The sequence below is a fragment of the Pyrus communis genome, chromosome 4 (genome assembly GCF_041283825.1).
Source record: "Pyrus communis isolate YQ-2024b chromosome 4, ASM4128382v1, whole genome shotgun sequence".
Lineage (NCBI taxonomy): Eukaryota > Viridiplantae > Streptophyta > Magnoliopsida > Rosales > Rosaceae > Pyrus > Pyrus communis.
Window position 1 is genome coordinate 8,465,804 of NC_142568.1, and position 144,179 is coordinate 8,609,982.

Below are 144,179 nucleotides of genomic sequence, written 5' to 3' on the forward strand. Positions count from 1 at the left end.
TTTTTTTTTTTTTTTTTTGGTCCAGCTTAATTTATGACTTTCCTTCACTTTCAAATGTAACGAAACCAATGCTAATTAGTAGTTTCAAAAAATAACAATGATACTTAGTACTACAATCTAGTAGTATTCATCTTCACTTATAAGTGAGAAGTCTTAAGTTCGATTCTCATCAAATACGAATTTGAACCACTTTATTATGGCTAACCCATCGTGAGATTTAGCTCACTCCTTTAGTGTAGATAATATCGTTTGCTAAAAAAATAAAAAAATGTAACAAACACAATAGAGTAATGCTACACTCACCACATTTCATGGAGTAGGATTCTCTCGATCCCCTCCTGATCTCTCCCCTCCCTCCATTTCTATTTAAACGATTATGATTAAGTTAGGTCAACATCTTGCTTGAATTTTTTATATAGAGAAAAGGTCAAAAAGAAAAGTGTGAGGCCATCTCCAACCGAGGGCTGGCCAGATGGCTCGTTTTAGCCCTCTGGCCCTCCAAGATATTAATACTTTAATTAATAGTACATGACTATATTTGCCTCCGTCTCCAACAGAGGGCCAAAGGGCCAGATGGCTCGTTTTAGCCATGTCACAAAAAACCGTCTCCAACCAAGGGTCACATGGCCAAACATAATTTATTATTTAAATTTAAAAACTACAACAACTTAAATTTAAAAACTATAACTTATATTTAAAAACTACAAGTAAAATTTAAAAACGACAAATTAAATTTAAAAACTACAAATTAAACAAAACCGTGAGTTCCCAAAAACAAAACCGTGAGGGAATGGTAAGCCCAAAGCGGACAATATCGTGCTACGGTGGTGGAGCGAGCCCGGGAAGTGATCCGCCCCGGGCCGGGATGTGACAATTTGGTATCAGAGCCTAACCTTGGCTGTGGTGTGTCGACGAGGACGTCGGGCCCCTAAGGGGGGTGGATTGTGACATCTCACATCGCCCAGGGGAGTGATCCTTAAATGTATATTCTCATCCCTACCTAGCACGAGGCTTTTTGGGAACTCACAAGCAACTTCCCAGTGGGTCACCCATCATGGGATTGCTCTAGCCCCCTTTCTCGCTTAACTTCGGAGTTCTTACGAAACCCGGGGCGGGATGTGACAATTTGGTATCAGAGCCTAACCTTGGCTGTGGTGTGCCGACGAGGACGTCGGGCCCCTAAGGGGGATGGATTGTGACATCCCACATCGCCTAGGGGAGTGATCCTTAAATGTATATTCTCATCCCTACCTAGCACGAGGCATTTTGGGAGCTTATTGGTTTCAGGTTCCGTAGGAACTCTGAAGTTAAGCCAGAAGGGGGCTAGAGCAATCCCATGATGGGTGACCCAATGGGAAGTTGCTCGTGAGTTCCCAAAAACAAAACCGTGAGGGAATGGTAAGCCCAAAGCGGACAATATTGTGCTACGGTGGTGGAGCGAGCCAGGGAAGTGATCCACCCTGGGCCGGGATGTGACAATTTGGTATCAGAGCCTAACCTTGACTGTGGTGTGCCGACGAGAACGTCGGGCCCTTAAGGGGGATGGATTGTGACATCCCACATCGCCTAGGGGAGTGATCCTTAAATGTATATTCTCATCTCTACCTAGCACGAGACTTTTTGGGAACTCACGAGCAACTTCCTAGTGGGTCACCCATCATGGGATTGCTCTAGCCCCCTTCTCGCTTAACTTCAGAGTTCCTACAGAACCCGGGCCGGGATGTGACAATTTGATATTAGAGCTTAACCTTGGCTGTGGTGTGCCGACGAGGACGTCGGGCCCCTAAGGGGGATGGATTGTGACATCCCACATCGCCCAGGGGAGTGATCCTTAAATGTATATTCTCATCCCTACCTAGCACGAGGCCTTCTGGGAGCTCACTGGCTTCGGGTTCCGTAGGAACTCCGAAGTTAAGCGAGAAGGGGGCTAGAACAATCCAATGATGGGTGACCCACTGGGAAGTTGCTCGTGAGTTCCCAAAAACAAAACCGTGAGGGAATGGTAAGCCCAAAACGGACAATATCGTGCTACGGTGGTGTAGCGAGCCCCGGAAGTGATCCGTCCCGGGCCGGGATGTGACAACCATTCGGTTGGAGATGGCCTGAGAGGAAGGAGGAGAAGAGAATGTTAATAGGAAAAAAGAGAATGGTAATAGGAGACAAGAGAATCATACTTCAATTTTCATACCAAATTTAAACAATCTCTCTAATAGAGGAGAGATTTTTTAGCGTAACCGTCATACGAGTGATACACCACGTGTCCCTATAGAAATAGTGGGTTATGTGTGTTAAAAGGTTAATAACTTTGACAAAAAAAAAAAAAAAAGGGGTTAAAACTTAAAAATTAAAAGTTTCCATCACTTGCATAAAAATACGTGGTGTACCATCCGTGTTCCCTTCACAACTAAAAATTTCTCCTAATAGAGGTAGGGTCCATAAACACACATGTGTTTATTAGAAAATAGTATAAATGTGGTAAAACACCATTAAACAATAACTTTTTTGACATTTGGTGTGGAGGTTTAATTCCACATATACATAAAAACTATTTAAAACCCTAAGCTAATTCATTTCTCCTTGCCGCATGATTACTTAACCCAGAGACACCGACCATTTAGTTCAAAGATGTCTTTAAGTTCAGCTTGCACGGATGCAAGCAGGATATATATAGTTGTAGTGGTGAGTTTGATATTAAGTTATTACCAATGGAGGATTGCTGGTCATACAAAAATTATCCATCTTCTCCAACGAACAAAGGAGGTATTGCCTATAACAAAATTTCCAAATCAGCGGTCGAGAAAAATTGAGGGTTCCCGGAAGGTCCTTCACAAGTGTTCGTCTTGGTCTCTAGAGGGTCCTGGGACCATTCAAAATCCCTACATTGATCAACCCTTGGTTGTTACTCATTATTTTGATATGAGTAAATTAATATTCCGTTATGCCACTCAGTACTATGATCTGGTAATATTTCTCTTCATTTGAAATGTGAGAGATCTTAGGTTCGAATATCGTAAATGGCGAATTCGATACCAAATTAGGCTGCACATTGTATGGTTTAGCCGAACTTTCTCTCCCCTTAATGTACAAATATTGATGTACTTAAAAAAAAAAATTAATAGTCCGTTATATGAGTATATATAACAATCCTTTTATTTGCACACATGAAAAAAAAGTCATTTCTCATTTCCTTGGGTTTTTCTCTTATGTTACCAACGAATGGATTGTGATTTAGAAAAAAGAACTTGAATAAATTTGGAATTTGAATAAAATTTTCTCGTGAAAAAAAATTAGAATTTGGAACCTCCAATTCACAAGTTTAAATTCCATGTAAATAAGTGTTATTTCGTAATTTATATGTTAGATTAACAAAATAAGAAAATTAACAAATTCTAGAAAATAATATCTCATTTTAATTTCTATCATTTTAAAAATTCTTAATAATCTTAAATTTTTTTCATCCAAATATAATGTAAATTTTTCTAAATAATTGAACGTTGACTTAATTTGTTAGAATCGTATAATTACAAGTGCTGATAATATTTATTTTTATTCAACAATTTGAGAGATTTGCATATGGGATTTATATTTTATATTTTCTAAATTCCATAATTAAGGAGACAGAATGAGATGGAATCTTTTGTAGGAGTTTGAACTTTGAAGTGGGAATAGAATAAAAGAATAGAAACTACAGAAAGAGAATGGAAACTGGCTGACAGAGAGAGAGAGAGAGAGAGAGAGAGAGAGAGAGAGAGAGAGAGCATTACATCTGAAAAAGCTCTGAAATTTAAAACTATGCTAGTAAAGCGACAATATGGCCAGAGAAAAAGCTACTAAAACGACAAGCTCTCTACTACTAGTTTTATCCTTTTCGTACTATAGCTGGCTAATCAAAACTTAATTAAGGCGTTAATTAATCGGGTTTAACTTTGCACAAAGTTTGGTGGTCATTGGGACAATGCATTTTTTGTAGTTACACATGGGGACAATGTGTGACATCCCGTCCCGAAAATGTCGGAAACGTGCTTAGGAAATGACCTTTTTACCCCTAGTTGGTTTTCGTATTATTGTTTTTGGTTACCTTGTGTGGTGTTGGCAAGCTTTGGGCCACACACACACACCTGCACATACACTGTCCCTCTTCACCCTCCCTCTGTCTCTCTCCCCCGTGCCTCTCTCTTCCTTCCCATTATCACCATACGTACGGACAAACACCAAAACCACCCAAACCATCACGGATCGAGGAAACCAAGGACACCATTCAACTCGTGAGGTCAAGGGGAGCACGACCATAGCATTTTCAGGTAGGAACCTCAACGTTTTCACGTCGAATTCACAAGCCCCGATTTATGTACTGTTCATGCAAAATTTATACGTTGAGTTTTTGGGATTTCTAAGCTCGTAGGTAGCTTGGTGGTGTCCCAAGGAGCCTCGGAGTGCTTCGTTGGACAAAATTGGACGTCGGGATCGTCCTACTCGAAGTTGGCCGGTTTTGGTTGTTTGCACAGGTAAGATTTCGTAACTTTTAGCCTTTAAAAGTGGTCCAACGTGATTCTACTAGTTTAGGGCTTTCTTTTGGTCCAAGAATCATAGAAAACGGTTGAGAAACGAAGGAGAATAGTTAGTTTAAAGTTTTTCCCAGTTTCCGGCGACCGGAGTCCGGCGAGGGTAGGCCGGAGAAGAAAGGGGAATATTCCGTCAAGTTTGACGGAATATTCCTAACGGCAGTGACGGTATCCGGTTAGATTTGACGGAATATTCCGTCAGTTTAACGGAATATTCCTGACGGCGTCTGTTGACACCGTCAGTGTGCCTGGCACGTGGCCGCGCGTGGGGGGCGCGTGGGTCCGTGCCTGTGCTGGCGCGTGGGGGCGCGTGCGGGGTCCAAAATTTTTTCTAAAAATATGGTTGTGACCCTGAGGTTGTGTAGAGCACGTGGGTATATTCATTTGTCCATTTTGAGCAATGTATGAGAAGTTATTACGAGAAACGGGTTATGTGCTTTAAAGTTAACGTTTTTATAGTTGTTTCGCATTTAGGTGACACGTACCCAGAGGACGAGCGTGCACACGCGAGGCAGGGGGGCTACGACCCTTCTACATACCAGTGAGTGGGCTTTTGTTTTCCGTATATACCTATATACATTTATATTCCCAGAAATTGATTTAAAAAGGGTTATTTGCCTTATGCCATGCATATTATTATTATCGTTTATGCATCATCACATTTATTAATACTGGCATGCATATACATATTTATATGTGGGTGCTGTGGAGGCATAGGTAAGTGCCAGGTAAGCGTTAATTAACGATTGCATTAATTAGTGGTTGGAGATGCTTAGAGAGCTCATAACCTGCACCCCCGGTGTTAGTGCTCCCGCCCAGAGTAGGGCACAGTCCTTCACGTGTTGTTCACCTCCCGCACCATACGCTCAGCTTGGATCCAAGCTAGGTGCATAGGCCTGTCGTACAGACCACAATAGGTGGTTCCGACTCGTAGGTGACCCGCGATTATTCGCACAGCCTTCACGTGATCGTAGCACTAGAGCGTATATATATGTTACACCCAGGCTTGTCGTACAGACCACTTTAGGTGGTTCCGACTCGTGGGCAGGTTTAGATATCGAGATTGAGATTTGAGCTCTAGATGCAGCCGTACAGGTCACGTTAGGTGACTCCGGCTGCCAGATTACATGATATTGATATGGTTATACCTGGGCACATGCATATCACTTGAGATTGTGGCATGGCATGTCTTGAGCATGATTGGTATACCCTTGAGCATGTTTTGCATGTTTACACATACGTATATATGTTTATTTTCTGGGAAGTATACAGGTTTTACGGCGAGGGGTTAGAAAGTATTTTGTAAATGGTTTTAGAAAGGATTGTTTTTGCCCACTCACGCTTTTGTTTTGCGCCCCTCCAGGTTCTAGTTGCTTAGCCGTTGCGGTGGTTTCCCTTGTGAGCTTTTCGGCGTTCTGACAGACACTCCACATCGTAGGGTCGCCTTCGGGCGTACTATTGTTGTCGTTTCATTTGGACTGCTTTAGACCTGCTCTGAATTTGTATCGCACTAACTAGCACTCATTTTAGTACTTGTATGCTAGTTTTTAATTTATTCGTACTTTTATATTACTACTTATTAGCTTCCGCACGTGCACATGGCTACGTCACCTTTGTGTGACGGCCAGCACGCTCCGATCTCGGTCGGGGTGTGTCAGTTTGGTATCAGAGCCTAGGTTTGGCAGTCCTGTGTCTTTGTGAGTATTCTAATAATTTTGGTGTCTTCTGTCAGAACTATGCCGCCTCGTTGGGAACCCCGTCGCTCTTCTGAGCCTATGTTCCCCGATATTACTCAGTTGGGGGAAGCTTTTGCTACAGCCCTTCAGGCAGTGATGCGCCCTCCCCAGAGGACTCCTCTGGAGACGATGTACAATCTGAAGTTGGATAAGTTTAAGGGCAGTGAGGGACCCGAGAGCGCAGAGCGCTGGCTAGAACACATAGAGAAGACTTTCCGGGTGCTACATAATCAGGGGAACTTGCCTATGGAGAGGTGGGTTGAGACGACCGCTTGGTTTCTGGATACGGAGTCGGCAGCTTGGTGGGAGCAGGAGCTTCGTAGGTTGACTCCGGATCAGAGGATTGATTGGAATGTGTTTACGGGGTTGTTTAGGAGAAGATATGTACCCCCTGAGTACATTGACCGTAAGAAGCAGGAGTTTTCCGAACTGAAACAGCGGAAGATGTCAGCGAATGAGTACTACCGTAAGTTTACGGACTTGTCCCGTTATCACCCTGATGTCGCTGGTAATCCGGCGGAGATGCTCCGTCTTTTCCGTCTGGGCACCAGGAAGAAGTGGCGTTCTATGGCGTCTACGGTCCACAGTGAGACTTATCGGGACTTCTATGAGATACTGTTGAGGATCGAGGACTCCGAGAATATGTCGAGCGATACTGATGAAGAGAAGGACGGCAACCAGAAGAAAGATGACAAAGGCAAAGGTCAGGCATCGCTCGGGGCCCGTCAGACTCAGAGCTTCAAGAGAGGTGGAGCTAGTTCTAGTTCTTCGAGTGGTGGCTTCAGTGCCACTGGGCAGGGTCGTGGAGGTAGATTTTCTGGTGGCGCTAGAGGCCAGAGGCAGGGCGATGGTGGGCGAGGCAGAGCTCCTATTTGCCGCAGGTGTAACAACCGACATTTCGGTGAGTGTAGACGTGGTAGCAACGGTTGTTTCACATGTGGACAGGTGGGACATAGAGCGGCAAATTGTCCCCAGGGTCAGCAGCAGCAGAAACCGCAGCAGACCTTTATGCCCCCACCTGCACCACTCCAGCAGATCCAGGGTACTAGTAGCTACGGCCAGACGGGTCGAGGTGGTGCTTACCACTATCAGGGTGATGCTGTCCCTTATGCTCCGGGGCAGTATCAGTACCCTCAGGATCCCTATTCCCAGGGTGGCTATCCCCAGTATTCAGGCGGCTATATGCCGTATCCTCCAGCCCCAGCGGGTGGTTCACAGTGGTATCAGGGATGACAGTATCAGCAGGGGGAGATTGCCACTAGCAGTGCAGGATCTTCGAGACAGTCAGGCCAGCCCAGTCAGGGGCGTGGTGCTCAGGGACGCGGTGTTCAGGCGAGCCGAGGCCGCGGTGGGCGTCAGCAGGGACAGGGGCGTCTTCACAATATTTCTCTGCAGGACGCTCAGAACAACCCAGACTTGATTATGGGTACGTTGAACATTCTTGGTTGTTTTGCTAGAGTCTTAATTGATTGTGGAGCTACACATTCTGTAATTTCTCATACATTTGCTCAAGCGACGCAACCTCGCCCCACACCCCTAGGATATGATTTAGAGTTGGTTATGCCTAGGGGAGAGAGTTGCGTTGTAGATTGTGTGTACCCGGGGTGTCCAGTGATCGTAGAGGGTGTTGCTCTGTCAGCCGATCTTATCCCGTTAGATATTGTGGACTTTGATGTGATTCTGGGCACGGATTGGTTGCACTTCTATCGTGCCAACATTGACTGTTATGGGAAAGTGGTTACGTTTCACCGACCTGGACTACCTGTGGTTACCTTCGTGGGTGAGCAGAGTGGGGTGAAATATGGCGTTATTTCTGCGCTACGAGCGAAAAAGTTGTTAACTAAGGGTTGTCAGGGGTACCTGGCTCATGTGGTGCTGGATGAGGTTGTTACTAGCAGAATAGAGGATGTGAGAGTGGTCAGACACTTCCCTGATGTATTTCCTGAGGATTTACCTGGGTTACCCCCAGATCGAGACGTAGAGTTCACCATTGAGTTGATTCCAGGTACCAATCCTATTTCTTTAACTCCTTATCGTATGGCTCCTGCGGAGTTAAGGGAATTGAAAGTTCAGCTGCAAGAGTTAGTAGATAAGGGATTTATCCAGCCTAGTACTTCGCCTTGGGGTGCTCCAGTGTTGTTTGTGAGGAAGAAGGATGGAACTTTGAGACTGTGCATCGACTACAGGCAACTCAATCGGGTGACGATTAAAAACCGTTATCCATTGCCTCGTATCGATGATTTGTTCGATCAGCTGAGAGGTGCTTGCGTGTTCTCTAAGATAGACTTGAGGTCTGGTTACTATCAGCTGAAGATCAGTAGGGATGATGTCCCTAAGACGGCGTTCAGGACTCGTTACGGTCATTACGAGTTTCTGGTTATGCCATTTGGGTTGACGAATGCACCAGCCGCCTTTATGGATTTGATGAACCGAGTATTCCAGCCTTACTTGGATAGATTCGTCATTGTCTTCATTGACGATATTCTGGTGTATTCTAAGTCGAAAGCGGAGCATGTTCGACATCTTACTTTGGTGTTGAAAAGGTTGAGGGAACACCAGTTATATGCTAAGTTTAGCAAGTGCCAGTTCTGGTTAGACCAAGTTGCGTTCTTGGGGCACGTCGTTTCTGCTCAGGGTATTTTGGTTGACCCTCAGAAGGTTGCAGCGGTAGAGAGTTGGGAGCAACCGCGAACCGTCACCGAAGTGAGAAGTTTCCTTGGTTTGGCAGGGTATTATCGGAGGTTCGTTAAGGATTTTTCGGTGATTGCCTTGCCGTTGACGAGGTTAACGAGAAAGGATGTTAAATTTGAGTGGGATGATAGGTGTGAGCAGAGTTTCCAACGGTTGAAGCATTGTCTCACTCATGCACCTGTTTTGGCACTCCCAGAAGATAGCGGTGATTTCGAGGTTTATAGCGATGCTTCCTTGAATGGTTTGGGATGTGTATTGATGCAGCATGGTAGGGTGATTGCTTATGCTTCGCGGCAGTTGAAACCTCATGAGAGGAATTACCCTACACATGATTTGGAGTTGGCTGCTATCATTTTTGCGTTAAAGTTGTGGAGGCACTATCTTTACGGAGAAAAGTGCAGGATCTTTACGGATCACAAGAGTCTCCAGTATCTCTTTACTCAGAAGGAACTCAATCTTCGTCAGCGGAGGTGGTTGGAGTTGCTCAGCGATTACGATTGCACGATTGATTATCATCCTGGTCGTGCGAACGTAGTGGCTGATGCACTTAGCAGGAAGTCACAGGGCCGTATTAATGCGTTGTATGCTAGTCGTGCTCCTCTTTTGGTGGACTTGCGTACTACGGGGGTAAGGCTAGAAGCCGAAGATCGAGATGTGGCATTACTTGCTAATTTCCAAGTTAGGCCGATACTTGTTGATCGGGTGCTTGAAGCCCAAGTAACTGATCAGGAGACTCAAGAACTTATTCAAGCTCGAGAGCAAGGAAGGAGGCGAGACCTCAGAGTTCGTGATTCGGATGGCATGTTGATGCTAGAAGGTAGAATGTTCGTGCCTAAGAGTGTGGAGTTGAAGAAAGAAATTCTCGATGAAGCACATATCTCGGCTTATGCCATGCATCCAGGAGCTACGAAAATGTATCATACCATTCGACCATTTTATTATTGGCCGGGTATGAAGAGGGAGATAGCCGAGTATGTGAGCAGATGTGCTGTTTGTCAGCAAGTTAAAGCAGAAAGGAAGAAGCTGTTTGGGTTGTTGCAGCCGCTTCCCGTTCCAGAGTGGAAATGGGAAAATATCACTATGGATTTTGTGTACAAGCTCCCGCGTACACATAATGGCTTTGACGGCATTTGGGTGATCGTCGATCGACTCACTAAGTCGGCTCATTTTATTCCTGTGAGAGAGAAGTATTCTCTGAGCCGTTTAGCGGAGTTGTTCATTTCGAAGGTTGTAAAGTACCACGGTGTCCCAGTGAGTATTGTCTCGGATCGTGATCCACGATTCACATCGAAGTTTTGGGTAGCTTTCCAGGAAGCTTTGGGCACGAGATTACTTTATAGTACGGCATATCATCCACAGACCGACGGGCAGTCAGAGAGAACTATTCAGACTTTGGAGGATATGCTGCGAGCTTCGGTGTTGCAGTTTGGTGACGCTTGGCACCAGCGGTTGGATTTGATGGAATTTGCTTACAACAACAGTTTTCATTCGAGCATTGGCATGGCGCCATTTGAGGCCTTGTATGGCAGAGCTTGTCGCACACCGTTGTGTTGGTCAGAGGTTGGCGAAAGAGTTTTAGTGGGTCCAGAGATTGTCGAGGAGACTACTCAGAATGTTCAGGTGATTAAGTCTAACCTAAAAGCAGCTCAGGACAGACAGAAGAGTCTAGCGGATCGGCGTGCTACGGACAGAACATATGAGGTCGGAGATTGGGTATTTCTGAAGCTTTCACCGTGGAGAGGTGTTGTGCGGTTCGGAAAGAAGGGGAAACTGAGTCCTAGGTACATCGGACCATACGTGGTCACAGAACGAGTTGGCGAGGTAGCTTACAGGTTGGAGTTGCCCCCGGAGTTGGCTAGAGTGCATAATGTTTTTCACGTGTCTATGCTCCGACACTATGTTGCTGATCCATCTCACGTGATACCTCCTCAACCGCTTGAGATTAACCCAGATCTGACGTATGATGAGGAACCGGTGACGATCATTGATTGGAAAGAGAAGGTTTTGAGGAACAAGACAGTGAATTTGGTGAAGGTTTTGTGGAGGAACCATTCAGTCGAAGAAGCTACGTGGGAGACAGAGAATCGGATGAGGGATTTGTACCCTCGATTGTTCTTTGACTACTAGGGGGTTGCTGCGTTGTTGTTTTGAATTTCGGGACGAAATTCTTTTAAGGTGGGAAGGTTGTGACATCCCGTCCCGAAAATGTCGGAAACGTGCTTAGGAAATGACCTTTTTACCCCTAGTTGGTTTTCGTATTATTGTTTTTGGTTACCTTGTGTGGTGTTGGCAAGCTTTGGGCCACACACACACACCTGCACATACACTGTCCCTCTTCACCCTCCCTCTGTCTCTCTCCCCCGTGCCTCTCTCTTCCTTCCCATTATCACCATACGTACGGACAAACACCAAAACCACCCAAACCATCACGGATCGAGGAAACCAAGGACACCATTCAACTCGTGAGGTCAAGGGGAGCACGACCATAGCATTTTCAGGTAGGAACCTCAACGTTTTCACGTCGAATTCACAAGCCCCGATTTATGTACTGTTCATGCAAAATTTATACGTTGAGTTTTTGGGATTTCTAAGCTCGTAGGTAGCTTGGTGGTGTCCCAAGGAGCCTCGGAGTGCTTCGTTGGACAAAATTGGACGTCGGGATCGTCCTACTCGAAGTTGGCCGGTTTTGGTTGTTTGCACAGGTAAGATTTCGTAACTTTTAGCCTTTAAAAGTGGTCCAACGTGATTCTACTAGTTTAGGGCTTTCTTTTGGTCCAAGAATCATAGAAAACGGTTGAGAAACGAAGGAGAATAGTTAGTTTAAAGTTTTTCCCAGTTTCCGGCGACCGGAGTCCGGCGAGGGTAGGCCGGAGAAGAAAGGGGAATATTCCGTCAAGTTTGACGGAATATTCCTAACGGCAGTGACGGTATCCGGTTAGATTTGACGGAATATTCCGTCAGTTTAACGGAATATTCCTGACGGCGTCTGTTGACACCGTCAGTGTGCCTAGCACGTGGCCGCGCGTGGGGGGCGCGTGGGTCCGTGCCTGTGCTGGCGCGTGGGGGCGCGTGCGGGGTCCAAAATTTTTTCTAAAAATATGGTTGTGACCCTGAGGTTGTGTAGAGCACGTGGGTATATTCATTTGTCCATTTTGAGCAATGTATGAGAAGTTATTACGAGAAACGGGTTATGTGCTTTAAAGTTAACGTTTTTATAGTTGTTTCGCATTTAGGTGACACGTACCCAGAGGACGAGCGTGCACACGCGAGGCAGGGGGGCTACGACCCTTCTACATACCAGTGAGTGGGCTTTTGTTTTCCGTATATACCTATATACATTTATATTCCCAGAAATTGATTTAAAAAGGGTTATTTGCCTTATGCCATGCATATTATTATTATCGTTTATGCATCATCACATTTATTAATACTGGCATGCATATACATATTTATATGTGGGTGCTGTGGAGGCATAGGTAAGTGCCAGGTAAGCGTTAATTAACGATTGCATTAATTAGTGGTTGGAGATGCTTAGAGAGCTCATAACCTGCACCCCCGGTGTTAGTGCTCCCGCCCAGAGTAGGGCACAGTCCTTCACGTGTTGTTCACCTCCCGCACCATACGCTCAGCTTGGATCCAAGCTAGGTGCATAGGCCTGTCGTACAGACCACAATAGGTGGTTCCGACTCGTAGGTGACCCGCGATTATTCGCACAGCCTTCACGTGATCGTAGCACTAGAGCGTATATATATGTTACACCCAGGCTTGTCGTACAGACCACTTTAGGTGGTTCCGACTCGTGGGCAGGTTTAGATATCGAGATTGAGATTTGAGCTCTAGATGCAGCCGTACAGGTCACGTTAGGTGACTCCGGCTGCCAGATTACATGATATTGATATGGTTATACCTGGGCACATGCATATCACTTGAGATTGTGGCATGGCATGTCTTGAGCATGATTGGTATACCCTTGAGCATGTTTTGCATGTTTACACATACGTATATATGTTTATTTTCTGGGAAGTATACAGGTTTTACGGCGAGGGGTTAGAAAGTATTTTGTAAATGGTTTTAGAAAGGATTGTTTTTGCCCACTCACGCTTTTGTTTTGCGCCCCTCCAGGTTCTAGTTGCTTAGCCGTTGCGGTGGTTTCCCTTGTGAGCTTTTCGGCGTTCTGACAGACACTCCACATCGTAGGGTCGCCTTCGGGCGTACTATTGTTGTCGTTTCATTTGGACTGCTTTAGACCTGCTCTGAATTTGTATCGCACTAACTAGCACTCATTTTAGTACTTGTATGCTAGTTTTTAATTTATTCGTACTTTTATATTACTACTTATTAGCTTCCGCACGTGCACATGGCTACGTCACCTTTGTGTGACGGCCAGCACGCTCCGATCTCGGTCGGGGTGTGTCACAATGTTACTGAGATAATAAAAACTTAATCAACAAAAACAAGATTAAATTATGGCATACCAAACACCAAAAATGGTCCAGACTCCAAACCTTGAGGAAAATGGGCAAAATTCAAATTAAAGGGGGTGTTATATTAATGTTATTTTTATCATCTAATTGTTCCATCATTTGTATCATCTCTTTAAAAGAGATGAGAACCACATGTGTTGACGGATCATATCTCTATTACGAAGATGGTACAAGTAGATGGTAAATATAGCATTACTCAGGATGTTAATGTGGTAATTATGAGATTATGTATGGGCTTTAGCTAAACGAAGTGCAGTGCATGGTGTATTAGGGTTTAGAGAGTCCAAAAAGCAGCAACCATGCATGTTTGCAGTGACTGGCTGGTGGAGTTTTGACAGCCTTTGCTCTCACGCTTGCAAAATCTGTTTGAGCAGTTCCCGGGAACTGCGTTCTATGCAAAGTGTGCTACATTTGGTTTCCGCCTCCAAAATTTCCACTTTATTTTTCTCTTACCTTTCAAATTCACAAGTGTTCTCATGGTCACTAGGTGTTTGATTGAGAAACGCATAGTCACTCGTTATTAAATTTGATGTCAACAGTGAAGAATACATGAAGAGTAATGCTACGGAAATTAAATTAATAAACCAAATGAGGTGTCATCAATAAAAAATGAGCACGTTTATCAATGATTGAATAATAATTCAATCACCAACTTCCATGTCATTTAGTCTACAAATTTAGTCTTCCTAGCATTATTTGTCACATCCCAGCCCGGGCCTTCACCACATCCCGAGCTCAACTCCACCATAGCACGATATTGTCCGCTTTGGGCCTCAACCACGCCCTCACGGTTTTGTTTCTAGGAACTCACACAAGAACTTCCCAATGGGTCACCCATCTTGGGATTGCTCTCGCGCGAACTCGCTTATCTTCGGAGTTTCGATGGAACCCGAAGCCAGTGAGCTCCCAAAAGGCCTTGTGCTAGGTAGAGATGAGAATATACATATAAGGCTTATAGGGTCCACTCCCCTGTACGATGTAGGATGTTACATTATTCATACATGAATATGTTTTCAGTGTTTTAATATTAACCTTGTAAATCAAATCTAATGATAAATGTCCATGAATTCTTGGTTATTACATATTATTCCTTTTTACAACATCATTTGTTTTTTTTGTTAATTTGATGTAGATGACATAACGCATTGAAAAACAGTTTGAGAAGCACAAATCCTACCAGGCTAGCAGGCTCAAACATTGTGGATATGGTTACGGTGTCCGATTTGGACCATGACCTGTCATTTTGAAGAGAACTATGTCACCATGAAGATTTCGTGACTAATAAGCATTTACTACCACAAAAACAACATTCTAAGATGTTTTTATTTTTATTTTTTATTTATGTTTCGAATGTCGCAAATGTGAAAACGAAATGAAAAGAGACTAAAGTTCTCATGTCACTCTAGTGAAACTAATGTCTCCTTCAACACTTTGTTGCGTTGTGTCACAATTACTTTAATTTTCAATGTCAAAATTCAAACTTGAGTATAATGAGAAATGCACACACGCAACTTTAAACAACTAGCCTAATCTCCATATATGGTCATACATATTATGGTTGAGTTTTTCACTTATTTAATTCCAATGCACATAAGTTTTATAATTAAGCAAGGTGCTGAGGTGGTTGAGACAATTAATAGAAAGTCATCAAGAGCAAGCAAGACAGAGCTCCTATGGAAACTAAAGAAAGAAAACAATGATGGGAAGAAAAGAAAACAAAAGAAAACGAAGACGTTGGCTTTTCAAGGGGAGATACGTGCCCTTTTCTCAGACCCTAATTTACGGGGCGGGGGTTTACTGGCATATCTTTTGACCAACTTTGGGTCATGGATTGGAAACATCAATGCTATGTCGGTTTGAGATGATGGATAAAGAATTCAACTCTCCCGCTGCTTTATTTAATACATGCACAAATTCTTATACACCTTCATCTCCAGCATCATTTAAGGCAACTTCTATTTCTCTATCCCCATTTTTATAGTGCTTGGAAGTAAGGCCAACAAAGGAAAATACCAAATTATTATAGTCAAATTTAGGAACTTTAATGACAAGCTCATAATACTGTTTATTTTATCGAAAAATTATATTTTTACACTAAAAAGTTAATCCTGGTACTATTCACTTTACCTTTTATTTTGTCCTTATCGTTAAAATTCAAAGTTTTCAAGTTATTTTCATTAGTTTTCCTTTATAATTAATGATTGATATGTTAATTTGAAGTTTTATAAACACATTTTTACACTAAAAAGTTAATCCTGATACTATTCACTTTACATTTTATATTGTCCTTATCGTTAAAACTCAAAATTTTCAAGCTATTTTCATTAGTGTTAATTTGAAGTCTTATGTCAAATTTTAAACTTTTCCAACCAAGTTGTTAAATGTTATTTTATTATTAAATAGAGTTTTAGATGCTTGTAATTATTAAAAAACTGTTGAAACAAAATTTTTATTAGTTCAAATGTTAGTGGAATAAGGGATCCAACATAAAAATGAATTAAAGATAAATTTGACTTTAATGTCAAATTTGACTCCAAATCACAAAGCCTTCAAATTCAGTCAGCAAATAACACTTCGGTTCGATAGACTTTTAATGTTAAATATACACAGTGACATTCTACCTAGGATTTTCACATCTCATTTGAAGATGTTCTAAGATACTTCAAAATTTTCAACCGTTAGATCTTCTTTATTAAAAATATAATAATAATAATTTAGTAGTTAAAAAAAGTAATCTAATATAGTCTTAGATTGTTTCGGGTTAGCCTCGATTAATAGCATAACTGTGACAACCCGTTCCAAATTTTACGTTTTTATTTTATTTAAAAAGCGTGAATTTACGAAATTGCCCTAGAGGCAAGGACTTTGACTTCTGTTGACCATCGTCTAGAGAGACGTATGACTTATTCTTGTAACATATTCTCGTAATACTCGTGGATGTGAACGCATAGGCGAAAGCCGTTTGCGAGTCCGGATTATAACGGTATAGTTACGGACGTTCGAAATTGGTTATTCAAGGTTTAGTGTTGATTAAATTAAATCCCCAATAAGAAATTGGTTATTTAAGGTGAAGCCCAATCAGAAAAAGGAAAAAAAAAAAAAATCCCAGCTTTCGCGTGGGTTTTTCCCACTCACGACCACCCACTTTCCAAGGCCGATTCCGGCCAACTCCGGTGGATTTTTTCGATGCCACCACCACTATCTTGAAGCTCTCATTCCCCTCTACAAAACCCAGCCAAGAACCACCTTGATTAACCATGGTATGAGGCGGTTTGAGGCCACGAAAGTTGACGAAAATCAATGGTGCTCCGGCCACCCTTCTCGATTTTCCAGCAAATCGGCAAAGCAATGGCCGATGCCACCACTTGGGCTTTGTAGACCATCATCCCAGGAGCAAAACCCAACCAACCTTGACCCCGTTGGACCACCGTAGACGACGAATCGATGTCGGGACGTTTTAGGCCCCCGCCGGCTTCGTGGGCAAAATTGACCATCTTCCGTCCACTTTTGGACTTCGTGGCAGGTATTAAAGTTTCTCCACTCACTGATATCTTCATTTCTGTGAAGTTTGAGAATTTTTGGAAATAGTTGCATTTTCCGGCGAGTCGGGGCGGCCGACCGCCACCCGCGGCGGCGCGTGCGGCGGCGCGTGGCCAGTGGGCCACCAATGCTATTTTTAGGCTATGTCAAATGTCTTGAATTCATTTTTGTCATTTGAATGACGTAGGTTGATAGTTGGAACCTAAATTCGTTACGATACGTTACTTGATAAAATGTGAATCGATGATCCGACCGTTGGATCGTCACCAAAATTGGATACATTATAATACGTAATATTTAAAGATTATAGGAATTTACGGATCGGGAATCCGACTTACGGATCTTCCTGAATTGGATTTGTAATTTAGTAAAATAAATGTTCACGGCCACTTGTTTTAGGCAATTGGCGGAGATCTGACCGTTGGATCGTAATGAAATTTTAATATGTTATTCTAGAAACATATTGTGGATCGTTGGGAGTTGCGGATTGGAAATCTGATATGCGGATTTTCCGGGTCAAGTTATACAGGGTTGTAAACCCTACCGTCGATCTTTGATCGACGGTTGACTTGTGGTCAATGGGTATCAAACTATTTTAGAATGTCGTTGAGGTTGTTTTTTATGTGAATTACCTATTCTATGGATAAGAGTTCTGAGATGTGATTTGATAATTGGTCACAGGGACCAATCATTCAGGACGCCTCGATGCGTGCGCTAGAGAATCATAGCGTGGACTCCAGGTGAGTGCATCTTTTCCTTTTTATCGTACATATTATTGAGAGTTCTATCGACACTTTTAAATTGATTAGGCATATTACTTTCATACATATTTATTGTGAATGCTTGAAGTACTATATGAACTACGAATAACTTGATCCATGTCTAGGGTACGTAGGCAGTCTAACGAGACGTTAGATGCAACCATAAAATATTTGAGACAAAAGCCTTGCTTGGGAAATTGAGTAATGCGAAAGAAATTTGTAAAGGCAAGTTTTAGTTTTGTGAATTAGTTAGTTAAATTAGAGTTAATTGGGTTGTCATGGATAATTATCCCTGAAAATAAGTAGTTTGGGAGTATGGCGTTACTGATTGTACACTTCACACCATATTGTTTATAATTGAAAATGCTACGACATGGTTAAGTAGTAGATTGCATCATGATATATCCATATGTATATTACTTGCATATAATTATTGGGAATGCTTTCAAGTGCAAAGGTGAACTCAGGACACCCACGTAAGTTCAGGTGAGTGTTATGGTAATAGTTGAATCGATTGCGTTATAGCATGACTACAATTATGAGTTAGGCAATTTCGATACTGTCGTACTGGTTGCCATGAGTTGCACATGTTATATTGAGATGCATTGAGAGCTCATAAACCTGCACCCTGGTGTTAGTGCTCCCGCCCGTGGCTAGGGCACAGTCCTTCACGTGATGTTCACCTCCCGCACCTTACGCTCACCTTGGATTCAAGGTAGGTGCACAGTCCTGTCGTACAGACCACTTTAGGTGGTTCCGACTCGTAGGTGACCCGCGATTATTCGCCCAGTCTTCACGTGATCGTAGCACTTAAGCGTATTTATTTACACCCAGTCCTGTCGTACAGACCACTTTAGGTGGTTCCGACTCGTGTGCAGGTATACTTATTGAGCTATTGGCTAGCCAGGATTGATGAGATATGGATAAGTCGTACAGGTCACTATAGGTGACTCCGACTTATATGCTAGCCATGATTGATGAGATATGGATAAGTCGTACAGGTCACTATAGGTAACTCCGACTTATATGATAGCCAGGATTGATGAGATATGGATAAGTCGTACAAGTCACTATAGGTGACTCCGACTTATATGCTAGCCATGATTGATGAGATATGGATAAGATGTACAAGTCATTTTAGATGACTCTGACTGATATATCACTTTGTATTGATTTAGCTCATTTGGCCTACTTATTAATGTATGGTGGAGTCGATGGCAAACTGTGGTTTTGGTCATTTCTGAGTATGGTTTGGATATATGTATATATGTTGTACTGTCTTATGGAAAACGATACGGGTTTTACATTTAGGGGCATTACTTTTTGAGGGGTAGTAACTTTGGGAAGCTTGGTTTTATTGCTTACTCACACCTTCTGTTTGGTGCCGTCCAGGTTTTAACTGCTGAGTTTGTATCGACAAGAATCTGTGGCGAATCTTAGTATTGATGGATATTTTTGAGGGTATGATTCTTACCCACACTACTGTACCTTACTTATGCTCTGACATCGCGTGTGAAATGGGTTCGCTCCCACTCGTAGCGCACTCTGGTATTTAGACACTTTTAGATTCAAATTCATTCACTTTTTATACACTATCACATTTTATGGCTTCGTCACCTTCCAGGTGTCGGCCAGCACAGCTCAATTCAGGGTCCAAGTGGACTTTCTGGGTCGGGGTGTGTCAATAACCAAGACAACACATGGATTTCAAGTGATTCATTGTTTTTTTGTTATTTCAAATTCAAGATATTATATTGTATTTAGTATGAGGCCATCTCCAACCTAGAGGACCGAAAATAACCTGAAAACAGTCTCCAACTGAGGGTTAGGGCAGAGGGCTCGTGGGTCCCACATAATTTGAAAGGGCTGGTTGGAATTTTTTTTTTAAACTGTCGGTTTTGCTGTCGGTTATAACCGACAAAAATAAAAGAAATAGTGTCGGTTATAACTGACATAAATAGCATGGAAAATTTTGAATATAACGGTTAGCTGACCTCAGCTAGCGGTTATTTTTTAATTTTTTTTACAGTTTTATTTATTTTTTTATTTACAAATTTTTTTTCCTATAACTGTTTTTTTTTTTTTTTTCTCTATAACTTCCTATAACTTCTATTTTACAAAATTTGTTTCATATTTTTTTTAAATTCTATTTTTTTCCTGTAACTTCCATTTTACAAAATTTGTTTCATATATATATTTTTTTAAATTCTATTTTTTTTCCTATAACTTCTATTTTACAAAATTTGTTTCCTATTTTTTTAAATTCCATTTTTTTCCTATAACTTCTATTTCACAAAATTTGTTTCATATATATATATTTGTTTCCTATAACTTCTATTTTACAAAGTTTATCTAAGTGTTTGATTGGCCCAATGTACCATTTCCATGATGTAGGCATTGATTTTACATGTGACAGATCTTGGTAGATTACAAGAAACCTCTTGATATTTTTGATTCCATTGAGTGGTCCAGAATCCTTGCTCTTGCTTATTTCCATAAGGTTAGTCTAGAACCCTGGATTTGAGTGAATGAGAATTACCCACAATAGACCTTGTGAATATAAATTAGAATTACCATGTTATTACTTGGAATCCAGGTAGGGAATTATGTAGAATTCCTTTATTAAATTTTGTGCACTGATATGTGATCTAGTTGATTGATTAATGTAATTAAATGTTAATATCGTGTCTCCTTGATTCATGGAATGGGTTACTTAAGGTGATTGTGGAATGATGTTGAATATGATTGTTATTAATACGATTAGATCAATGATCAATGCGACTAAAGGATACTATTGTGCTTTGTTGATTCTCTGATATATTACATGCTATGGATTGCGATTTGATGTTGAAACATAATGGTTTATATGATGGATGAAATAGAAACCTTGATTGTCATGTGGGTTCGTTATGTAGCTTGAATCGAATAATTCATGCTTGTCAAGTCCATATGTTTGATGGAGGAATGTTATGCCTTTCAGCTTGAATGGACTGTGATATATGTCGAGTTGTAGCGAAGGACGAACTACGAATGCCTTGATCCCTGTTGAGGGTGCCTAGACAGTCTAACGAGGAGGTTAGATGCAGCCATAAAATATACAGAACTTACTACGCAATTTGGACCTTAAGTGGTGCTTCATTTATATCTCGAAGACAAGGTATGCTAGATATACGAGTATTTGGTGACGTTGCGTGTCGATCCGGGACGTATGTCGGAATCATGGCGTGACAAGGGTGAACGCTCAAGAACTGTAATGTTATTTTGGGATCCAGGGACTCCAAAGAAAGCATGACAGATCCATGTGTTATATGAGGCAACTGCCTCTAACACAACAGTTGGCTTTCTCGACCTTCCGCTAAAGCCTCATTGCTATCCGGTGAGACAGTTCTTCCAATCCCAATGCATGCAGTCTAATGACCCTATCATGCTCGGAAACCCACGGTCTTCAGCTTTGCAAATGAGCTGATTCAGATCTTCTTGATTTGGCTCGTGGAGGTACTCGTCTTTGTAAACCTGAACAATTGTGTCACATAATTGTTCAAGAGTATCAAGGCATGTAGACTCAAACATACCATGGGTTTCATCCATCGAATTAGTTGGGGAGCTATAGGCCATCATTCGGAGTGCAATAGTAACCTTTTGATGAGGTGTGAAACTAGGGCGGCTTGCTCTGTCCCGCTTCTGTCGAAAGTATGGATTGACTTGTTGGACATCATGAAGTAAACGCTCGAAGACATGACGCCTCATCCGGAAGCGACGTCTGAAATCCTCTTCTGTGTACACCGAGTTGGGGTTGAAGTAGTTGTTTATCAGATTGGCATGCATCATCGCTCTGTTTCGTGGTTTGTAAAAACGACCAACAACAGAGCTACCCTATTGAGGTTGTTCCTCAGTTGGCTGACACACCATGGCTGTAGCCATGGTTGCTGCTTTGTTTTGTTTGTTGCGCCTTACTTGAACTTCTTCATTAGACTCCTCATCTTCTTGTCTCATTTGCACCCATTTTTCTTCAAATTTGGAATCGGATAAGGACCCCCAGTTGGAATCTGAAGAGGATCCAAAGTTGGAATTATTTGCAAACTTGAATTGAAAGAGATTGAATTCAAAGTTGTGTGAATTATAGCCCAATATCGACCCTATTATAGCAAAAAAAAAAATTCAAATCCAAAGGCTAGCTGACGTCGGCATGATGTCAGCTACCAATGGCTAGTTGACGTCATGCTGACATCACTTAGTCGTTGGATTTGAATTTAAGTGTAGTTTTTAAATAATAAATTATGTTTGGCCCTATGGCCCTTTGGCCCTCGACTGGAGACGGTTTTTTGTGACAGGGCTAAAATAAGCCCTATGGCCCTTTGGCCCTCGGTTGGAGATGGAGGCAAATATGACCTTGTACTGTTCATTAAAACATTAATATCCTAGAGGGCCAGAGGGCTAAAACGAGCCCTCTGGCCAGCCCTCGGTTAGAGATGACCTGACTTTCAAGAAATTAAAGACAAACATGGATTTCAAGCATGAAATGATCATTTTAAACGCATTGTATGTCTCTTTCAACAAATGTTGCCCAACTGTGACTACCCAAATTCGTCCTTCTAAATCCTTAATAACATGAATTTTACCCACTCATAATCATATTGATTTGTGTTTAAATTAACAAACCATAAGAAAACTTGTATTTGCATGAGAAGAAAACAAAGAAAAACATGAATTTCGAGTGATTTATTTTATACACATGTGATACAATACACTAGTGGAACACATTTCTACCCATGCATCATAGGTTTGAAATTTCTTCTTTTCTTAATAATAATAATAATAATTTATTATTTTTTTTAAAAGTGATTCATATTCAAGGTATCATGTTGTACAAATTTTCTACGTTAAGTATATCCATACCTTTCTTAAGCTGTGAACATCAATCTTAAGGTCTTCAATTAGTGGTCATTCCTACAATGAATCATTCAAATCCAAAACTATTCGGTCATCTAAAATGACAAAAGAAAGCTTGTAAAATAAAGTTGAAATGAAAATGTGGATGTTAGGATAATTTTTGAAAGAGAATCTAAAAACATAATCATTCTGATCCTTGATTAGAAATCGGATGCCCATAATTTTAGAAAACCTTAATGTAAAAAGTTTGCATATTGTAGTGAGTCATTTCAAACACATTGCATGTAGCATTTCTGTGATTCTTTCGACAAATGTAACCCAATTATGAAAAATCAAGTGGATCCTTCTAAATCCTTAAACATACCCAAATGTACAACACTAGAGCCTTAGCATATGACTCGTCCCACTCCCAATCTTAATTGATCTCTTTAAATCATTACATATTAGGTTATATATTTCATCATAATGCAAGTTATAATTACTTAGCCTTAAAAAAAACATTAAAAAAAACTAACATAGAATACAAAAAATGAGAAAAGTTAGGACATGTAGAGTGGGTGGGGGAAAGAACATGATGATTCAGGATCACAAGTCCTCAATCAGGTGGAGAGTGATTCTCGGATCATTATTCAATCCAAACAAATCTAACATTTGGCTTGGACTGCCCCAATGCCGAAAGACCTAATTATGAATTGGATGATCAATATATACATATAGTATTGTTGCTTGTTGGTATATAAATATGGACGGCAGAACTTGGACCCGGATTTGGTGGTCCTCTCCCGGCCGGTCCAGTTCTGCTGTTTCGAGTAACTTCCTTAATATTCACCTTTGATCTACCTCCAATGTCAAAGACTCGTTTGTTGGAGAATAGAGTCTTACGTCGGAGAGATAATAAGATAAAATACAGTTCATATGTGGGAGATTTGCTTTTAATATCACAGAGACTTTTTGTGAAACCTTACACTTAGTTCTAAGTGATTAACGTAGGAACAATATCGGTGATGTTGGTTGTGAACTACACTAGGTGTAAAAAGTTTACCGTCAATGTGTTCGATTTTCCAGATGAGAAAAACAAAAAATCTTGACAAAAACTTATCAGCCCGTGAGCCTTGAAAACGGCCTCAGATACCAATTTTGTAATCTGCAGCATAGGACCAGGACTTGGCCTTTTAGTTGTACAGACTCAGACCTATCACCAACAAGTTTTAATTTGTTGAGTTTGACTTGTGATTCTACTATTGGGTGCTCATTAGAAGTAGTATTTCTTCATTAGTTTTGAAATTTTAATTTCCATGTAGCTCTCTGGAGTGTTGTCACTCCCCAATAACCTCTTACACTCTTTCTAACTTTAGCGTTTTTTTTCTGCTTTATGTCTGGGAAAGAAGATTCGAACTTGGAACTTTCGTGCGCAACCTCTTGCGGCAAAGAAGGACATCTTCAAATTCCTAACGACTTCCTTACATTCATGGTTCTCGCTATTTTTGTGTGGGTATGTTTGGAATGTTGCATATCCATGAAGACGCATGTGATCATACACTCTTATTCCGAAATTGCAAACGAATTTGTGTAACATAATGATTTATATATGACAGTGCCATTTGCACTCATATGTTGGAGTGCACGAGTGCAGATTGCAGACGGATTAGTGCTCGTTTTTCTCAGTTGAGGTTTTGCACCCAGAAATTTAGGGTTTTTCCCTTGATCAAAAGGACTCGTTAGGGGTTAGTTTCTTTCTTGTTTATAAGAGGTGATATTTGACTTTATAACACATTTCAACAAAGTGAAAACAGAAGACAGATAAAATACAACCTTAAGTTTAGGTTAGTTATACAGAGTTCATTGACAATCATACACTTCGAAGGCGATTATTACCTATGAATAATGTTTTTCTTATATTTGTTGAGGGAGGAAGTATCCGAACTTGAGATCTCTTCCGACATTACGAAGAGACGTATCACTAACTCAATGTAATTTGTATAACAATGCACGATTTTTGTATACAGACTTTAGTGATATACAGTGTTTTAAAACAATCGCCCCAAGGGGCATGAGGAAAATCGCCTCTGTTTTGTGGGAGCGGGCGAAAATTCGCCCAGGCTTCATCGGGAGTGATTGGGCGGCCGAAGCGCACTTGAGGCATTCAATGGGCTTTTGTTTTTTCTTTTTTTGAGTTGCCCAGACCTGAAATTTTCTGATCAGGGGGCCGTCTGTCGATCAGGGGACCGTCTGTCTGAAGAAGATGAAGAAGTTGCAGTCTTCCAACGAAGAAGATGAAGTCGCCAACGCCTTTCCTTTTCCTTTTTTTAATATTTTTTTCTTTTTAAGTTTAAAATGATCCTACTTTGCTGACATTTATTATCCCACTATCTTCCTTTATGCTCACTTTTTATTTTTTATATTATTTTTTTTTTCCTCATATTCAAAATAGAAAAAGCTTCTTTTAGTTTTAGTTTTTATTATTTTTTTAAATAAAGAAGCCATATTTTTCTAGATATTCTACTAGCAGGAAAAAAAGATAAACATCTGTTTGTTTTTTATTTTATTAACGTTATATTATTTAAAAGTTACATTATCATATCCTTATTTCTTTTTTTTTAAGACTACATATCTTACTCAAATATTACTCCAAACTCTCATAATTCATATAAATATGCACTTACTTAAGACTAAATGTATGATTTCATTCTATTTGTTTGATTGTTGGTTAATTTGATTGCTTGGTTAAACTTGTTTGTGATGTGGGTTCAATTTGCTTGTGAGATGTACACTTTTGAATAACAATGAATATTTATTTTACAAAGTAATATAATTTTATATATTATATATAATTGTGTATAATATATAGCCTCACACCTCAAGGCTTTCGTCTAAGCGGGACTATCCATGAGACGTCTCGCTCACACCTCCGCTCTTTAAAACATTGGTGATATAAATACTAGTAAAATCAAAACTCGAATGAGACGTTATGTCATTCAGCTATAACATTATTGTTTTTAAGAATAAAGTCAAAGACAGCCAAATTTATTGGCCATAGCATAGCACATAGCATTAGCATCGCACAGCATGGGTTTAAACATTTAAATTAAGAATTCGGAGGCAATGCATTATGCATTGCACATGGTTAAAGCTCAATAATTAAGGTTTTTTATTTTTTATTTTTATTTTTTTTTTCTTTTGAATTCCATGTGCCGCACTTTCTCCATATTTGAAGGTCCTGACTGTTTGACACTTGATTGGACCTAGGGTCAAATTCTCATGCAAAGGAAGTGTTTTCTAAGGTGCGCATCGAGCTTTGCGAGTTGCATGCGGACCGAACCGAACGTAGGCTGTTGAATGAAATCTAAATGGTTAAAAAATAGTACCCGACATCAATTTAATTTTTTTGGAATTTAAACTCCCCCCCCCCCTCTCCCCCTCTCTCTTCGGGTGATATCAACAGTTACTAGTGTCAAAGTCAAGAATTGTTGGAAGGAAGGGTGAAATTTAAAAAGGTAAGATTCTAGAAAAATGTAGACAACAAAATCATTTTAGATAGTAAACAGTAGCAAAAACATCTCTCTTAATGTAAACAACCATGCTAACACTAAACCATTAATCTCTCATTTTGTTACGCAATGATGTTTTCACAATATTTATAGCAAAAAACCCTCTTGCTATTTAAGCGGTTACAACTAGTAATCAGACCTCTATTTAAATAATCTAATAAATGAATTCCATTGTTTCTTACTTATCTCAATCCATTAGCAATATCAGTGTGCAATCCATTAATTTTTTTTTTTTTTTTTGGTACAAGGTAAACATTTCCATTACCAACAACCCAAGTTTACACAACAAAGGTCCAAAGTCAGCTAAGTACAAGCAAAATTGGACCAACAAAGTTAAACAAAAAAGAGCCCAAAAAAGAATTCATGCCCAAACCAGAAATTAGCAAAAGAAACCATAGTCTTCTGCTTCCACTGCCTCTGCTACAGTGAACCAACATGATTTGCAAGCTTTCACGCCTCCAACCGACGAAGGCCTCTCCAATTACATTAACCAGTTGCAAGCAACTTTTCGAACACAACCACAAAGGAAAAAAACCAGTCACAAAGTGGAAGAAGCCCGTGGCAATACTCGAGTAACACTGCCGACAAAGGCAACAACCAGTGAGAAAATGGTGGTGTTGTGAACACCCGAGTCGGTGAGAACGCTGGAGCTCTACACACTTTCCCGATGAGCCGCAATAAATCGTGGAAAAAAGTGATTGCAGATCGGAGTAGAGATGGTTGAAGATGACGAACGCTGTTGTGGTGTGAAGGACAAGCCAAATCGGGGTGGGGAGCAAAGGAAAAAAGCAAAATAAGGGAAGAAAAGAGGAGACAAAGAGGAGACAAAGGGCAGGAGTAAGGGACTGCCATCGCCCCCAACCATAGCTAGGTACGGCAGCTCTGGAATTTGTCGAGATTAGGTACGCTCACACAATCGGTGAGAAGGGACTCTCAAATAGAGAGAAAGTCTCTCATGAGGGAGATAAGCAGTCATTATTGCTTTACCTGTGCAATCCATTAATTAGGTTCATTGCAAGACAATGTGGTGATTAATGCCACTTCAATCATTTAGTGAATTAAAATCATCTTTTAATTTATCCATTCATTGATGATAGTAAGGTTAGTCATTGAAGGGGCCCACAATCATGGTTATTCAAGCCAATATAGAATATAGAAGAGAACCTATTTAGTTCATTGTTCTAAAAATCCCCACCTAGCACCGCCTAGACACTAGGTGGTTGACCAACATCTCGATTAGTCCTTAGGTGTTTGAAAATGAAGAAAGTTTGTCTAGACCCACTTAGGCGTCTACCTAGCCTGCTTAGGCACCCACTTAACCTGCCTAGGCACCCACCTAGCTCATGACTCTCACCGTGACAAAAAATCTATAACTTTCAATTTGTATTTTACTTTTTTCAATAAAATGTAAGAGATTTGTTGAATACTTGGATGAATACTCATGATGTACTTGTTCCCCCTTCAATATGTTCTAATATTTTATAATTTATATGTCATTTTATTTTGCAACTTATCTATCGCGAAACAATTATGTGTGTTTTTTACGTATAACTAGGCACTTATTTATACAAAATATAATAAATTTACTTAAATCCGCTTAGTCCGCCTAGATCTTTGCTTAGCCGCTAAGCCTCAACCCGCCACCCGACTAATGCGTAGCATATTTTAGAATCTTGATTTAGTTAGAATTACAACGAAATGATCTTTCTCTAATTAATCAGGTCATTACATATATTTATTTCATATCAAACCCCTAATATAAAAAGCCAATGCAATCTCAATTTGAATTACATGCAACTTTGGAAGATTGTTACATTGGTGGGCGCATATAAAGTTATCTTTATAGTAAACCCTACTGATAAACCTACTAGTTATCAATAAACCTATTAATGATCCTATTTTTTGGTTGTTAAAGATACATGTGACAAGATGAGACTTGGAAGGTATTTTGTGACCTTGTTGTCCACCTTTATTTGTAACTTTTGGATGAATTTAACCTTGGCAAAACCTATGCTGGATTTTTTTTTTATTGGATTAAACATGTATACAAGATTCAACTTTGCGAAAGAGGAGGGGGTAGGTTTAGCCTCACAATAAGAAAAAGATTCAACCTTCCTAGAATGATTCCAAGAGAGCATCTATGTGGAAACATTTTTCCGGTCAAGTTTGTCAAGTCATTACTAATCAAGATAACACTACCAAGGAAATTCTATATCTGGGAATTTGGATCCTATCCAGATTCTCTTTGTGAGGATTTTAGGGATCCTTACATTCTATCTGTTCATCAAAATCTGTGCACCTTATATTGTGCGACCAGAAATCATTTTGAATTTTTTTACAAATGGTACCTAATGAAAGCTAGCCGCACAATGTACAATGAACGAATAAGATGTGAGAATCCTAAAGATCATCACAAAGAGAATCTGACGAAAATCCTCATCCGATATTTGGTGTTCCATTTTGTGCTACAATACATGATGGAGCGGTGCAAGATTTTCCTCTTTATCAAAATAATAACAATAATAACAACTAATAGACCACAACATAAAAAGTACCAAACTTGACAATGTATTTTATATTCACAACACTATTACAAATATAATTCATGAAACATAACATTTTCTTCTTTCAACTGATTATTCCTTACAATACCGGAAAAACATTTTTTAAAAACACAACAATACCAAGTAATTCTCCTTTTAGCTTAGTTGGTTAAGATCATTTGATTCTACACCTGAGATTCCGTGTTCGAATTTCCTTTATGTAGAAAATAAAAAAGTAATTTGAATTCTATTTTTGGGCCATGAATTGAGAAAAGAGCCTTCTTTCAATCTGTATTTGGGCCTCCAAACTAAAATTCACTACATTCTAGTCCAGTACAAACTAACTTCTTGATTGGTTATCAACTGTCTAACCCAACGGCTAACCATCTCACACTCAGACTGACATTCAACCATGGATCCATCACCAGCACCCCCAGCGAAACACACCACCACCACAGCGCCACCGCCACCAATCCTCGGCAGCTTAGTAGCTCTAGATACGACCGTCTCCCGACATCTCCACATCCTAGCCAAACCCTTCCTCCCCCATTCCCTCCTCCTCCTCCTCGAACTCTCCGCCGACTTCCGCTTCTTCTTCCCTCTCTCCCTCTCCCTCCTTCTTGCCCCAACCCTAACCCCAACCCCTATCCCGATCCCATCCCCAAGCCCAACCCAGATCCTCCGTCCACTCCTCTTCCCACTCATCCTCGGCCTCCTCCTTGACCTCGCCGTCGTCGGCCTAATCAAACTCCTCTTCCGCCGCTCCCGCCCTCTCTACAACAAGAACATGAGCGTCGCAGTTTCAGTGGACCATTTCTCCTTCCCCAGTGGGCACGCCTCTCGGGTTTGCTTCGTTGCTTCCCTCTTACACGTCTCCGCCGTCGCCCTCGCCGATGCCCTCGCCAACCTACGGTCATCGTCTCCCTTCGTTGATCGTTGGATCGGCACGGACCAGGTCAATGCCGTGAGTATTTTGGTCTCGGTTGCTTGGGCCTGGGCCGCCGGCACCTCCGTCTCTAGGGTTTTGCTGGGCAGGCATTTCGTCACCGACGTTTTCGCCGGGGCATGTTTGGGAGTGCTTGAGGCTCTCGTTTCATTTCACTTCCTGAGGTTCTAAGGTATGAATTGTTTAGCACTGACAATTGAACTGCTAATTATCGTTTATGCATTGATTTCTGAGTTAATCCTGTTAACAATGTTGGGTATAATCACAGAGAGTTTTTTAGTGACGTGTTATTAGGAGTGACAACAATTGTGGCAGTTTCGATGATTGTGGAATCAAATGTTGATGTATTACCACTAACATTACGAATGTAGAAACTTATAACTAGAAGAAATTAAGCGAAAATTTTCATTAATAGCTATAGTGAGGTATTCTCGTCAAAAGTCCAGGTTGCTAGATATTAGTGATGCAAGTTGTGTGGTGGTGGTTGTGTTGGTAATGATGATCGGTGTTCGCTTGTTTACTTCCAGCGTGGTTTTGATGGTAATGCTAGTTTCAATGGTTTTTGTCATGGTAACACTAGTAGACAGGGCAGAATTATGGTGCTTGACAATGGTGACAGTTGCAAGTATGGTGGTATGAGGGTGGGGGCAGTGTTTCTGTTGTCAATGCTGATAATGACATAGTTTTGTTGGAGACGTTGGTATCGACATTGGAGTTGATGGCAGTGTGGTGGTATTGATGAAGGTTCGAATGGCAGTGGTGGTTTTTCTGTAGAAACCTTGTATTGAGATGCCCAGTTTTGTATCCAAGCTTTCAAATGGTTTAGGGAGGGAGGTAGGGAGGGATGGAGGAGTGCTTAGTCCTTTAATTTCACGTATATGATCACTAATTGGACTGCACACGGTACCATGGTTATCTATAATAGACCTGTATTGAAATGGTAAAGAAAAAACTTAAATAGATTGAATTTCAGTCTCTCTTCACCTACAAAATCATGTACAGTCCTAGTTCTATATCGTACGGGGCACATGGTTATGCAGCAATGAAACAAGATCGTATCATTGTTTGGAAATTTATCAAGCATGTATCATTCTACTTCATAGTATACCGCCTTATTCAATTCTCGAATCTGGAATACTTGTCATCTGCTTGGAAAGAAGATAATAGAGCATATCAGATTCCTAGCTTTATAACCTAAATGCAAACAACAACAACAACAACAACAAAGCCTTATCCCACTAAGTGGGGTTGACTAAATGAATCCTAGAACGCCACTGCACTTGGTTTTATGCCACGTCTTCCGTTAGATCAAAGTAGTCTAAGTCTTTTCTTAATGTCTCTTTCCAAGTCTTCCTAGGTCTTCCTCTACCCTTTTGGCCTGAGTCTTTGTCTCGTAATCGCATCTTCTAACTGGGGCGTTTGTAGGTCTTCGTTTCACATGTCCAAAACCACCTTAACCGATTTTGTCTCAACTTGTCTTCAATTTCGGCTACTCCTAATTTACCTCGGATATCCTCGTTCCTAGTCTTGTCCTTTCTCGTGTGCCCACACATCCAACGAAGCATTCTCATATCCGCTACACTCATTTTGTGTACTTGTTTTCACTGCCCAACATTTCGTGTCATAAAGTATTGCTGACCTTATTGCCATCCTATAAAATTTTCCCTTGAGCATTAGTGGCATACGATAGTCGCACAAGACACTTGATGCACTCTTCCACTTCATCCATGTAACTTGTATTCCACGATTGAGGTCTCCATCCAACTCTTCGTTCTTTTACAAGATAGATCCAAGATAGCGAAAGTGTTCGCACTTTGGTACTTCTTGATCTCCAATCCTCACCCTTAACTCATTTTAACCTTCGTTCCCACTGAACTAGCACTCCATATACTCTGTCTGCCTACTTAGGCGAAGACCTTTAGATTCCAACACTTCCTTTCGAAGGTTAAGCTTCGTATTTATTCCCTCATGAGTTTCATCTATCAACACTATCGTTTGCAAAAAGCATACACTAAGGAATATCATCTTGGATATGTCCGTTAACTGATCCATTACCAATGCAAAAAGGTAAGGACTTAAAGGCACACTAACATCTGCGAATAGCATACACCAAGGAATATCATCTTGGATATGTCCGTTAACTCATCCATTACCAATGTAAAAAGGTAAGAACTTAAAGATGAGTCTTGATGTAACCCTACAATGTAACCAAAATGCAAAAAGAGGAATAATTGTATTTATTAGTTTTTATTTTTCAATTGATTTGCTATAGATAGAGGAAAGTATGTTAGAGAAAGGGGGAATGAAAGAAGGGTGAAGGAAGGATGGTGGAATGTGAATGGATATAAGGACACACAAATGAAAACTAAAAACAAAAAAAATGACATAAAAAACTAAATGAAAACTTGAAACTAAAGAAAAATTGTTATCAAACAGGCCAGAAGGTGCTACTATCTTGAAGGAAAATGTAATTTACAATCTTATGATGGGTAGAACACTATGCCTTATTTATTTGTAGTACCCATTTTCAAAATTGCCATATTTTCTTTCTCCCCCCAAAGGAAAAAAAAAAAAAATCCTGTTCATTTTTTCTCTGTCTATTGAAATACATTCACTGTTGGTTTAGTACTTTTAAGATTTAGATGTTTTCTTCCAACATTGGGAAGAGATGTACCACTAGAACGAGAAGATGTTGGTGGATTTGGAAGTTCTGCCTTTGATGTAGACAAAGATTAACCCCTGAAGGGCAAAAGGCAGCCTCTGATGAATATAATTAGGGGATTGAGAGTTAATCCTTAATGCTTATGATGGACATATTAAATTTATATGGGTGGAATGAGGGGAAAATTAGCGGAGTTCTGTAGCCGATACTAATGTGTAGTGGAAAAAGTGAATTTAGAAATTCTCGACAGCAGTTGCACTATAGGATGTGAAGAATAAGCATTTAAAGGTAGAATAAAGAATGTAGGAATGTAGATTAGGGACGGGGTGAGGTAGTTTTCTGTTCAGTTCATAGTGATTGGACTACAAAACTTGCAAAAGGAAATTACAAATCCTGGATTGCCGATGCTACCAGCTGGTATATCTTCTTTTAACTATGTCAGTCTTGCCAAGTGTTGTGGTAGTGGGCACGCTTTATACTGACTTGTACCAGGTATCATTTAGTTATCTTTCTCCGGCTGAATATGAGTATGTTGTTCTCAGGTCGTTAGGACTTACATGTTGCACCTAAAGTTAAGTCTTTACAATTCAATGTCCGATGGAGATGACTTCTGACTGGAGGATAGCTTCCGACTGTAAATTGCAGGACGGTTCCAGACTGGAGCAACCTGGATATCATTGATTCCATATGCAAATCTGCTGCTGTCAGATATTCTGTTTTATGGTGGTTCCGGCTCGAAGGCAATGTGGTGAAAATACTTTGTCTAGGTTTGGGATACTCCTTTTCATTTCTGATGACCCCCGTAGAATAGGGAACTGGTTATGTTTTATGCTGCACGGCTGGAATGTTCTTCCGTATAACGTTGTTTTGATTATGGGAAGCAGATGAAAGTAGAGATATCGTTGCGAAGTATAAAGAAACTCTTAAGGGGGCAGTAGCATCCAGATGTAATGAGAATTATATTGAGTTCGGCTGGCAAATTATGTGCTTCTTCATTGGTACCTTCCATGCTTTCACTGGCTCCCATTACTCTTTCACTGGATTTATTGAAAGGAAAAATGATAGTTAGCTCAAATCATTGACAAGACATTTTTTGATAAGCTTTATTCCATGGACGGATTGTTTGATTCACTGCTTAGAAACTCGAGAGATAAGTGTTGAATACTATGAACATTGCTTGGGTTCTTACATGTGAAAACTCATTCCTCAATCCTCATCATTTGTAAAATAGGGATGGGGCAAAATACCTAGGGGTATGGGTAAACTGCGGTTACCTGCTTATGTAAAACTCATGGTTTAAAAAAATAAATGATTTTGGGTATAATTGTTTATCCGTGAAATTTAAATGAGTGGTTATGAGTATTACTGCGGTTATAAATGGGTACTCGTTTAACCGTTTATATTAATATATGAAAATTAAAAAGGCAAAAATAAAAAACTAAAAACCGTAAAATTGTTTGATCCCTTTAGACTCCCGCCGTTCATATCTCTCCTCGTGGCCCAATCCCACTCATCTCCGCCACATTTTGCATTGCTTGTTAATGGGCGTAATGATGTTATACTGCAAAGTGCTGGATTATTTCCTACCTTCGAGCTTATGTATATGTATTCATGTTTACACCCAGAATTACCAAATATTGGTTGGTTTTCATTTGATCATTTCTATAGCTCTCTTTAAATGCTTGCATACCAATTTAGCTCTGCTGCTCGTTGAAACCAAAGATATAAATGATTTCAGAATGGTGGGGTCAATCCAAGTGCATTTGAACTTTTTAGGTGATACGTTTTGAGTTGAACCTAAGATTGCTCATTCTGTGTTTGCTATGAGTCTATAACAACTTAAAACAGAACTAAAATTATTGTCTAACGAAGAATAAATTTGATTGTTGACCGTCTATATAATTGAATTTTAACCCCCTTGATTAATGATACATATAATTACATACCCTTTTCTTCTCCTACGTGTTGGCAGGAACATTTTTTTAGAGAGTGCCAATACAAAATATGCTACAAGCTTACGAATTATCACCTCTACATCTCGGTAAACAGGTTAAAAAAAAGTTAACGGGTTAAAAAATGGGTAAACGGGTAAATGGGTTAAAAAATGGTGAATGGGTAAAAACGGTAAATGGATTAAAAAAAGGCAAATTGGTTAACGAGTATGAGGTTATGAGTATGAGTATAGCTGTTCTTGCAATTATCCAATGGGTAAGCGGTTATACGGGTAAGGGCTTAAACGATTATGGGTAAATAACGGCAGTTACTTGCCCACTATAATTGTAGCCCATGCTTACTTGCAAATCATAATTTCATACGTAAGCTACAACTCATTATAAGTACAAAAGGAAAATTTTCCACACACATGTTAAGCAGTGGTTTGTTTATGAGCAGAAATGACTCCTTACATGTAAGGCGCTAAAGTATTTTTTTTTGTCGATTATTATTGTCATGCTTTGGTGATGCATCATTGCAACTGTAAGTATTAACATGGAAATGGTGGAAAGAATCTTCATATAAGAAGCGCTTGAGTACTCCAATATTTTTTGTTGACTTGAAAGGATGTCATATTTGTAGAAGGGGGTACAAAACCTTTTTTTGTTGGTCTCTTTCCTGAGTGTTGTAAAAGATATGCATATGCAGATGCCTGTTGAGGATATTTAATTTGTGGAATTCAATCGATGATTGTCCTATCTTTTTGTTTTACGTCCCTCCCTACAGTCCGAGGGCCCCCGTGTCCTAAATGCTTACTTGATTGAACTCATTTAGGGCACCACATGATGGGGGGTGTCCTATCATTTGATATTAATCTTTGAAATCAAGGGCTTTTTTTTCCTGAGAGACCTTGAGATTGTTCTGTGAACAATGTGGAAATGTGGTTGGATCTTTTCTCTTTGTGGGTCACTTGCATGTGTTCTTTTCGTTTTTCCTTTTCCATGATTGTTGTTTGAATTGAATCCACAGACATCGGCTTTTATTTTTTTTATTATTTTTATTTTTTATTGTTGTTTGAATTACTTAGAAGTACATTTTGTGCAATAGCCTTTCCTATCTGATAGAAAAGGATCCGATGATCCTGAACCGATTTTACTTGGGATTGCAAATCCAAGTTTGTCTATGAAGCGAAAATCTAATTATATTAATTGGTAAGGCCTCATTGGTAAGTGCTACAAGATCTCGTGCATTAAAACCCATGGTTATATACCCGTATCCATTAGTGTGGAACATTTTCCAGATTATTTTGTGATTCAATACAACAGTTAGTCCTTAAATTTAGAAAGAATACATAATATATAATAAGAAAGAGCACTCTTCAAATTAATAGCAGTCGGATTTTGAGACGAAAGAACTCCGTTCTATCAAAATATCAAATTTTCAAAAATTCTTTTTAAAATTTGTGATAAAAACTAACAGAAGTTTTTCTGTGAAAAAAGTGGTCCAAAGAGGAAGAGGCTCTTGTTGATTGATCCTTGATGAATAGTCAGATGGAGAATGTGAATTGGATAACGAATACTGGAAGATGAGAAACAAGTTGAAAATATTTTACTTTACCTTGTACAACTTAGTCAACATTATTGGCTTCAAACTTCTCCATCGCTTGTTGTATCATTTGATCAACTTGAAAATTTTAGTGGGTTATCAATTCAAGCACCCCTTCACAAACAAAACTGCAATTTTCTGAGGTCTCATGTGAAATTCTCACCACTTTTAAGACATGCTAACTATGTCAGCTTAACCTCTAGGCCTCATGTGGTGTTTTTTTTTTTTTTTTTTTTTTTTTTTTTATTATTATTTTTTTAATAAAAAATTTAGAATATTAAATGTGTTTGATAAATTTATTTATTTATTTTTAATAAAAAGCAGGATCTACCATGCTTCTAAATTTTATTGTATTTTTTTTTGTTTTTTCAAAGTATAGTAATCAGTGCTCATTTAAATAAATTTCAAATAGCAAATGTACCCCCAAGTATGTTACAAAATTACAATCATTACCCTTACATTATTCTCTTTGACAATTATTATATCACATTAAATACCATATCATTTTTCGTCATTTAACATATTCACAACAATTTATATAAAGTTTACCCAACATTCATACACTATTTTTTTTTTGTTAAAAGCACTTATACAAAAAAATAAAATAAAAAAGTGTATCAAACACTCAAGAACTTTATTTTACAGATGTTTATTCTCACAGCACAACATAATAAGTTCATTTTTTTTAATATTTTTAAAGTACATCAATACTAAACTAGCCTTAAAACTAGAGGGGGTTGTGGCATTTAGACAAGCTACAGTAAAATTGTGGTAATTTCAGTTGATTCAGGACTTTGTCATTCTTTAAAAAAAATATATATGTATTCAGAGGCTTGCCTTTATGCGTTTGGGCCCTGTGTGGACTTCTGGCGTTGCCTGAGCAGGGCTTCCTTTCCACACCAGCAAAGGACTGTGTTGCCTAATTTTTAATTTTTAATTTTCTAGGTCCAACGGGTGGAGGTAAGAGATTTGTGGGTGCTTTTGTCATTTTCAATTTGGTAAGGGGAAACAAATCTTGGCTTTTTTTTTTTTTTGGTGTGTGCATGGACATGATGGAACTAGCAAGATTTTTGTGGACCATGATCATAGCTAAAATTGGATCACAAAACAAAATTGTTTTGGCGGTCGCTTTATTTGGAATTGCCACCCTTTTGCTTCCTGGTGGAAGAACTGCACCTATGAATCGTAAACGATGTTTTTGAAACTTTGGATAATCTCCGTGATGTTGTTAAAGGGTGTTTTGACGATTTTCCATTTGGAGGGAAGCCAATTCTATTTGGAAGTGATTTTAGGCAAAATTCTGCCTGTTGTTCGAAATTAAAGTACAACAGACGTTGAAGCTTCAATGACAAATTCTTATCTTTTGCCTTATTTAATTGTTTTTTGTTTCCTCAAAAAAAAAAAAAAAAAAAAAAAAAACATAAGGCTTTCAACAACAGGCTTGAATGATCATGAAAAACAAGACAAGTGATTTTGCGAATTGGATATTGGAAATTGGAAATGGTAATACTGCTAGATCTATATTTTCAGCTGATAAAGAAAGTTCTTGGGTTGAAAGACAAAGAGACTTTCTCATTACTTATGATGAAAATCCCATCGACCGCATGGTTTCAGTAGTGGACACAAATTTTGAAACTAATTTTTGAGACGATATTTGTTGAGTATGGTGCCTGGCAAAAGTCGCACCTATCTCAGTTTTATTTGTTGTCTTCGTTGACAGAAAATGTTAAGGATCTTGATATTCTTTATCTGATTAAATTTTTGAACTGACTTGAATTAGCTGGTCTGCCCACCAAAAGCTGGCATTGAAACTTGGTATGCTGGTAATGTTACTTAGGAATTTAAACCAAAGTTGTGAGTTATGTGATGGAATACAATTGGTGGTGATGAAATTAACTGATAGAATTGTGCAAGCAAAGATCATACTGGGTACCAACATTACTGAAGACATTTACCCAAGAATTATTACTGAGACATCTCAAAATAAACATCTGTTTACCTTACGAATGTGACAGTTTCCTTTAAAAAATTGCTATGCAATGACAACTAATAAGAGGCAGGGACAATCTTTGAAAATTGTTGGTGTAAACATGAAAATTCTGTAACGAATGAAAGGAGAACACTTGTACAAAGTAGATTTGTATTGATTTGAATTTGTAGGTTACAATCACTATTTACAACTTTTCCTCTAATTCAGTCTTCAAATTTGATGTAGATACGTAGGTTGTTGATCCAAGGGCCGCGATGACTTGATCTCGGACGAACGATTGAATGATTGCTTCAAGTTTTGAGCTTGAAACGATGCGTGGATAGTCTTCACCTCAAGTTTAGGGCTGTGGCAAAGGGAGTGTTGATGAGAATTTTGTTGATTCAAGGGTCTTGGCGACTTGATCTTTAATCAAAAGTCGTTACAAGTTTTGAGCTTGCAACAAAGTCTTGAATGAGTCGGCACGAGTGCTTGTTGATAGGAGCATATTTATGTGACTTAGTTAGCTTGTTTTCTTGCATTTACATAGTTAGTTTCTATTTATTATAGTGAACAGGAAAGATTGAGACTTACTTATTCGTGGATAGCTCTTTAAAGAAAAGGTTCTAATAAGTCATGATACTTTCCGTTTTGTCGAGCCCTGCTTTGGTCTCTGGTTTGAAAGCTATTTTCGTGTGTTTGTAGGTTTAAATGGCAAAAGAGGCAAGAAAGTGCATTTTAGAGCTATTTGGAGCAGTTTTGGGCTTGGAATGGATTGCACATGCATGGAGCAAGGTGGATGGAAAAATTTGAAGATCAAGAGAGGCTAGGAATGTGCTTAATATCTGGAGAAACAAATTTGGAAGCATTGAAGATAAGGAATCGGCTATAAAGAAGGAACATTATCCAAACAACATTATCTTATCCAAACCTTATCCAATCTTATCCTATCTTATCCTATCCTAATCTTTTGCTACCTTAATTCCTATTGCAAGGGGGACATCCAAATGACATTAAAACACCTAAATATCAGGTTTCTAGAAGCTTTATCCTTCTCCTACATTGGTCCCGCACCTATCCTTTATAGAAGCTATGTTTCCTGCCATAAGGACCATTCCTTGTCATCCTTGGAATCTGATTGAGAGTGTCCTTGTTCTTTGTTGGTTTGGAGTCCTAATTCCCCTCTTTTTCAGCCTATGCCGTGCCTTCCCTTGTCCCTATAAATACATGATGCCGCAACACTCATTCACCACCCTTATCCATCCATTCACTCATTCAAGCATTCATTCATTCAGCCATCTCACACCACACCAACACCTAATTCTCTCTAGTGCCGCAGCAAGGAAAGAATGAAGGAAGGACTTGTGTTGTGCAATCTGCCATCCAAAGGGAGTCGTGCTTGCCATTGGAGTGTGGAGCGTTTCTGGGTTCTTTCTATCCTTATTTTTAGTTTGCTATTTATTTTAATTTGGTTTTCAATTATGATGAACATGAGGAACTAATTTCTTTATAGTTGGAGGTGAATTCGAAGCCATGATTATATGTTTTATATGAATTGATTACATCCAGTTATTATTTCTTGAGTCTTGAATGTGATTTTCTTATCTGAGTGATCAAAACTTGTTTATGTATGTTGATTGAGGGTCGACACTTAATTTGCATGCATAAATTTGATGCTAGAGTATAAGGGAGTTTCACCTAATCGTTAACTTATATTCATACGTAGTGGAAGTCACTAGTCATGATTATGTTAAGTAAATCCTTGGTATGAGTATCATACTTTTCATAGTTACGAATGCCTCGTCAATGCTTATGGTTTTCAAAGAACTTAATGACCTTTGATATGTCTTTCTATCATGCTTTTCATAGTTAAGGAACTTGATAACGATAATTTGGTTGTGATGTGTATCCCATCCAATTCAATGAGTTAAGGAAAATCTAATGGTTAATTTGTGCTATCACGGTTAACTTGGGATATTGTCATTCATAGTCTAAAGGAATAATAACTGGAAATTGGTTTGTATGCATATGTCATGTGTGGAGAAGGACCGTTTAACTAGCCTTTCACCCTTTTCAATTACCAAATGTGGTTTTATAAAGTGTTTTATGCAAAGTTTATGTTTCAAGTTTTGTATTTGTCAAAAACAATCCCCTTTCCATTGAGTCTTGTTATTTAAGTCAAAATCTGTTTTCTTTTAGTCTCTTGAGTCAAGTTAAGTCTTATTTTCGTCAAAATCACTTGTTAGGTCTAGAATTGAGTCTTTTTGATTGTTTGTTGTTGTTTTGAGTGTTTTGAGTCAGTTTTGAGTCTATAAAGTCTAATTTAGTGTTTTTAAGTCTTAGTTGTGTTGATTAGCATCCCTAGTTAATCCTCGGTCTAGAACGATCCCTACTTATATATATACTACAATTGTCAACATTAGGGTTTAATTTGTGTGTTAAGTTAATTTTCACATCAAATTTTGGCACCATTGCCGGGGATTAGCAAAATTGCTAATCTTCCCCTAGTTAGTGTCGTGTGTTTTTCTTTTGTGTCTGTTTCTGTTTTGTTTTGTTTTCTGATTTTATTTTGTTTTGTTTGCATTGTTTTAGGTACTAGTTTATGACTCGTAGTTCTCAACTTGTTCGTGAGCATATATTGGAGTTTGACGACGATTACGTTAAGGAGAAAGATGAGGCATCCAGAACCTAGTCCACCTAGTTCTGAAGCCGAATCTGAAGAAGAAGAAGTGGAAGAGGAAGAACAAGCCATGGCTGCGGATAATCGAACAATCAAGGAACTTTCGGCCTCAGGATTAGGCAATGCCGCGCCCTTATGCATTCAAAATCCTAGGCAGTTCAAGGCAAGACCGATGAGTTCGAATTGAAGTCTAGCTTGTTGCATCACATTCCCAAATACCATGGGCTGTCCATGGAAGATCCAAACAAACATCTGAAGGAGTTTGAAGTGGTATGTTCAAGCATGACACCCATCAATGTTGATGGAAACATTCTGAAAATGAAGGCCTTTCCATTCTCTCTTTTGGAAAAGGCTAAAGATTAGCTATACGAATTGGCACCCGGAACCGTCACTTCTTGGGAAAACATGAAGTGAGCATTCTTAGCGAAGTTTTTTCCAACTTCGAGAGTCATTCTCTTAAGGAAGAGAATTAGTGGCATTCAACAAAGCCAAGGAGAATCATTTCCAGCGTATTATGAGTGTTTCAAGACTCTAGTTGCATCATGTCCTCAACATCAAATGAAGGAAGAGCTTTTAATTCAATATTTCTACGAGGGACTCCTTCCCATTGAGAGACAAATGCTAGATGCCTCGGCAAGAGGTGCTTTGGTTGACAAAACACCAGTGGCTGCCAAGATCTTAATTGCAAACCGAACATTAAATGCATAACAATACGAAGGTGTTGGACAAAGAGACATCCCACGGTAGCAAGTCCATGAGGTAAGTTCAATAGCTGAAATTCAATCTCAATTAGCTAACCTCACTATGCTTGTATCTCAGGTTGCCGAAGGATGGAAAATGCAAGGAATTACACCAAGTGTGTGTGGCGTGTGCTCTATGCAAGGGCACCTCAATGATCAATGTCTTCAATTTATAGAGAATGGAGGATGGGAAAGTGCCAATGCCATACGTTATCAAGGCCAAAATCAACAAAGGAATGATCCATACTCAAATACATACAATCCAGGATTGAGAGATCACCCAAATTTCAAGTGGAGGGAGCCTCAACAACTTCAACAACAAGGAGGATTTCGACAGCCACCCCCTGGGATATATCAAAGGCCATTCACACAATCTCAACCTCAATCACAAACTGCTCAACCAAACTCAGGTTCACTATTTGATAATGATCAAGCTATACAATTACTAACTTCTGTATCGCAGGGATTACAAAATCAAAATAATAGAATAGCAAACCAAGGCAAGGAAATGAGTGACATGAAGAAGCAAATAGGGCAGATCTCAGAGTTCCTTGGGCAGTTTCGAGAATAAGGCAAACTTCCTAGTTCAACCTTTGGGAATCCAAAAGGAGGCTTTAAAACCGCCAAGGCCATTACGTTGAGAAGTGGCAAGAAGCTTGGAAATCACCCAAAACCATCCAAACAAGGCCTTAACTAGGATGAAAAGCTGCTGTAAGAAGAATAGGAAGTAAGGGCCACGACAAGGGAAGACTAATCCTTGTCGTAGCCCCCTAAGGCCTCAAAACCGTCCCAAACCACCAAGTAAGTTCAAATTCAAAATTTTCTAGTTCTATTCCACTAAATGCGCCCTTTCCTAGTAGATTTATGCAATCTAGGAATGAAGAGGATGAAAAAGACATTCTGGAGACGTTTAGGAAGGTGCATGTCAATATCTCGCTCCTTGATGCTACAAAGCAAATCCCGAAGTATGCTAAGTTTTTGAAGAAGCTTTGTACAACAAGGAAACGGATTTGGGAGAAAGAGGTGGTACATGTAAGTGAGAATGTCTCTGTAGTGTTGCAAAGAAAGCTGCCACCTAAATGCAAAGATCTAGGTAGTTTCACTATCCCTTGTGTAATTGGTAATACAAGGTTTGAACATGCTATGCTAGATTTAGGTGCATCAATTAATATCATGCCATATTCTGTTTTTGCATCTATGAATCTAGGAAAGCTTAAAAATGATGGTGTTATTATTCAATTAGCCGATCGATCTAATGCATACCCGAAATGAGTTTTGGAAGATGTTTTGGTGTAGGTAGACCACTTGATTTTTCCAGCAGATTTCTATGCGCTTGACATGGAGGATTTAGCCCACTCTCCACCATCGCCAATCTTACTTGGATGACCTTTCATGAAAACAGCCCACACCAAGATTGACGTGGCCAAATGAGCCTTAACTATGGAGTTTGGTGGCGATACGATTAACTTTAAAGTTTCTGAATCTATTGAGAATCCTAATGATGTTCATTCTCGTTTTACCATTGATGTAATTAAAAATATAGGGCACGAACGTTCAGCTCCAATTAAGAAGGATGCATTTCGGACCACCAACGAAGAAGGAATTGGAATAAAGCACAAGGGACACACCCCTGCCATCAAGAAACCCAATCTGGTCGAAAGCACCCCTAGTGATTTTGTTGACACTGTTGCTACTTTTGAGCCTTCATCGCAATATATTGGTGAGCCACCTATTCCAATTCCATTCCCATTTCAACTAATAGGTTGTTACCTTCTTTGGTGTAGGTTCCCAATCAAATCCAAGGTGGTGAGAAAGTTTACATGGACTTTAGGAAGCTCAACGCCACAATTAGGAAGGATCACTATCCCATTCCATTCATTGAGCCTTATTATGAGTATTTTGAGGACCATGTTGTGGAGGATGGATGTACCCCTCTATGTCGTGGACACTAATGGAGCTTAAAGAAAGTATCGTCCGGCTGGAAGACGTTAAAGCAAGCGCTTCTTGGGAGGCAACCCATGCGTTCAAATAAAGAAGACCTAGGAATCTCTGGCTTCACAATCAGATTTACGTTCCTAAACCCTACTTTTTATTGCTTCTATTTTGCCATTATTATTGTGTTTGTTAGATGTGTTATTTGTTTGATTGTTTGTGAGTCTATGTTTGAAACATTGAGGACAATGTTTGGTTTAAGTGTTGGGGGGGTAAACAAATGATTTTTCATTGATTTTTGTGGGATTTTACCACCTATCACTTCTAAAGTTGTTACTCACTGTTTTTAAGTGTTTTTAGTGTGTTTTGAGGTGTTTTAATGAGTCCTATAACAGAAAATTCGCAAATGTGAAAAAAAAAAAAATCGAAAAATAGTGTTTGAAAAACCCAAAAAGAGTCATTTTTGTTTTTATGTTTGTTTGTGTCTTAGGGTACCTTCCAACACAATGATGATGATTTGGTTTTTAATTGCATGACTGTTAGAGAAAGTTACAAACATGGATGGAAGTTTGATATGCTCTTTGGTTTATGCGTAGTTGTAGTTGTCATTTACAAATTCACATGTAATCACAGAGAAAAAAAATCAGTTTTTGTAACATGATTGAAGGAAGAAACTCAAACTAACGCTACAACCCTGAGAGACTTGAGCCTAAACTTTGTTTGGAGAGTTATTAATCTGTGATATTTTTGTTTTCTAAAGTCCTTGCATGATCTCATTATTTCTTTGCTTGGTTGCTACTTAGAATGCGTTTCATCACTATAGTTCCAAATACTAGAACTCATGCCCATTTCATTCAAAGCATAAAATTGAGTGCATAACGTAAAACAAGATGGAGTTGTTTAGTTAAAACCAGAGCCAAAAAGCCTTACCCTTTGCATATGTATTGTAGGTTTAACCCTTTTGAGCCTTATTTAGCCTATTTTCTTTGTTAACCACATTATCCTTACCTAGCCTAGAATAGGAATATCCATACCCTTGTTCTTAAAGTATGGTGAAGCATGACTTAGGAGGAATCCCTTTAGATCTACAATTTGCAGAAAAACAAGTGTGGGGGAAGGTGTTTTTCGTTGGAATTCCATGAAGTTGTATGTTTGTGTGCCAAAGAAAGAGAAAGGGCACAAGAAAAAAAAAAACGTGAAAAAGAAGAAAAAGTTGAGAAAAGAAAGAAAAAGAGTTGAAAATAAGTGAGAATGAACTCACAAGTATTGGTTGTTGAAGAAAAGGTCTACAAGTTTGAATCTGGCCCAAGGTGATGTATGAATCTTCCCTTCGTGTTTAGAGTTGATTTCTGCATTCAAAAGTGAATTCTAAGTGCTTATTTCATTACTTTGCTTACTATTGCTTTAAGAACTTTTGTTTATCCTAACCTTTCTTTGTTAGCCAATACCTTAGCCCCGTTACAACCCTTTGACTTCTATCTTGATTGTTATGTGTGTCAATATGTGGAGTTTAAAATTGGTATGAGCATATGGTATCCTTGGTTCTCGCGTCTAAGTAGTGACATTCCATTCATGAGACCACATACATGTTGTGTTAATAATTCCAGAAAGTGCCTTCTTTGATTATACATATGTGAGTGCTAGTCTACATGTTTACATCAATCTTCTCACATATACCTAGTGTAGGGAGTGTAGTCAGAAAATCTGTGTGAAAATAGAGAGTATATCTGGTGAGGAATTGAGTGAATTCTCTAAGGCATGTTACTACATTCAAAATGTTGTTTTAATTGATTAAATGCGAGCTAGTGAGTGGTGACCACGGTTAAGTATATCCTCGAGGGTAGGGATAGCTAAAATCTATGGGAGTAGTGATTTTTAACATGTCATGTTTCATTGGAAATCCCTGAGGCAATTGTTGGAAGGTTGAGGTTGTGTTTTGTTTTCTTTGTTTTGCTCGAGGACTAGCAAAAGCTAAGTGTGGGGAAATTTGATAGGAGCATATTTATGCGACTTAGTTAGCTTGTTTTCTTGCATTTACATAGTTAGTTTCTATTTATTATAGTGATTTAAGCTATTTTTGTGTGTTTGTAGGTTTAAATGGCAAAATAGGCAAGAAAGTACATTTTAGAGCTATTTGGAGCAGTTTTGGGCTTGGAATGGATTGTACATGCATGGAGCAAGGTGGATGGACGAATTTGAAGATCAATAGAGGTTAGGAATGTGCTTAATATCTGGAGAAACAAATTTGGAAGCATTGAAGATATGGAATCAGCTACAAAGAAGGAACATTATCCAAACAACCTTATCTTATCCAAACCTTATCCAATCTTATCTTATCTTATCCTATCTTAATCTTTTGCTACCTTAATTCCTGCTACAAGGGGGACATCCAAATGACATTAGAACACCTAAATATCAGTTTTTTAGAAGCCCTATCCTTCTCCTACATTGGTCCCGCACCTATCCTTTCTAGAGGCTATGTTTCCTGCCACAAGGACCATTCCTTGTCATCCTTGGAATCTGATTGAGAGTGTCCTTGTTCTTTATTGGTTTGGAGTCCTTATTCCCTTCATTTTTAGCCTATGCCGTGCCTTCCCTTGTCCCTATAAATACTGATGTTTCAGCACTTATTCACCACCCTCATCCATCCATTCATTATTCAAGCATTCATTCATTCAACCATCTCACACAACAATTTACACCAACACCTAATTCTCTCTAGTGCACCATCAAGGAAGGAAGGAGGGAAGGACTTGTGCCGTGCAATTTGCCATCCAAAGGGAGCCGTGCTTGCCATTGGAGTGTGGAGCGTTTTTGGGTTCTTTCTATCCTTATTTTTAGTTTGATGTTTATTTTAATTTGGTTTTCAATTATGATGAACATGAGGAACTAATTTCTTTATAGTTGGAGGTGAATTCGAAGTCATGATTATATGTTTTATATGAATTGATTACATCCAGTTATTATTTCTTGAGTCTTGAATGTGATTTACTTATCTGAGTTATCAAAACTTGTTTATGTATGTTGATTGAGGGTCAACACTTAATTTGCATGCATGAACTTAATGCTAGAGTATAAAGGAGTTCCACCTAATTGTTATGAACTTATATTCACAAGTAGTGGAAGTCACTAGTCATGATTGTATTAAGTAAATCCTTGGTATGAGTATCATGCTTTTCATAGTTACGAATGCCTCATCAATGCTTATGGTTTTCAAAGAACTTAATGACCTTTGATATGTCTTTCTATCAAGCTTTTCATAGTTAGGGAACTTGATAAGGATAATTTGGTTGTGATGCGTATCCCATCCAATTCAATGAGTTAAGGAAAATCTGATGGTTAATTTGTGCTATCACAGTTAACTTGGGGTGTTGTCATTCATAGTCTAAAGGAATAATAACTGGATTGTATGCATATGTCATGTGTGGAGAAGGACTGTCTAACTAGCCTTTCACCTTTTTCAATTCACCAAATTTGTTTTTATAAAGCGTTTTATGCAAAGTTTCTGTTTTAAGTTTTGTATTCATCAAACACAATCCCCCTTCCATTGAGTCTTGTTATTTGAGTCAAAATCTGTTTTCTTTTAGTCTCTTGAGTCAAGTTAAGTCTTATTTTCGTCAAAATCACTAGTTAGGTCTAGAATTGAGTCTTTTTGATTGTTTGTTGCTGTTTTGAGTGTTTTGAGTCAATTTTGAGTCTATAGAGTCTAATTTAGTGTTTTTAAGTCTTAGTTGTGTTGATTAGCATCCCTAGTTAATCTCCGGTCTAGAACGATCTCTACTTACATATATACTATAATTGTCAACATTAGGGTTTAATTTGTGTGTCAAGTTAATTTTCACATCACTTGTTGACTCTTCAAGGGGAGTGCTTTGGCTTTGGTTGAAAGAAAGTTTCAGCTTTGGTTGTACGTTCTTCGAAGAGAGCTTTGGCAGCGTGTTAGTCTTCAAAAGCCATGCCTTTGGATGAATTTGTGTCTTGATTCGTCCATGGGAGAATTTAGGCATATTTTGTGTCTTAATTTCAGCCACTTTCCTCATATTGGCTGAAATATATAGGCCTTGTTGCTTATTTGTGAGCAATCTTCAATTCTTGCTTATTTTGTGAAGATGTTTTGGCTTTCTTTCTGGTTTTGAGAGATTTTGGGCCCCTTGCCGATTTTAAGGGGGATTTCTTCCTTTAGCCCAATTTTGGGGAAGTTTTACACTTCCTTTGCTTGATTTGTGCCACATGTCATTGATGACTTGTCCAATTATGAGGAGTCATATGCTACGTGGAGCTTTGTGATGCACCTTTTGTATGCAACAAAATTTATATGTCTATAGTTGGGTTAAAACAATCTGAGATAGTTTTTGTTTTTGTTTTTTTTCTCTCTCAGGGACATCTATATGTTGCCTTGTCCAAAGTTCCCTAAAAAAAGGTCTTAAAATTGTCTTTGCTCTCGATAGTGATATGGCTTACGGATACACAAAAAACATTATTTATAAACATGTTTTGAGTCGCTTACATGAAGGTGTGCTGGTTTGTGTTTATCCATTTCATTTTCCTTTCTCTTTCCGTCTATTTTTACAATGTCAATCCATCTTTTCTTTCATATATAAGCATATACAATTTTTAATATTTGATTTACTTTTGAATTCCTACACTGTCTAGATTGATAGTCTCTATGGGGATTCGATTTTTGGAGCCGTACCAGCCAAAAAGCAAACTATAAATCAGGGTGTCCATCATTTTATGCATGTTTTTCTCTTGATTCCAAATGTTGAATGTTTAAATTTGCCAAATATCTAATTCCATTGCTTTGCGGACTTGTCCTAGATATTGTGAACCTATTTCTCAAATTGTGTTAGATATTGTCTTAGATATGGTCTCAGGTGTTGTCTTAGACACTGTGGACTTGTTTTAGATAATGTGAACTCGATTCTTAAATCATCTCCATTAAATACTATATAGCGATTTTAATTACTTATCTAATTTTGTTTTTTTTCCCTCTAAAAAGAGATGCAATTCACGCAACGATGAACCCTTAGGACATCCATTTTTTTATAGCCTAAAAGTTGAGTTCGTATATGACATCAACAAATTTCGTGTTGTCCACAATAGAACATCAAACAATTTTATCCCAGATGCTACCATGGTTGAATTGAACAAGAGAACAACCATAGTCCCTGTTGAGGAAATGAACCAAGAGATCCCAATGCATTAGTTTAATTTAATTGAACTTGATCACCTTCACAGGGAAATTGGCAGAGACATTGAGCTTATAGGTATAACCATATAAAAAATATTTAGAGAACTCTAACTCTTTTATTTTTAATTGTAGAGGAGAACAAATTAGAGTTACCTTATAGGAAGAAACTGTGATAGGTTTTCAGGACAGCGCACCAAGATCACTTTCACTGCCTGTCGTCGTTGTTTTTACTACACTCAAAGTCAAGCGGCACCGACGTTATACACCGACATACTTTATGTGTGATCAATTTAAATTTCAGTTTACTCATTGTTATATTTATATTTATTGGAAAACTTGTTCTAGGGAGCACAAGGTCAACGATGTGCTTTTTCAATCCCGATATCCCATAGTTTCCCGAATACAAACATTGGCAAACTAACATGTCTTCTTTGATATTTTTTACATTTACTTTTTTTTTTTTCAATCTATCTTCCTAATCCTAAACATGTGCAAACTAGGTTTGAATAACTAAAATCGCCCATCGAAATCCTACCCACTTTTACTGAGATGTATGGAAAAGGTCTTGTTACCGTTGATTCTGAATTGAAGACAATTGAACAATTGTTTTTGCTTGATCCTACATTGAACAAGGTTAGTCCACCGTCATTAGTCTATTAAGAAAGATTATTCCTTTTGTTCAAATTGAAAAACGACATATTATTTGTTGGTGTGCGCTATGTTGTGCCTTCAAAACGTTGTTTTGCTTATTTATTCATAGATGAATTTGAATATTTGTCTGCTTCTTTCTTCACAAAAATTTCACTTTCATTGTGATGAGTCACACCTCTAATATACAGTTTCTAATGTTGAAGTCTTCATATGGAAATACATGTGGAACCTTTGAGTGCATTGAACATGGTTTGCTAAAATTTTTCCCAAGCCATGGTACTGTCCTTTTGCATATATTTTTCATTCTTTATAACTTTCTGCAATGCATGTGCTTTTGCTGCAAGATCAAAATGCCCAACGCAATAATATATTTGTCTCTTATTTATGTTCAAGATCATTTTTATTGTGGAAGATACCACAAATCAACTCAAATTCTTAATGATAGGAAAGCATGTAGAAAAACTACTAAGTGTTTCTTGCCACAATCTGGTCATAGAAGGGGGCCATGATGATTCTTTTGTGTTGTCACCACACCTTCAAAAATTGGTTGGTAGCACAAAAATGTTTTGTCTGTTTACGAAATCAAAACAATGACTTTGGTAAGACGGGTTTTGTTGTTCATGGAATGCTTGAGGACAAACCACCAACTAACTTAAAAATTGGCTCGATTAAACCATACACGCCTACTAGCAACATTGAGAAACATGTCCTTACTACATCAACCTTCGTGCCTTTTATGCCTTCACAATCACAAAATCAAGAAACCCAATCAGTTGCGTCGAACAAAGGTATCAAAAGAACATCATCCCCTGAAGAAGAAGAACATGCAAATCTAACAAGTTATTTTTCTCTTTCCAATAATGTTGTTATATGTGGCCCTTAAAAAGAAGGTAGGTTGTGTTGACTATAATGAATATACTTAATCACTGATGAAAAAGACTTCAACAATGTTTTAATGAATATGTTTTGATGCAAGATTTATACGCACACAAATTAAACCCTATTTGTGACAATTGTAGTAATGATGTAAGTAGGGATCGTTCTAACCGGGGATTAACTAGGGGTGCTAATCTATTTTGAATTGACTTGAAAACACAAAAACTAAATGTAAAGACTCTTAACAAGACTACTATGACTCAGAATAGCTTTGAAATACTCAAACTGCCTAAAACAATCAAATTGACTCAAACAGAAACTAGAACTTGATTTAGACGAATTTGAAAGTGTTTATGACTCCAAATGCTTAAAGACACAAAAATAAAACAAATACGAATGATTAAGACTCAACGAAATATGGGGGAAATGTGTTTGGACGATATTAAATTAAATGGACAGAATATAATTAAGGGCAAAATGTAAATATGAATGTGATGAAAATATGGATGATGGAATAGCCAAGGGGTTCTTCTCCACACATGTTACACTTGCATACAAGATTGATTTTCAGTTGGTCTTTCGATAAGTTATGAAACTCAACACCCCGGGTTAATTAGGTCTGCTTAAATTAACCGTCAAGTTCTCCTTAAGTTAATGAATTAGATGGGTTAGCGCAACGCAATTCACCACATTCTCCAAAAGTCCTTTACGTGAAAAGCACAATAAAGATACAATCAAAGATCATTAAGCATTATGAAAACTATAAGTGTTGACGAGGCATTCGTTACTATGATGAGCATGAAACTAGTGCCAAGAATTCATTTAACACGATTGTTTATAAGCAACCTCCACTACTTGTGAATATAAGTTCATAGCTATTGGGTGAAACTCACTTATATTCTAGCGTCGTATTCATGCATGAAAATTAAGCGTGCACTCTCAATAAACATACATAAATAAGTTATCAATCAAACGGTTAAACAAATTGAATCCACAACTTATGAAATTCCAACCAAAGATAATCAATTCATATTGCAAGCATAAACATAGTTTCGAATCACCCCCTAGCTAAAGGGGGTTTAGTTCCTCATACGTACAAGACAAAGAGAATTGAAATTAAACATTGAAATCAAAGAAACACCTAAATATTCCAACAACTCAAACTTGAATTGTATGAACGTTTAGGCCCTCTTCTCTTCCTCTTCGTTGCGGCACAAGGTCTAAGGAAGTATTTAGGGCTTTAGGTGTATGTGGAATGGAGTGGGGAATGGTTGGAGTGGCTGCAATGTAGGAGAGAATGCTGGAAAACTGGAAGGGGATGCACGGCAAAGGTATTTGTGTTGTGTGTTGTGTTGTGGTGAATGGAATGAATTGTATGAATGCATTGCATGGTTTTATAGGGAGATAATGGATGGGAGAGCATGTGAATGGCAGCTGATAGGAGCATATTTATGCGCCTTAGTTAGCTAGTTCTTATGCATTTATGTTGTGTTTTCTTACTTAATTTAGTGTTTAAAGTCATTTTCGTGTGTTTATAGGTTCATATGGCTAAGGATGCAAAAGGATGCCTTTCGGAGCCTTTTGGAGCAAATTAGAGATTGGAATGGATTGCATATGCTTAAAGCCAAGTAGATGGACGAAATTGAAGACCAAAGGAATGAAAATGAAGAACAAAGAGTTCACATTCATCACCAACACAACCATGCATCCACACATTCTTTCCCCATCATTGCCGTGCAAAACACCATCATTGCACCACAATCCCCTTTTGCCGTGGCCTTTCTCCATCAATTACAGTCACATTCCACATGCAACCTAGCTGTCAAAGCACATGCACTCCCATCCTTTACCATTGTAGCCACATGCACATTCCACTTCATCATTTCAGATTTCCACCATCAACAAAGAACCATTCATTAATCATTTACACTTTAAATAATCAACCCACATGCACCAATCAAACATAAACCCATTCACCACCAGAAAACAACCATGCCGTGGGTTCCCATTCCAGATTTCCAGCATTCCCTTTTATTTTCTGTCAAAACACATGCATTCCCACCCTTTAATCACATGCATTTCAGCCACATGCATCTCCCATCACCATTTCAGCTTTCCACCTAATTCCTAGTCATCATGTTCCCCCCATTTCACCTATAAATAAGCATGCATTGCAGCCACAAAACACACACTCTTCCATTTCAGAAAACCATCTCTCATACACATTCATTCACGCCAGAAATTCCTCCTCTCTCTCTAGCACTACCATACTTCACCATTCTTCATATTTTCTGCCCAAAAACACTCCTTGCCTTCCCCTACATCCATCCCTACCCTAAACACATCATTCTACATCATCCATAACCCCCAAAACTCACCAAAACCCCTTGTGCCGCAGCAACTAGAGGAGAAGAGGCCTAAACGTTCATACAATTCAAGATTGAGTTGTTGGAATTTTTAGGTGTACTTCGATTCTTGTTTTCAATGTTTACTTTGTTATTACTCTCTAAGTTTGTTGTAATCATGAGTGGCTAAACCCCTAATTAGTTAGGGGAAAGTTTGAAGCCATGAACATGTTTGAAATATGAATTGATTTCTTCCAATTGTGATTTGTTAAGTTGTGATTGTAATTCAATTATCATGTTTATTAAAAACTTGTTTTTGTATGTTGATTAGGGATGCATACTTAGTCTTCATGCATAAACTCGATGCTAGTTTATAAACGAGTTTCACCTAATCGTCACAAGTTTATAAACATGAGTAGTGAAGGTTGCTAGTCACAACCGCGTTAATTGAATTCTTGGCAAAAGTATCATGCATTCATAGTTACAATTGCCTCGTCAACACTTATAATTCTCATAGAGCATAATGATCTCTCATTGTATCTCTTCTATGCATTCATGTTGAGAACCATTGGAGAATGATTTGAATTGTCGCATGCATCATCCAATTCAATAACATAAGGAAAATTTGAGAGTTAATTAGTGCATCACGGTTAACTTGGGGTGTTGAGCATCATAGATAATGAAAAGCAATTGGAGAATCGATTCATATATAAATGTGTCATGTGTGGAGAATGGACCTCTAACTAATCCATCCATCATCTTGTTTCTCAAATCCGTTTATACAATCTGCCTAGTTTATTAACTTGTTTTATTTAATTTAATTTCGTCAAAACCTTAATCCCCCTTTACTTTAATGTCCAATTTAGTTAGAAATCAACTTAGTTTGTGCTTTTAAGTGTTTTGATTCATTTTATTTCCCAATTTCGTCCAGATTCACCAAAGTGCTCAAAACTGCCCAGAAAGTGATTTTAAGGCAGTTTTGAGTGTTTTGGGTGATGTTTGAGTCTTTTGGTTTGTCTTAGTGTTTTAAAGTTTAGTTTTGCATTCTTTGAGTCTAGTATAGTGTTTCATATTGTTATTTTACGTTTTTGAGTCAAATCCAAGTGGTTAACAATCCCTCCTAATCCTCGGTCCAGAACGATCCCTACTTATACATATACTACAATTTGACGAAAAGAGGGTTTAATTTGTGTGCGTATAAATCTCGCATCAAATTTTGGCGCCGTTGCCGGGGATTAGCAAAATTGCTAATCCCTTGTGTTTTTGCCGTATGTTTTTAGTGTAATTTACCTAGTTTTCTCATTTTGTTTTGTTTTCTTGGTTTAGGTACTAGTGCATGACGCGGAGTTCTCAAACTGTGCATGCACATATCTTGGACTTTAACGATGATTTTGAACGTGATTTGAGAAGAAAGAGGAGGCATCCCGAACCTAGTGAACCTAGTTCAAGTTCAGAGGCCGAATCTGAGTTTGAAAGTGTGGAAGAAGAAGTTATGGCAGCAGACAATCGGACCATTAAAGAGCTTTCGGCCTCGGGGTTGGCCAATGCCGCACCATTATGCATTCAATACCCCGCGGCTGCCCAAGGCAAGACCGATGAATTCGAGTTGAAGTCAAGCTTGTTGCACCACATTCCGAAATACCATGGGCTTTCCATGGAAGATCCCAACAAGCATCTCAAGGAGTTCGAGGTTGTTTGTTCGAGCATGACACCCATAAATGTCGATGGGAACATTCTAATGATGAAAGCTTTTCCATTCTCTCTTGTGGAAAAGGCTAAGGATTGGCTTTATGAATTGGCACCCGGGACCGTTACTTCTTGGGAGAGCATGAAGAGAGCGTTCTTGGAGAAGTTCTTCCCTACTTCAAGAGTCATTCTCTTGAGGAAGAAAATTAGCGGAATCCAACAAAGTCAAGGAGAATCTTTTCCGGCATACTACGAGTGTTTTAAAGCCCTTGTTGCATCATGTCCTCAACATCAAATGAAGGAGGAGCTTCTCCTTCAATATTTCTATGAGGGCCTTCTTCCCATTGAAAGGCAAATGCTCGATGCTTCGGCGGGAGGTGCATTGGTGGACAAAACTCCTATGTCGGCCAAGACCCTAATTGCAAACCGTGCTCTAAATGCACAACAATATGAAGGACTTGGGCAAAGGGACCCCCCACGGCAACAAGTGAATGAGGTAAGTTCTCAATCCGACCTTCAAACTCAATTAGCTAATCTTACTTCTATTGTGTCTCAGATGGCCGAAGGAATGAAGATACAAGGACCGATTGTATGTGGTGTATGTTCTATCCAAGGACACCCTTCGGAAAAATGCCCACAATTGATTGAGAATGGGGGATGGGAGAGTGCAAATGCCATTGGATTTCCGAGCCACAATCAACCAAGGAATGATCCATATTCCAACACATACAATCCGGGTTGGAGAGACCATCCAAACTTCAAGTGGAGGGAACCTCAACAACCTCAACAACAAGGAGGCTTTAGACAACAACCCCCGGGGTTCTACACCAAGCCATTCGGCCCCAATCCAAACCAAGCACAACCTGCCCAAAACAATCAAGGTACGTCGTTGGGAAATGAAACACTTCTTAAATTACTTACCAATTTGTCTCAGGGGCAAGAGGATCAAACCAAAGCCATGCAAAACCAAGACAAAAGGGTGGATCACTTGGAGAAACAAATTGGGCAGATTGCGGAATTTGTAGGACAATTCCGAGACAAAGGCAAGCTCCCTAGCTCAACCATTGTCAATCCAAGGGGAGGATTCGAATCTGCCAAGGCAATCATGTTGAGAAGTGGTAAGGAGGTCGAAACCACCCCAAGCACGTCCAAAACAAGTCAAGAAGAGGACGTGTTGCTGCAAGAAGAGGAGGAACAAGGAATAAAGGCCACGGCAAGGGTGAAAGAATCTTTGCCGCAGCCCCCTATTGTGCCAAAACCGTCCAACATGCCTAAGGTAAGTCCAAATTCGACTTTGTCAAGTTCTATTCCACTAAACGTGCCCTTTCCTAGCAGGTTTAGGCAATCAAAGAAGGAGGAGAGTGAAAAGGACATTTTGGAAACCTTTAGGAAAGTTCAAGTCAACATTCCGCTCCTTGATGCAATCAAGCAAGTCCCTAAGTATGCCAAGTTCTTAAAAGAGCTTTGCATCACTAGGAAGAGGATTTCGACCAAGGAAGTGGTGAAGGTAGGTGAGAATGTGTCCGCCATCTTGCAACGCAAACTACCTCCCAAATGCAAAGATCCGGGTAGTTTTACCATTCCTTGTGTCATTGGTAACACTAGATTTGAATCTGCCATGCTTGATTTAGGTGCTTCTATAAATGTTATGCCATATTCCATTTATGCATCTATGAACCTAGGAGTGTTGAAAAATGATGGTGTTATCATACAATTGGCCGATAGATCTAATGCTTATCCAAAAGGAGTTTTGGAAGATGTTTTAGTGCAGGTTAATCATTTGATCTTTCCGGCGGATTTCTATGTTCTTGAGATGGATGAATCGGATCATGCACCCTCGCTGCCCATTCTACTTGGAAGACCATTCATGAAGACGGCCCGGACTAAGATTGACGTGTTTAATGGAACTTTGTCCATGGAATTTGATGGGGAAGTGGTTAATTTCAATCTTTCTGATTCCATTAAGTATCCTAGTGAAGATCATTCATGTTTCTCTATTGATATTGTTGACTCTTTGGCGCAGGGATATCTTGAAGATTTGAATGACGATGCACTTGAAAAGGTCATTACAAGAGGTGTAGAAGTCAAAACCAAGGAGGCAAGCTATATGCAAACCCACGGCACACTTGAACTACCCTATGCCGTGCCTCCTAGTGAGGAATTCCTTGAAGTAGTTGCTGCCCTTGAGTCATTACCTAAACATGAGGGAAAGTTTCCTAACCGTGAGTCCATTCCCATTTCGACTAACAAATTGCTTCCATCCATAATTCAGGGACCTATTCTTGAACTCAAACCTTTACCAAGTCATTTGAAGTACATTTTCTTGGGGGAAAACGAGACACTACCTGCCATCATCTCTTCCTCCCTCACGGCATAAGAGGAGGAGAAATTAGTTCGTGTATTGAAGGAGTACAAATCTGCCCTAGGTTGGACATTGGCCGATATTAAAGGTATAAGCCCTACAACTTGTATGCATCACATATTTCTTGAGGAGGGGGCCAAACCAACTAGAGAGGCTCAACGCCGTCTTAACCCTCCGATGATGGAAGTTGTGAAAAAGGAGATAATTAAACTTCTAGATTGTGGAGTTATTTATCCTATCTCCGATAGTCGTTGGGTTTCACCTATCCAATGTGTGCCTAAGAAATCTGGGGTAACGGTTGTGGAGAATTCCGAGAATGAGCTTGTGCCTATGAGAATTCAAACCGGTTGGCGGGTATGCATTGATTATAGGAAGATAAATTCCACCACAAGGAAGGACCACTTCCCATTGCCGTTCCTAGATCAAATGTTGGAAAGGTTAGCAGGTCATTCCTTTTATTGTTTTCTTGATGGTTATTCCGGTTATAACCAAATTGTCATTGCTCCGGATGATCAAGAAAAGACCACTTTTACTTGTCCCTTTGGAACGTTTGCATATCGACGCATGCCATTTGGCTTGTGTAATGCTCCTGCCACGTTTCAAAGGTGTATGGTAAGCATATTTTCTGATTATGTTGAGAAGATTATTGAGATATTCATGGATGACTTTAGTGTTTTTGGTGATTCATTTGATCATTGTTTGGATAATCTCACTTTAATCTTGAAACGTTGTGTTGAAACAAATCTTGTTTTAAATTGGGAAAAATGTCACTTTATGGTTAAACAAGGTATTGTTTTGGGTCATATAATCTCTGAAAAAGGAATTGAAGTTGATAAGTCTAAAGTAGATCTTGTACGCTACTTACCCTCTCCTACTTCGGTTAGAGAGGTTCGTTCTTTTCTTGGTCATGCAGGATTCTATAGACAATTTATCAAGGACTTTTCCAAGATTGCACAACCCCTATGCCGCCTCCTCCAAAAAGATGTGTCTTTTGAGTTCAACGAGGCATGCGAGAAGTCATTCAAGCATCTCAAAGAGCTCCTAACCACGGCACCCATCATAACTCCCCCGGATTGGTCCATTCCATTTGAATTGATGTGTGATGCCTCGGATTATGCACTTGGGGCTGTTTTGGGTCAAAGGAAAAATAAACAGTCACATGTTATTTATTATGCTTCCCGCACTTTAAATGATGCTCAATTGAATTATTCTACAACCGAAAAAGAACTCTTGGCGGTTGTATTTGCTTTAGATAAGTTTAGATCATATCTTCTTGGTACTAAAGTAATTGTTTTCACTGACCATGCAGCCTTGAAGTATCTTCTCACCAAAAAGGAGGCTAAGCCAAGACTCATTCGTTGGATGCTCCTACTTCAAGAGTTCGATCTTGAAATCCGAGACAAGAAAGGGTGTGAAAACGTGGTGGCTGACCACCTAAGTAGAATGGTGCGTGAGGAAGAGTCCACCCCCATTTTAGAAACGTTTCCGGATGAGCAACTTCTGTCCATTGAGGTAAGAACCCCTTGGTATGCCGATTTGGTCAATTTCTTGGTGTCTAAGCAAGTTCCTAGTACCCTAAACAAGTTCCAACGTGATAAACTTGTTCATGATGCACGTTTTTATGTTTGGGATGATCCATATTTATGGAAATTCTGCCCAGATCAGATTGTGCGTAGATGTGTGCCCGAATCTGAATTTAATTCCATTCTTACATTCTGCCATACTTATGCATGTGGGGGACATTTTGGCACCCAAAGGACAGCCCTAAAGGTGTTACAATCTGGATTTTATTGGCCTAATCTCTTTAAAGATGCTAAAATGTTTTGTTTAACATGCGATAAGTGTCAAAGAACAGGTAACATAGGGCCTAAGGACCAAATGCCACAACAATCTCTCTCATTTGTGGAAATTTTTGATGTGTGGGGTATTGATTTCATGGGCCCCTTCCCTCCATCTTTTGGTTTCACTTATATCTTGCTAGCTATCGATTATGTTTCCAAATGGGTGGAAGCCAAAGCCACCCGTACTAACGATTCTAAGGTTGTTGCAGATTTTGTGAAATCTAATATTTTTGCTAGGTTTGGGATGCCACGAGTTTTAATTAGTGATGGGGGTTCTCACTTTCATAACCGCACCATTGAAGCTTTGCTCAAGAAGTACAACGTTACTCATAAGGTTTCCACACCTTATCACCCTCAAACTAATGGGCAAGCGGAGGTTTCAAATAGGGAGATCAAACAAGTCATAGAGAAAACCGTGGGACCCTCAAGAAGAGATTGGAGTTTGCGCTTGGACGATGCATTGTGGGCCTATCGTACGGCTTACAAAACTCCCATTGGCATGTCACCTTTTCGGCTTATATATGGTAAGCCATGTCATTTGCCCGTTGAGTTAGAGCACAAGGCACATTGGGCTGTGAAAACCTTCAATTTGGACATAGACGCTGCTGGAGTTCATAGGAAGCTCCAATTAGATGAACTTGAGGAGATTAGGAACGAGGCTTACGAGAATGCTCGCATCTACAAGGACAAGACGAAGGCTTATCATGATAAGATGCTTCGTACCAAAACGTTCTCCAAGGGGCAGAAAGTGTTGCTTTTTGATTCAAGACTTCGGTTATTCCCTGGTAAGTTACGTTCTAAATGGATTGGACCTCTTGTTGTTACTAATGTTTTTCCTCATGGTGCAGTCCAAGTCCAAAGCTTAAAAAGTGGCCACGAGTTCAAGGTGAACGGACATAGATTGAAGCCATACTATGAGAACTTTGTGGAGCATGTCGTGGAGGAGACCCCACTCCATGCCGTGGGCTCCAATGGAGCATGAACGTGTCTTCGTCCGGCTGCAAGACGTTAAAGAAAGCGCTACTTGGGAGGCAACCCATGCAATTCAACAAAGGAAGCTCAAGGAATCACTCCAATTCCAGATTTGCGTTCCTAAACCCTTCACTTTGTTGTTTATTTCGAATCTGCCTATTTAGTTGTTTTACTTGCTGTTTGTGTGTTTCTTTGTGTTTTGTGTGATTTTATGCTTGAAACATTGAGGACAATGTTTGATTTAAGTGTGGGGGGGTAACTAAGTGTTTTTGATGCAAATTCATGGGATTTTATCACCCTTTACTTATAGACTTGTTCCTTGCTGTTTTAAGTGTTTTTAAGCAGTTTTGGTGTGTTTTAGTGTGTTTTGAAGTAAAAATCCGAAAATCACATAAAAATTTGAAAAATTTGTTTTAAAAACCCAAAAAGAGTTGTTTTCAAAGTGTTTTTGTGTGTTTGTTTTTGTTTTAGGGTACCTTTCAACACAATGATGAGGATTCGGTTTGTAATTACATGGCTGTTAAAGAGAGTGATTAACATGGATGAAAGTTTGATTTACTCTTTGTGTATGCTTGGTTGTGATTATAACTTATGACTTCACATGCAATCATAAAAAAAAAAAAAAAAAAAAAAAAAATCAGTTTTTGTAACATGCTTGAAGGAAGGAACTCAAATTAACGCTACAACCTTGTGAGACTTGAGCCTAAACGTTTATTTGGAGAGTTAGAATCTGTGCATTTTTGTTTTCTAAGTCGTTGCATGATCTCATTATTCTTTGCTTGGTTACTACTTAGAGGCGTTTCATCATTTAGTTCCAAATGCTAGAACTCATGCCCATTTCATTCAAAGCATGTTATTGATTTGCATAACACAGATTCAAGATGAAGTTGTGTAGTGACCACTACCTTAGCCATATTGCCGTGTATCCCATGTCATTTTATGTTTAAGTTAACCCACATTATCCTCACCTAGCCTAGATTAGGACCATCCACACCCTTGTTCTTAAAGCTTAGTAAAGCATGATTCAAATTGAATTTCTTTTGATTTATGTTGGCAGAAAACAAGTGTGGGGGAAGTGTTCTTGTGTGAGAATTTGTGTGCCATAGGCACGGCATGAAAGAAAAAAAAAAGAAAAAAAAAAAAAAAAGAGTTGAAAAGTTGTGAAAAAGAGTTCCAAAGTATTGTTTGTTGAAGTAAGGGTCCAAAACAATGAATTCGGCCCTAAGGAGTTGTCTAAGTCTTCCCCTTGTGTTTTAAAGTTAATTTCTGCAATCTAAATGAATTCTAAGTCTTAAGTACACTACTTTGCTTAATATTACTTGAAGAACGCTTGTTCTCCTTATCTTTTCTTTGTTAACCACTACCCCAAGCCCCGTTACAACCCTTGACTTCATTCTTGAGTGTTATGTGTTTCAATTTGTGGAGTTTGAATTTGGTATGAGCATATGGTCATTGGTTCTCGCATCTAAGTAGTAGCATTCCATTCATGAGATCATTTCTAAACATGCTTATTAACTCCATAAATTGCGTTCTTTGTTATACGTATATGTGAGCATTCGTTTTCATATTTACATCAATCTTCTCACATATAACTAGTATAGGGTGTGTAGTTAGAAAATCTGAGTGAAGATTGAGTGCATATCTTGTAAGGATTGAGCAAATTCTCTAAGGCATGTTACTACATTCAAAACATTCTTTTAATCGATTAATTGTGAACTAGTAAGTGGTGACTATGATTAAGTATGTTCTCAATTGTAAAGATGACTCAAATCTGTGGGGATGATGATTTTTAACATGTCATGTACCATTGGAAATCCCTGAGGTGAACGTTGGAAGGTTTAGGTTATGTTTTGTTTCTTTGTTTTGCTCGAGGACTAGCAAAAGCTAAGTGTGGGGGAATTTGATAGGAGCATATTTATGCGCCTTAGTTAGCTAGTTCTTATGCATTTATGTTGTGTTTTCTTACTTAATTTAGTGTTTAAAGTCATTTTCGTGTGTTTATAGGTTCATATGGCTAAGGATGCAAAAGGATGCCTTTCGGAGCCTTTTGGAGCAAATTAGAGATTGGAATGGATTGCATATGCTTAAAGCCAAGTAGATGGACGAAATTGAAGACCAAAGGAATGAAAATGAAGAACAAAGAGTTCACATTCATCACCAACACAACCATGCATCCACACATTCTTTCCCCATCATTGCCGTGCAAAACACCATCATTGCACCACAATCCCCTTTTGCCGTGGCCTTTCTCCATCAATTACAGTCACATTCCACATGCAACCTAGCTGTCAAAGCACATGCACTCCCATCCTTTACCATTGTAGCCACATGCACATTCCACTTCATCATTTCAGATTTCCACCATCAACAAAGAACCATTCATTAATCATTTACACTTTAAATAATCAACCCACATGCACCAATCAAACATAAACCCATTCACCACCAGAAAACAACCATGCCGTGGGTTCCCATTCCAGATTTCCAGCATTCCCTTTTATTTTCTGTCAAAACACATGCATTCCCACCCTTTAATCACATGCATTTCAGCCACATGCATCTCCCATCACCATTTCAGCTTTCCACCTAATTCCTAGTCATCATGTTCCCCCCATTTCACCTATAAATAAGCATGCATTGCAGCCACAAAACACACACTCTTCCATTTCAGAAAACCATCTCTCATACACATTCATTCACGCCAGAAATTCCTCCTCTCTCTCTAGCACTACCATACTTCACCATTCTTCATATTTTCTGCCCAAAAACACTCCTTGCCTTCCCCTACATCCATCCCTACCCTAAACACATCATTCTACATCATCCATAACCCCCAAAACTCACCAAAACCCCTTGTGCCGCAGCAACTAGAGGAGAAGAGGCCTAAACGTTCATACAATTCAAGATTGAGTTGTTGGAATTTTTAGGTGTACTTCGATTCTTGTTTTCAATGTTTACTTTGTTATTACTCTCTAAGTTTGTTGTAATCATGAGTGGCTAAACCCCTAATTAGTTAGGGGAAAGTTTGAAGCCATGAACATGTTTGAAATATGAATTGATTTCTTCCAATTGTGATTTGTTAAGTTGTGATTGTAATTCAATTATCATGTTTATTAAAAACTTGTTTTTGTATGTTGATTAGGGATGCATACTTAGTCTTCATGCATAAACTCGATGCTAGTTTATAAACGAGTTTCACCTAATCGTCACAAGTTTATAAACATGAGTAGTGAAGGTTGCTAGTCACAACCGCGTTAATTGAATTCTTGGCAAAAGTATCATGCATTCATAGTTACAATTGCCTCGTCAACACTTATAATTCTCATAGAGCATAATGATCTCTCATTGTATCTCTTCTATGCATTCATGTTGAGAACCATTGGAGAATGATTTGAATTGTCGCATGCATCATCCAATTCAATAACATAAGGAAAATTTGAGAGTTAATTAGTGCATCACGGTTAACTTGGGGTGTTGAGCATCATAGATAATGAAAAGCAATTGGAGAATCGATTCATATATAAATGTGTCATGTGTGGAGAATGGACCTCTAACTAATCCATCCATCATCTTGTTTCTCAAATCCGTTTATACAATCTGCCTAGTTTATTAACTTGTTTTATTTAATTTAATTTCGTCAAAACCTTAATCCCCCTTTACTTTAATGTCCAATTTAGTTAGAAATCAACTTAGTTTGTGCTTTTAAGTGTTTTGATTCATTTTATTTCCCAATTTCGTCCAGATTCACCAAAGTGCTCAAAACTGCCCAGAAAGTGATTTTAAGGCAGTTTTGAGTGTTTTGGGTGATGTTTGAGTCTTTTGGTTTGTCTTAGTGTTTTAAAGTTTAGTTTTGCATTCTTTGAGTCTAGTATAGTGTTTCATATTGTTATTTTACGTTTTTGAGTCAAATCCAAGTGGTTAACAATCCCTCCTAATCCCCGGTCCAGAACGATCCCTACTTATACATATACTACAATTTGACGAAAAGAGGGTTTAATTTGTGTGCGTATAAATCTCGCATCAGCAGCTAGGAATGATTAAAGAAGGGAATGCATGTGGAATGACAACTAGATTGGTTGGTGGAAAGCTGAAAATGCAAATGGGAATGTTGGAAATGCAAGGGATAGGCACGACATCGGTGTGTTTGGTGCAATGATGAAAGAACAAGTGCATGTGGCTGAATTGGTGGTGAATGATTATGAATGCATGTGGATAAAAGAGGGGATATGGCTGCAAGGTTAAAGGGCTAGGGTTTAAGTACATAGAATGGGCTTAAAATAGGGTGGTTTGCATGGCAAGGGAAGGGGAGAAGGGATAAGCCATGGCAAGGTTATGTAATTGGGCTAGGGCCATTGTTTTGTATCCTAAAGTGCCTCAAATTCGTCCAACACCTTGGCTCCAAACATAAGCTATCCATTCCAAGCCCAATTTTGCTCCAAAATGCTCCAAAATGCACCTTTTTGCTTCCTTAGCCATATGAACCTAGAAACACACGAAAATGGCATAAAGGACTAAAATAACTAAAGAAACACAACGTAAATGCACGAGAACAAGCCAATTAAGTCGCATAAATATGCTCCTATCATGTTTAGCCACGGTTTGCAAATTCAATTAGGATATATGGGGAATTCTCCAAGCTGGTTGTACCTAAATTTGAACCTTCAGACAAAATTCCTATCAACGCACTAAGAAGCAGATCACAAACAAAGAAAATCAAAGAGAGGTAAATTACAATGCATCATTAAGGTGACTAGCTAAATCCCATCTATGGCACCAACAATCGTTCAATTCTGGTTTTTGGTTTTTATTTTAGTGTTGAAGATGTTCATTTCCAAAAGAAATGAGTTGTGAAGAACTTCATGATGGAATGATGCAAATGATTAAACATATGTATTTTGTTTTGGGCATTTCACTTCAATATTCAGCTGAAGCACAAACCATAAGAATTAATTTCTTTTTTTTTTTTTGGCAATAGCTTGAACAACAACAGAGCTTGCAAGACATGTATTTTGTCATGTTGCATGCACAAACAATATATGTGAATTGCATGCTGCTTCTGTTCCTTATGCAAATAAACTTTATTTTGTGACCACAACTTTTGTAATAAAAAACTTTTATTGGAAACGTTTTTTTTTTAATATATATTGATTCTTGAGGCCAACGGAATAGAATATAAATGCAAACAAAATTGCTTATTTTACCATCTTAGTCACTCATCTCTTGGTTATTTCAATTATTTGAAGATGATTGTGTTAATTTGTGGATTTGTGAGATTTACTCAAGTCAAATGTGCATTATCTAGAATGCGCTTGTGTTCCTGTTGGTTTTTTTTGGTGTATCATTGTGTGGAAATTATTCACTGCTGTTGTGCATTATGGTTTCAAAATCCGTAGCAGAGTGGGCAGTTTTTCTGGTAACTTCTAAATTCAAGGGTTTTTGACAAACGATAACATTAGTAGGTTAATTGTTAGTTGTTAGGGCGATGGGGATTAGTGGGGATCAAACCCGCAGCAGAGTGCATAGGTATGATTGTTTTCGCGATTGTAGTAAAGCACCATTTGCTAAATTCTAGGGATATTGAAGGTAGAGAAGAATGATTTCTTCATTATATGTGGATAAGAAAATGATTAGACATGAAAAAAATTTCTCCCTCATAATTGTACCATTTTGGAGAGGATTGGAATGGATAAGTTTTCTTCTTGAGTAATCCATCTCATACCTTCAAATAGATCACTGTTTATTCATTCTTAATTCATCATACCTTTAAAATATTGTATTATCCATCATACTATAAGATTTGAACCTAGAATTTAATTTCTTGATATACGAGCACTGTTTAAAACTGTTGGATCAACATAAGACAGTGTTCATTCGAAAAAATGCATTTGTATGACATAACTTCCTTTTTAATCTCTTTGGCATGGTAAGTGCAAAGCGTTTCTTATAATTATTCACTTTAATTGTTTATCAAGTTGTTCGACAATCTCAAAAAACAAGGAAAGATCCAAAATCTCTATTTTTTTTTTTTCACTTTCTAATTGAATTATTTCGTTCGGAAATTGGCTGAAATTTTTATTTTTTTATAAAATCCTAATATCGTCAATATCTAATAGATATGTTGTCAATGTTTGATAATTTTAATTGCTCAACAATTGAAATTTGTAAATTTATCATTTCAATTTGTTTCTTTAATTTGTTTTTGTGATAATTTGAATCTCTGCATTGAAATTATTAACCAAATTTAGTTGTATGGTTGGTTGTAATGACCATGTTATGGGTGTCAGAAATTATACCTGATCCATTTGGTGCTTCTATGATCCATCTATCTAATCTACTACCATGGACCCTGGACTAGCCTCCCTCAGAAATCCTGATCATCTTCTGAAACGTGGAATGGTCAAGTCTAATTGAAAACGATCCAACTTAGGATACAAATATATGGCTGAGAAGAAGCCTTCTCTGGTATATGAATATAAATGATGAATGATGAAAGATGAATTACGAATCATGCGCTCAACATTCACAAGTTGTAGTCCGTATATGCATATGTATGTGTGTATATGTATACATGTGTGTGTGTGTGTGAAGTGATATACGTAAAACAAACATGTGAGGGCTATCTGATTTTTCTACACAAATATGTATGTATTTTTGGAGGCCCTGGCATGCATGCTGTCATTGAACTGATTTGGCCACATGCTCATGAGCTCCAATTTTGGTTTCTTTCTTTAAAAAAGATACAAAAAGGACCTTCAAGCCAAAAAAAAAAAAAAAAAACTGGTCAGGATCAGAGCAGATAGATTTCTTTAACATGAATTTCTGTAGACCAGTGTGAGTCAGTCAGTCCATAAGCAGGAGAGGACCTGGGCTGAGAGAGAGAGAGAGAGAGAGAGAGAGAGAGAGAGATTCATCCATTTATTACAATGTTGGAAACGAGCTGTAGAGATGGAGACAGTACAAAATCATTTTAATTTTTGTCCTCTAATCCACGAACAGCGTTTTTGTATGTAGATTCTTGATTTTACCCTTTGGTTTTTCCTTTTTACCCAGCCTAGCTCTCAAAAAGGTTATTGCCATTCAACTGGTTCTGGTTGTGTAGTTTTCTGTGTAATGATAGGGTTTCAAGCTTTTTTATGAGCAGACACAAGTAACAATTCAGGATCAATATACCTTTCCGAGTAAGTTATGGCTCCAATATCTGGTTGATAATTGCTTCTGTTAAGAAAATGCAAGTAGGTAATGCCAAGCAAATTAAGCAACATGATATTAAGTTGTGGAATGGAATAGCTAATGTAAATTACTTGTGTTGATGCCAAAAGTTGGACCAACGAGAGAGCACATAAATAGATAAAAGATGGAAAAGTAGACACGTTAGTGGCGAAGCTAGAATTTTATTCATATGGAGGCGTAAAAAATGATTCTGGTGACAGAAAGTTGATAACATTTCGATAAGTTTAATACTTAACAAACATCATGTCAAAAGAAAAGATGAAAAGATAGCCTAATTTCTAATAAAGATAATTTGAACTCAATATCGAATTTAATGTATATGAAAATATAATAGGACTAAGCGACTAACCTCACATTATAATTACTTGAGAATGATTTTTTTTCCTTTACACAGATCTCAAACCCTAAAAACATTATGTGACTATTGTATTCTTGAATCTTTTGACGTGCCTACATATATGATGCATACTTGTTTTAGCTAACGATATTATTATAACTTATTTGTTTTATAACCTAGTTCTTTCTGTCTTTTTAGAATTGGGTTTTGGGTTTGTTCTTGAGTGGGTCAATCAAATGACACGGGCTTTAACTTGTGGGGGCTTTATTACGCCAACAATTTACCTTTGCAAATTAACAGAACAAGAGCCTGCACTTTGTCTTTTAAGCGGGCGCAGCTGCCCACACTAGGCATGGTGTAGCTCCGCCAGTGGCACACACGACACGATGTATGTGGTTTACTCAAAGTTGCACATCTACCATGTTTGTAGTTCTCATCAAGATAAATTCCTGTTTCATAATATAATGGATTGGTTTAAGCACCAATCCCTTCTTAAGTGGGTGAGTGGTATTCCTTTTTGCTGGCAAGGGAGAGTTTCCTATTATTGTATCTCCCACTACGATGTAGGACTCTCCAAAATTGTTGTGGTGATTTGCATGTTTGTGCTCCCTGTAAAGTGTTGTCAGCTTATCATTGGCTATGGTTGGAGCCTATCAACATGTGACACATGACTTCTTGTTTGAACTTGTTGCTTGGTCGGTCACACTACAAACAACTTAGTTTAACAATAATGAAACACTATATATATTGCCAATTACCTACAAGTATTTACATATTTAAGGCTCGTTTGTCACTACTTACGTAGAAAAGACTTAGACCATCTCCAACGGAGATGGTTAAAAGGCTATATGCTAAAAGATAACCCGTTTTGGTAAAAAACCCCATCACCAATGGCGGGCTAGGCCAAAATGTATGGAACCCATCAGACCAAAAGTTGGCCCAAGAGCTAATGGGCTTGCTACTTCTAGCCACCCTCCAAGCCCGATTCTTGGGGCCCATCTACCTTCCACCAGCTCACTGACATCAGCATGCAATGACTAGCTGATGTCATCTAACTCTTGGATTTTTTATTTTATTTTATTTTTTCAGATGAAAGTTAAAAAACAAAATTTAAAAATTCTAATTGTTTTTTTTAACTTTATAAATACCTATGACATTTCTACTCCATTTCTCACATCATTTTCACCCATACATATTATCTTATCTCATTTCATTCCAATTTTTCACATTCTATTCACTTCAAACACTCTTTCCTACACACCCCAAGCGCTCTTTTCAAATGGTCACATCTTTAACCAAAGGAAAGGGATGAACTCCAAAAGAAGATGAAGCTCTTTGCAAGACTTATAAATGAGTCTCTGAAGATAGTATCAAAGTATTTGTCAATCAAGTGAAGGCATTTGGACTCGTACGTCCAAAAAATACTATGAGTTTTACGAAAGAACCACTCCACCGAACCCTAGAAACCACGAGAGTTGTTATTCCAAATGGAAAAAAGCAACTTCATCCAAGGTTGAACAAATGGAATCAAGTCTTGATAAAGGCTGAAATGAGACATGCTAGCGGAGCCAATCTATATGACGAAGTAAGTGTTTTCACAAGTTATGTGATTGATTAATTACATTTAATTTAATTCCATAATTAATTTCCTTTAATTTTTGTAATTATATTTTCTAGCAATGCCAAGCTGAGCAATTGTATATGGATAACATGAAAAAACCCCTTAATTATCATGGTTGTTGGGAAATTTGTAAAGGGTGGGTGATATTTCAAGATCCACCTTAAGGAAAATTTGGTCTTACGCCAGTGATTGGAAATGTTTTCGCTAATATAGTTGGGGATCAAGAAGCATATCCTGTCATTGAAGAAAATCTTTCTTTAGGTCAATTTTCCATGCCTAGGGCTATTTGACAAAATAAGGGTAGAAAGTTGAAGGAAAATGGTAAGGAAATGAGGAGTTAACCTTTCGAGAGGAAATGGTTGCCTCATTGCATGAGTAATGGTTGTCGATGCAAATTTTCGTAGTTTTTTTATTTGACGAAAATGCACCTGCAAAACAGTCAATAACTTTGATCAAATATCTAAGCCTCATGTGCCCACGAGGTGGGGGGCACGGGTTTTGGCCAAGAGATCTTTGATGCCTAAGTTAGTTTCTCTGAAAAGAGTAAGTGTTTAGGGCTTTTAGGGTAGCCAAGGCTTACCAAAATTTGGTAGAGATGGATGTATATATAGGAGGAGAGGCCCACCATGGTGTTAGGGTTTTACCTTACACATGGTGGCATCCTATTGGCCAAAGTTTATGGAGAGAATATTCTCAAGATATTAAATAGGATATAATATATTGAGATAATGATAGGAGCATATTTATGCGACTTTGTTAGCTTATTTCCTTGCATTTATGAGTTAGTTTCTATTTATTATAGTGATTTAAGCTATTTTCATGTGTTTGTAGGTTCAATTGGCTAAAGTGGCAAGAAAAGGCAATTTGGAGCATTTTAGAGCAGTTTTGGGCTTGGAATGGATGGCACATGCATGGAGCAAGATGGATGGACGAATTTGAAGTTCAAGAAGGGCTAAGAATATGCTACAGAGATGGAAGAATTAATTCAAGACAAAGAAGATTTGGAGCTCAACAAAGAAAGAAGGAAACATGAGCCAAAATACCTTATTTTGTCTTAGCCAATCCTAATCCTACATTACTTAAGTTCCAGCTGCTAGGGGGATCCCTAATTATATTAGGATACCTAAATATATGATTCTAGAAGGCTTAATCCTAATTCTACAAGGGTGCCGCACCTACTCCTTCTAGAAAACACATTCCTTGCCGTGCATTCCCTTTCCCTTTCCCTCTAGGATCCTGCCTCACCTTTCTTTCCCTTTTCCTCTTGGATTCTGATTTTAATTAGCCTTTTTCCTTGTGGATTTGGATTGCAAATCCTTCTCCAAAATTAATTCGGGTTTCTCCCTTTAAATATATGTATTCTGTCGCAAAAAAGGGGAGCCAATCAGCCATATCTCACACAATTCGCACCACCCATCCATCATACATAGAAATCTATTTGTGCCGCAGCCTTGCAAGGAGAAAGGAGAGAAGACCCTTGGAGCCGTGCCTTGCCATTCAAGTTTGGATTGTTGGAACGTTTTTAGGTGTATTCTATCTTTTGTTTTCAATGTTTAATTTAAGTTATCTTTGTTTAAGTGCGAACATGAGGAGCTAAACTCGTTATGGCTAGAGGAGAATTCAAAGCCATGAACATGTATGTGATATGAATTGGTTTCATCCAATTATTGTTTCGTAAAACATCAATGTGATTTACATATATGTTTGATTGATAACTTGTTCTTGTATGTTGATTAAGGATGCATACTTAGTTTGCATGCATGAATTTGCTGCTAAAATATAAGGGAATCTCACCTAATCGTTATGAACTTATATTTATAAGTAGTGGAAGTCACTAGTCATGATTGTGTTAAGTAAATCTATGGCAAGAGTATCATGCTTTTCATAGTTATGAATGCCTTGTCAATGTTTATGATTTTCATAGAACTTAATGATCTTTGATATGTATCTCTATCATGCTGTTCATATAGGGAACTTGATAAGAATAATTTGATTGTGTCGCTGAGTCCAATTCAATGAAATTAGGAAAATTTGAGAGTTAATTTGTGCAGTTCACAATTAATTTGGGGCATTGTCATTCATGGTTTATTGGAATAATAATTGGAAATCGATTTTTATGCATATGTGTCATGTGTGGAGAAGGACTCTCTAGCTAGCCTATCACCCATCAATTCACACAAATTCGTGTCAATTTACTTTGTTTCTGTAACTTGTTTGTTTAAGTTTTAAATTCATCAAAACCAACTCCCCTTTTAATATTTTGTGTTTACTTAGTTAGAACTTGTTTAAATTTATTTCTTTTAGTGTTTTGAGTCAAAGTTAAGTCATAATTCGTCCAAAATCACCCTTAGTTTCTGTTTTGATTCAATTTTCTTGTTTTGTGCTGTTTTGAGTCATTCTAGTTTGTTTTGAGTCATTAGAGTCTAGTTTTCTGTTTTTGTGTCTAGTTTAGTGTTTTAGAGTTTAAAATTGAGAGTTTAGCATCCCTTCTAATCCCCGGCCTATAATGATCCCTACTTATTCATACTACAACTACATAAAAAGGGTTTAAGTTTGTGTGTTATTTTATATCACATCAGATAATGGTGTAAATATCCTTAATTGATTTAAATAGGGATTACTTACTTACATGGAGTCAATCTTCAATTAGAAATGTATTAAAGATAGAATTTGGGTAATTAATCCTTATCTTTAATGCTTTGACTTTTACTCTCCATGGGTAGGTGAGCTATGGGCAGTTGTATTCAACTGTATGGACCTTCAAGGGTGCTGAGCTATGCGTGAGAGTATCTGAGAAGCCTGCCCATTTAATGAGGGCAATCTTGTCCTTCTTGAGCAAAAGTCCACGTGTCACCTCTAGAATTTTTGGGATTATTTTAGGCTCCACACTAGCGGAACAAAATTCCATTGTCGCGGAAAGAAAGAAGTGGAAACATGAAGAACGTTCAAAATAAATACAAGAAGAGATAGATGATAGGAACGTGGCTAGGGACACCATGAATTTGACTCCAAGGAGTAAGGCATATTTTCAAGGGAAAAAGAGGGAAATTATGGCCCAACAAGAGTTGTTTTCATTTTATTAATTGTTGTAGCCTTTATATTTAAGTTGTTGTAGTCTTTAATATTTAAGTTGTAGTTCTAATATTTAAGTTGTTGGAGTCTTGAATATTTAAGTTGTTGTAGTCTTTAATATAGTCTTTAATATTTAAGTTGTTGTACTCAATTAAGTTGTATTCCATTTAGGTTGTGGTCTTTGAATTAATGTCTAACTTGGTAACATGCAAATCTTATTAAAATTTTAATAAAATAAGTAACAATACCAAATAAACAAATAACAATACAATCTCTATTTTAGTACTACTTTAGGGAGTTATTGATAACAATACAATTCCAACCCTAAGAATACTCCGGGGAGTTAATGAAACATAAACAACATTTCACATATAGCAACACAATTTCGACCCTAGTACTACTCTAGGGAGTTATTGAAACTTAAACAACATTTAATAGATAACAAGACAATTCAGACCTTAGGACTACTTTGGGGAGTTATTGAAACTTAAACAACATTTAACAGATACCAACACAATCCTGCTACATTGTTTTCCATATTTTGGTACATTAGGCCTACTCCATTGTTCTTTTGGCCCAAAGATGTGCAACAAGATCCTATTGCAGGTACTTGTTTGTGGTTCGCGAACATATCATCCTATGATGACTGATGTGAGATGTTACCAGTTCTTGGATCCAAAGGAAAATTAGGCCCATGATATATTCTCGCACAAGCCCTTCTTGACTTATTTGGATCATCTTGATCGTCATCAGACTCTCCTTTAATATAGTCATCTTGCTCATCCTCCACAATCATGTTGTGTAATATGATGCACGACATCATGATAGAGTTTAATTTTTCTATACTCCACCCCTTGTTGGTTTCTTAATGATTTTCCACTGTGCTTATAGAATACCGAAAACTCTCTGAACATCTTTTGGTACGCATCTTAATGTAAGGTAAACCACCTTTCATCGTTAGCTACAGGGTTCGCAAATCGCTTGGACAAGTTTCACCCACTTCAGATAGATGCCATTTGCTAGGTAATACCCCATATTGTACTAACGCTCATTGATGTACTAATTCAATTGAGGTGATTTACCCTCCGTTAGATTAGTAAAGAGGGGTGAACACCCGATTACTATAATATCATTTTAGGCTCCTGAGATTCCAAAGAAAGCATGTTGTATCCATGTGACAAACGAAGGAACTGTCTAAAATAAGATACTAGGCAGAATCTCTTACAAATAAAAATTTAACTTTGCGCAGTAGACTAGTCAAATGAGGTAGTCAACTAGTTACAAATTAGTCAGTGATAAAAAAATATAGTTCCAGGAGCAAAACCTAACTGACCAATATGTTCAACTAATTAGAGACTGCCCAAATTAGTTTCATGATAATAATCCCTAAGCTTGAACACATTTACATATTAGTTCATTATGCAAACAACAATGGCAAAGCAATTAAGAATTAAAGCATGCTGGATTGACTAGTCAAGTTCACCAGTCAACTAAGTACAGATTCGTATTAGTTAAACAAATGCAAATCTACGAATTAAACTTAGTTCATTACAAGTTATCCTAGTTAACAACAATTTGGTTCTTGCTTATAATATGCAGTGTAAATTTTGAATTCAACTGTACTGACTAGTCAAACGTACTAGTCAACAGAGTACAAATTGTTAGGTGCCCACAAATTTATAAAGCTAAAACAAGATAGTGTGATATTTAGTTATGTTTTAGCCTTGATTCTTGAGTTATGTTTACTTGGTTAACAACATGTCAATACTAGCAAACCTTACAAAGTTTATCTCTAGCAATGGTTATTTGGTCATAAAGAATGTTATGTATAGTATTGAACACAATGAAGTTTTTGGCCGGCAAAATCCACCTTTGAGTTAAAAAATCGGGGACTCTCCACTAAGTCTAATCCACTAGTATAATCAATGTTCATACAAAGACCACACAGGCTCAATTCCTAGATCCCTATCTAAGGAGTAGCTTTACCTTTGTGCAATCATGCCTTACAGGAGATGGATTCCTTCAGTCTTCACAAAGTGGCAGCTCCTTCTGAGCTCTTCACCTTGTGGCACCGAAATAGTGTTGTCTCCAGTCTTTAGAAGATGGCAGCTCCTCATGAACTCTTTACCTTATGGCACCGAGACCAACACACTAACTATGCATATAATGATATTGCAATGACATGCAAATCCAGATTCGATGTCTAGTTTAATTCACCAGTCAAACACTTGAAAGAAGAAACTGACAAGAATCCAAAAAACAGGTCAGCTCACTGATTTGAAACTTGGAAAAATTTAAGCTAAAACAGAAATCAAAATCATAAAACAGTGCTACCCTAATATGCAATGATGTGGGTATTTAGTGCATGAAAGTGATTTTATGCCTAGGGTTTTCAAGTAAGAACACAAGAGATAATTCAAAGCTAAAATCAACTCTTTTCTAAAAATATAAAACTCCTAGCCAAAATAAATAAGCATATAAAATGAATTTAAGCAAACAATTTCAAAGATAGATTTAGAAATGAACCCTAGAATGGCTTTATAAAGAGATCTGAGATAGAGATGAAAATAAAACTCTCAAAAACTTTTCCAATTTCAAACCCCAATAACAAATGAACCCTAGAATGGCTTTATAAAGAGGGATGAGTTTCAGACAAAGATGAGGGGATGAAAAGCCACATGTCATGTGTAAAATCAATCTAGAAAGATTTAGGGCTAAAAATTCATTTTCGGGAAAAAGTGTCAGATGGCTCATGTGGGCTGTCTTAATTTGCATGCCTAGACAGCTGGATAGCAGACGAAATTTCTGACTATACAACTACAGTAAACAAAAGGAATCTGGAAAAATAAGCTTGATATGCAAATGTAAATGTATGATTCAAACCTTTTGTAGTGTATAAGGCTGGTGCTTTGACGAGTTCCATCCCAGTAGAAATTCCAGATTAGCATTGTATCCTAACTCTAAATTATGAGCATCTGTGGTAACATTTACAATTTTTGACAAAGGAAGTCAAACATTAAACCTAGTACTTAACACCATCTCTAACAAAATAGTTGGCTTTCTCGATCTTCCGCTAAATCCTCTTTGCCATATGGTTGGACAATTCTTCCACTACCCATTCATGCAATCTAATGACTCTATCATTCTTGGAAAGCCACATTCTTTAGCTTTGCAAAAGAGTCAAGCAAGGTACTTTTGATTTGGTTCACTGTGTTGGAGTTGAAGAAGTTGAAGAGGTACATATCTTTGTAAATCTGAATAGTTGTGTGAAAAAATTGAGCAAGACTCTCAAGGCCTATAAACTCAGACATAGGGTTGACATGTTGGACACCATGAAGCAAATGCTCGAAAATGTGACGCCTCATCCAGAAGCGACATTTGAAATCTTCTTCTGGGTGCACTGTGTTGGAGTTGAAGTAGTTGTTCATCAAAGTTTCATGTGCAACCTCTTTTTGTTGTGGTTTGTAAAAGCGACCAACAATAGAGCTATTGCATTGAGGTTGTTGTTGAGTTTTCCTCACACGCCATGGTTGTGGCCATTGCCGCCTTAAATGTTGTGTTGGCACCATGCCTTATCTTCTTCATCGGACTCCTCATGTTCTCGTTTCTACTCCGTCCATTTATCTTCCAATTCGGAATTGGAAGAGGACCCCCAGTTGGAATGCATCCAAAGTTGGAATTCGTTGCAAACTTCAATTAAAATGGCAAATTTTAGACAATGATAAGAGATAGTGGAAAGGGCAGAGATGAAGGTGTGGGATAATTTTAGACAATTTATTAACATTGGAAGGTGAAGATAAGAAGTGCCATGTAGATGAGAATATCTGAAATTTGCATAACCAATTACATCTAGACACGTGTCACTTAAAAATCCTATAAGAAAAATTATTAAGATTATGTAAAGATAAGAAATATGGACAGTTTCTCATTTAGTGACGCGTGTAATTCCAAAATCCTATCTGAAAAATTATTAAGATTATATAAATATAAGAAATCTGAAGGCTTATTCATTTAGCGACAAATGACACTCAAGATAAGTTCAGATAATTTTATTTTAATATGGTAATTTGATTCAATTAACCAATAAGGTTAAAGAACAAACTTAAAAATAATAAATTATTGAAGGGCTATATTTTAGCCCATTTAGTTGGAGATGATATAAATATGGCCTTGCACTATTCATTTAAAAATAATTTCTTATAGAGCTATAATTCTGGATAGGACTATGTTTAGCCCTTTTGATTGGAGATGACCTTATGTTCATATGCACTTCTATTAAATGTGCTTTTATTATACAAATGTAGAAGTATTTATCAAAAAGCAATTAGAATTGCTTCTTCAAGAATAAGCATATATTCCCAAAAGTGTTTTTAAATTTTTCTGTTGTTGTAAACATTCCTAGTTTAAGTATGATTGTGTAAATCCTAGATTAGATTTGATTCTAGTTATCCTTTCCTATTGTTTCTTGTATTCCTTGGGGAAGAAGGAATATATTCTCTCCTTTTATTACTATAAATAAAGGCACAATGTAAGAGGGATAACAACACACACATTCCCCTACAATTCTACAAACACATCTCTCTCTCTTCTCCTTGCCGCCGGCCCTCTCTCTTGTTGTTAGATAAAATAGACCACAACACGTTATCAGCATGCTCCTACCGTTGCGCTTAGGAATCTGACGTTAGAGAATTTTTCTGCATCAAACCAGTTCATCCATATCATCATGCAATCAGGTTCTTTCAAAAGAACGGTTTTTATCTCAATATTTTTGCAGCCCTGATAGTATGAACATTCACCACGATGCATGACCCAACTCTACGTTTTACAAATTTTAGATTGTACATAAATTGTGTATGCCTCATAATCATAATTGTTGAATTATGTGAATTTGATATTGGTTATGAATTGCACCAAATATCTGTACATGAATGAAATTATTTGGATTGCATATGCATCAAATTGAATTACACATGAATTGAATTGAATTGAAAAAAAAGAAGAGAATTTTTTTTTCCTTTTTTTTTGAACCAGCGACCTCGCCCAAGCCTGTAGCCTATAGGCTGAGCCGCGTCACGTCGCAAGCCGGAGCCATGGGCTCCTCGGCTAGACACCTTAAGCCCCAAATTTTTGGGCTACCTCATCTCGGCTCGTGCGAAAGAAAAAAAACAAACCAATTTTTTTTTGGGCTTGCCTGAAGCAGCCTGGGTAAAAGAAATTTTTGTTTTTTGGGCCTGCCTGAAGCAGCCCATGTTGATTTTTTTTTCTTGGTCTGCCTGCAGTAGACCAACCCCTCCTGCCCAGTCCTTCCTGTGGGCCTGCAGTCCTACCCGAGACCCACAACCCATTTTTTTCGGCCTAGGTCTCACAAACCAATTTTTTTTAAGCCACTCGTGGCCTTATTTTTATTTTTTAATTTTTTTTTCTCTTGGGCCCTGAATTTTATTTGCCTAATTACTTTAGGCCCAATGGGTTGTATATTTTTTCACCCACACTTTAATTTGGCCTGAAATCTAAATAATTAAAATTCAATTATAATTGTAAACCTAAATTTTATATTTTTGCATATTCTTGTTGCATATTTGTTTGCATATATATTTGTGTTTGCCTGCAGGAATATATGAACCTAAAGTTCATCATTATTTTAAAACCTGAAGTTTCTTATAAACATGCCTTGTTCGAAAACCTGAAGTTTTTTCATGCAAAATTAAACCAAATCATGTCTATGAGAACCTGTATGTTCTACTCCTACGTGAATGGATTGATTTTTCTCCATTACACTAACCACATCTTGTCCGTCTATTTTGTGATAGGAACATGTTGAATTTGAACAAACTCGACTTTACTGCTTTAGAGGTCTCTGGAAGGAACTACCTTAAGTGGGTCCAAGATGTGAAACTCCACCTCACTGCAAAGAACTTGCGTCCTGCTATTGAAGAACCAACATACGAGCCTGTTGGCGAAGTTGAAAAAACCACCTCTATGATCTTCATCCGAAGACATATTCATGACACTCTACAAACTGAATATCTTGCTGAAGAGGATCCACGTCCATTATAGGTCGCTTTGGCTAATCGTTTTGATCACCAAAAGGACATATTTTTGCCTGAAGCAAGACACGATTGGCAGCATTTGCGCTTCCAAGACTTTAAGTCTATGAATGAATATAATTCTAAAGTTTGTCGAATCCAATAACTTCTTAAGTTTTGCAATGAGAAGATCTCCTGGAGAAAACCTATTCGACCTTCTCTGCTTCTAATATTGTCCTGCAGCAACAATATAGAGCTTAGAAGTTCATTAAGTTCTTGGATTTGATCTCTATTTTATTTTTTGCTAAAACGCAGAACCAGCTGTTAATGAAGAATCATCAAGCTCGACCTACTGGGGTGACTGCTGTACCTGAAGCACATTATAGCACAAACCAATGCCCAAAACGCCAAAAGAGGCGTGATGCGGGTGGCCATAGTTAATCCCCGGCAACGGCGCCAAAATTTGATGCGTTATTTTATACGCACACAAACTAAACCCTATTTGTGACAATTGTAGTAATGATGTAAGTAGGGATCGTTCTAACTGGGGATTAACTAGGGGTGCTAATCTAATTTGAATTGACTTTAAAACACAAAAACTAAATGTAAATACTCTTAACAAGACTACTATGACTCAGAATGGCTTTGAAAAACTCAAACTGCCTAAAACAATCAAACTGACTCAAATAGAAACTAGAACTTGATTTAGACGAATTTGAAACTGTTTATGACTCCAAAAGCTTAAAGATACAAAAATAAAACAAATACGAATGATTAAGACTCAACGAAATATGGGGGAAATGTGTTTGGACGATATTAAATTAAATGGACAGAATATAATTAAAGGCAAAATGTAAATATGAATGTGATGAAAATATGGATGATGGAATAGCCAAGGGGTTCTTCTCCACACATGTTACACTTGCATACAATATTGATTCTCAGTTGGTCTTTCGATAAGTTGTGAAACTCAATGCTCCAAGTTAATTAGGTCCGCTTAAATTAACTTTCAGATTTCCCTAAATTCGTTGGATTGAATGGAATACGCATTACAACCAAATTATTCTTAATCAAAGTCCCTAACTATGGAATACGCATGATAGAGACATTCAACAAAGATCATTAAGTTCAATGAAAATTATAAGTGTTGACGAGGCATTCGTTACTATGGAATACGCATGAAACTTATGCCAAGAATTCGTTTAACGCGATTGTTCATAAGCAACCTCCACTACTTGTGAATATAAGTTCATAACGATTAGGTGAAACTCACTTATATTCTAGCGTCATATTCATGCATGAAAATTAAGCTTGCAATCTCAATGAACATACATAAATAAGTTATCAATCAAACAGTTAAACGAATTGAATCCACAACTTATGAAATTCCAACCAAAAGTAATCAATTCATATTGCAAATATAAACATAGTTTCGAATCACCCCCTAGCTAAAGGGGGTTTAGTTCCTCATAACCTTGAAATCAAAGAAACAACTAAACATTCCAACAACTCAAACTTGAATTGTATGAACGTTTAGGCACTATTCTCTTCCATTACAAAACAAAGAAAATTGAATTCAAACATTGAAATCAAAGAAACACCTAAACATTCCAACAACTCAAACTTGAATTGTACGAACGTTTAGGCACTCTTCTCTTCCTCGTTGTTGTGGCACAAGGTCTAAGGTGAGCTTTGGGGATTATGTGAAGTGTTTTGGAGGGATGGGAAGTGGTTGGATAGTGGCTGAAATGGAGGATAAAAACTGCACAGATTGGAAGGATATGCACGGCAATGGATGTGTATTTGTGTGGTGTGTTGTGTTGTGAATGAGATGAGATGTTCCTAGGTGATGGGAATGCAAGGGTATTTATAGGAGGAGTGGAGATGTATATGGCTGTTTGTTTAAGGTGTTTGTGGCTGCAATGATGAAGAGTTAGAGCTGGAAATGAAAGGGAAAGCTGGAATGTGGAATGGTGCCCACGACAAAGTGTTTTGGTGCATGTGTTGGCTGTTTTGTTTGTTGGTTAAAGCTTGTGTTTGCATGTGAATGTTGTTTGTGTGAAGTGTGTGTGAATGCATGTGGATTAAAGAGTGAATGGTGGCTGAAATAATGATGGAAAACAGCTAGGAGAAGTATGGAATGCATGTGAAATGTAAAGGGAAAAGCTGGAAATGGCTAGGAAGGTCACGGCATAGACTTGTTTGTTTGATGATGATGCATGTGATGGGTGGGAACAAAGGGGGAAACATGGCACAAGGGTGCTTGAGTGAATGATTGAATGTGCATGTGGATTAAAGAATGAGTGGTGGTGTAATGATGAAGTGAATGCATGTGTTGATGACTAGGTTAGTGGGTGGAAATCTGAAAATGGCATAAGGGAATGGGAGCTCACGGTTTTGGCTAGTGTTTGAATGTGTAAAGTGTGTGTGAATGCATGTGAAGATGCTAATAAATAATGCATGTAGGGTTAGGAAATAAAATCATAACTTAAAGGGGGATGATTAAAGGGTGTTGAAAGGTTTTGCATGGCTTTGAAGTGATTGTGGATTGGGCTAGAGTTTAAGTACATGAAATGGACCCAAATTGCTCATCCTTGCATGGCAAGGAATGGTGTTTGTGTTAAGCCCATGGCAAGGTGTTATGTGATTGGGTTAGGGCCATTGTTTTGTGTCTTCAAGTGCATACAAGGCCTTCAATTTCATCCAACACTTGGGCTCCAAGTATAAGCTATCCATCCTTAGCCCAATAGTGCTCCAAAACACTCCACAATGCATCCTTTCGTCAAACACGTCTTATTATCCTGAAAACACACAAAAGAAGCATAAAGGACTAAAATAACTAAAGAAACACAACGTAAATGCACGAGAACAAGCAAAGTAAGTCGCCTAAATATGCTCCTATCACTTCTTCCTATTTTTGGGGGAGGGGGGGGGATGGGTTTTCAAAATTTTTTATTTTTTCTTCCTCTTTCTCCTTCTCCTTATCCTTCTTCTTCTTCTTCTTCTTCTTCTTCTTCTTCTTCTTTAGGAGGGGGGGGGTGTTGATGGGTTTTCAAAATTTTTTATTTTTTCTTCCTCCTTCTCCTTCTTACGCCGGTGGGGGGGGGGGGTGGTGTTGTGGGTTTTCAAATTTCTTTTTTTTCTTCCTCCTTCTCCCTCCTTCTCCTTCTTCTATTGCCCGCGAGGGGGGGGGTTGTCAAAACTTTTTATTTTCAAATTTTTTTTTTTCTTCCTCCTTCTCCTTTTTTTCCTCCTCTTCTTCTTCTTCCTCCTCTTCTTCTTCTTCCTCCTTCTCCTTCTCCTTCTCCTTCTTCTTCTTCCGCAGGGGGGATTGATGGGTTTTCAAATTTTAAATATTTTTTTTTTTGGTTGAAGATTAAGAAGGGAAGAAGATGAAGATGGGAAGAGAAAGAGAGAGAGAGAGGGGGGGGAACAGACGAATAGAGGGATTTTTTTTCTTACTTTTCTTTATTATTTAAAAAAATATTAAATAATTTTTTTTTGTTTTTAATAATAGTTTATTAATTTTTTAATAGAAAGTGGGTCCCGAATTAAGTCACGTCAGCATTTACTGAAAAGTAAACAGCCAAGTAACGGAAGGTATAACATTGGATCAAATTCTAAAGATGAGGTATGACATTGTCAATTTTAAAAGATGAGGTATAAAAGTGTCATGACACCAATAGTTGAGATAGTTTTTTGTACTTTACCCAAACAATAATAATAATAGAGTTATGCTTTCTTTATGTTCTCATTTTGGAGAAAAATTTGTGTGGGCTTCGGCTTGTCACTGAATTTTGCTGAATGACACTATCAACAATTTTAAATTTGCCACACGATAAGCTTGAGTGTAATATTTTACCACGTATTTATCTTTAAAATCATCACAGCTAATTTTTCTTCTAATTAAAGTACACGGTAGATTCATGTAATGACCCATATTTTTCTCTGTTTTCTTCCCCCATTTTTTTTTCTTCTCATACTTTCCCTTCACCGTGTAGCAGTCGTTCTTCCTCAACTAGGCTTTCTTGTTCCAACAACTCTCGGCCGTAAGTTAGTTTCTTTCCAACCTTCCCAACAACTCTCGGTCCTAAGTTGCAAGGCACCAAATTTTCTCCGCCACCCAACTCATCATTAGTTCATGGGTGTTTCAAACTTGGTGATAATTGAAAAGAGTTGTATGTGTAAAGGGTGAGAACATATTGGCCACTCTCTAAGAATGAGTCATTGGAAAATTTGAGAAGAATATAATTTGAAATAATAGATTGGAATTGCAATGAAGTATGTGTTGGATATCACAAAGAACCCATATACAAAATTCAAGAAGCAAACAATTACTTCTTCTCTAATATATAACAAATTTCAACGAAATGTTGCTCATAATTAAAAAAATGAACATAACTTTTTTCACAAAATGAAATCTCTCTTGGATTTTCTTTTCTTTTTTTACCGTTTCATGATAGTTGGATATGAAGAAGGGAAAGACGGTTTGGCGAAGAAGATTGCGTACAGCAAAGAGGTTGGGAAGAAAAAAGAGAGGGACGAGAAATAGGAAAACAAAATAAACCATTAGATGAATCTCATGTGTATATTAGTCAGTAGAAAAAATAATTACGTGTAATTTAAATATAAAAAAAATAATAAAAGGTTATTTAAACTTACCATATGGCAAATTTTGAGTTGTTAGTAGTGTCACTCAACAAAGTCTAATGGCAAGCCAAGCCCTCCACAAGTTTTTCTCCTCATTTTGAAAACTTGTGAGGATCAAATACACATTAGCCATAATATTATATTTGTTTAGATCCAAAGACTTAAAATATTTAACAATTTAATAAAGCCTTTCGGATTAAACTGCTATAATCTTGTGGCTAATATGCATTTGGTTCTCATAGATCCTTAAAATAAGAACCTTAAAAGAGCAAGACTAAATAAATGATAGAGGGTCTCTCCTTGTTTGCAGGTTAATGTTGATCTGCAATGATACTATCAAACAAATTAGGTTGAAACCTAAAATTAATTGGCAACAAGGGGAATGATTTACTCCTTATAATTCCTTGCAAAGTTCCTTATCTTTCCGATGTGGAACAACATACTCCCCATTCTCGCAATATATTGTTTCAATTAAATGCATACTGTAAAAGAAGCAACCATATTAAGATGCCATAAAAATGGTGGAATAAATTGATGAAAATTGGTACTGGTGGAATCATGCTGTGATTGGCAACTTAAAGTTCATAAATTAATGTTTGGATGAGAGAATAACTATATATAAGGGCATGTCTATGACACTTTTAAGAATGGTTAAAAATGTTTTCTAATAATAAAAAACGTTGGTAGATACAATTTGACAAATGTTGTGGTTTATTTTATCTGACAAGGAGAGAGAGGGCTGACGGCAAGGAGAAGAGAGAGAGAGATGTGTTTGTAGAATTGTAGGGGAATGTGTTTTTTGTTATCCCTCCTACATTGTGCCTTTATTTATAGTAATAAAAGCAGAGAAGATATTCCTTCCTCAAGGAATACAAGATACAATAGGAAAGGATAACTAGAATCAAATCTAATCTAGGATTTACACAATCATACTTAAACTAGGAATGTTTACAACACTCCCCCTTGAGTGTGTAAATACTCAAGGTAGATTTAGCATCATGCAGAAGTTGAGGAAATCGACTCATTGGCACTGATTCTAAGAAACAACGCTTATTCTCAATAAGGTAGGAACTTGCATAAGCAGCAAGTCTCACTAATAAAAGCCCTAAGGCTATGGTAAAAACCCAAGTAGGGACAAAATCCATAGTCTAAGGAAAAATGCGTGAGAGATGCAAAGTCAAAAGAAACGTCTAGATGACGTCATCAGGGATACGACCAGCCCAATGTGGGTGCCTCGTTAAAACCTAGTTGGGTAGCAAAAATCCAGTGAGAAAAATGCTCCTAATCGTAGGGAAAAAGAGTACATTAAGATCAAGCAAGTGTCTACAGCATACTCCCCCTGAGTTTGACATAATTCCAAAGAGAAATAGCAAAGTTACAACTCAGAAAGTTTACGCATACCGATTCCATGAAAAAGCTTCTAAAACGTCATCTTCGACATTGATTTGGTGAAGAGGTCGGCCAAATTGTCTTGTGAACGGATTTGTATGACTTCAATCTTCTGATGCTCTTGTTGTTGATGTGAAAAGAAAAACTTCGGCACAATGTGCTTGGTATTGTCTCCTTTGATGTAACCCTTCTTGAGCTGTTCGATGCAAGCTGCATTATCTTCAAAGATCGTCGTTGGGACATCAACGACGAGATAAAGATCACAGGAGCTTTGAATATGGCCCACTACTGCTCTTAACCAAAAGCATTCCCGAGTTGCTTCATGTAAGGCGAGAATTTCAGCATGGTTAGATGAAGTGGCAACTAAGGTCTATTTAGTTAACCTCCAAGAGATTGTGGTGCCTTCAACGGTAAAGACATAACCTGTTTGAGAGCGCACCTTGTGTGGATCAGATAAGTATCCTGCGTCGGCATAACCAACAAGGCGAGAATCGATTCGAAGAGCATAGGGTGCGGCACCGTTCGAGGATTCATAGGGATAGAACAAACCTAAATATGTAGTACCCTTAAGGTAACAGAAGATGTCTTTCACGCCAGTCCAGTATCTGTGTGTTGGTGCATTATTATATCTAGCCAAAAGATTAACAGCGAAGGAGATGTCGGGTCTAATGCATTGAGCTAAGTACAATAAAGCGTCTATCACACTTAGATAAGGAACTTCAGGCTCCCAAATCTCTTTATCATCCTCATTCGGACAGAAGGGATCTCATTTTGCATCTAGCGAACAAACAACCATAGGAGTACTCGAAGGCTTCGATTTATCCTCATTAAAGCGGTGCACCACCTTCTAGGTGTAGTTCGATTAATGTACTAGGATTCCATCAATACAATGTTCTATCTTGAGGTCAAGACAGTATCGAGTCTTAGATCTTTCATCTCAAATTCTGACTTCAGGTGCGCGGCAGTTATCGCGAGCTCTTCAGGAGTTCCAATAAGATTCATGTCATCGACATATACTGCAACAATCGCAAATCAAGAATGTGACTTCTTAATGAACACACAAGGGTATAGTTCGTTGTTCACATATCCCTGACTAGTCAAATACTCACTCAGACGGTTATACCACATTCTTCCGGATTGTTTCAAACTGTAGAGTAAACGCCTCAACCGAATTGGGAACGTGTTCCGGGTTTGGAAATATTTGAACCAGTCAATGTAAGTCCTTCGAGAACTTTCATATAGATTTCCGTATTAAGATCCCCATAGAGATACGCGGTTACTATGCCCATCAGCTGCATATCCAGTTTTTCGAAAACTACCAAACTAATAAGGTAGCGAAAAGTAATCACATCCATAACGGGTGAATAAGTTTCATCATAGTCAATCCTGGGGCGTTGTGAGAAGCCTTGTGCAACAAGATGAGCTTTGTAACGCCCAATTTCGTTATTCTCATTAAGCTTCCAAACGAAAACCCACTTATAGCCAACGGGCTTAACATGTGGAGGAGTAGGAGCTACAGGTCCAAACATTTTACGTTTCGTAAGCGAATCGAGTTCGACTTGGATTGCTTGTTTCCAGTTTGACGAATTAGTTCTACTTCGACATTCATCAATAGAACGCGGTTCAATGTCATCGCTCAACATGATCTCAGTAGCTACTGCAAATGCTAATACATCGTCAACAATCATCTCATTTCTACGCCACACATCATCTAAGCTAGCATAATAAACCGAAATCTCACGATTCTCAGGAGGAGGATTCGTCTCTTCAAGGACGCTTCCATAATCTTGAATTTCATCATGAGTTGGATAGAATGAGTAAGCGATAGTCGGATTCACGGTAGGTTCTTCAGGACCTTGTGCCATGGTTTTCCCCTTCCATTGGTGTAAATCCTTTGAACCAAGGGGTCTGCCATGCTTTTGTGTACATGCAAATGATTGGCTAGCCGCTAATGTATGTGGATCACCAAGATTTGCGTCTCGGGCTTCCAAGAGGGCAGTCTGTCGTACATTTGGTACATCCATCTTTGCAGGCATATTCACAGCTGGAATATGTGATCTTGTCACGCGCGCTAGATTGGTGAAAGTATCTGGCATGCTCTGAGTTATTCTTTGAAGATCTAATATGCGATGCACTTTAGTTTCAGACTAAGCGGTGTGAAGATCTAAATGAGACAAAGTGCGAGTCGTCCATGATAATTCATGTCGTTTTTATCTACCCCTAATGATGGGAAGACTGTCTCATAGAAGTGACAATCCACGAAACGAGTAGTAAATAGATAACCTGTCAAAGGTTCTAAGTAATGAATAATCAAAGGAGAATCATATCTGACATAGATTCTTATCCTTCACTGAGGCCCCATTTTTGTATGTAAGGGCGGCGAGATCAGCACATATACCACACAACCAAATATGCATAGATGCAATATGTCGAGTTCGTATCCGGTAACCAACTGAAAGGCACTAAATGGTTGTGTCACAACAGGCTTCAGGTGGACCAACTTTGCTGCGTGCAATATTGCATGGTCCTAAGCAGCGATCGGGAACTTGGTACGTATGATCAACGATCGAGCAATCATTTGTAAATGCTTAATGAAAGCCTCTGCCAGGTTATTCTAGGTGTAAACATGGGGTACAAGATGTTCAACTTTAACCCCAACCGACATGCAATAGTCATCAAAAGTTTTAGATGTGAATTCTCCAGTATTATCCAATCGAATATATTTGATCGGATAAATAGGTTGGTGAGCCCTGAGCTTGATAACCTGAGCCAACAGTTTTGAGAATGTAGCATTCCTTGTGGATAACAAGCACACGTGTGACCAATGTGTGGAAGCGCCAACCAAAATCATAAAGTATCTAAATGGTCCGCAGGGAGGGTGAATCGGTCTACAAATGTCCCCCTGAATCCGTTGTAGAAAAATGGGAGGATTCGAACGAATCTTGTCATAAGAAAGCTTAGTAATAAGCTTTCCCATCAAACATGTTTGACATGCGATTGCTTGGATCGAACCTAAACTTCAGGTTAGTGGATGCCCGTGTGTAGATTTGAAGATATGGCACATCGCTATTCGTCTAGGATGTCCCAAACGATCATGCCAAAGTGTAATTTCGTGCACGGTCCTAGTAGTAGGGCCAGCCACATAGTGCCATTCTATGGGGCATATGGTCATAATATATAGACCACTAGGGGTATGCTCCACCTTTTCTAGAATACGCTTCTGACCATATTCGTAGGAAGTTATGCACAAAAATTCAACTTCGTTTTCTACGTGGGTTTCAGTATGGTAATTGTTATCTTTAATGTCCTTGAAACTTAACAACGTTCTTCCGAAACGTGAAGAATAGAGTGCCTCAGAAATGGTCAAGATTGTTCCATTTGACAACATTATACGTGTCTTACCGTATCCTTCTATCAGGTTGGATGAGCCTGAGAGGGTTGTTAGAGGTGCATTCTTAGGTATGAAGTTAGTGAAATAGATGCGTTCACGCAAAACAGTGTGCGTGGTTGCGCTATCTGCCAAACAACTAACTTTCCCACTAGTCATACCTAGAATGAAAAATTAGTTTGAATCTGTCACATGCATAAAAGTTTATAAAAACAAATATCAATTCAAAATAATTTCATTTATTCAAGGATTAAAAATTTAATATCCAAAACAAATCACCAACTAATAATCCAAACATAAAGGAAAATTGTTCAAAAATCAACCAAAAACAAAGGAGGGGTTCGGCCATTAGGTGGAATTCGGCCTCATTTGTCTTATTTCAAGTAAAAATAAGTCTATGTCTAAGATTCTAATCTTCCATAAAGGTGGTATCCTCCTGAAAATCAGAAACCTCCATCTTTATACTCTCTGGGTCATCCACTTGCATGAAGTTTGATTCAAACTTCTTACGACGAGAATGATATTCATTTACAACCTTCTTGGGAACTTGGCAAACATAGGACCAATGGTCCTTGGAACCATAGTAATAGCACATGTCCGCATCCATGGTTTCAGTGCTTTGCTCTTATTCTTAAAGTTTGGGGCCTTGGGAGCAAGGTTTGGGCGCTTCTGGGCTTTGTTTCCTCCCTTAGATAGGACTTGACTCTGTTGACCTTGGTGGGATTACTTATGGCCACTGATAGGAGCATATTTAGGCGACTTACTTTGCTTGTTCTCGTGCATTTACGTTGTGTTTCTTTAGTTATTTTAGTCCTTTATGCTTCTTTTGTGTGTTTTCAGGATAATAAGACGTGTTTGACGAAAGGATGCATTGTGGAGTGTTTTGGAGCACTATTGGGCTAAGGATGGATAGCTTATACTTGGAGCCCAAGTGTTGGATGAAATTGAAGGCCTTGTATGCACTTGAAGACACAAAACAATGGCCCTAACCCAATCACATAACACCTTGCCATGGGCTTAACACAAACACCATTCCTTGCCATGCAAGGATGAGCAATTTGGGTCCATTTCATGTACTTAAACTCTAGCCCAATCCACAATCACTTCAAAGCCATGCAAAACCTTTCAACACCCTTTAATCATCCCCCTTTAAGTTATGATTTTATTTCCTAACCCTACATGCATTATTTATTAGCATCTTCACATGCATTCACACACACTTTACACATTCAAACACTAGCCAAAACCGTGAGCTCCCATTCCCTTATGCCATTTTCAGATTTCCACCCACTAACCTAGTCATCAACACATGCATTCACTTCATCATTACACCACCACTCATTCTTTAATCCACATGCACATTCAATCATTCACTCAAGCACCCTTGTGCCATGTTTCCCCCTTTGTTCCCACCCATCACATGCATCATCATCAAACAAACAAGTCTATGCCGTGACCTTCCTAGCCATTTCCAGCTTTTCCCTTTACATTTCACATGCATTCCATACTTCTCCTAGCTGTTTTCCATCATTATTTCAGCCACCATTCACTCTTTAATCCACATGCATTCACACACACTTCACACAAACAACATTCACATGCAAACACAAGCTTTAACCAACAAACAAAACAGCCAACACATGCACCAAAACACTTTGTCGTGGGCACCATTCCACATTCCAGCTTTCCCTTTCATTTCCAGCTCTAACTCTTCATCATTGCAGCCACAAACACCTTAAACAAACAGCCATATACATCTCCACTCCTCCTATAAATACCCTTGCATTCCCATCACCTAGGAACATCTCATCTCATTCACAACACAACACACCACACAAATACACATCCATTGCCGTGCATATCCTTCCAATCTGTGCAGTTTTTATCCTCCATTTCAGCCACTATCCAACCACTTCCCATCCCTCCAAAACACTTCACATAATCCCCAAAGCTCACCTTAGACCTTGTGCCACAACAACGAGGAAGAGAAGAGTGCCTAAACGTTCGTACAATTCAAGTTTGAGTTGTTGGAATGTTTAGGTGTTTCTTTGATTTCAATGTTTGAATTCAATTTTCTTTGTTTTGTAATGGAAGAGAATAGTGCCTAAACGTTCATACAATTCAAGTTTGAGTTGTTGGAATGTTTAGTTGTTTCTTTGATTTCAAGGTTATGAGGAACTAAACCCCCTTTAGCTAGGGGGTGATTCGAAACTATGTTTATATTTGCAATATGAATTGATTACTTTTGGTTGGAATTTCATAAGTTGTGGATTCAATTCGTTTAACTGTTTGATTGATAACTTATTTATGTATGTTCATTGAGATTGCAAGCTTAATTTTCATGCATGAATATGACGCTAGAATATAAGTGAGTTTCACCTAATCGTTATGAACTTATATTCACAAGTAGTGGAGGTTGCTTATGAACAATCGCGTTAAACGAATTCTTGGCATAAGTTTCATGCGTATTCCATAGTAACGAATGCCTCGTCAACACTTATAATTTTCATTGAACTTAATGATCTTTGTTGAATGTCTCTATCATGCGTATTCCATAGTTAGGGACTTTGATTAAGAATAATTTGGTTGTAATGCGTATTCCATTCAATCCAACGAATTTAGGGAAATCTGAAAGTTAATTTAAGCGGACCTAATTAACTTGGAGCATTGAGTTTCACAACTTATCGAAAGACCAACTGAGAATCAATATTGTATGCAAGTGTAACATGTGTGGAGAAGAACCCCTTGGCTATTCCATCATCCATATTTTCATCACATTCATATTTACATTTTGCCTTTAATTATATTCTGTCCATTTAATTTAATATCGTCCAAACACATTTCCCCCATATTTCGTTGAGTCTTAATCATTCGTATTTGTTTTATTTTTGTATCTTTAAGCTTTTGGAGTCATAAACAGTTTCAAATTCGTCTAAATCAAGTTCTAGTTTCTATTTGAGTCAGTTTGATTGTTTTAGGCAGTTTGAGTTTTTCAAAGCCATTCTGAGTCATAGTAGTCTTGTTAAGAGTATTTACATTTAGTTTTTGTGTTTTAAAGTCAATTCAAATTAGATTAGCACCCCTAGTTAATCCCCGGTTAGAACGATCCCTACTTACATCATTACTACAATTGTCACAAATAGGGTTTAGTTTGTGTGCGTATAAAATAACGCATCAAGAAGAAGAAGAAGGAGAAGGAGGAAGAAGAAGAGGAGGAAGAAAAATAAATAAATAAATTTGAAAATCCATCAACCCCCCCTCCGGGGCAGAAGAAGGAGAAGGAGGGAGAAGGAGGAAGAAACAAAAAAAAAAAATTTTGAAAACAAATCAAACCCCAATTTTGAAAACAAATCAACCCCCCCCCCCCCTCCCCCAAAAGCCCCCTACAACCTAGAAAGAAGAAGAAGGAGGAAGAATAAGGAAAAAAAAAAAAAAAAACTCAACCCAACTCAGTTCGTGTACCCCCTGCAACCCAGAAAGAAGAAGAAAGGGAAGAAAACGAAAAAAAAAACAAATCCAAAGTGAACCCATTTCGTACCACTCTCATCCATTCTCCACATCCTCTTCCGCACCCATCTTCCCGCTGACAAGTTTTTATTTTTTATTTTTGGGTTGCAGGAAGGAGAAGAGGGGGTGGGGAAGGGGAAGACAAACTGAGGGTGGGTGCGGGGGAAGCCAAATTGTAATTTTATTTAATTTTTTTTTTTTTGGGGTTTGCAAGTGGGGGGAAGAAGATGAAGATGAAGATGACGATGGGGAGAAGAGAGAGGAGGGGGGAGAGGGAAGGACGAATTGAGGGTTTTTTTTTTTTCTTTTTTTATTATTTTAATATTTAAAAAATATTAAATATTTTTTTTTAGTTTTTAATAATATTTTAATGATTTTTTAATAGAAAGTGGGTTCCGAATCAAGTCACGTCAGCATTTAACTGAAAGGTAAATGGCCAAGTAACGAAAGGTATAACATTGGACCAAATTTTAAAGATGAGGTATGATATTGTCACTTTTAATAGATAAAGTATGAAAATGTCGTGACACCAATAATTGAGGTAATTTTTTATACTTTACCCTTATTGTTTTCTTCTCGGTTCTCTATGACAATGCCCTGTGGTCACTTCTTGAGGCACATTATGGCTCATTAAGCACAGTGCGTCAACATCACCTAGTTTTCTCAAGCTGCCTTTTTTAGGTGGAATAGAAGATTCTCCCTCTCTAAATAATGCGCGATGTGTATGGGATTTATTGAAGTATATACTTTTCATTTACATTATTGAAGTACTGGAGTATTTTCTGCTTATGACTTTGATAGGTGGAATTTCCAGTCACCCACCCCGCCAAGATATCAATCACCTGCCATTTTGCCATGGAAAACTTAGTCGGTGAGTAAGTCCTCACTTAAAGATTAAGATTGCTGTGAATTCTGCATCAAGCAATTTGCTGTCAGATTTATAACAAGTCTGGTGCAAAAAAACGAGAGAGATTTTGGTAAAGCTTACATAATTGAGGATTAAGAGATATTGCAAGCACTTATAATGAGTCAAAGTTACTTTGTTTATTGTTCATCTTATAACTAAATATCAACTTCATTCACTTTTTATTTTTTTTAACACAAGCGATTTTCCATATCACAAGAACATTGCTTTTGGACTTATCCAATTTTCCAAGTTAGGCAAATGAGAGACATGGCTTTTGGTTTTGGTAACTCATGAAACCTATGCAGCTTGATTTATTTACTGTGAATTGGGATTGGTATTTGGTTTTATTAATTTGAGATAGTTTTCCCAATTCCTTTTTTTTTTTTTTTAACAAAAGTTTTCTCAATTTTTTCTGGTTAAGATTTTTTTTGTTCAATCCACTGTGTTTCAAGTTCAAACTCTTATGCCCTTTTTAATATAGATTACTGTCGAATATTGCTTGTATAAAAAAAAAATGAGTTTGTATTGATGATTCTTTAAGAAAAAGTAAGCTACAACTTGCAAGTCCCTAAATATAGTACCAAAAGTTTTATTTATTTTTTATTTTTTATTTTTTCTGTTTTTAGTGCCTGTGTTTTCTTTCTTCTTGAATTACCATATAACTATGCATATAGTTTGACAACTTTTATTTTCCTTAAAGGACTCACAGCTCATTTGGTCCCTCCCTTTATTTGGTTGACGCAATAGAGCCTTAGGAACTTGAAGTACAATTGCAATTGCGATTTTTTTTGGGGTCAAACATTTGCGATGTGTGCTGTAGTACTGACGTGACGCCATAAGATATTTTCAAGAAAATTTTCTTTATATTCCATGTAAAAGAACAATAATGCAATAAAATCCAAATAGTCTTTCAAAAAAATAAATAAAATCCAAATAGTTAAAATCCATATATTTTCAAGAATGTCTTAGATTCGTATCTGGAGTACTGTTTTTTTTGGTTGTTTAACAGAAAAAAGAAAAAACTAAAATATACTCTATTGCTGCTGCTGAGTAACTATTATTAGAATTATGGTAAAAAAATACAACCCAAGAAAAAGAAGATTACTGTGAAATTTGGTACTACACATCTTCTTCTTCTTCTAACATTACTTGGAAAGGGCATTAGTTTAGGGTTTAGGGTACGTGCCCCACATGCGGTTCTTGATCAAGAACTGATCATACCAAATCAGTTTTAGTATTCGCTAAAAGAAACACATATAAAATAGTCTGCTAAGAGGGCATTACTACGCAAACATAATTGAAAAGGACATACAAAGGATTTCAATTTCTTTGACTTTAGACGAAAATATGATGTGTCACCAAAGGTACATAACTCGTGTTTACATCATTCATAATTAATGACATACAATAGGATATACTTTTGATTGTATGGCATGTTCTCTTCTTTTAGATTTAAAAGAATTAGCATTCTCGAGTCACATTAACATGATAGAAAGACCAGCTTTTTCTACATCTGCTGCCTTAGAAATTCCAATTAGAGTAAAAAGTCTATGTCCAAACAAACACATTCCCACTAGAAATTTCAACTCAGTGATGTGTTTATGTGGTTGAAAGAAAATAATCGTACGGGTTGGGTGGCCTACAAAAGACATTTAGTCACACTAAATCAATCAAGCAAAGAAAACCCAATATCATAGACAAAAAATATATTGAATCCAGAGTGCAAAATATGCCTAATTAGGATGATGATTATGATGGTATGGGCAGGGCACATGCTGTGTTGGTTAGATACATTTTTGGTGATATGATACATAAAAATGATATGATAGGGGAACAAAGAAATGTTGCTACATGCACAGAGGACACATGAGTAGCTGTAGGGGCCTTTGTTAGTGCTTCAATGAGTTGTTTCCCAACTGGAAGTCTGGTGATCTCCAATGGAGAGGAAATTGTTCATTGTTTGGTACTTGAGAAACATGGATTTGATTGGTGGTGGTTGGTTTCTTTTGGATCCTAAACCATAATTCATAACTTACTATTCCTTATAATATTTACATTTTCATTAAACTATACGCTAAAAGAAGTTTTGATGGGGTTGAAGGACATCCTACTGCCCCACTTTTGTTTAAAATTTTGGTTTGATGGTCTGGGTTTCGATCATTGAAATCTATCATAATTTTATGGAAAGTACTTCTATGCATGTGCATGTTATAGTTTTTGTTATGTTCGTGAAAGTAAGAAGAGGAAGAGGAAGAGGAAGAGAAAGACCACAGAAAAAGGGGTATTTCCAGTAAGGAAGACCAAGGACAAAGGGTCATATCAATGCCATTATTGTGGAGCAAAAAATAATCAAGAAAATTATGAAGGCGATGATGCGTATATTCTTGGGTAAAAAGACACAATTGCCTTGAGGCACACCCAGATTCCTCAGCACATGCAACAGACAATAACGACTCAATCGACGTTAAAGGTGATCAAAATGGCATTTATTCAAAATCCTCTCATCACTCCTCATCAAATCCCCAGTTCCTCACTCATAAGGTAACTCCCAATTATTCTTTTCAAATTGAGATTAATTACCAAATTAATTGCAAGATATTATTTGACATAATATCTTGCAAAAATATTCAAAACACCACCATAAGTGGCCGGTCCCTATTTCTCCAAATAGGGCTGGCCACACCCCTATATATAGCCTTATATTTATTGTGGACGCGTGAGGCTCTTGGCCTGATCTTAGGTGTTAATTGTTTTGCAGGTGCATTTTTGTCCAAGAAGAAGAAGGCGGAAATTTGCATCCATAAATTAGTGCTTTCATTGACAGCCTTGATTCACACGCTCGAAGAAGATTCTCGCATTCAAGGTTTCTAATTTTTTGTTAATTCATAGATTTTTTGTACGTTTTCATTCCTAGAATTTTTTATACAAATTTTTTTTGAATAAACGTAAAAGAAAAGTACAATGACAAGAAATTCAGAAACCATGACGAAGGGAACTTCCTACGTTCAAGGATTTGGACCACAACAATCCACGAGGCTCAATGCAATGGTGAGTGGAACAGCAGCACCCCCACGGGGCACCACCGTGGTAACTCACGGTGAGATTCGAGCCCAATGAGCAGGCCTCACCTTGCGGCTGCAAGCCCAGGCCCATGCCACCTTGCAGCAGCAAGCCTAGGCCTGCGCCACAAGGGAACCCAGCTCAGCCACGGCAAGAGCAGCGGCCTAAACCTCACGGGCCTAAGGCCATCACGAGCCTAGTCCATTCCAAGGCCCAGCCCAAGACCAGAGGACCCAAGCCGTGCCATTTCAAGCTTCAAGGGCGTAAGCCTAGGATGAGCTGACCCGAGCCACGACCTAGAGCGAGCTCAACGCGCACCCGAGCCGACCTCGGGTCGAACTTCCAGATATGCTGCACGTGGAGTAACCCACTCTTGTTGCTTCCCAAGTAGCCCAAACCGGTCCAAGAGCAGTTCAACCATCCTGATTTCAAATTTCTTAGCCGACAATTGAACCGGGGGCATTTTCACCAAATTTCTCTACGGATTTGATATTTCCCAACTCAAATCTCATGCCTAGAGTCTACCACACTTCCACTACTCAAGGAGACGCATTTCATCCAAGCTCTTCCAACCTAAATGGTGAACAACACTTGTCTCGACAAGTCATAGAGTTGACAAGTGTCCTTGCATATTATATGACCTTGGTGAATTAGCTCTTCCAGTATACCGAGATGCAACGTGCCCTTGACGAGGTGTCTCGAAGTAGGACAAGATCAGATGAAGCACCTCTCCAGCAGCGTCTCCACAAGCACTCACTAGATTAGCCACGAACCAAGCGTTCCTGCAATGTACACTCCTGACTGGGCCCTTGAGATAGCGTATACTCTTGTCTTAGCGTGCGAATAAGCGTGCACTCTTGGTTAGGCCCATGGACTAGCATACACTCACGGTTGGGACCACACTCCGATAATCAACATGAGCAACCTTCCAAGCGAAGTGTTCATTCACGGTTAGGCCAACAAAGAGCATCATCTACCACACATCGGAGTAGGTAGCACGACAGACGGAGAAAAACAATCACTCAATCCGGCTCAAGTTCAACTGGTAACCCGTGAGGAATTCACTCGTTTGCTAAGGATGTGCCACAAGCACCGTAGTCGCGGCATAGATGAGCTGAACACATAAAAGAGCAGCCTAAACCAGTAGGTCAAGACTTGAGGCAGCCGAAAGCTTCGCTGCTCCCAACAAAGGAAAATTCAGGAAGAAGTAGAGAGGTCATTGACCAAGCGATTGTGTGACTTTCAACGTAATGAGGTCACTGATGAAGCATTATGGCGAGACATAACCAACATGAGCAGGTCACATTTCACGAACGAGATCAACTAGGCAAAGCCTCCATCCAAGTTGAGCATGCCACATTTCACATCTTTCAAATGAGATGGAGATCCGGAGAGATACTTGAAGCACTACCAGAGCACGATGGTCCTTTATCGAAACAACGATGCCTTTATGTTCAAGATATTCACCACCATTTTGCAAGGCGAAGCGCAAGATTGGTTCCACACCCTACTGCCACGATCCATCTGGATTTTTGATGAGCTTTCCTTGGTTTTCACCAAAGAATACTTATCTTATTGCTCGATCAAGAAGAAGTCCGACCATTTGTTCAATGTGAAGAAGAATCCAAAGTAGTCGCTCCGCCACTACGTGAAGAGGTTTAAAAAAGAAAATGCGAAGATAGTCTGAGGCAATGACTTGATAGCAAGTGTAGCCTTCCAAAAATGACTCCCAGCAAACCATCCACTATTCGGATAATTGATCATAAAAGAAAATCTAACTCTAGCAGACTCTTTCACTTTGGCAGAGAAGTATACACTTTACGACGAGGCTCGTCGATGCACATTTAAGGCAAATTCGAGTGATCTTGAATATGAAGTCCCTCACTACTCTGAAAGAGATTCGAGTGATCTTGAATACGAGCCACACTCAACCGTTTACCCTTGTGGTCCACTGATCAACGTGAGCTTTTTTTTTCGACTCAATAAAAAAAGAAGCAATAAGACAAATAAAACAATGAGTGTTAGAAAGCATTCAAAGACTTGAAAAAGTACCTGACATCACTTCCCCAACTACCTGTATTCCACAGTTCAAAAATTATTCTTGATGCGGAAACCAACTACAGAAATTCAAAAGCTAACTTTGGTGACAGTTGTTATAAACCAGAAGCTTAAGTTATACCTTCAAACGCAAGCAGTCATCCTCATTAAGCACTATTCCACCAAATCCAAATGCACGACGATAAAGGCGCAAACACTGGCGGATGCAAAGTTTTCTGACGCACGCAACAACTTAGCCTAAAAGGCGCACCAATGGTAGACGAACACTAGAAACACACACTCGAAAGCAAGTTTTATCCTTGTCACCCCAAAAGATTATACATAGGAGAAACATGCACCGACAGTTGAGCATCACCTCATACTGCACGTTACACTGCCCTAGCTAACCCTTACTCCATAATTCAGCTTTAGAATGACCCAATACAGGCAGTTAAGCATCTCCTGCTGCATGTAACATAGCCCCAGCCCCACAGCTCCCTGACGTGCCTTCACGCCTAGCCTAGGCGACGCAACAGAGTAACCCAACGACACCTTAACGGCAACTAAGCATGCCTTAGCCAGCCTGCTTCACCCGATGAAGACTTTTGGAATTTGCACATCGACGACCCATTCAACGACAAGGGCTCGAGAGCAGGCGTGGTCCTTATCACCCTAGACAGTTCGATGCTCAAGCAGGCAATCACTCTAGGCTTCAAAGCATCCAACAACGAAGCAGAGTACGAAGCCCTACTAGCAGACCTCCAATTGGAAAAAGACTTGGCAGTGAAAAAGCTTGCAATTCATTATGATTCCCAGCTAATCACCAGCCAGACTATTGGGGAATACACGGCAAAACATCTGAAGATGGCGACCCAAAGAATGTACGAAAACAACTCGAGGTATTTCAGACTTACACTATCATTCAAGTTCCACGGCCAGACAACACCCACGCGGACGCGCTAGCCAGCCTAGGCTTCGCTCTCGACCACCAACTCAAATGCTCTATTTTGGTGAAGTATCTAGGCAAGCCAAGCATAAAGGCGAAGCCAACAACCGAGGTGTCGCAGGTTAGTAGAACTCCAAACTAGCAAGATTCCATTATAGACTACTTGGTTAATGGCACACTCCCTATGAAAAAATTGGAGTCTAGAAAGCTCTAAACAAAGGCAGCATGCTACTATATGTGGAATGGCATTCTCATCCGAAAATTCTACACCGGACCACATCTTCGCTACCTAACGCCTCCCGACAACCTAAAGGTTCTAAACTTAATCCATGAAGGTGTTTGTGGAAATTATTCCTAAGGTCGATCCTTAGCACAAAAGGCTCTAAACGTAGGCTACTACTGGCCTACTATGCATCAAGACACTAAGGAGTTTGTACAAAAATGTGATCGCTGCCAACACTACAAGCCGGTACCAACACTACCTGCCAGCAAACTACACTCGTAGATGAGTCATTGGCCGTTCATGCAGTGGACAATCGACTTGGTAGGGCTAATGCCGCCTGCTACTGGAGGCAGAGGCATGACGATCGTGGCAACTGACTACTTCACCAAGTAGGTGGAAGCAAAGCCTATGATAACCACAACTTAGATGGATATAGAGCGTTTCATATTGAGGAACATCATTTACCAATTTGGCATCCCGCAATCCATCATCATAGACAATGGTCCATAATTCGTAGGCAAAGATTTGGTGAAGTTCTTCCAAAATTATGGCATCAAGTATCACATGTCCATGCTGAAGTATCCTCAAGGCAATGGGCAGGACGAACATCCAACAAGATGATTCCCAATTGCCTCAAGAAATCCCTCTCCGACAAGAAGGGAAAATGGCCAAGCGAACTTCCCGGATGTCTATGAGTGTATCGCACAACCAAACGATAAACAACCGGTGAAACTCCTTTCTCTTTGGCATTTGGTTCAAAAGTAATCATTCATCCAAATGTCATCGTGCCAAGTATCAGTACTCTATTTCCAAGCATCGAGCAGAACAGAAAGGAGATGGCCACAAAGATCTGGCAGAGGATAAACGCGAGAAGGCTATCACTGCATTGCAGCCTACCAACAACAGCTTATCTCCAACTAAAACAAAAGGACCAAAATCCAGCAGTTCCAGCCTGGAGATCGATTCCTAAGAAAAGCTTTCATTATTGCCCGCAGAGAAAGCACCAAAAAGATAGATCCCATTTGGGAATGTCTGTACAAGATCAACAGAGTAGGCAACAAGGGTAGTTACACCCTCACCACCGTGAACGACAAAGAGATCGAAAAGCAGTGGAACGCCTACAATTTGATGAAGTACCATGAGTGACCTCCCGCTACATCAAAGCCTGAAAACTCAAACAGCTTGACAGGTACCACCTTGCAAGCCGAGGACTATTTAGTTGTTATGCAGTTCCTACTTTACAACTAAGTTTTCGTTCATTTCATTCGTTTTTCAATAAGGAATTCAGAAGTAACCTACAACTTGGCTCAACTGCATGCTTACAATAACTGATCACTCATGCACTTCAAAAGAAGATCATGCCCTTCTTAGGGACTTATCGCATGAATTGCGCCCCTTGGGGACCAACCATGCTCTCCAGTTCGAAAAGGTAAACTAATTCCCTAACACCCACATGGGTCTGCTCCCCAATACAGGAGGCTAAAATATACACTCCAAATATCCAAACATGGATGAGTCGGGCTGTCCTGGTGTAACTAGGTGCACGATGGCTTGTGTCGGGATTCCTAGAAGTAGCCACAATGGTTTTTTTCAAAGCTTAGCTAACTCAAGGATTTTATGTCTCATGGCCTCATTCGTGAGGAACCGGGCTTCAAAGACGAATGAGGCACATACTTAGTAAGCCCTATGAGCGGCTGCCCTGGAACCCTAAAGCTGCTACCAAGTGCACTAAGGTAGCCTACAGTTTCTAGAAGATTGCCTAAAGCTTGCCTTTCGAGCAGTAAGCCACGCTAAACTTATACAACTGCATATTTCTTGTGAAAGGTTAAACAATTAACGTGCATATACAAAGTTCTATCCATTGCCAACATGTTATGCAGTCGATAAGCTTCACCTCTGCCAAGTGCGGAATGATTGTCTAGATTTACACTAATTCCTAAAGTGTTGTGATACATGTTATGCAACCTACGAAATTGGTTACATAAAAAGCAAGGAGTTCGTTGGGACCCTTACTTATGAAATTCTATACAACCGCGTACTTTTGCTACGAAAGGTTAGCGAATTTCATGACCCAAAAATATTTAGTATATTGTGATGCAGGCCAAGGTTAACAGCCAAGTGGTCACGCAGACACGTCTACTTCTGTAAGTAAGGCGTTCAGCTGCCGACCCTATGGCTAACAACTTTGCAAAAGTTCTATACCAACATATATGGTTGCATAGGTTACGCGGGCCTGTCTGCTTATAGAAAAGCAGCACACCTGCCGTTGGTCTAAAGGTCACAGGTTAGGCGTAAACAAAAGAAGCAAAAACAAAGAAAAACGGAGGAAGCAAGTTTATTAAATTTTCTAGCAAAATTGATAAATAAATAACAAAGGCCGAAAGCCGAATGATCGGCCTAACTCTGAATAAGCGAAGCATCGAGCCCAGCTTTCTCACCCTTCAACTGATTGTTCTCCTCGAGCAGACCAACACGGAGCATTGCAGCTCATCCACTTCCTTCTTCAGACTTTCGTTGACCTTCGGTGCACCTTAGAGTTCCAACACTTGGGGTTCAAGCCTATTGATGATCTTCTTGAAGTGGATCACTTAATTATAAGCAGCAATTAACTCTTCATCCTTTGCATAAGCAACAGAACGAAGCTAAAAAATAGAATGCTTAAGATCTTGAATCTGAGGTATGTAACATCCAATCTGCTTCTCTGCACTTTCATACTTAACTTGGATCGCGTCAAGCCTAGTCTTCAAGTCAACGATCTCTTGGCGAGCGGTCTCAAGCTGCAGAGAAGTAGGGGCAGAGATATTAAACCCCTTCAAAGCAACGAGCTCAGACTCCAACCTTTTGATCTTCTCGGCAGAGGAATAAGTTTCAGCTGCCTAATCTTTGCCACCTCCTTGGCAGCCTTGGTATCCTTTTGATTAAGGAGCATAGAGTCAGTTGCCAAAATCGTCATTTTCTGCATCATAGCAAGCAGAGCAGTTCTTCTATATTTGGTTGTATGCTTCACAAAGGAACTTGGGTAAACAACCCTTTTAACGCCCAGCTCCTTAATCTGCGGCCCCAACCACACAGCTGCCTTGGGCTTTAGCCAAGCTGAGCAACCGAAGCAGTGGTCTCTGCCACAACACTCCTCGACCTATGTCGAGCTGACTCTTGGCTCCTACCAACCAACTCTTAGCTTCTGCTAGCCAACTTGTTGCACCACCCCGACGGCTGCCCTGCGACAGCACTATCTAAGAAGAAGATAAGGAAAATTAAATTTTCTTACCTCGGTGCAACTCAGAGAAGACGAAGAAAACAACGAAAGATGGTCTTTTGCACGAGCAAGTGTAAAAGATTGCTAGGGGAGGGGGAACAAATATCCTTTAACTTTCTCTTTTTTGAAGGATAGAATAAATTGCTATCCGAAGTTTATTTAATCATCTACTTAAGGTAAACTTAAACAAACTTTAGAAGTGATTAATTTCCCTTTCCTAGAAAGATCTAATTTCCAATTAAAGAGGGAATCTACATCAAAATAGGAAATAATCCTATGTTTTCTAAAGCAAGAGATGAGCTCTCCACCTGCTACTCTTTCCTGCAAGTACCCCAACAAGTGTGGGGGCATTTATGGAACCAAAAATAATCAAGAAAATTATGTAGGCGACACATGGACTTTTGGGTTAAAAAGACAAAATTATCCTTGAGGCACACCAGGATTCCCACGCGCATGCAATGGATAATAATGGCTCAATCAAGGTCAAAAGTGATCAAAATGGTATTTATTCAAAACCCTCTCATCACTCCTCATCAAATCATCATCCATAAGGTAACTCCCAATTATTCTTTTCAAATTGGGATTACTTACCAAATTAATTGCAGGATATTATTTGACATAATATCTTGCAATAATATTCAAAACATCACCATAAGTGGCCAGTCCCTATTTCTCCAAATAGGGCCAGCCACACCCCTATATATAGCCCCATATTTCTCCAAAAACCTAAGTCCAATTCTCTCCTAAAATTCTCTAAACACTTTCTCTTTCAAATTCTAACATTGGCATCAGAGACTCTTCGGCCAAAGCACCCCCCCCCAAAAAAAAAATCATCGTGTGCGCGTGAGGCTCTTGGCCTTGATCTTAAGTGTTAATTGTTTTGCAGGTACATTTTCGTCCAAGAAGAAGAAGGTGGAAATTTGCATCCACAGTTATACATTCAATTACTAGTATTGCAAATATCGGTCCTTAAGATTAGTATAACTCCTTACTGTAGTCTTTGATATTGAAATCGATATAAGTGATCCCTAATTTATACACCTTAAAACATTTGATCATTCCGTAAAATATATAGCAATATCCTCATTAAGTGGAGGGGTTGGTTTGACAAAAATATCCTTAAAAAAATGGTCACACGTAGTCGTTCACGTGACAATTTAACGAGGTTATTCACAGATTTTTCATGGAATGACCAAAATGATTTACGGTGGGCAAATTTACGGACCACTTATAACGATTTTCATTGTCAGAGACCAAAGTGAGGAGTTGTATGCCAATTTCAGAAACTATTTTGGCAAAAGTAAACGCTTGTAACCAATTGCTACGCCTTTTTCATTTTGATGACTTCTAATATCCTAAAATTATTGATTAAACATACATGATCTAGCAAACGGACCAATTACCACCAAAAGTCAGTCCTCTTCGCCAACCTGTTAATTTGGTATGGGAGGGAGCGTAGTACTATCCCGAATCTCTTCTCTGTACTATAAAGAATGGCAGAATTGTAGCATGACCAATGAACATTATGTAAAGGGAATTCTGAAGAAGTATCATAACTTATTTTCAATGAAATTATGGATGCAGACAATAAGTCAGCCAGTCCTGCTGAAAGAAATTTCAGTTAGAAAGGAAATGTAAAAAAGTCCATTCTGGCATGTTTACAACGCCATTTTTTGTGTGGGTGCTTATAGCTTCAATGGTAAAAAGTTAATCCCTATATCGAAAAGTTTGGTTATTGTCTTCCTCTTCTTTTGTTTGTACAAGCGATATTACGGAAGAAGAAAATTAAATTTAAGACTTTGAGGATATGAATAAATATTCTTAACCAACTAAGCTACAAATTTCTTATATCTTTTTCATCTTCTTCTATAAATGAAATAAAAAAAATAAAAAAACGGCTAGTTTTCCTCACGTAACGACCAAACAACTTCAAAGGTGTGAGTGATGTAAATTTTCTTAACCTTTTGACCTACAAGCATTTTGCTATCTGATGTAAAATTGAAGGGGCATTATTGTTGTTATTGAATTTTTAAGGCCTATAAGGATGCCCAAATTAGAGCTCAAATATTAATTCGATGTTTTGGGCATTTTTTTTTTTTTGGGTAGTCGCTCTTAATTAATAATTCAGCATCACCTACCTCTCTATAACAAGGAAGTTTGGTTCCAAAAAAGTAGATAAACTTCACTTTGTTATAAATAGGTCAAAGTTAGAGAGATAACCTTTTAGTGAATTGAGTAAGTCAGGTGTAAAATGTCACACTGAAACTATAGCACAAGAGGATAACAAATAAAAGACGGAGGAATAGATGATGTTATTGATCTTTTCTCTCGTTCTCTTCTACTATATTGATTGATAGCAGTCAGAGTGCTTTATTTATAGAGCAACTCTGTATTATTACATTTTGAATATTTACACCACACCTTTGACAAATGATCTCCACATATCAATATTCTGCCAAGGTTTTCAATGCTGTGACAAGGTTTTCAATACTGTGGCAAGGTTTTCAATACGGTGGCATTCATTACCCACTAGTATTTTCAACACTCCCCCTTGAATGCCCACATATCAACATCAGTTGCCTCGTTAAAACCTTGCTTGGAAAAACCTAGTGGGACAAAACCATAGCGAAGGAAAAAGAGTACAACTTTTCCTGGATTGTTGATATAGTGTCAAGTATGCTTATGTTGCCTCGTTAAAACCTTGATAGGAAAAACCCAGTGGGAAGTTGATATAGTGTCAAGTATGCTTATGTTGCCTCGTTAAAACCTTGATAGGAAAAACCCAGTGGGAAAAATCCTAATCGAAGGAAAAAGAGTACAACAAGCATGTATCATGGATGATCCCCCTGATATGTATCTCCCCCTGATTCCGCATTCTCCAAATTTAGCTGTTTGGTAAGTCAATGTAATCCGATACTTTGCACTAACTTCTGAAACGTGCACTTTGGTAGAGATTTAGTGAACGAGTCTGCCAGATTTTCATTCAAACGGATTTGTCTGACTTCAATAACTTTAGCCTTCTGAAGCTCATGTGCACTAAAAAACTTTGGAGATATGTGTTTAGTCTTATCGCCCTTGATGAATCCTTCATTCATTTGGGCAACACAGGCTGCATTATCTTCATGAATGACAGTTGGATTGTCTGTCTTCGAAGTTAAACCACATGAATTCCGGATATGATGGATCATTGATCTTAACCAAGAACATTCACGACTTGCTTCACGTAAAGCAAGTATTTCTGAATGATTTGAAGATGTAGCAATTAATGTTTGCTTGGTTGAGCGCCATGAGATTGTTGTATCTCCATTCTTAAACACAAATTCAGTTTGTGAGCGGGCTTTATGCAGATCAAAAAGAAAACCAACATCTGCATATTCAACAAGGACCTGGTCATTTGTGGAGTTCTTTGAGTAGAAGAGATCCATGTCTGTTGTCCCACGAAGGTATCGCAATACATCTTTGATACCCTTCCAATGGCGAATTGTTGGAGCAGAGCTATACCTTGCTAACAAGTTAACTGAAAAAGCTATATCTAGTCTAGTACATTGTGCTAAATACAACAAAGCACCTACTGCACTCAGATATGGTACTTCTGGACCAAGGACTAGTTCATCATCTTCTTTTAGACGGAATGGATCTTTCTTAATGTCCAAAGAACAAACGACCATTGGCGTGCTGAGTGGATAAGCCTTGTCCATACCAAATCGCTTCAGAATTTTTTCAATGCAAGCTGATTGGTGGACCAAAATTCCACTAGCACAATGCTCGATCTGCAGGCCGAGTGATAGGAGAATATTTATGCGCCTTAGTTTGCTTGTTTTCTTGCATTTATGTTGCTAGTACTTAGTAATTTTAGTACTTTAAGCTATTTTCGTGTGTTTGTAGGTCCAAAGGGCTAAAAGAGCAAAAAGATGCATTTTGGAGACTTTTGGAGCACTTTTGGGCTAAGGATGGATAGCTTATGCTTGGAGCCAAAGTGTTGGACAAAATTGAAGACCTAATTGAAGACCAAAGTGTTGGAACCTTGTTCCCTTTAGTTCTAGGACATTTAAACCTTTCCTATATCCTTAGCCGTGCATTCCATCAATTCCAGCACCTCCATTTCCACCATTGCCGTGCATAACATTCTAGCATTCCACTCCTTCATTTCAGCCACACTCCCACATGCATTCATCATCATTCACCCTAGCTTTAATTCACATGCTTTCCCAACAAATAAAACAGCCATTCCACATGCATTTCCAACCCACATGCACCCTTTAATCATTTAACCTAGCTGTCATTGCACATGCATTCCTAATCACTCACATACACAACATTTCATCATTGCACCACAATCCTCACCCTTTGCCGTGCATTATCCCTTTCATTTCTGTCAAAGCACATGCACTCCCACCCTTTAATCACATGCATAAATCAGCCACATGCATCTCCCATCACCATTCCAGATTTCCACCAAGTTCCTAGCTGTCATGTTCCCTCTCCCATCCAAACCTAGTTGTCATGTTCCCTCTCCCATCCATTCATCTCCCTATAAAAACCATACACACTTCACACAACATTCATTCTCATTCATTCTTCCATACATTCAGAAATTCACCAAGCAACAAACCCCTTGTTGCCGTGGCTTCCCTACTAATCCAAACACCACAAAAACAATCCATTGCCGTGCCTATCACTCCTCACAAATCCTTAGACCTTGTGCTACAATAAAGAGGAAGAGAAGCGGGCCTAAACGTTCATACAATTCAAGTTTGAGTTGTTGGAATGTTTAGGTGTTTCTTTTCCTTTGAATTCAATGTTTAATTTAAATTCTCTTTATTTTATACGTATGAGGAACTAAATCCCCTTTAGCTAGAGGGTGATTCGAAATATATGTTTATGCTTGCATTTTGATTTGATTACTTCTAATTGCGTTTCATAAGTTGTGAATTCAATTTGTTTAACTATTTGATAGATAACTTATTTATGTATGTTTATTGAGAATGCGCGCTTAATTTTCATGCATGAATATGACGCTAGAATATAAGTGAGTTTCACCTAATCGTTACAAACTTATATTCATAAGTAGTGGAGGTTGCTTATAAACAATCGCGTTAAATGAATTCTTGGCAAGAGTTTCATGCAGTTCATAGTAACGAATGCTTCGTCAATGCTTATGGTTTTCAAAGAACGTAATGATTCTTGCTTGTATCTCTATTATGCAGTTCATATAGGGAACTTGTGGGGAATGTTTTGGGTTGTCGTATGCAATCATCCAATTCAATAACGTTAGGAAAATCTGAGGGTTAATTAGTGCAATTCACGGTTAACTTGGGGTGTTGAGAATTAATGGTTTATTGAAAAGCAATTGGAAATCGTTTTATTATGCAAGTATAACATGTATGGAGATGAACCCCTTAGCTAGCTTCTCATCCATTCCATTCCATCAATTTCATATTTACATTCTACTTTAAATTACAATCTGTGCACTTAATTTAATTTCGTCCAAAACTCAATCCCCCTTTACTTTATTGTCCAATTTAGTTAGAAATACATTTAGTTTGTGTTTATAAGTGTTTTGATTCAATTTATTACACAAATTCGTCCAAATTCACCAAAGTGCTCAAAACTACCCAGAAAGTGTTTTAAAGGCAGTTTTGAGTGTTTTGGGTGATGTTTGAGTCTTTTGGTTTGTTTTAGTGTTTTAAAGTTTAGTTTTGCATTCTTTGAGTCTAGTATAGTGTTTTATATTGTGTTTTTACGTTTTTGAGTCAAATCCAAGTGATTAACAATCCCTCCTAATCCCCGGTCCAGAACGATCCCTACTTATACTTATACTACAATTGACAAAAAGAGGGTTTAATTTGTGTGCGTATAATTCACGCATCAAATTTTGGCGCCGTTGCCGGGGATTAGCAAATTTGCTAATCTCTTGGATTGTTCGTTTCTATTATGTATTTTAATTTTAGTTTTTGATTTGTGTTTTGTTTGTTGAAATCAAGTACTAGAGAAGCACAACATGGCACTTGATAATGCTTCTCTTTTGTCACAGCTCATGGAAAGGTCTCAAATGCAAAGCGTTGATATATTTGATCTTCAATCAAGGAGTAACGTGTTTTCCAATACTTACAGTTCAGATTGGAGTGATCATTCAAACTCTATGTTGTGGGAACCTCAACATGTTCAAGAAGAAGGATATTGGCAGCCATATGAGGAGTTCTATTCAAGACCTATACACCCACCACAACCTCATATTCAATATGCCCAACCAAATTTAAGTTCGTCAATAGATTATAATCAAAAGCTTAATGAATTAATTTGTTTGGTGCAGGGCTCACAAAATCAAGACAATGAGACTCAACAAGAAGGATATTGGCAGCCACCATATGAGGAGTTCTATTCAACGCCTATGCAGCCACCACAACCTGCCCAAAGCAATGAAATCCAACCTCAAAACAAAGAGAGGCAAAATCAAGACAAAAGGTTGGACCATTTGGAAAAGCAAATTCGGCAGATCGTGGAGTTCGTAGGACAGTTTCGAGACCAAGACGAACTCCCTAGTTCAACCATTGCAAATCCGAAAGGAGGATTTGAAACTGCCAAGGAAATCATCTTGAGAAGTGGCAAGGAGGTTGGAACGGACCCTCAACCATCAAAATCAAATCACAAGGAAGATGAAAGATTGCAAATTGAGGAAGAGGAAACACCTTTGCCGGAGGCACCTATTGCTCCTACGCCATCTAATTTAGGTAAGGTTGTTCCAAATTTCATTATTTCTAACCCCGTTCCAACAAATATCCCTATTCCTTGCAGGTTCATGAATTCCAAGGAAGAAGAAAGAGAAAAAGACACCTTGGAAGCCCTTCCAAAGGTGAAAAGTAGGGAATATCATGAATTCATCAAAGAGGACGTTCTTGAGATAAACAACCCCAAAGAAGTTGAATTTTATGACACAAGACAAGGACCAATCCTCACATCAAATCTGACCAAGTGCAAAGTCCCTGAAACGTTCAAAGAAGGGGTGTTTATTCTTGAGTTCTTATTGGATCACATAAGTAAGCCACCTCCTCCAATTTCAATTTTCTTTTATACTAACATGTTGTTAATGATTCAGGCATCCAATCTTGAATTTAAACCATTACCGGATCATTTCAAGTATCACCTTCCATTCAAAGATCAATTCCATACCGTTTCATTCTAATAAAAAAATAAAATAAAATAAAATAAAATAAAATAAAATAAAAAATGGCAGAATGATGGAGCCTTCACAAAGGATGTTTACGTGAAGCCCCACTACGAGGCATCGAAGCGGGAGGCATAGAAGAGGGAGGCATCGAAGCGGGAGGCATCGGAGCTAGATCATTCGAGGCCACAATACTTGGTGGAACGCTGGATGACCCAGGAAAAAGGTGTCTCTGGAGATAAGCCGCAAGCCTTTGACGGTCACTTTGAATCCGACCTTCAGATTCTTGCAGCTCATCAAGCTTCCTCTTCATGCCTGTCGAATAGTTGTTTGCAAGCACATGCAAACTTCTATTCTCGTACCTCAGCTGTTTGATCTCTTGCTTGAGACTTTCCACCTCTGCCATCAACGATTCAACCTGCCGGGAGCGAGCAAGTAGGCATTGGCCCATGTTGGACACAGAGCCTACACACTGAACACTGAGAGCGAGGGACTCTTGAACGGCCAACTCATCGGACCATCCTGAAAGCAGCCTACTATCCTTAGGAGTGAGGAGGTTCCTAGCTACTATCGTAGCTGTTGTTGCATCCGTCATCATGGAGTCTTCACCTGTAAGAGGACCGTTAGAAGATAAGAAAGAAGGGCGCCATACATTACCTTGACGGGGCGCAACCGGATCGCTGCTGAGACTCAAATCTAAGCTAAGGTTCGATGGGTTAGTCATTTTTCAAAGGTGTTCAAAGAGAAGGGTGGATGAAGTTAAATCTCAAAGGGTCGGAGACGATTTTCACAAATGGGCAATCTTCAGAGTGTGTGTGTTGGCGGTGATCGATAGCTCTATAAAAAGCCAAGGCGACGCGACCACCGATTCAAAGAGCTGGAATTTCCTGCGTAAAGTTCGGCGACGATCTCTCGGCTTTTCAGAAAACACGTTCAACTTTGTCAAAAGATCTCTGAAAAAGTTGAAAACACGTGGAGGCCATCATCGCAACTACACATCTTTAGCCGACAAGCGCAAAGTTCGGCGACGCTTTCTCTGCTTTTCAGAAAACGCGTGCAACTTTGTCAAAAGAGGCGCTCGTTCAGAAATCGAAGAGGCGTCGTTCAGAAATCGAAGAGGCGTATTCAAAGATCGAAGAGTCGTCACTATTTCTAAAAGCCGGATTTACGGGATCAAAACGTTTGTCGACAAGGGTAAAAGAACAGTACCACCACTTGCTATTGGGAAATCCCTATATATGTCGACCTTCATCTTTTATGGCAAGGCAGACCTGAAGAAAATGCCCAACTCTTCCTCACCTCTGAGGGCACACTCCCAGCAAAGCCTTTCGAAATACTCAATTTTTTCTTCTTCCCCAAAGATGATACCAGATGCCTGGAGTACAGATGACCCAGGAGGAAACGGTAGATTAAAGCATGTGCTGATTCATTCACCGCTTCTTCAAAAGCAAAGGTATCTCATATCATCAAGGTCAAAAGCAAAAGTATCTCATATCATGCTCTTTCCCTGTCTTTTTCTTTGTCCTTGTTCTTACTCGCATGGCAAAGTGAAAGAAGCAATCAGCCGGCACTTGGAGTCAGTCTTCCGATCTGGAGCCGACTGCCTGGAATCTATTCCTGGTTGCTTACCTAGCGTTGCTCTCGAGTAGTCATCTTCAACGGTTGATACACTTCCAGAGAAGGGACCACTTCTGCAAAGATTGAACAAAGAAACAGATAAAAGGAGTAAGCTCAGACCTTCGGGGGAGACCAAAAGAATCCTGTTGCCCAGTTCAAGAGTAGCACAAAGGAAAATCAACGATTGGAGGAAACCAAAAGAATCCTCCAGCCCAGTTCAAGAGTAACCTGTGGAAAATCAACGATGGAAGGAAACCAGTTCAAGATTAAGCCTGTGGAATCACCAAGATCAACCCATGCATTCAACCAAGGAGAAGATGGAATTTACACTCCATAACCAGATTTGCGTCCCTAAACTCACATAAAAATTTGAAAAACATGTTTTGAAAAGCCTAAAAAGAGTGTTTTGAGTCGTTTTTGTGTGTTTGTGTCTTAGGGTACCTTCCAACACAATGATAAGGATTTGGTTTGTAATTGCATGACTGTTAAAAAGAGTTATAAACATAGAGAAAAGTTTGATTTACTCTTGGTATATGCTTGGTTATGGTTATAATGTATGACTTCACATGCAATCATAAAAGAAAAATTCGTTTTTGTAACATGCTTGAAGGAAGGAACTCAAACAAACGCTACAACCCTGTGAGACTCGAGCCATTACCTTCTTTGGAGAGTTATAATCTGTGATTCTTTGTTTTCTAAAGTTGTTGCATGATCTCATTATTCCTTGCTTGGTTGCTACTTAGAATGCAATTGTATCATGTTAGAACTAAATGCTAGAACTTATATCCGTTTCATTCAAAGCATGACATTGAATTGCATAACATATATCAAGATGAAGTTGTGTAGTTGCCACCATAGCCAAATAGCCTTATTTCCCATATTTCGTATATGTTGTAAGTTTTAACCCCGTTGAGCTTTGTTTAGCCTTTATTCTTTGTTAACCCACATTATCCTCACCTAGCCTAGTTTAGGACAATCCACACCCTTGTTCTTAAAAGATAGTGAGCATGACTTAAATGAATTCCTTTTGAGTTACATTATGCAAGAAAATGAGTGTGGGGGAAGGAATGTTTGTTCTTAAGTTTATATGTATGTTTTGAGATACAAAAGAAAAAAAAGAAAAAAAAAATTTGTGAAAAACATATGAAAAAGAAAAACAGAAAAGAAAAGAAAAGAAAGAAAGAAAGGAAAAAGAGCTTGTTCCCCCTATTTGTTCAAAAGTTGAGTTTTCATTCAAAAGTGAATTCTAAGTTAATTCAAATGCTTTGCTCGCTATTTCTTTAAGAACCTTTGTTTTCCATATCCCTTCTTTGTTAGCCAAATACCCTAGCCCCGTTACACCCCTTTGACTTCTATCTTGATCGTTATGTGTTCAATAATGTGGAGTTTGGAATTGATATGAGCTTATGGAATCACTGGTTCTCATTCTAAGTAGTAGCATTCCATTCATGAGATCATATTCATGTCATTATCGTAAATCCAGAAAATGCTTTCTTTGTTATAACATATGTGAGATACTAGTCTTTCATGTTTACATCAATCTCTCACATATAACTAGTGTAGGGTGTGTAGTCAGAAAATCTGTGTGAAAATAAAGTGCATTCTAGTAAGGAATTGAGGAAATTCTCTAAGGCATGTTACTACATTCGAAATGTGTTTTAAATGCTTAATTGTGAACTAGTATGTGGTGACTATGATTAAGAATGTACTTAAGTGTAAAGATGGCTAAAATCTGTGGGAATAATGATTTTTAACTTGTCATGTGCATTGGAAATCCCTGAGACAATTGTTGGAAGGTTTAGGTTGTGTTTTACTTGTTCAGTGTCGTTTTGTTTTTGGTTTCTTTTGTTTTGTTTTGCTCGAGGACTAGCAAAAGCTAAGTGTGGGGGAATTTGATAGGAGCATATTTATGCGCCTTAGTTTGCTTGTTTTCTTGCATTTATGTTGCTAGTACTTAGTAATTTTAGTACTTTAAGCTATTTTCGTGTGTTTGTAGGTCCAAAGGGCTAAAGGAGCAAAAAGATGCATTTGGAGACTTTTGGAGCACTTTTGGGCTAAGGATGGATAGCTTATGCTTGGAGCCAAAGTGTTGGACAAAATTGAAGACCTAATTGAAGACCAAAGTGTTGGAACCTTGTTCCCTTTAGTTCTAGGACATTTAAACCTTTCCTATATCCTTAGCCGTGCATTCCATCAATTCCAGCACCTCCATTTCCACCATTGCCGTGCATAACATTCTAGCATTCCACTCCTTCATTTCAGCCACACTCCCACATGCATTCATCATCATTCACCCTAGCTTTAATTCACATGCTTTCCCAACAAATAAAACAGCCATTCCACATGCATTTCCAACCCACATGCACCCTTTAATCATTTAACCTAGCTGTCATTGCACATGCATTCCTAATCACTCACATACACAACATTTCATCATTGCACCACAATCCTCACCCTTTGCCGTGCATTATCCCTTTCATTTCTGTCAAAGCACATGCACTCCTACCCTTTAATCACATGCATAAATCAGCCACATGCATCTCCCATCACCATTCCAGATTTCCACCAAGTTCCTAGCTGTCATGTTCCCTCTCCCATCCAAACCTAGCTGTCATGTTCCCTCTCCCATCCATTCATCTCCCTATAAAAACCATACACACTTCACACAACATTCATTCTCATTCATTCTTCCATACATTCAGAAATTCACCAAGCAACAAACCCCTTGTTGCCGTGGCTTCCCTACTAATCCAAACACCACAAAAACAATCCATTGCCGTGCCTATCACTCCTCACAAATCCTTAGACCTTGTGCTACAACAAAGAGGAAGAGAAGCAGGCCTAAACGTTCATACAATTCAAGTTTGAGTTGTTGGAATGTTTAGGTGTTTCTTTTCCTTTGAATTCAATGTTTAATTTAAATTCTCTTTGTTTTGTACGTATGAGGAACTAAATCCCCTTTAGCTAGGGGGTGATTCAAAATATATGTTTATGCTTGCATTTTGATTTGATTACTTCTAATTGCGTTTCATAAGTTGTGAATTCAATTTGTTTAACTATTTGATAGATAACTTATTTATGTATTTTTATTGAGAATGGGCGCTTAATTTTCATGCATGAATATGACGCTAGAATATAAGTGAGTTTCACCTAATCGTTACAAACTTATATTCACAAGTAGTGGAGGTTGCTTATAAACAATCGCGTTAAATGAATTCTTGGCAAGAGTTTCATGCAGTTCATAGTAACGAATGCTTCGTCAATGCTTATGGTTTTCAAAGAACGTAAGGATTCTTGCTTGTATCTCTATTATGCAGTTCATATAGGGAACTTGTGGGGAATGTTTTGGGTTGTCGTATGCAATCATCCAATTCAATAACGTTAGGAAAATCTGAGGGTTAATTAGTGTAATTCACAGTTAACTTGGGGTGTTGAGAATTAATGGTTTATTGAAAAGCAATTGGAAATCGTTTTATTATGCAAGTATAACATGTATGGAGATGAACCCCTTAGCTAGCTTCTCATCCATTCCATTCCATCAATTTCATATTTACATTCTATTTTAAATTACAATCTGTGCACTTAATTTAATTTCGTCCAAAACTCAATCCCCCTTTACTTTATTGTCCAATTTAGTTAGAAATACATTTAGTTTGTGTTTATAAGTGTTTTGATTCAATTTATTACACAAATTCGTCCAAATTCACCAAAGTGCTCAAAACTGCCTTACTGCCCAGAAAGTGTTTTTAAGGCAGTTTTGAGTGTTTTGGGTGATGTTTGAGTCTTTTGGTTTGTTTTAGTGTTTTAAAGTTTAGTTTTGCATTCTTTGAGTCTAGTATAGTGTTTTATATTGTGTTTTTACGTTTTTGAGTCAAATCCAAGTGATTAACAATCCCTCCTAATCCCCGGTCCAGAACGATCCCTACTTATACTTATACTACAATTGACAAAAAGAGGGTTTAATTTGTGTGCGTATAATTCACGCATCACCGAGACAAAATTTTGTTTTTCCAAGGTCTTTCATTTCAAATTTGCTTTTCAGATATTTAGCAGTTTTATTGAGCTCTTCAGGAGTTCTAACTAAGTTCATATCATCAACATATACTACCACTATAGCGAATCCAGAATTGGATTTCTTAATGAACACACAAGGGCAAATGACATTGTTGATGAACACACAAGGGCAAATGACATTATTTAGTAACCAGATTCGTCCATATTGTTTTAGCCCATACAATGATCGCCTTAATTTGATCGAGAGCATACCTCGTGGTTTGTTACTTGTTTCAGGCAACTTAAGTCCTTTTGGGACTTTCATATATATGTCAGTATCTAATTCTCCATATAGATACGCGGTGATGACATCTATAAGTCGCATGTCAAGTCTTTCTGAAACCACTAAACTTATTAAGTAATGGAACGTAATTGTGTCCATTACAGGAGAGTATGTCTCCTCATAATCAATTCCAGGTCTTTAAGAAAAGCCTTGTGCAACAAGTCGTGCTTTATATCTTGCAATCTCGTTTTTCTCATTGTGTTTCCTGGTGAATACCCATTTGTAACCCACGGGGTTTACACTAGGCGGGGTTTGGACCACTGGTCCAAAAACATTCCGCCTTTCCAAGGAATTTAATTCTGCCTCAATTTCATCTTTCCACTTAGGCCCATCCTGTCTCTGTTTGCATTCATCAACAGAGCAGGGCTCAATATTATCACTTAAGATGATTTCAATGGCTACTGCAAATGCAAGCATATCACTGATGATTATTTCATTCCGATCCCACAATTCATTTGTACATGCATAATTTATGGAGATTTCTTTGCTTTCATGTACTTCTGTCTCTTCAAGGACATGTGTCTCATCAAGGACATTGTCTTTTTCTGGAAGTCCAGAATCATGAATTATGGATTTATCATTCATTTTCTCTTCTTGAATGATTTCATTTGGATTCAATTGTGCCCTCGACTTTCTCTTTCGAGGGGCTGAATCTTTTGAACCTGGGGGTCTACCACGCTTCAGGCGTGCACCAGATGAATCATTCGCTGCCACTTTATTTTGTCCAATAGGGACATCAATTCTTGCAGATGCATTTACAGCTGGTATATGTGATTTTGTCACTTTCATAGCATCATTAAATGCATCTGGCATTTGATTGGCAATGTTTTAAAGATGAACGATCCTTCTCACTTCATTTTCACATTGAATGCTGCAAGGATCAAAATGAGACAAAGTGGGAACAACCCATGTCAGCTCTTTCCGTTCTTCTGGAACGGTCTTTTCTCCCCCTAACGACAGGAAGACTGTCTCATCAAAGTGACAATCAGCAAAAGGAACTGTAAACATATAACCTGTCAAGAGTTCCAAATATCTAATGATGGATGGTGAATCAAAACCCACGTAAATTCCCAGTCTACGCTGAGGTCCCATTTTAGTACGTTGCGGCAGTGCAATAAACACATAAACAACACAACCAAAAACTCGTAAATGTGAAATGTTTGGCTGATGTCCAAACACGAGTTGTACTGAGGAGTATTGATGGTTGGCTATAGATCTCAATCGAACCAATGATGCAGCATGTAAGATGGCATGTCCTCATGCAGAGACTGGCAATTTGGTTTTCATAAGCAGAGTGCGAGCTATTAACTGAAGCCGCTTGATCAACGCTTCTGCTAAACCATTTTAAGTATGGACATGAGGAACAGGGTGTTCAACATCAATGCACAATGTCATGCAATAATCATCAAAGGTTTGAGACGTAAATTCACCAGCGTTATCAAGTCGGATGGACTTAATGGGATAATCTGGGAACTGTGCTCGTAACTTAATTATTTGAGCAAGAAGTCTCGCAAATGCTACATTCCGAGTAGACAAGAGACAAACATGTGACCATCGGGTAGATGCATCAACCAAAACCATAAAATATAGGCCCACAAATATCCCCTTGAATTCTTTGCAGAAATGATGGGGATTTTGCATCAACCTTTAGTTGTGATGGTCTAATTACCAACTTCCCTTGAGAACAAGCTTTGCAAGAGTTATCATTTGAGATAGCAATGTGTCTGCTCACTAATGGATGTCCATTAGAGTTGGTAATGATCCTACGCATTATAGTAAATCCTGGATGACCCAGACGGTCATGCCAAAGCATGTAAACCTTTGAATCAATGAACTTCTAGTTCATGACAGTATGTGATTCAATTGTCCTTATGTATGTATAATACAATCCACTCGACAAACCACGCAACTTCTCCAATATACGCTTCTGGGTATCATTGGAGGTAATGCATAAATACTCAACATTTTCTGCACTTTTCGTTTCAATGTGGTATCCATTTAAGCGTATATCTTTGAAACTCAACAAATTTTGAGTAGATCGAGTAGCATACAATGCATTCTGTATAGACAATATTGTTCCATTTGGTAACATAATCTGGGATTTCCCTAAGCCTTCAATTACATCTGAAGGTCCTGATATTGTTGTTACCCCTACTCTTGTAAGTATTAAGCTTGAGAAATACTTTCGATCACGAAGTATTGTATGTGTGGTTGCGCTGTCTGCAAGACAAATATCTTCGCCATTTCTCATACTCTAAGAATAACCACAGTTTTTATCCATGCTTTCTGAGTAAATGGAATCACAGTTAACAAACAATTTATAACAGGAAATGCCACTTTTATTGAATTGAAATGCTAGTTTTCAGCATAATAAAAGTACATCAAACATAAATGATTTAGTCGAACCGGTATACTTCATTCCCCATTTCCACAATAAAGTCTGAACCATTTAGGTGGGTTGTGTTTAACTGGCCCGATAAGTCAAACACTGGATCAGGTATATCCATTGGTCTAGCCTGGTCAAGAAAATTGGTCTCGACACCCTTCTCCTTGAAAGAGGCTTGATACAGATCCACCAAATGTTTTGGGGTACGACAAGTATACGCCCAATGCCCATTGCCACCACACCTATGGCAGGCTCCTTCAGAGTTCCTGGGAGCATTATTCATATGAGCTTTGCCTTTGTGGCGATTCCCATTTTTGAAGCTCAGGCCTAAATTATGCCTCGGAACCTGGTTATGAAACTGAACTCCATGGTTCTTGCCTTTCCTATTCCACCGACCTCGCTTATGGCCACATCCTCGTTTATGATTATCACCACCAGAGGATATGGCGTTCACTTCTGGGAATGGTGCAGATCCAGTAGGTCGAGAATGATGGTTTTTCATCAGGAGCTCATTGTTCTGTTCAACTACTAAGAGCACAAATATCAGCTGGTTGTACTCAGTGTAGCCTCGCGCTCTATAATACTGCTGCAGGAGCACGTTGGAGGCATGAAATGTGTTGAGAGTCTTTTCCAGCATATGTTCCTCAGTAATAGTATCCCCACAGAGCTTCATCTGAGAGGTAATTCTGAAGAACGCAGAATTGTACTCTACCACTGACTTGAAGTCTTGGATCCTCAGATGAGTCCACCCATAGTGAGCCCTTGGAAGAATAACCGTTGTCTGGTGATTGTATCTGTTTCTCAAGGCATTCCAGAGAGCTAACGGATCTTCAGCCGTTAAGTACTCGCTTTTTAGCAACTCATCAAGATGGCGACGAATGAAAATCATGGCCTTTGCCCGATCTTGAGAAGATGAGCTGTTCTCTTCCCTGATGGTATCTCCAAGATTGCCTGCTTCCAGATGGATCTTGGTATCCAGTATCCAGGTCAGGTAATTCTTCCCGGTAATATCCAAGGCAGCAAATTCAAGCTTCACCAAGTTTGTCATTTTCTTTTCTGAAAGAAAATGAGATGTGTAAGAACTTGCAATAATATGTATTCCTGGAGGAATATAATGTTAGAACTTCTGGTTCTTATAAATTTTTCATTTTGATCTTCAGGCCAAAATGATAAGCATTTGAAACTTCTGGCTCAAGATTTTCAGGGTGAATGAGGAGGGTGATTGTACCGCACCATTCTCATTGAAATAATGTAACATAGAATGGGCAATTATTCCGCACCACTCAAGTAGCAGGAAAATTTAAATACACAAAGCAGGGTAGGCGATTATACTGCACCACCTAAAATTGTAATGAAATTAAATAGCAGGCAAATTTTAATATGCAGGGTAGGGTGGGCGATTATACCGCTCCACCTAAAATTTGCAATAAAATTAAATTTGCAATCCAAGATAGGCGATGATACCGCACCGTCTTAGATCGCAGTAAGAATAAATTTGCAGTTCAAGATGGACGATTGTACCGCACCATCTTGAATTGCAGTAAAATTAACATAAATAAACACTGGGTTAGTAATCAATATCCAAACCAAACAAGAAATCAAAGATGTATGTAACCATTAGGTTGAGAACTAAGAGCAGGCATGAAGCAAACAGTTCGTCACGAGGGTATACCGCGCAGTTGAGGCAGAGGAAGAAGATGAACAGTAAAAACCTTAGAGGAAACATTTTTTTTCTTTCTTTCGTTCGGCGAAGAGAGATGAGAAAATAATTATATTTAGAGACTCGTGCTGATAACGTGTTATAAATAGGTCAAAGTTAGAGAGATAACCTTTTAGTGAATGGAGTAAGTCAGGTTAAAATGTCACACTGAAACTATAGCACAAAAGGATAACAAATAAAAGACGGAGGAATAGATGATGTTATTGATCTTTTCTCTTGTTCTCTTCTACTATATTGATTGATAGCAGTCGGAGTGCTTTATTTATAGAGCAACTCCGTATTATTACATTTTGAATATTTACACCACACCTTTGACAAATGATCTTCACATATCAATATTCTGCCAAGGTTTTCAATGTTGTGACAAGGTTTTCAATACTGTGGCAAGGATTTCAATACGGTGGTATTCATTACCCACTAGTATTTTCAACACACTTCAGATAAATGTGTGTACTGTTTTCTCTATATTTGTTGAATATATATCCATGCCAACAAATTATGATATCGGATAACAGTTTAAAGAGACCACATTTTCTGCAATTTGCTTGTAACTTGAGTGGTAAAACATTTTACCTTCAAGAGAAACTTACTTGCCACAATTTCATATTTATTTTTCTCATTGATCTTTTTTAATTTGGTTGGCATTTCTATTTATCTATTTACGTGAGATGCAACTTATGACGCAAGGTGTACAACGAGAATAGGAGTTGGTCTTGTGTGCGACCAACTGCAGCATTCGACCTTCTCCATGTAATCGGTGACGCTATATGATTAACATCTTTTGAATAACTAGGGCAATTTTTTAGCAAGTGTTAAGCATTTCAATGGACTGACGACGTCATTCATTAATTTAAAGAGAGAATTTATTCTGAGTTAGTGGTGTTAGCTGCGCGATCTACATGGTCCACAGGTATGGACAATATATTTTCTAGGCATGATGAAGTTATTTTCACTTTCACCTTCACAGCCACACCAAGAATTTCACTCTTATTTGTCCAAAATCAAAAGAAATTTAACTTCTGTCTGTCCAATTTAAAAAAAGTAAATAAAACTAAACTAGTAACTTCATAAACCATCCGAGAATCTGAGATACAGCCCACGGACTAATTCTTGGTATTTTCACTATTTTCTTATTGTTCTTTTCTCCAACTTTTGTTTTGTAATCACTTGGCACTTCTTACTAGCATCATTAGATGCCAAACATAGCGTGCATAAAACTTCTTGTAATTGCTCATTAAATTAAATGAATTAAAAAATTAATTAATTAATAGATAGTAGATTCATTACACCTTCCCATACAACTTGGAAATGTGCTCCCACGCTCCTTGCCTCCCGATAGACAAACAAAATTGATTTGCAGTTTAGTAGATACTAATTAAGTTGCACATAAAGATGATATCCATTGCAGTCCACTTTTGGAAAGTTCAAATATAATCCTAGATGTAAAGGAAAAGAAAAGGGTAATTTACAAGTTGACCTATTTAAATCCCTTCGTGCTTTTTGTTTTTTGTTTTTTTTTTGGGATGGTAAAGTGCTATTCACATACCTATTTTTACCTCTCACACACCCTTGTTAACTTTTAGCCATTAATCTTCTTCAATTCATTCGATCTGACGGCCCAAAACCGAGAGAGGTGTGTGAGAAGTAAAAATGAGTGTGTTGATAGCACTACCTTTTTTTTATCTGACCACCACATAAAGTTCATTTTATGTTTTCTTGTGAGTCACTAGTACTACATTTAATAGTATATTCACTGGTAAATAAGAGGTCTTAACACATTGTTTGGATGAAGAAATTTAAGATTACTAAGAAATTTTAAAATGACGGAAATCAAAAGGATGGGATTTATTTTCTAAAATTTGTGAATTTTCTTGTTTGGTTAACTTAAAAGAATAATGGAATTGAATACAGGATTTCTTCTTTTTAAATTGTTAACCATAAAAATTGGAAAATGACACATATTTACATAGAATTTAAACTTGGGAATTGGAGGTCCCAAATTCTAAGTTTTTTTTCACATATAAATTTTAAATTTCGATGTTTATGAATCCAAAAGGGAATTGGTGCATGTTAATTTATAAATTCTGACTTTTATCCAAATTTCAAGGTTATTTCCTTCATCCAAACATAGTGTAAGTTTGACTCTTATAAAAGACAAATTTTTATACCATATTAGCTCAATCCTCACTCAATATCGTTGTATGAAAATAATTGCCTCCTCTGAATGTTTGGTTAAAATTTAAAGTCCAAGCATATGACAAACGTATAACCAAGCCCCTTTATGGGGGAGGGATCCCCATTTTTGGAAGAAAAAAAATAGGGATTAGTTAGGGAGCTCACTTCACATTGAACTTCAACGATTTGAAACGTCTATGTTGTAAATCTCGATTCATATATCATCCTTGCAAAAATTCAATTCAATTTAAAATCATTTGCTGACACACCCCGACCGAGATCAGGGCGTGCTGGCCGTCACACGGAGGTGACGTAACCATGTGCACGTGCGGAAGCTAATAAGATAGTAATATAAAAGTACGAATAATTAAAAACTAGCATACAGAGTACTAAAACAAGTGCTAGCGTAAGTGAGACACAAGTTCAGAGCAAGTCTACAACAGTCCAAAAGAAAAGATGCGACAATAGTACACCCGAAGGTGACCCTACGCTGGTGAGTATCTGTCAGAAAAACCGAGAGAACCCTCTGGGAAACCACCGAAACTGCTAAGCAACTAGAACCTGGAGGGGCGCAAAACAAAAGCGTGAGTGGGCAAAAACAAATCTTTTCTAAAACCATTTAGTAAAATACATTCTAACCCCTCGCCGTAAAACCTGTATACTTCCCAGAAAACAAACATATATACATATGTATAGATATGCCAGTCATGCTCAAAGATATGCCAATCATGCTCAAGAATATGCCAATCATGCTCAAGAATATGCCATGCAGGAATCTCATAAAGAAATGCAAGTGCTCAGGTGTAAATCATATAACTAACATATAATCTGGCAGTCGGAGTCACCTAACGTGACCTGTACGGCTGCATATAGAGCTCAAATCTCAAACTCAATAACTGAACCTGCCCACGAGTCGGAACCACCTAAAGTGGTATGTACGACAGGCCTGGGTGTAATACATATGTACGCTCTAGTGCTACGATCACGTGAAGGCTGTGCGAATAATCGCGGGTCACCTACGAGTCGGAACCACCTAATGTGGTCTGTACGACAGGACTGTGCACCTAACTTGGATCCAAGCTGAGCGTGTGGTGCGGGAGGTGAACATCACGTGAAGGACTGTGCCCTACTCTGGGCGGGAGCACTAACACCGGGGGTGCAGGTTATGAGCTCTCTAAGCCTCTCAAACCACTACTGAAATATAAACGTGAATATCGCTTACCTAGCACTTACCTGTGCGTCCACAGCACCAAATATGCATATGTATATGTATGTCACTACTAGTGCATGCAATGATGCATAAACGATAATAATATGGTGCATGGCATAAAACAAATAACTCTTTTTAATCCATTTCTGGGAATATAAATGTATATAGGTATATACGGAAAACCAAAAGCCCACTCACTGATAAGTGGAAGGGTCGTAGCCCCCCTGCCTCGAGTGACCACGCTCGTCCTCGGGGTACGTATCACCTATACACGAAATAACTACAAAAACGTAATTTAAAAGCACATAACCAACTTCTCGTAATAACTTCTCATACATTGCTCAAATTGGACAAATGAATATACCAGCGTGCTCTACACAACCTCAGGATCACAACCATATTTTTAGAAAAAAATTTCACCGCCGCACGCGTCCCCACGCACCGGCCACGCGCAGGCACGTGCCTGCCACGCTGACGGCGTCAACTGACGCCGTGAGGAATATTCCGTTAGTTCTAACGAATTCCGTCAACGGCGTCAGGAATATTCCGTCAGATTTGACGGAATATTCCGTCACCTTCTCCAGCGAGCCTCAGGCGACGTCGCCAGCGCCGGAAACTGGAAAAATTTTCTAACTTCGTTTTCTCTCTCGTTTCTCAACCATTTTCCACGTTTCTTGAACCAAAATGAAGCCCTAGACTAGTAGAACAACGTTATACAAGTTTCAAGGGCTAAAAATCACTAGATCATACCTGTCCACACAAACCAAAACCGGCCAACTTCGAACCAGGCTATCCCGACGTCCAAATTCGTCCAACGAAGTACTCCGAGGCTCCTTGGGACACCACCAAGCTACCTACGAGCTTAAAAATCCCAAAAACGTGCTACAATAAGTTTGCATGAATAGTACTCAAATCGGAGCTTGTGAAATCAACGTGAAAACGTCGAAGTTCTTACCTGAAAATGGTATGATCGTGCTCCTCTCAACCTCACGAGTTCGACAGTGTCCTTGGTTCCCTCGATCTGCTAAGGTTTGAGTGAGTTGTGTGTGTGTCCGTACGTTTATGGTAAATGGGAAGAAGAAGAAAGAAGGGAGCTCGGGAGAGAGAGACAGGGAAAGAGACAGAGAGAGACAGTGAAGGTGAGAGTGTGTGTGTGTGTGCCCCAGCACCTACCAACACCACACCAAGCAACCAAAAACATGACGAAAACGAACTAGGGGCAAAGTTGTAATTTCACACATACGTTAACATGAATTTTGGGACGGGATGTCACAACCTACCCATCTTAATAGAATTTCGTCCCGAAATTCAAAAGAACCAAGTAACAACCCCTAGTGGTCAAAGAACAATCGAGGATACAAATCTCTCATCCGATCTTCTGTCTCCCACATAGCTTCCTTGACTGAATGATTCCTCCACAAAACCTTCACTAAGTTCACCGTCTTGTTCCTCAGAACCTTCTCCTTCCAATCGATGATCGTCACCAGTTCCTCGTCATACGTCAAATCTGGATTAATCTCCAACGGTTGAGGAGGTATCACGTGAGATGGATCAGCAACATAATGTCGGAGCATAGACACGTGAAAAATGTTATGCACTCTAGCCAACTCCGGAGGCAACTCCAACCTGTAAGCTACCTCACCAACTCGTTCTGTGACCATGTATGGTCCGATGTACCTGGGACTCAACTTTCCCTTCTTTCCAAACCGCACGACACCTCTCCACGGTGAAAGCTTCAGAAATACCCAATCTCCGACCTCACACACTCTGTTCGTAGCATGCCGATCCGCTAAACTCTTCTGCCTGTCCTAAGCTGCTTTCAGGTTAGACTTAATTACCTGAACATTCTGAGTAGTCTCCTCGACAATCTCCGGGCCCACTAAAACTCTCTCGCCAACCTCTGACCAACACAACGGTGTGCGACAAGATTTACCATACAAGGCCTCAAATGGCGTCATGCCAATGCTCGAATGAAAATTGTTGTTGTAAGCAAATTCCATCAAATCTAACCGCTGGTGCCAAGCATCACCGAACTGTAACACCGAAGCTCGCAGCATATCCTCCAAGGTCTGAATAGTTCTCTCTGACTGTCCGTCTGTCTGTGGATGATACGCCGTACTGTAAAGTAGTCTCGTGCCCAAAGCTTCCTGAAAAGCCACCCAAAACTTCGATGTAAATCGTGGATCACGATCCGAGACAATACTTACTGGGACACCATGATACTTCACAACCTTCGAGATAAACAACTCCGCTAACTGGCCCAAAGAATACTTCTCTCTCACTGGAATAAAATGTGCCGATTTAGTGAGCCGATCAACAATCACCCAAATGTCGTCAAAGCCATTATGTGTACACGGGAGCTTGTACACAAAATCCATAGTGATATTTTCCCATTTCCACTTGGGAACGGGAAGCGGCTGCAACAACCCAAACGGTTTCTTCCTTTCTGCTTTAACCTGCTGACAAACAGCACACCTGCTCACATACTCGGCTATCTCCCTCTTCTTACCCGGCCAATAATAAAATGGTCGAATGGTATGATACATTTTAGTAGCTCTTGGATGCATGGCGTAAGCTGAGATATGTGCTTCATCGAGAATTTCTTTCTTTAAATCCACATTATTAGGCACGAACATTCTACCCTCTAGCATCAACATGCCATCCGAATCACGAACTCTGAGGTCTCGCCTCCTTCCTTGATCTCGAGCTTGAATTAGTTCTTGAGTCTCTCTATCCGCTACTTGAGCTTCAAGCACTCGATCAACAAGAATTGGTCTAACTTGGAAATTAGCAAGTAACGCCACTTCTCGATCTTCTGCTTCTAACTTCACTCCCGTGGCATGCAAGTCCACCAAAAGAGGAACATGACTCGCATACAACGCATTAATACGGCCCTGTGACTTCCTGCTAAGTGCATCAACCACTACGTTCGCACGACCAGGGTGATAATCAATCATGCAATCGTAATCGCTGAGCAACTCCAACCACCTCTGTTGACGAAGATTAAGTTCCTTCTGAGTAAAGAGATACTGAAGACTCTTGTGATCTGTAAAGATCCTACACTTCTCTCCGTAAAGATAGTGTTTCCACAACTTCAACGCAAAGATGATAGCGGCCAACTCCAAATCATGTGTAGGGTAATCCAACTCATGGGGTTTCAATTGCCGCGAAGCATAAGCAATCACCCTACCATGCTGCATCAATACACATCCCAGACCATTCAAGGAAGCATCGCTATAAACCTCGAAATCACCACTATCGTCCGGGAGTGCCAACACAGGTGCATGAGTGAGACAATGTTTCAACTGCTGGAAACTCTGCTCACACTTATCGTCCCACTCAAATTTAACATCCTTCTTCATTAACCTCGTCAGTGGCAAGGCAATCACCGAAAAATCCTTAACGAATCTCCGATAATACCCCGCCAAACCAAGGAAACTTCTCACCTCGATGACGGTTCGTGGTTGCTCCCAACTCTCCACAGCTGCAACCTTCTGAGGGTCCACCAAAATACCCTGAGCAGAAATGATGTGCCCCAAAAACGCAACTTGATCTAACCAGAACTGGCACTTGCTAAACTTAGCATACAATTGGTGTTCCTTCAACCTCTTCAACACCAAAGTGAGATGTCGAACATGCTCCGCATTGGACTTAGAATACACCAGAATATCGTCGATGAAGACAATAACAAATCTATCCAAGTAAGGCTGGAACACCCAATTCATTAAATCCATGAAAGCAGCTGGTGCATTCGTCAACCCAAATGGCATAACCAGAAACTCGTAATGACCATAACGAGTCCTGAACGCCGTCTTAGGGACGTCATCCCTACTAATCTTCAGCTGATAGTACCCAGACCTCAAGTCTATCTTAGAGAAAACGCAAGCACCTCGAAGTTGATCAAACAAATCATCGATACAAGGCAACAGATAACGGTTTTTAATCGTCACCCGATTCAATTGCCTGTAGTCAATACATAGCCTCAAAGTTCCGTCTTTCTTCCTCACAAACAATACTGGAGCGCCCCAAGGCGAAGTACTAGGCTGAATAAACCCCTTATCCACCAATTCCTGCAACTGAACTTTCAATTCCCTTAACTCAGCGGGAGCCATACGATAAGGAGTCAAAGAAATAGGATTAGTACCTGGAAGCAACTCAATAGTGAACTCCACGTCTCGATCTGGGGGTAAACCAGGTAAATCCTCGGGAAAAACATAAGGGAAGTGAGTCAAAGAAATAGGATTAGTACCTGGAAGCAACTCAATAGTGAACTCCACGTCTCGATCTGGGGGTAAACCAGGTAAATCCTCGGGAAAAACATAAGGGAAGTGTCTGACCACTCTCACATCCTCCACTCTGCTAGGAACAGCCTCATCTAACACCACATGAGCTAGGTACCCCTGACAACCTTTAGACAACAACCTTTTCGCTCGCAAAACCGAAATAACGCCATGTCTCACCCTACTCTGCTCACCCACAAAAGTAACCATAGGTAGTCCAGGACGGTGAAACGTAACTACTTTCCCGTAACAATCAATATTGGCACGATAGAAGTGCAACCAATCCGTGCCCAGAATCACATCAAAGTCAACAATATCTAACGGGATAAGATCAGCTGACAAAACAACACCCTCAACTATCACTGGACATCCTGGGTACACACAATCTACAACACATCTCTCTCCTCTAGGCATAACGAACTCTAAATCGTACCCTAGAGGTGTGGGGCGAGGTTGCGTCACTTGAACAAATGTATGAGAAATCACAGAATGTGTAGCTCCACAATCAATTAAGACTCTAGCAAAATAACCAAGAATGTTTAACGTACCCATAATCAGATCTGGGTTGTTCTGAGCATCCTGTAGGGAAATATTATGAAGACGCCCATGGCCCTGCTGTCGTCCGCCACGACCTCTGCTCGCTTGAACACCGCGACCCTGAGCACCACGCCCCTGACTGGGCTGACCCGACTGTCTCGAAGACCCTGCACTACTAGTGGCAATTTCACCCTGTTGATACTGTCCTCCCTGATACCACTGAGAACCACCTGCTGGAGCTGGAGGATACGGCATATAGCTGCTAGGATACGGGGGATAGCCACCCTGGGAATACGGGTCCTGGGGATACTGATACTGTCCCGGGGCATAAGGAACAGCATCACCCTGGTAGTGGTAGGCACCACCTCTACCTTCCTGGCCATAACTACTCGGACCCTGAATCTGCTGAATCGGTGCAAGTGGTGGCATAAAGGTCTGCTGCGGCTTCTGCTGCTAACCCTGGGGACAATTTGCAGCCCGATGTCCCATCTGCCCACACGTGAAGCAACCACTGCTACCACGCCTGCACTCGCCGAAATGCTGGTTATTACACCTACGGCAAACTGGGGCTCGGCCTCGGCCACCATCACCCTGTCTCTGGCCTCGAGCGCCTCCAGCAAACCTACCTCCTCGTCCCTGTCCAGAGGCACTGAAGCCACCACTAGAAGAACTCGAACTAGCACCACCCCTCTTAAAGTTCTGAGTCTGACGGGGCCCGAGCGACGCTTGACCTTTACCCTTGTCATCTTTCTTCTGATTGTCGTCTTTCTCTTCATCACTGTCGCTCGACATGTTCTCTGAGTCCTCAATCCTCAACAATATCTCGTAGAAATCCTGGTAGGTCTCACAGTGTGTAGTGGTCGCCATCGAACGCCACCTCTTCCTGGTGCCCAAACGGAAACGGCGAAGCATCTCCGCTGGATTACCAGCAACGTCAGGATGGTAGCGGGACAGATCAGTAAACTTACGATAGTACTCATTAGCCGTCATCTTCCGCTGTCTCAACTCGGTGAACTCCTGCTTCTTACGATCAATGTACTCAGGAGGCACAAACCTCCTCTTGAACAAATCCTTGAAAACGTTCCAATCAGTCCTCTGAGCTGGGGTCAACCGACGAAGCTCCTGCTCTCACCAGGCTGCAGACTCCGTCTCCAGAAACCATGAGGTCGTCTCGACCCACCTCTCCATAGGAAGGCTCCCCTGATTATGCAACACACTGAAAGTCTTCTCAATGTGCTCTAACCATCGCTCTGCGCCCTCATGCCCCTCATTACCTTTGAACTTATCCAATTTCAGACTGTACATAGTCTCCAGATGAGTCCTCTGGGGAGAGCGAATAGCTGTCTGAATAGCGGTGACAATAGTTTCCCCCATCTGAGTAAAATCGCGGAAACTAAACTCATCTGAGCGACTTGGTTCCCGACGAGGCGGCATAATTCTAACAGAAGACACCAAAACCATTAGAATACTCACACAAAAGCACAGGACTGACAAACCTAAGCTCTGATACCAAACTGACACACCCCGACCGAGATCAGGGCGTGCTGGCCGTCACACGGAGGTGATGTAACCATGTGCACGTGCGGAAGCTAATAAGATAGTAATATAAAAGTACGAATAATTAAAAATTAGCATACAGAGTACTAAAACAAGTGCTAGCGTAAGTGAGACACAAGTTCAGAGCAAGTCTACAGCAGTCCAAAAGAAAAGATGCGACAATAGTACACCCAAAGGTGACCCTACGTTGGTGAGTATCTGTCAGAAAAGCCGAGAGAACCCTCTAGGAAACCACCGAAACTGCTAAGCAACTAGAACCTGGAGGGGCGCAAAACAAAAGCGTGAGTGGGCAAAAACAAATCTTTTCTAAAACCATTTAGTAAAATACATTCTAACCCCTCGCCGTAAAACCTGTATACTTCCCAGAAAACAAACATATATACATATGTATAGATATGCCAGTCATGCTCAAAGATATGCCAATCATGCTCAAGAATATGCCAATCATGCTCAAGAATATGCCATGCCGGAATCTCATAAAGAAATGCAAGTGCTCAGGTGTAAATCATATAACTAACATATAATCTGGCAGCCGGAGTCACCTAACGTGACCTGTACGGCTGCATATAGAGCTCAAATCTCAAACTCAATAACTGAACCTGCCCACGAGTCGGAACCACCTAAAGTGGTATGTACGACAGGCCTGGGTGTAATACATATGTACGCTCTAGTGCTACGATCACGTGAAGGCTGTGCGAATAATCGCGGGTCACCTACGAGTCGGAACCACCTAATGTGGTCTGTACGACAGGACTGTGCACCTAACTTGGATCCAAGCTGACCGTGTGGTGCAGGAGGTGAACATCACGTGAAGGACTGTGCCCTACTCTGGGCGGGAGCACTAACACCGGGGGTGCAGGTTATGAGCTCTCTAAGCCTCTCAAACCACTACTGAAATATAAACGTGAATATCGCTTACCTGGCACATACATGTGCGTCCACAGCACCAAATATGCATATGTATATGTATGTCACTACTAGTGCATGCAATGATGCATAAACGATAATAATATGGTGCATGGCATAAAACAAATAACTCTTTTTAATCAATTTCTGGGAATATAAATGTATATAGGTATATACGGAAAACCAAAAGCCCACTCACTGATAAGTGGAAGGGTCGTAGCCCCCCTGCCTCGAGTGACCACGCTCGTCCTCGGGGTACGTATCACCTATACGCGAAATAACTACAAAAACGTTAATTTAAAAGCACATAACCAACTTCTCGTAATAACTTCTCATACATTGCTCAAATTGGACAAATGAACATACCAACGTGCTCTACACAACCTCAGGATCACAACCATATTTTTAGAAAAAATTTTCACCGCCGCACACGCCCCCACGCGTAGGCACGTGCCTGGCACGCTGACGGCGTCAACTGACGCCGTGAGGAATATTCCGTTAGTTCTAACGAATTCCGTCAACGGCGTCAGGAATATTCCGTCAGATTTGACGGAATATTCCGTCACCTTCTCCGGCGAGCCTCCGGCGATGTCGCCGGCGCCGGAAACTGGAAAATTTTTCTAACTTCGTTTTCTCTCTCGTTTCTCAACCATTTTCCACGTTTCTTGAACGAAAATGAAGCCCTAGACTAGTAGAACAACATTATACAAGTTTCAAGGGCTAAAAATCACTAGATCATACCTGTCCACACAAACCAAAACCGGCCAACTTCGAACCAGGCTATCCCGACGTCCAAATTCGTCCAACGAAGTACTACGAGGCTCCTTGGGACACCACCAAGCTACCTACGAGCTTAAAAATCCCAAAAACGTGCTACAATAAGTTTGCATGAATAGTACTCAAATCGGAGCTTGTGAAATCAACGTGAAAACGTCGAAGTTTTTACCTGAAAATGGTATGATCGTGCTCCTCTCAACCTCACGAGTTCGACAGTGTCCTTGGTTCCCTCGATCTGCTAAGGTTTGAGTGAATTGTGTGTGTGTCCATACGTTTATGGTAAATGGGAAGAAGAAGAAAGAAGGGAGCTCGAGAGAGAGAGACAGTGAAGGTGAGAGTGTGGCCCAGCACCTGCCAACACCACACCAAGCAACCAAAAACATGACGAAAACGAACTAGGGGCAAAGTTGTAATTTCACACATACGTTAACATGAATTTTGGGACGGGATGTCACATTTGCCCTTCAATTGTCACGATGAAATATCAATTTTTCGTAGACCATAGTGTTCTTCAATTTATTTGAACTCAATTAGATGCCTCAAATATTTCCGATTTGGCTAATATTTTGCAAGGATGATTTATGAGGTGCAACTTGAAAAATAGACAGGTCGGATTGTTGGAATTTTATGTCATTTGGGCCCCACAACTAATCCTTATTTTCTAAAAAAATGGAGATTCCTTCCCTTAAATACTCTGTACATATGACGTGGCATTTAAATACTAAAACAATTTAGAAGTGATTTGATAACTATTTTTATTTTTATTTTTGTTTTTGCTTTTTTGAAGATTGAAGATTTATTTAGTAATATTCTTAGTTCAAAAACTAAAAACCAAAAACTTAAATGCATTTTTTTAGTTAACAAAATTTGGCTTGGTAAAAAAAATTGAAAATTAAAATGGTTATCAAACATATGTTTCCTTAATTATTTTAATTGATATTCATATGAGGGACATGACCTAAACTCGATATCCTTGAAAAACATATGAATCTACTACCAAAATATTTCCGCAAACGTTTATGTATTACATACTATTCAATTTTCCCGTACCCCATGTGTGAAGATTTTGTAACTTTAGTAGGAAAATATATCTTCACACGGTTTTTTTTTTTCCTAATAAATAATAGAATATCTACATTAATTTATGAGGTGAGGAGGGTGATTCGAATATGAAATCAGTAACTTTTATAACTGTTCTAGTCTTCCATATAAAAACAACGGAAGAAAACTTGTAGCATGTTATTTTATGTAGTACGTAACAATTATGGTTCGATTTGGAATGCACCACAATACATACGTAGCCTGTTATAATTGATGTATGTGGTAATTTGATGACATGACACTACAATTTCATAAACTAATTAACCCTTGTGTTAAGGCGCTCTAGATCTCCTCTCCTATTAACACATGACCTGGTGGATCCTCACACCCATCGCCCTCAACAACTCCCAAAAGCTTCCAAAATTATTTAGACCAATAATTATAATAAAATGTCATATTTTATAGATGGATGTGCAAAACAAGCATTTTTTTCCCATGTCAATCAGCTTAAAAAAAAAACCCTATAAAAGCACGAAGAAATTAGAAAGAAAAAAATATTAAAGTAGATGTGAAAATGTACTTTGAGCGTTCCCCTTCCATGTGATATAGTTTAGAAGGAGTTTTGTTTGTTTTAAGATCTCATGCATGGGTGAAGCGACTTGTGATTAGGACTATCTTAACTTAAGCTCGAGCGGGGCCACAGCAAACGGGGTATTAAGACACCCTTAATACAGACACATGGGTAAGAGATAACATTGATGGTTTTGGTCTCACAAAGAGAAGACACCATTATTTTTAGGATTGAGTACTTGTGATTTGATTTGCTTCCAGTCTATCATATTAATTTGAATTAGGAGTGGGCATGGTACTGCTTGATTTGGAATCAGTGAGACGTCATGTATAGTTGGTGTTAGTGACGGAGTCAAAAATTGAAGTTAGCAGGGATCTCTAAGCCATATGAAAGAAATTGGACAAAAAATAATATAACTAATGAGAGAAAAGTTCATTTTTGTAGTGGAATGGAAAATTTTAATCAAAAGAGAAGAATGGAGTCATGAAAAAAAAAAAAAAGAATGAATAATTATATCATAAGCACCGAACTTCTTTGTAAGTTCCTACGTTGAAATTGAACAAAAATTATTGCACCGAATTGATAAAAAAATTATTCCTCTATGCCATAAATATATATATATATATATATATGCGTGGTTTCAATGTTCAACAAATCATGCAAAAGGGTGACTAAGGAAGACTAGTTGATATAAGGATTTGGTTTCATAACAACACTATTGTAAAACACATTTTTTTGGTCAATTAAAGAAATATTTATGAGTCCATATTATACTATATATTTTACCCTACTCTTAGTATTAGTTTATTAGTTATTTTGGTAGAATTTTGATACTTTGTTATATATTTTCAATGTAGGACATGCGATTTCCTTTAGAGCAAAAAGTGATCAAACGGATGAATTTTGGAGTGATTCCAATTGGAGAATGTTCGTGATTCTTTCAAGATGATTGTATCAAAGTTTCACATTTTACCAAGCCATTTGACCGTGGCGATGAAATAAAGGCCCAACGTACAGCTTTCCCAGATTGACCTTTCTGAACGTTTTGGGCATTTTGAAGGTCAAAATGGCATATTTTGAGGAAGATTTCTTCTAAGGATTTGTAGGGGACTTCTTAAGCTTTCAAAAAAGACCTTTTGGGACCAAATTGGAGTTGATTTGGTCAGTCAAAAGTCTGATTTTCTGAGAAGTCCGAATTTTAGTTTAAATAGGAAACCTTTTATTTTCTGTTTTATTATTTTATTATGTTTCCTAGTTTTATTCTAAGACTTTTTAGGGTTTTATTTTGTATTAGTATAAATAAGACTTTTTAGCCGTTAGGGTTAGAAGGGAAGGAGAGGTGGAAACGCACGCACAAGCCTTTGACAATTCAAGTTTATTTTCTAGGTGTTTTCTATCCTTGTTCTTAATAATATTTTATTATGATTGTTTGTAACTAGTTCTTTTGTTAGGGCAAAGCCTTGAGCCTTAGCATGAATATGTGATTTTATTAATTTGCTTATGAATAGATGCATGCTTGCTTTAAATTAGTAATCACTACGATTAAACTATCTAATTGTTTTAGTGATTCTCGACCATTAGGGTTTTTGGACAAGTAATTTGATGCAATTTATGTTGGAACATCACCTTGAAATTGAGGAGGGGTTCTTGTGATTAGTAATTGTAAGTTCACTTAAGGCAAACATCACGCTCTTAAGGGTTGCATGGTTTTTCAAAGAGTTTTCACAGAGCTTAATGAGTCTTGCATGTTTATATTTGATTTGAACATCACAGACAGGTTGCATGTTAGATATACGTTTTCGCTTGAACATCATAAGGAAAATGTGTATTAGAAAAACCTAACCTTCAAAGCATATATGTAGAAATTCATAAGTAATTGGTAAAATTGCATATGATTGTTAAGGGGACGGCGGAACCCTAGGCTTTACAAATTGACTTTCTTTAAATTGTTCTCTAGTTAATTTCTTTAATTGTTTTATTTTAAAATTCGTTTTTATTATATTAAATTCTAAAATCAACACTTTCAAGTTAGTTTTAAACAAAAATTATTCATTCAATCTCTGTGGAAAACGACCTTACTTGAGCTGTTATATTACGACAACCTTGTACTCTTGCAAGTATTTTTAAGTATTTTTATCCCTACTTTTGTGGGTGGTAAAAATTCCTATCAAATATAATAAAGCTAGCTGGGAGGAAAAGTACATAAGTCAAAGAATACAAAGTATCCAACCAAAAGCACACAAACAGAAACTAAAGTGAAGAAACTTCAGTGTAAGCCCAAGCCTCTCCTAGTCCTCAAGTGGCTCCGCCACTAGTTGGTGTTCAAACTTGTAGCATATTAGAAACCTAACTACTAGAAAAACTAAGAAAAAGTCTTCGGCCGTCGGTCTGTGGTTTCGGTTTTAGGATTGACCGCACTCTCTTTTGATCTCTTTCCTCTTTACTTCTTCTATGTTTTAACAATTTCCATCAAGATATTGGTTGTGGTCACTCTTTTGCTATGGCGAAGCCTTTTATGTGTGTGTGTGCGCGCGCGTGAAATTTTTTTTTTTTTTTCCGGTGTGGTTTGTGTGGTTGGAAAAAAAGCTATGAGAAGGAAGCTTAATGTTTATTAGAGGTGACTCATACCAAAGCTTATATGCCATTGATTACCCAATAATTAGATAGTTGTGCAGCTCAGTGTCTTTACGATAGTTCTTCAGCATGGAAGGTTTAGTTATCCCCATGAATTGATTGTATTTTTCATGGATGAGTTATCCATGGAGTTTGATGTTTCTTTTGACATGTGTGGCCAGTGACGAAGTCAAGAATTGTGGAGTGAATTAATGTCAGTGAATGATCCAAGACATATGAGAGAAGCCTTGTGCCATAGGCTTCATTATATCGCACTATTTCATTCATATTATTGCGCTTTTTTTAGTTAAATGGTGTTGGAACCACTGGCTCAAACACTTTTAGATTCATCTTGGAATCTAATTCGACACGGATTATTTCTTTCTAGTTGGTCAATCAGTTCTATGTCGATTACATCAACAAAATGCAGTTCGATATCTTCATTCTCACTATTTCGGGTTGTTACCACATTTGTGAATATCATTGATGATAATCTCATTCAATTCCATAACTCATCCATGTATGCATAATAGACTGAAAACTTCAGGTTTTGGTTACTCCAGATTAATTTTATGAGGTTGAACGTTTAAAATAGCGAACGAGGAAGAGATTCATTTATTCCATGCTAATCTACTTCTAGGGAGGTGAATCCTTCAAATCTAGTGAAATGTCTCCATTTAGGCTAATGATAGATGATTGGCTAGCCGCTAGTGTACTAGGCCAGCTTAGTAGTATGACGTAACGGCCTTCTTGGGGTTACTAGTTTCACACTAGGAGCAGCTGGTCCTTTGGAGATGGTTTTGCCACACCAGTTAGGTGCGTTTATCCTTACAGGCACATTTATAGTTATATATGTGATATCGTCACTTTCGCTAGATTAAAGAAAGTGTCTAGTTACACTTTGATGATATAGAATACGAGGATTGAGATGAGACATGGTGGGGACGTACACGATAATTTGTGCCATTGTTCAGGAACATTGATGTTCTTATCTCCACGTAGCGGCAAGAAAACTGTCTCATATAAGTGACACTTCGCAAACTAATGGAAAATGGATTGTTTGGCAAGGGCTCTAAAGTGCTCTAAGGAGAATCATGATCGACAATGATTCACATCCTTCTGTGAGGATCCATTGATACATTGCAGTGGAACAATATGGCACATAAGGTGTACACCCAAAACGCATACTTACAAAACATCAAGTTCGTACCCAATTACCTATGGCAATGCCAAAAAAGAATAGAGTAGCAATAGACCTCAACCTGACCAACATACATGCATGCAAGATTGCATATCCTTAAGCAGAAAGCTTAGTACACATCACCAAGGTCATGTGTTCGTTTAAAAGGCATTTTATGAACCCTTTTGCAAGACCAATTAGGTGTGAATGTAGCGAATTGAATGTGTTCAATTAGACATGGCTTAATCAAGAATAAGATATGATTAATTATTAATTATATTGGATCAATTATTTAAGCCAATTGGACATAGCTTTAATTCAATACATTTTGGGCTTTATTTAATTAAGGCTTTTTAGCTAAAATGGTCCCTAAGATTTGCATAACACATCAATTTGGTCCCTGAGATTGAAAATCAACAGAAATGGTCCCTAAGATTGTCCACCATCCATTATTTTGGTCATTCTGTTAAAAATTCCGTTAAGTGTCCCAAGGCTCTTGACCGGAAGTTTGGGCAATTTTCAAAGCTTCATAACACAATCGTTTCTTAACCAAATTCAACCCATAATATATCAAAATGAAGATAGGAAAGTGTAGAACAACATTATACCTATTTGGAAGCCCAATGGTTACCATAGATGGTTGGAAAATAGGCTAAAAGGTGACTGGTCCGGAGGAAAATTGGAAAACTCCCAGGAAATTGGGTAAACTTTAAACGTTCATAACTTCTTCAATACTCAACAAAATCGAGTGATTTAAAAATAAAAATCATACTTATTGATGAGACAAAGAGAATGGTACCTTTCTTGATGGCTAACTTATCGTGGTGTGGCCGGAAAATGACTTGAAAGTGGCTAACTCGAAGACTAAGACAGCCACTTTCGAGCCGTTTTCTGGCCAAACCACTGCGAGTTAGCCTTCGAGAAATATCCCATTCTCTTCATCTCGTCAAGAAGTATGATTTTTGTTTTTCAATCACTCAATTTCATTGAGTATTGAAGAAGCTATGAAAGTTTAAAATTTACCCTGTTTCCTGCCAGTTTTCCTATTTTCCTGCAGACCAGCCACCTTTCAGGCTATTTTCCAGCCATCTTCGGCAACCGTTAGGCTTCCAAATAGGTATAATCTTGTTCTATACTTTCCTATCTTCATTTTGATATATTATGTGTCGAATTTGGTTAAGAAACGATTGAGTTACGAAGCTTTGAAAATTGCCCAAACTTCCAGCCAAGAGCTCCAAGACACTTAACGGAGTTTTTAACAAAAGAACCAAAATAATGGATGGTGGACAATCACAAGGACCATTTCCATTGAATTTCAATCTCAGGGACCAAAGTTATGTGTTACGCAAATCTCAGAGACCATTTTAGATAAAAGGCCTTTAATTAAAAAGGGTCAAAGTCAAAAGCCTAAAGTGGGCACGTGCTTGGGCTTGATGTATAGAACAAAGCCCATGGCATCAAAGCCTAATGAGGGGCGATTAAAGGGGTGTGACAAGGGGTCTATATATACCATTTATGTTTCTTTCATAACCCTAATGCAAAGATTATTCAGTTTTATCCCTTAGAAAAAAAAGAGAAAAAAATAAACCAAAGCCAAAACATCTTGTGTGTTGCCAAAACATTATTGATCCAAGTGAGATATTACTTTAAATCAATCACTCTATCATTCGTGGTTAGATTTATCAGTGTGGTTACTCTTAGAGGCTCAACACTTGGATGATCCAACAAAGCGGCACGTGGTGGCTCAGGATTCAAGTAAGTTAATCTTTTAATCCTTGTTCTTTATTGAGTTATCAATTACAATCAAGATATAATTGATATATTCTATGTTATTTATTTATTTATTCATTGTTGTATACTTAATTATTCAAATTAAATTTATTTCAATAATATGCCCAGACCCAACATTATGAACTTCTACCAAGAAACTCTTGATTGCAACTACTGTATCTGCTGAGAACTGACGACAACAACTGCCATCATTGTATCATGATGTGACTACTTCTTAAGTTGTACAGACTCAAGGGAAAGTGTTGTAAGTAGTATTATTTTAGAAATATGATTGCATAAACTTAGAGTAGGAATCCTAATACGGTTTGAAGATCAAATCCTCATAGGTTTTGTATTACTTGTAAAACAAGAAAGTTCATCTTGATTAGTATAAATAAAGGCACATTGTTAAACAATAATTCTCACATATACCTAAGCCATTCTCTCTGCCATCTTCCTATCTCTCACCCGCACTTATAGTTTAGTTTACAACAAAATACAGTAATTTTATAAAAAGAAAATCGAAACACATTTGTGTCACATTCAATTGTCACACTTAATATCATACCAAATTTTATTTTCATGAAGTCAACTGTCTAAAGTAATTTTTTGTAAAGGGTTATGAAATCTTTGAATCATGGATGTCATTATTCTCTCCTCTTTTCGGTCAAGTGGAAGTCATTATTCCTATGTTCTTTGGCAACCTAGTTTTGCTACCTTTATCTTTTTTCACATAGGTGTGCACCTAATGTGGTCAAAAGTAAAAGCAAATAGCATATTGATTATAGTTGATTATTTAGTTACATCCAACTTAATTTCCAGTCTAATTGATTTGATAGCATGGTGGTATCTATGTGGCGACCATGCAAACCAAATATTAAGAAGCTAACAACAACCATAATTTATTTTATAAAGTATTATGGAATACTACAACTTTTTGCCCCTAACAAAGCCTTTTTGCGATGGTTTATATATTTGGTACAATTCTTTTTTGTTGAAAGTGATATTTTTCACTAATTTATAATAATTGAGATGAAGAAAAGTTTGGGAATAGAAGAATGTCAAGAAGAAAGCCCTAATCACTAAGATAATTCAACACTTGCACATATGCTACAATTTTAAAATCTATATGTGCATTAATTTTTCAATTATGTTTGGTTTATCAAACTTGTTATTAAATGATGTGGCAGTGTAATTATTACTCATACATAATGAGATTTAGATTGTTTGAACAACTAAAATATTATAACATTCTTACTTGTGCAACTACTTTGTTTTAAGTTGTCTTTTTTTACACTATAGATAGTGGAAAAGAAAGGGAAGAGAAAAAAAAATAAAGAAGAATGAAGGATGGTGCAAGAATGTGAAATGAAACACAAAAAATAAAAACCAAAAACTAAAAGTTCTTTTACTTAAGTTCTCTTCTTCTTCATAATCCCCTTCATTTCTCCCACATCCCTCCACGTGTTACCTTTTTCATTCTTTTTCATTCCAATTTCTCTAATTACTTGTCGCATCGTGCGTTTGGGCTTCGGTTGAGCTGTTGTGGCTACAATGGTCATTGTCCCCGCCTGGCTTTGCTACGATGGATGCTAACAACAGCCACGATGAGGGTGCTTTGCAGTGGTGGGGCTCTTCCTGCCATCGTATTGAGCCTCGAGGATCATCAACATGGGGCTACATCTTGGTTTCTGTTCTCAGGTCCAAATCCAAAACGTAGGGTGTTCCTAGTGTTGTTGTTTTAGAATTTTCTACCATTTTATCCTTTCTCTAGGGACTAATCAAGGAATTTTTCTAGGAAAATTTTCAATGACTAGGAGTGTATGAGAAATTGAACATAATAGAAATTTACAAAAGTAATTACGAGAACCTTCTTCGAATATTTGAATCAAGCTCTCAGTGAAAGCACCAATTTGTGGTAGTAAAAATCCGCAATTTTTAGTCTTGACGAATTTGTACCTATAAAACAATTATCACATTTGATCAAAGACCAAAGTCTCATACACCCACGAGATGGGGTATGGTTGGCCAATTCCGATGCCTATGCCAATGTCTCAGGAAAGAGTGAGTGGGCTTGTTTGTGTAGCAAAAACTTACCAGAAATCTGATGGAGATGAGGTATTTATAGAAAGGAGTGGTCGACCATAGGGTTAGGGTTTTGCCTTACACATGGCCGGCTTTCCGTTGGCCATGGTCTGTCATCCATTGAATGAATGAGGAAATCATATTCCCAAGATATTAATTAGGAGACAATATCTTGGGATGATGATGGAAGCATCTACAATTGATTGCGGTAGAAATTCCTTATTTGATGGAGTTGATTTTTAATTACAAATGTATTAAAAGATATGATATAGTAATTAATCCTATCTTTAATGCATATGACTTTTCCATGCCATGAACAAGGAGTTTTGACCGGTTGTAGTCAGCTGTTTGGACCTCTAGAGATTTTGAGCTGCACATAGGAGTATTTGTGTGCCATACCCATTTTAAGGAGGGCATTTTTGTCTTTCTTGAGAAAAAATCCTAGTGTCATCTCTATGATTTTGAAATTATTTTTTGCTCCACAATACCTATCAAATGTAGAGAACAAACCCCTCTCTCACATTTTCTGTATAAATACTTTGCTCTCAATCCTATTTCCCAATGAAACAAATATAATATTTTTTTTAAAGTCAAAATTAAAAATAAAATTAGAAATAAATAAAAGGAAAGAATGAAAGCAGAAGCTATTGACTTCTTGATTAAAAATTTGAGTTTATATTCGATTTAATGCAGTGTACTATTTTTCTACTTTAATTAGACTTTTTAGTTAAACTTCTTAATTTATGCCTTTTTATTTTTATTTTTAATTTAAATATTTAAATATTAGAGTTTAACTATTTTTCTAAAAAATAAATAAAATTTAGGACTAGAACATCAAATGTGTTTGGTAAAAAAAAGGGATAGAGATCCTCCTCGGATACCTTTCTCCTAATCCACCAAATCAGGGAATCCGTACCATTGAAATTTGATCCAACAGCTGAAGTTATTATAACTTTTAAGTGGGACCCTATTTGTAGCTGTTGGATCAAATTTTAATGGCACAGATCCCGGATGGATTAGGAGGAAGGGATCTGGAGAGGATCCCTTTCCAAAAAAAAAAGGGCTTTTAAAAAAAAAAATGTTGTCAATGACAGTAGAAAAGTATAGAAAAGCAGAAGCAAAGTCTACCATGCTTCTAAAAAAAATGTTTGTATAGTAATTAGAATCCATTTAATAAAATTTTCAAATGGCAAGTATACCCCACATATTTTACAAAATTACAATAATTGCCTCTACATTATTCTCTTTGGCAATTATTATATCACATTAAATACTATATATTTTTTAGTCATTTAACATATTCACAACAATTTATATAAAAGTTTACCAAACACTAAGACACTATTTTGTTTGTTAAAAGCACATTACAAAATAAAGTTTAGCAAACAGTCAACAACTTTATTTTACAACTGTTTATTTTTATAGCACATCAAAAGCAATTTTTTCAAAAAGCACGTCAATACCAAACTAGCCCTTAATATATCTACCATTCATAAAAATAGTTCAAAGAAATTTAATCCTCATGTATATATATATAGAATAAACGATATCGATTTTATTCATATCAAGAAGAAGGCATACAATCTTCAAAGAGGGTGTTCTAAATCAAATCTGGAGGTTCCTCAAACCAACAAAAATTATAAGAAGAAAATAAGGCCAAGTTGGCTAATCTATAAGCTGCACCATTGGCGGAACGACAAATATGACAAATTTTAGAGGAAACGAAGCCCTGCAAACTCTCCTGAATGTCATCAACCAGTAAATCCATAAAGGAAGATGTCACATCTCGGCCCAGGCCCCCACCCCATCCCGGGCTCGACTCCACTGTAGCACGATATTGTCCGCTTTGGGCCCCGACCATGCCCTCACGGTTTTGTTTCTAGGAACTCACACGAGAACTTCCCAGTGGGTCACTCATCATGAGATTGCTCTCGCACGCTACTCGCTTAACTTCGGAGTTCTGATGAAACCTAAAACCAGTGAGCTCCCAAAAGGCCATGTGCTATGTGGAGATGGGAATATACATATAAGGCTTCATGATCCACTCTCCTGGACGATGTGGGATGTTATAGAAGACCCCCTCTTCAAGCTCCTAACTCCCTGAACAACCTGCTAAGCATCACTTTCTAAGAGAATATTCTAGAAATTCCGTTGCATAACCAAGTAGAGTCCTTCTTGAGCAGTAGGAAGTTCAACCGTGTAGAGGTTATTGACGTGAGACACTCGGTGAACGAAACCTACAATATTAGTGGCTACACAGAAGACACCATCCACGTTGATCTTAATCCATCCCGATGGAGGAGGAGACCATCGGAAATCCAAGTGTAGAGGTCAATGTTGGGATGCAGGTTAGGCATTAATGAAAGCATCTAGATGAAAACTTGTTGAATAGCTCACAAAGGTCGTCTCAAGCTTACCATTCCATAATAAGGGATTCCTAATGCCCCATATTGAATGAACAAAAATCAAAAATAAATTAGAAAGAGTAGAAGAAAGAGAGGCAGTACACGCAAAAAACCAATCCCAATTGGAAGAGCACATTGCAGGTTTCTAACCCAAATTCATATTGGAGGAGAAGAAAACTGCTCAGGCAAATGGACAAGCACTGAACATATGCAGCGTTGGCTCCGAAGAGGAACTACACAAGATGCAAATATTGTCCACCATCATCCTTTTTTTTTTCTCTAAATTCGAGCGAGTGGGAAGGATGTTGAGGCAAGCCTTCCAAACACACATTTTCACCTTACATGGAACAAAAGCTTTCCAGATTTTGTTCCATGTAGAAATAGCCTCAGTTTTTTGATTTGATGGGGAAGCTAGATTTTGTTCCATGTAGAAATAGCCTCAGTCTTTTGATTTGATGGGGAAGCTAGATCACGTAGAGAGACAACAACATTATAGGCACTTTTAACGGAAAACAGCCTCTTTGAATTGTAATGCCACATTAAGCTATCGAGGGGCAACCTTCCTTTTAACAGAATGGAGAAAATCATAGCTGCCTCACAAGGAAGGAATAAAAGGAGATTAGTGTTCCAAAAGGCCGACTCTGTGATAATCAATGAGGACACCAAATGCACATCACAACCTGCATAGGGTCTAAAAAGATGCAAAATACGAATACAGCACCTGTCCCCTACTCACCATTGAGAACCACTCTCCAGAATAGGATGGGCTTCCATGATACCTCTCCAGCATGCGGATGGAGCTTCCATGATACCTCTCCAACATGCAGATAGGGCTTCCAAAATCCTTATATATTTATCTCTACTAATAGAATGCGAGAATAAATACATATTAGTGTATATGATATATATAATACCTAGAACATGGATTAGTTAGAACAATTAACCTATAATGAAGTAGAAACAAAAATTAAAATACGAACTGAGAGTCTAAGAAATTATATTTAATTTTTATGTTTAACTCTAAAATAATCTAAATTACTTATTAATAGAACCCTCTTTGTTAAATAAAAGAGACTGAAAAGATTGTTTATTATTCTATTCACAAAAAAAAAAAAAAAAAAAAATTTATGGGCAATTTGTTTTTTTATTAAGCTTCACCAACTTGTGACATTTTACGACACACTCCGACCGAAATCAAGGCATACTGCCCGTCATGTGAGAGTGACGTAACCAAGTGCACAGTGCGGAAGCTAAGAATAATAATAAAAGTACGAAAAATAAAAATCAAACTACACACAGAGTAGTTACACATACATAAGCAAGTGTAAGTGTGAAAAACAATATTCAGAGCACAAAAAACCTAGTGTAGTCCAGAGGAACAAACACTACTAAACACACCCAGAGGGGGTCCTACACTGGAGATAATCTGTCAGATATGCCGTGAATTCCTCAAGAACACCAAAAGAGCAATCCAAACTAGAACATGGAGGGGCGCAAAACAGAAAGTGTGAGTGGGCAAAAACAAAACTTTTCAAAATCATTTCATTAACAAAAGTTCTAACCCCTCACCGTAAAACCTGTATAATTTCCCAGAAAATAGAATATACACATATATAGAAAACATGCCCAGAAATATGCCATGTCGAATGCCTCCACTCAAAATGTAAGTAACCCAGGTAATATCAAACAATGCATATAATATGTCAGCCGGAGTCACCTAACGTGACCTGTACGGCTGAATCTAGAGCTCAAATCCCTAACTCACTAACTATACCTACACACGAGTCGGAACCACCTAAAGTGGTCTGTACGACAGGATTGGGTGTAAATAAATACGCTCAAGTGCTATGATTACGTGAAGACTGGCCGAATAATCGCAGGTCACCTATTAGTCGGAACCACCTAAAGTGGTCTGTACAACAGGACTGTACACCTAACTTGGATTCAAGATGAGCATGTGGTGCAGGAGGTGAACATCACGTGAAGGACTGTGCCCTACTCTGGGCGGGAGCACTAACATGGGGGGTGTAGGTTATGAGCTCTCTACGTATCTCGTATAACTACAAATCATCATCATAAACCATAACTTACCTAGTACTTACCTGTGCGTTCGCAGCACCAAACATACATATATGCAACTACTAATACATAAATCAATAGGCAAACGCAATGCATGGCATTTAAAACATATAAACATTCCATTTCATTTTCTGTGAAAAACCACAATATATAGGTATATACGGAAAACCAAAAGCCCACTTACTGGTATGTGGAAGGGTTGTAACCCCCTTGCCTCGCGCTCGTCCTCAGGATAGGTCTCATCTATATGCGAAACAACTATAAAAACGTCAATTTAAAGCACATAATCAAAACTAGGTAATAACTTCTCATACAATTCTCAGATAGGGTGTATGAATACACCAACGTGATCTACTCAACCTCACGAACATCCTTATAATTTTAAAATAATTTTTTGACGTCTTACGCGCCCCCACGGGCCGGCCAAGGTATGGCCACACGTGCTGCCCACGCGCAGGCACGTGCCTGGCCCACTAACGGAATCCCTAACGGCGTTAGGGAATATTCCGTCTAACAGTAAGCATATTCCGTTAAAATTAACCTGACACCGTTAAGAATATTTCGTTAACTTAACGAAATATTCCCCTGTCTTCTTCGGTGAGTCTCGCCGGAGCCGCCGCCATCTACATTGTCGGAAACTAGGAAAAATTTCAAAACTTCATATCTTCTTCATTTTTCAACCAAATTCCATGAAATTGGTACCAAAATGAAGCTTACAACAAGTACAACAAAACCTTACCACTTTGGAGCCCTAAAACCAACGGAATCTTGCCAGAAAAACCCACGATATTTCGGCCAAACCTCCAACTCATTGAAACTGAGCTTCCCGACGTCCAAAACGCTTCAACTTTCTTCCCCGAGCTTCGTGAGGGCCTCCTAAAGCTCCATGTGACCTTAAAAAACTCCTCAAAACTTCACGATCACGCGTGCATGAACAGTGCACAGAATCGAGATTCCTTGGTTCTCGGGTTTTTGAAG

The 144,179-nt window shown here is 38.6% G+C and overlaps 3 protein-coding genes, 3 long non-coding RNA genes and 1 pseudogene across 8 annotated transcripts; 5 read left to right on the forward strand and 2 right to left on the reverse strand.

Annotated features, from left to right (window-relative positions):
• The first annotated feature begins 4,033 nt into the window (after window positions 1–4,033).
• Window positions 4,034–6,210, forward strand: LOC148697397 (uncharacterized). The gene is made up of 4 exons (XR_015961220.1): window positions 4,034–4,301; window positions 4,396–4,505; window positions 5,037–5,103; window positions 5,926–6,210. It is a non-coding gene; the product is annotated as an uncharacterized LOC148697397 (long non-coding RNA).
• Window positions 6,211–11,211: 5,001 nt separating this feature from the next.
• Window positions 11,212–13,396, forward strand: LOC148697398 (uncharacterized). Its single transcript, XR_015961221.1, has 4 exons — window positions 11,212–11,487; window positions 11,582–11,691; window positions 12,223–12,289; window positions 13,112–13,396. It is a non-coding gene; the product is annotated as an uncharacterized LOC148697398 (long non-coding RNA).
• Window positions 13,397–16,658: 3,262 nt separating this feature from the next.
• LOC148697399 (uncharacterized) lies at window positions 16,659–19,369 on the forward strand. The gene is made up of 3 exons (XR_015961222.1): window positions 16,659–16,996; window positions 17,695–17,753; window positions 19,167–19,369. It is a non-coding gene; the product is annotated as an uncharacterized LOC148697399 (long non-coding RNA).
• A 9,758-nt stretch (window positions 19,370–29,127) lies between these two features.
• On the forward strand, window positions 29,128–33,573 carry LOC137723048 (putative lipid phosphate phosphatase beta). 3 transcript variants are annotated; one of them, XM_068462200.2, is made up of 2 exons: window positions 29,128–29,873; window positions 32,989–33,573. In XM_068462200.2, exon 1 carries the CDS (start codon window positions 29,168–29,170, stop codon window positions 29,870–29,872), a length of 705 nt encoding a protein of 234 aa, XP_068318301.1. In that variant the 5' UTR covers window positions 29,128–29,167; the 3' UTR covers window position 29,873; window positions 32,989–33,573. The 3 variants fall into 3 exon arrangements, with proteins under 3 accessions (XP_068318301.1, XP_068318302.1, XP_068318300.1); XM_068462201.2 differs by having other exon boundaries at window positions 32,906–33,045; XM_068462199.2 differs by having other exon boundaries at window positions 29,129–29,873; window positions 33,009–33,237.
• Window positions 33,574–48,958: 15,385 nt separating this feature from the next.
• Window positions 48,959–98,681, forward strand: LOC148697400 (uncharacterized; annotated as a pseudogene).
• Window positions 98,682–116,305: 17,624 nt separating this feature from the next.
• LOC148697401 (uncharacterized) lies at window positions 116,306–117,343 on the reverse strand. Its single transcript, XM_088691915.1, has one exon. It carries the CDS (start codon window positions 117,341–117,343, stop codon window positions 116,306–116,308), a length of 1,038 nt encoding a protein of 345 aa, XP_088548041.1.
• A 9,327-nt stretch (window positions 117,344–126,670) lies between these two features.
• On the reverse strand, window positions 126,671–127,522 carry LOC137721963 (uncharacterized). Its single transcript, XM_088691916.1, has 2 exons — window positions 127,433–127,522; window positions 126,671–127,339 (listed from the first exon to the last, which is right to left on the reverse strand). Exons 1-2 carry the CDS (start codon window positions 127,520–127,522, stop codon window positions 126,671–126,673), a joined length of 759 nt encoding a protein of 252 aa, XP_088548042.1.
• Between the last annotated feature and the right edge of the window lie 16,657 nt (window positions 127,523–144,179).

Bases quoted from the DNA above. Each gene is read 5' to 3' on its own strand.
- LOC137721963 (XM_088691916.1), bottom strand. From the start codon at position 127,522: ATGTACAGTCTGAAATTGGATAAGTTCAAAGGTAATGAGGGGCATGAG. The intron at 127,340-127,432 runs GTGTTGCATAAT...TGGTGAGAGCAG, and splicing joins ACATTGAGAAGACTTTCAGT to GAGCTTCGTCGGTTGACCCC.
- LOC148697401 (XM_088691915.1), bottom strand. From the start codon at position 117,343: ATGACAAACTTGGTGAAGCTTGAATTTGCTGCCTTGGATATTACCGGG.
- LOC137723048 (XM_068462200.2), top strand. From the start codon at position 29,168: ATGGATCCATCACCAGCACCCCCAGCGAAACACACCACCACCACAGCG.